Source organism: Thalassophryne amazonica, chromosome 10 (genome assembly GCF_902500255.1).
Source record: "Thalassophryne amazonica chromosome 10, fThaAma1.1, whole genome shotgun sequence".
In the NCBI taxonomy this organism is placed as follows: Eukaryota; Metazoa; Chordata; class Actinopteri; order Batrachoidiformes; family Batrachoididae; genus Thalassophryne; species Thalassophryne amazonica.
The window spans coordinates 4,246,044-4,376,314 of NC_047112.1; the positions used below are offsets into that span (position 1 = coordinate 4,246,044).

General features: G+C 41.5%; 3 protein-coding genes and 1 pseudogene across 3 annotated transcripts; all 4 read left to right on the forward strand.

The window, feature by feature from the left end:
- The first annotated feature begins 45,378 nt into the window (after nt 1-45,378).
- On the forward strand, nt 45,379-77,612 carry LOC117519422 (tetraspanin-33-like). The gene is made up of 4 exons (XM_034180771.1): nt 45,379-45,432; nt 54,610-54,738; nt 76,413-76,574; nt 76,932-77,612. The coding sequence occupies exons 1-4, from the start codon at nt 45,379-45,381 to the stop codon at nt 77,070-77,072; spliced, it is 486 nt and encodes a 161-aa protein (XP_034036662.1). The 3' UTR covers nt 77,073-77,612.
- Nucleotides 77,613-99,921: 22,309 nt separating this feature from the next.
- On the forward strand, nt 99,922-101,912 carry LOC117519423. Its single transcript, XM_034180772.1, has 8 exons — nt 99,922-100,057; nt 100,241-100,279; nt 100,364-100,642; nt 100,735-100,966; nt 100,998-101,065; nt 101,203-101,433; nt 101,502-101,570; nt 101,680-101,912. Exons 1-8 carry the CDS (start codon nt 99,953-99,955, stop codon nt 101,839-101,841), a joined length of 1,185 nt encoding a protein of 394 aa, XP_034036663.1. The 5' UTR covers nt 99,922-99,952; the 3' UTR covers nt 101,842-101,912.
- Nucleotides 101,913-102,112: 200 nt separating this feature from the next.
- Nucleotides 102,113-109,029, forward strand: LOC117519424. Its single transcript, XM_034180773.1, has 6 exons — nt 102,113-102,130; nt 102,176-102,238; nt 102,424-102,487; nt 102,606-102,719; nt 102,898-103,171; nt 107,678-109,029. Exons 1-6 carry the CDS (start codon nt 102,113-102,115, stop codon nt 108,867-108,869), a joined length of 1,725 nt encoding a protein of 574 aa, XP_034036664.1. The 3' UTR covers nt 108,870-109,029.
- A 1,433-nt stretch (nt 109,030-110,462) lies between these two features.
- Nucleotides 110,463-112,054, forward strand: LOC117519425 (annotated as a pseudogene).
- The last annotated feature ends 18,217 nt before the right edge of the window (nt 112,055-130,271 follow it).

The following is a 130,271-nucleotide window of genomic DNA, read 5'->3' on the forward strand; positions in this document are numbered from 1 at the left end:
ATGATGAAATCATTTTTCAAGATGATAATGCATCTTGCCATAGAGCAAAAACTGTGAAAACATTCCTTGCAAAAAGACACATAGGGTCAATGTCATGGCCTACAAATAGTCCGGATCTCAATCCAATTGAAAATCTTTGGTGGAAGTTGAAGAAAATGGTCCATGACAAGACTCCAACCTGCAAAGCTGATCTGGCAACAGCAATCAGAGAAAGTTGGAGCCAGATTGATGAAGAGTACTGTTTGTCACTCATTAAGTCCATGCCTCAGAGACTGCAAGCTGTTATAAAAGCCAGAGGTGGTGCAACAAAATACTAGTGATGTGTTGGAGCGTTCTTTTGTTTTTCATGATTCCATATTTTTTTTCCTCTGCTTGGTCTAAAAAAGTAACCGTTACTGACTGCCACAATTTTTTTTCCTGATTTCTTATAGTGCTTCTTAAAGCCAGAAAGTTGCCATTTGAAATTACTTTAGTTTTGTGTCATGTCTGTGACCTGCTTTTTTTCTACAAAATTAAACAAGTGAATGAACATCCTCTGAGGCCGGAGATTCCATAATTTTTGCCAGGGGTAGGTTGAAGAGGATTTGAAAATCATTGGATTCTGTTTTTATTTTCATTTTACACAACGTCTCAACTTCATTGGAACTGGGGCTGTACAAGCATAAACTGATACCAAAGATCGTGTTAGTTTTTTTTTTAAACTGACACAACCTTGTGCCTAGGGATGGGTATCAAGAACCGGTTCCTTTCGGGTATCGTTAAGAATGATTCGATCCACCGACATCAATAACCTTTTTACTTAACGATTCCCTTATTGGTCCTTCAGAGTGGCCGTTGTTTTTTGGGAGTCTTTGTCAGGAAAATTATAATTTCTCTACATTGATTAACAGACCCTGCAGTGGGTCTGTAATCAACTTTTCTGCAGCGCGGCTTTGCTTTGAACCTTTAACCAATCGAAGCAGTGCTTCGATCATTGCTTCGTTGATTTTTTTTTTTTTCTTTCACTTTCCCCCCGCTAAAACCCTAAGAGCATATGGCTGTGAGTATTATTACCTTTTATGTTAAACCGACCTGTTATGGTCTTCTGAAACAGTTGATAGATGTATTTTATAAGAAAAACTGGACCAATGCTAACATGTTAGCATGTCTATGGCATTTTCAATGTTAAAATTAGCATTAAACTGTTGCAGCTGTCAAGCGTTTGTTGTCGTAAAGAGTCAAATGTATTACAAATTGTATATTTTTTTAATTTATTTTTGTTTATATATTAATAATAATAATAATAATACCAAGCACAACAATAATAGTAATAATAACTAATCTAATGATTATATACAATTTTAGAGAAAGAGACAAAAAGAACCTGAGAAAACAAAAAATGTAAAACCAACTAACAATGAACATACATAAATAAATACATACATACATACACACAGAAATAGTGTTTCCTGTGAACGACTCTTACACCTCTATTTCATCCCTGTCTTAAGTTTAATGACAGTTTGTTTCGGTCAAACCATATTTTCTGTGTTAATTTCTTCAGTGATTTCCTCCAGAACTATCTGCCAAACTAGAAAACTGCTGCTCCTATAAGAGCAGAATACTACTGGAATGAATTTGAAAAAGGAAAGTTTTTTTTTTTTTTCTCACTAAGTGGATGCTGCACTCACTGCAGTTTATTGTCTGAAATAGTCCCAGATTACATTTCAGAGCTTCTAGAATTCAGACATTTTCGTACACGTGGTGTTGGGGGGGTAATTTTGGTTTCAGCCTTTTTTTGTTTTTCACCACTTTCATCCCTGAATATGTGAATCATGAGTCACTTTTGTGCGGATTAAAGTCACTAACTGGGACTCCTGTCTTGTTGGGATGAAAGAAACGAGAATCGTCCTCGTTCTGTTCACACAGCTCCAAACGCTGTGCGGCTCTCTGACGAGTCAAGTTAGAACGATAGAATCCAGTCGGATTATAAATTCAAAGTGAAACCCTGTTTTGTTTATTTTTATTTATGTCCAGAGATCAAGGATACAGTGACCAATTTCATATTTATTTACTTTAAGACTCAATGAAATACATAGAACACCTGTAAAGCCTACTTTAGTACAAAATCACAACAGGTATCGTTAAGGAATCGATAAGGAATCTGGATCAATAAGCAGAATTGATAATGGCATCAATATCAATTAAAATCTTATCAATACCCATCCCTACTTGTGCCTGCAAGGTGGACTAAAGACTGTCTGTGCTGGCGATTTTCTCAAACATCTCTTTATTCCTAGTATAAAACTGATACATTTTTGACGTCGGTGGCTGTTGCTCTGGAATAAACTGAGTTGCATTAATCCTGCAAGACATCATTTCGTGTCATTGTTGCCCATTAAATGGATCTTAATGTATTTTGTTTTCAATGACACAAATTCAAATGTTTCTTATTGAAAGCTTTAAAGTTGTCATATCATCAGTTTTATTGCTCCTGTTTCAAGTGTTTATTGTTCAAAATCTGATTCTATAATAACTTTCGCCAAAAACTCTTTGGTCTGTTTTCCCGTTAAAGACGCTGATCGTGTCAGCTTATTGAATTTGATGTTATTGTCAGTTAATAATAATATTAAGCTACTCTGAGTTTATTTATTTGACATAAATCCAGAGCCATAACACTATTTATTTAGATTTTAAGTAAAGAGGATTAAAGCCGGAACAGACTCCAGGTCTGTCTCCTGTCAGCTGTGATGAAGTGGCGCCCCCCTTCAGGACAAGGTATAAGTTTACCTCAGCAAAAAAACAGATTTTATAAACTGAGACAAAAATTTAGCAATATTCACTGTTTTTGTTCTATTTTCAAAAGGGGGTACATTTTGAATGGAAGTGAAATGTACTAATTAGATTATTGATGGTTTTACATGTTGATGACCTTCAGACTATATTTGTTTTTTATTCCAATCACAGTGTCAATTTTTCTTTGATTCTGAAATTCTGTTTGAAATCAAGGTGCAGGATGTCTGCGAATTAAAGAAAAATCTATGAAATCTTTCATCTTTATGTTGCAGTAAATGGGTTATAAGTGATTTTTCTAGCTTTACATGAAAATTATAAAGAAGAGCCTTTATTGTCAAACATATATACATACATACTGTGACATTTGTCCTCTGCATTTTACCGTCCTAATTACAGTTAGACACAATCCGACCACTAGGGGCAGTGTACAGCCACAGTCTGGTGCCCAGGGACCAACTCCAGATTTAGAGATACTGCCTTGCTCAGGGGCAGAGAAAGGAGCAGACCCTAAATAAGCAGGTTTTTGGTTGTTGGAGGAAACCGGAGGAAATCCACACAGACACGGAAAGAACATGCAAACTCCACACAGAGACCGGAAGCGATCCCACGCCCTTTTTGCTGTGAGACATCAATGATAACCACTAAACCACGGAGCCAATTTTGCTGTTTGACTTCTTGCTTCTGTTTGATTTCCCTGCTTGATTTTTTCTCATATTTTGCCACTTGTTCAATACAGTTTCCTTCAAGATTTTATTTTTTGAGAAATTTTATTAACTTGTACAAGGACCCCATTTTTCTCCTTGAACTTATTAAATTTCCTTAAAAAAAAAAAATCAAATGAGATGAAACTTACCTCTTTGGATTCAGGTTTTTCTTTTTTCTTAGCTTCAGGTGAGGGTTTTTTTTTTTTCTTTTCTTCCAGTTTCACATCTTTGTTCATTATAGGTGTGGTGTGTCCTGACGGGGGCGTGGCTTAATGAGTGAGACTATGATGTTTCTGCTGTGTTCAGGGTTGAGAGTCATGCTGGCAATTCTCAGCATGGACTTGTGTTGGTTCTTCTTTGACTGACCAGAAAGACAAGATTTCATCATTTGTTTTCCAACTCAACCCTCTTTGATATTTCTGTGTTTTTCCTGTTTGACCTCAGGAAAATTAACATGTATGTGTGTATGTAAGTGTGCAGAGAGAGGAAAAAAGAATTGATGCTGAAATATGATCTGAAAGTTGAAATAAAAAAAAAATCAGGTTATAGTCCTGTTTATATTGAAACTGGGCAGAAATTTCCTCCACAAAAAAAAAAATAAGACAGTATTGTTGCATTTTGAAAGTGCACAAACAAACTTTGTACATATGAACAAATTTAAAGTCTAAAAATTTCCTCCTATAAAACACAAGTGGTTAATGCGCTTGGTTTCAGTCCAGAAGGTCCGGGTTCAAATCCCACCCCTGCCACATTCTCCATGTGAAGTGGAATTGCATCAGGAAGGGCATCCGGCGTAAAATCTGTGCCGATTCACCTGCAGATCCACCTTGGATTGCTGTGGTGACCCAGAGTGCAAACAAGGGAGCAGCCGAAGGGACTTACAAACACTTTGTCTACATAATGACAATATTAAAACACTCTCACTCAGTCATCTTCAAGTGCTTAGACCAATTAAGGGTTGCGGGTAATATTACAATACGATATACTTTGTATCCCAAAAAGGGAATCATCTTTGACTCATATACTGCATACAATGCACGATTAAAAACAATAAATTTTCAATTTTCAATTTATTTTCCTTTATATAGCGCCAAATCACAACAGAGTTGCCTCAAGGTGCTCACAACAGGTAAGGCCTAAGGTAAATGACTAAAAACCTGATTATTTAAATGTGATTGTTTTATTTCCATCTGTTTATTTGCTTTATGTCGCTGCACATTTTAGGTGCAGAAAGAAATGCAGCAGGTTTGGTGTGTATTTGATCAGGTGGAACTGCAGGGAAATGACTGATACCGTTTACTCAGTCCAGCAGACCGAAGCCTCCGGCTGCTGACCGGAAACGTTCGTGAAGGTGGAAAGTACTGTCTTTCTTTGCTGCATGTAGTAAAGTGAAATGTGAAAAGCTACGGCTGGTAACCTGTTTTCCTGAATAGTGATGAAACATGTTTCATTTATACAAAGTGGGTTTGAGCTAAATATTATTTTGGCCTCAAAATGTATGATTTAAAGCCTAAAATGTCCATGGGACCCAGAGACTGGTGACAAATGAAAACAAGAGAAATGAGCTGATGGTTTCTTCAACAATCCTCTGTAAAGTCAGTTTACAGAAATGATAAGGTTTCTATTTACCATTACAGCCTCAAAGCCTCTAATTTTACTTTATGTAATAAAGGAAAAATAATTAAATACAAACCTCTGTCCATAATTTTTTTTGCATAGTGCTGTTTCACACTTAGTTGTCCATTAATTTTTCTACAACATTGTACTAAACCACGGTCATATTTTCACAGGTATTCAATAGACTTTAGCCCCAACACGAGCGTGGGTTGATGCAATGCCCTACGGGTGCAGCCAAGTTTTTTTTTTTTTTACCGTTTTGAAACCTGTGAAATACTGATCAGGTGAGTGAACAGAAGTAACTAAGCTGCGCATGTACAGAAATGTGAAAGTAAGAGGTTTTTTGTTTTTTTTCCTGTTCCCCAGATTTGTGCCTGGAGACAATCGTGTCTCTGAGGTCTACAGACTTCATGCTTGTTTGTGCTCCGACTGTCAACTGTGGGACCTTATATGTAGACAGGTGTGTGTCTTTCCAAAACATGTCAATCAACTGAATTTATCCCAGGTGGACTCCAACTAAGCTGCAGAAACATCTCAAGAGCGATCAGTGGAAACAGGAGGCACCTGAGCTCAATTTTGAGCTTCATGGCAATGACTGTGAATACTTATGTACATGTGATTTCTTAGTTGTTGTTTTTTGTTTTAATTATGATTTTTAATCAATTTGCAAAAAAAAAAAAAAAACTCATTATGGGGTATTGTGTGTAAAATTTTGAGGGGGGAAGTGAATTTCATCCATTTTGGAATACTATAACGTGGAAAAAGTGAAGTGCTGTGAATACTTTGCGGATGCACCTTCGAGAGGACTTGTGACCTCACTAGAAAGATGTGTCAGCATCAATTAATAGTCTCTGGTCCCCTCCCCTCTTGGGTTAGGGGCGATTAGCAGAGTGACATCATTGAATAGGTTACTAGCGCAGTTTTGTAGACAGCAAGGCTTTAGTTTGATAACCGGCCCACTTTCTGGCGTTGCCATGGTTTGCTGATGCTGGATGGCCTTCACCCTACTGGGGAAGGAGCCACCATCTTATCTGCGAACATGGATATAGCTCTACAGGGAGGGTAACATTTGGACTCTACAGCAGGTCACAGAACAGGTGATTAGAGAACCTGCAGAGCCTACTATTAATGTGGATGTGGAATACATTAGCCTTTCAGAGCAATTAGTGCAGGAAATCCACTATGGTGACAGTGTAGTTTACGTGCCAGGGATGGACATTTTTGAAATTGAGACTGTGGCCTGGTACTGTAGACGTACCCATAAAAAGCATAGAGGGATATGTTTTGCAAATTTTGTGCCCATTACTACTGCTATTGTAAAACTGAGGTTGTCCCACTGGCTGTTTCGCCATTGTCAAGTTTTCCATGTCTGCTGCCTTCAACCTGCATGTAACTTCAGAAACCCAAACCTAATTTTAGGCATCTTATACACTCAACAAAATATAACACAACACTTTTGGTTTTGCTCCCATTTTGTATGAGATGAACTCAAAGATCTAAAACTCTTTCCACATACACAATATCACCAGTTCCCTCAAATATTGTTCACAAACCAGTCTAATCTGTGATAGTGAGCACTTCTCCTTGCTGAGATAATCCATCCCACCCTCACAGGTGTGCCATATCAAGATGCTGATTAGACACCATGATTAGTGCACAGGTGTGCCTTAGACTGCCCACAATAAAAGGCCACTGTGAAAGGTTGCAGTTTTGTTTTATTGGGGGGGGGGGATATCAGTCAGTATCTGGTGTGACCACCATTGCCTCATGCAGTGCAACACATCTCCTTCGCATAGAGTTGATCAGGTTGTCAATTGTGGCCTGTGGAATGTTGGTCCACTCCTCTTCAATGGCTGTGCGAAGTTGCTGGATATTGGGCAGGAACTGGTACACGCTGTCGTATACGCCGGTCCAGAGCATCCCAAACATGCTCAATGGGTGACATGTCCGGTGAGTATGCCGGCCATGCAAGAACTGGGACATTTTCACCTTCCAAGAATTGCGTACAGATCCTTGCAACATGGGGCCGTGTATTATCCTGCTGCAACATGAGGTGATGTTCTTGGATGTACGGCACAACAATGGGCCTCAGGATCTCGTCACGGTATCTCTGTGCCTTCAAAATGCCATCAATAGAATGCACCTGTGTTCTTCGTCCATAACAGACGCCTGCCCACACAATAACCCCACCGCTACCATGGGCCACTCGATCCACAACATTGACATCAGAAAACCGCTCACCCACACGACGCCACACATGCTGTCTGCCATCTGCCCTGAACAGTGTGAACCGGGATTCATCCGTGAAGAGAACACCTCTCCAACGTGCTAAACGCCAGCGAATGTGAGCATTTGCCCACTCAAGTCGGTTACGATGACGAACTGAAGTCAGGTTGATACCCGATGAGGACGACGAGCATGCAGATGAGCTTCCCTGAGACAGTTTCTGACAGTTTGTGCAGAAATTCTTTGGTTATGCAAACCGATTGTTTCAGCAGCTGTCCGAGTGGCTGGTCTCAGACGATCTTGGAGGTGAACATGCTGGATGTGGAGGTCCTGGGCTGGTGTGGTTACACGTGGTCCTGCGGTTGTGAGGCTGGTGGATGTACTGCCAAATTCTCTGAAACGCCTTGGAGACGGCTTATGGTAGAGAAATGAACATTCAATACACGAGCAACAGCTCTGGTTGACATTCCTGCTGTCAGCATGCCAACTGCACGCTCCCTCAAATCTTGCGACATCTGTGGCATTGTGCTGTGTGATAAAACTGCACCTTCAGAGTGGCCTTTTATTGTGGGCAGTCTAAGGCACACCTGTGCACTAATCATGGTGTCTAATCAGCATCTTGATATGGCACACCGTGAGGTGGGATGGATTATCTCAGCAAAGGAGAAGTGCTCACTATCACAGATTTAGACTGTTTGTGAACAATATTTGAGGGAAATGGTGATATTGTGTATGTGGAAAAAGTTTTAGATCTTTGAGTTCATCTCATACAAAATGGGAGCAAAACCAAAAGTGTTGCGTTTATATTTTTGTTGAGTATATTTATATCAGTGACGTGTGGTCAGGGGAGTCTGTGCCTCACCTGTCATCATGGAAAGAAAAAAATTGAATGGTTATATTTATCCAGTGATTTGTACTATAAAGTTATTTTCCTTTTAACTTCACCAGTTTTAGATATTTTTTTAATTCAGAATTGCTGAATTGTCCCATTTGCTGTTCAAATACTGAGCAGAGACGTGTGATGACACCTTGGATTGTGCAGTCACTGGTCTAACTGCTGACATGCTGTGCAGTCAAACTGTCTGTATGTCACCATTAAAATGGTCAAACACTTTGGTTGTATGAACTTAAATTCCATAGTATAATTTTTGTCAACATATTTAGTGTGCTGAGTGATCACAAAACGGCTAGAAAAAAGGCACCAGGTGATGTATGCAGTTCTCCTGCCTCATTGTAGGGGGCGCTAGTGATCACAAGGATTCTTCTTGCAGCAACTATACAGCTGCAGAATAAGTGACAACAAGGTACAATAGACCATATTGGAGGTTGATGGGATGCCAGTGTTATAAACAAACCCGTGCCTCATGCACTTTGGCAAAACACTTCAATATCGTTCATGAGCGTGCGCCCTTCAAGGACATTTTGCACCTAAAGTAAGAAGAATAAATGTTTTCTGGTAGGAAATGAAAAAGTGGGTAAGTGAAAAACTTCAGGCAGGTAAAATGGTCACCAGCCTGCATGAAAACAGGTGCATGAAAAGCTTAATGTCACTCCCTGTAGTGGAGGAGGGATCAACAAGCACTAAAACAGGTAGAAAAATCATTAAGAAATAAGCTTTATTATCACACACCTGCTTTAGCTCATAGTCAAGTTGAAGTGTTGGGTTTGGGTGCAGTTCTGTGTGTTTCTAAAGTGTACACTGCAGACACGTGAATTCTTGTTGGGTGTCCAGTTTTTTACACTGCCCGACTCCAGCTGCTGCTTTCTGTTCACTAACTTTGTCCATTCTGCTCTCCTGGCTGGCTCAGTTCGGAATGGGAATAGCTGAAATGGCCCTTGGGCAATTCACAGTCCCCAGAGGCAAACCTGTAGTTGTGTACCACTCTCTCTGCTTCCATCGCTCAATAGATGATGCGCTATTCCCACAGTCTTTCACTGCACATATCCTGCCCATCTTGCCTCTACTACCAGTTGAACATCTGCTGCTGGTCTGGGAGCTGTGGATCCAGAAGTCCAAGTGTTGAGAGTGAGATAAGCATGAATAGCTGATGTAAACAAGCATGATGCAACAGTAAGCAGTGCCTGACGTTCGCGTATGTGGGTTTGTTTGTAACGATAGGATTCGCGTCATGCGCACGTCGGAACTTCGAATGGGTCTATCTACAGCTAGCAAGTTAAGAGCAGCGGCCCATTTATTTACTTTCAGAATGGAGGATTACATATCCAAACTGAAACAGTTCTCTAAATTGGACTTTCAATCAATCAATCAATCAATTTTATTTATATAGCGCCAAATCACAACAAACAGTTGCCCCAAGGCGCTTTATATTGTAAGGCAAGGCCATACAATAATTATGTAAAACCCCACCGGTCAAAACGACCCCCTGTGAGCAAGCACTTGGCGACAGTGGGAAGGAAAAACTCCCTTTTAACAGGAAGAAACCTCCAGCAGAACCAGGCTCAGGGAGGGGCAGTCTTCTGCTGGGACTGGTTGGGGCTGAGGGAGAGAACCAGGAAAAAGACATGCTGTGGAGGGGAGCAGAGATCGATCACTAATGATTAAATGCAGAGTGGTGCATACAGAGCAAAAAGAGAAAGAAACACTCAGTGCATCATGTGAACCCCCCAGCAGTCTAAGTCTATAGCAGCATAACTAAGGGATGGTTCAGGGTCACCTGATCCAGCCCTAATTACAAGCTTTAGCAAAAAGGAAAGTTTTAAGCCTAATCTTAAAAGTAGAGAGGGTGTCTGTCTCCCTGATCTGAATTGGGAGCTGGTTCCACAGGAGAGGAGCCTGAAAGCTGAAGGCTCTGCCTCCCATTCTACTCTTACAAACCCTAGGAACTACAAGTAAGCCTGCAGTCTGAGAGCGAAGCGCTCTATTGGGGTGATATGGTACTACGAGGTCCCTAAGATAAGATGGGACCTGATTATTCAAAACCTTATAAGTAAGAAGAAGAATTTTAAATTCTATTCTAGAATTAACAGGAAGCCAATGAAGAGAGGCCAATATGGGTGAGAGCAATATGGGGTAAAAGCAGGAAATTAGAGGTCATCCATGTCTTTGTCTGTAAGACAATCCTGCAGTTTAGCTAATTGGTGTGTGTCCTCTGGCTTCATGGATAGATAAAGCTGGGTATCATCTGCGTAACAATGAAAAGCAATGCCGTCTAATAATACTGCCTAAGGGAAGCATTTATAAAGTGAATAAAATTGGTCCTAGCACAGAACCTTGTGGAACTCCATAATTAACCTTAGTCTATGAAGAAGATTCCCCATTTACATGAACAAATTGTAATCTATTAGACAAATATGATTCAAACCACCGCAGCGCAGTGCCTTTAATACCTATGGCATGCTCTAATCTCTGTAATAAAATTTTATGGTCAACAGTATCAAAAGCAGCACTGAGGTCTAACAGAACAAGCACAGAGATGAGTCCACTGTCTGAGGCCATAAGAAGATCATTTGTAACCTTCACTAACACTGCTATTACCAGCATTTTTACACTACTCCTCTATCTACCAAGCGCTGCCAAATGGCAGCACTGGGTACTTACATCTCATTAGGGCCACATTTTGTTATGTACATGGGGGCCATTAGATCAGAATGTGCAAGTGCTGGAAAGCCAGCTCACAACACATACTCTGTTGACTGAGAGACGCAGAGATGGCTAAGCTTTATAGCATACAGCATATAAGATATTTTGGACATCCAGTGTGGGCAGCAAAGTACTGTGCATATGACAATAAAGCTTTGAATCTTGAATCTAAATTTCTTCTACTAAGTGTTGTGTTTTTTGTAACAAGTTCACAGAAAGGAGATGTGGCAGTGCCAGGTGCGTTCAGACAAACTAGGTCCAATGTCACCTGGTAACAATAGAAATAATAACAATATAGAAATAACAAAACATTAGCATAATAACTATTGAAGTAATAGTGGTACAAATATCATTCCTAAAGCTATGGGTATGTCTTTATGGTCAAAGAATCTGATAAAGTTGAAAAGTTTATTTTATTCTTTATAACTAAACATCTGTTTTTTCTTATGTACTTGGGTTCTGTCTTTAGAGTTACGTCTTACAAATGCAACTGAAACTATTTTTTATTTTGCTGACACAAAGAGGACAAATGCGCAAGCTGAATAAGGTGCTACTGTGTATTAGCTCATGAAAGGGGGGTCGTTGAGATGTAAGATGTAAATCCAGGGAGTGCAGCTGCCATTTGGCAGCGCCTTGGGATTTAAAGGTATAACTGCCATTTGGCAGGTCCTTGGGAGTAGGAGTGCTAATGCTGTTTCTGTACTATGATGGATTCTAAAACCTGACGGAAACTCTTCAAATAGACCATTCCTCTGCAGGTGATCAGTTAGCTGTTTTACAACTACCCTTTCAAGAATTTTTGAGAGAAAAGGAAGGTTGGAGATTGGCCTATAATTAGCTAAGATAGCTGGGTCAAGTGATGGCTTTTTAAGTAATGGTTTAATTACTGCCATCTTAAAAGCCTGTGGTACATAACCAACTAATAAAGATAGATTGATCATATTTAAGATCGAAGCATTAAATAATGGTAGGACTTCCTTGAGCAGCCTGGTAGGAATGGGGTCTAATAAACATGTTGATGGTTTGGATGAAGTAACTAATGAGAATAACTCAGACAGAACAATCTGAGAGAAAGAGTCTAACCAAATACCGGCATCACTGAAAGCAGCCAAAGATAACGATACGTCTTTGGGATGGTTATGAGTAATTTTTTCTCTAATAGTTAAAATTTTATTAGCAAAGAAAGTCATGAAGTCATTACTATTTAAAGTTAAAGGAATACTCGGCTCAATATAGCTCTGACTCTTTGTCAGCCTGGCTACAGTGCTGAAAAGAAACCTAGGGTTCTTATTTTCTTCAATTAGTGATGAGTAGTAAGATGTCCTAGCTTTACGGAGGGCTTTCTTAGAGAGCAACAGACTCTTTTTCCAGGCTAAGTGAAGATCTTCTAAATTAGTGAGACGCCATTTCCTCTCCAACTTACGGTTATCTGCTTTAAGCTGCGAGTTTGTGAGTTATACCACGGAGTCAGGCACTTCTGATTTAAAGCTCTCTTTACTTTCAATCAAAGCAGGAGGTAATAATTAAAGGAAGACCAACACCGGAGCTAAAAGGTTTGTTTCAGATTACGTTGTGTCAGAAGACCCGCTCTCTTTTCAAAGAATTTACAAAAAAGTCTCATCAAACACGAGCGGCTGACCGCTCACATTCAAAGCCAGAAAAGGCTCCAAACATAGTCAGGACTGATGAAGGATGACTTTCTTCCCCTGGCAGTAATCTCCACTGAGACAGAGAGACTTTAAAACTGAAGGAAGATAAGGAAAACTTCTGCAAACAAGTCGTCAGTGCTTTTGTTCAGAAGGAGCGGCACATGGACTTCATTTATAAGTAAAGGTAAGTTCATAATAATTTTTTTATTATTTAATGTGGGTTTTTTGTGTGCTACAGTTTGCATGTGTAAAGAATGCTGATATGAGATTTTAAACATAACCCATTAATTTCTGCCAGTCAAACAGTGAATAATCTACTCTGTAGGGTTCATGTTTGTAAATCTGATTTTCGAAGTCAGTGCCTCACCAGCCATAAACCTCACCGCATGTCACTGATATATATTTATATTACTTTGGAGCCACGCCCACATCCCAATAGTCCAATTCTCAACCTTACTGAGGTCCTTAGTTTGGGTCTCATTAACATAAAGTCACTGTCCTCAAAATTTTATTTTATTTAACCTTGATTTAACCAGGCTAGTCTCACTGAGATCGAGATGTCTTTTACAAGGGACACCTGGGCTATTTTTAAAGTTTCCAATTCACTCTACCGGCATGTCTCGCTGTTGATAAATCTAATTATGAAATACCGTGTAGGCATGATCAGTTTATATGAAACCTGGCTGAAACCTACCGTTGTCCTCCCCTTAAAAGAATTCTGCCATCAGCATTACAGCACACAGGATGCCACATATAGCTAAGGTCACTTACTCATTCATCTTCAACCGTTTACTCCAAGGGTCACAGGGGAGGGGCTGGAACCTATCCCAGTCATAGGATGTGAGGCAGCAGGGTCCTCCTTGGACAGGATGTCAGTCTGTCACAAATTGCCAAGGTCAGATGAATAAAACTCAACCGTGTTATTTTGTCATTGTACAAGGTTTATTAGACAATAAACCGACCCTTTTATTTATTTTTTTAACTATATGGATTTGAATGACGTGCGATTCGACCAATCATGCTTGAACCCTCGTGCGCATGCGTGAGTTTTTTCACACGTGTCGGTGACGTCATTTCCCTGTGGGCAGGCCTTGAGTGAGATGTGGTCCTGCCCTCTCGGCTGAATTCTTTTGTTTCACACGCTGCTCCAGACGGCGCGCGTTGCTTTATCAAAATTTTTTCTGGACCTGTGAGGAATATCCGAGTGGACACTATTCGAGAAATTACGCTGGTTTTTGGTGAAAAGTTTAACGGCTGATGAGAGGTTGTGGAGTTTCTTTCGCTTTAAGGACAGCTCACAAAGCGGATCGGCGCGGCGCGGTCGGAGGTGGCGTCCGTCTGGCTGTTTCGAGCTGAAAACATCCTAATTTAAGGCTTAATTCACCCAGGACGTCGTGAGATAACAGAGAAGATTCAGAAGAGGCCGGCATGAGGACTTTATGCGGACATTCCACTGTTTAAGGACATTTTGTAATGAAAGACGTGCGTGCAAATTCGCCGAGTTGTTTCCGTGACGACTCGGCAAATCTGTGTGCGCCGCGACAGGAAAAACACCTCCGTGTTGAAAACCATTTGTAAAATTCAGGTGGCTTTTGATGGCTTTCAACAAGTGAGTAACTGAGAAATTGTTTAACAGCTTGGGCATGTTCCAACTTGTCCGTTAAGGTTTCCAACGGAGGTGTTTTTCCTGTCGCGACCCCCCCGCGGTCGGGTCCGGCCCGACATGCGACTCTGCCCGCACGTTCTTTCATTACAAAATGTCCGTTAGCAATGGAATGTCCGAATAAACTCCTCATGCCTACTTCTTCTGAAAGTTCTCTGTTCTCTGACGACTTCCTGGGTCAACAGAGCCTGAAATGTGGAAGTTTTGAACTTGAAATGGCGAGACGCTGCTGCCTCGAAGCGCAGATCGCCATCAGGCGCCGTGGGCCGTCCTTAAAGCGACAGTTACAGACCAAAATCTCTCATCAGCCGTTAAAATTTTTACCGAAAACCAGCTGAATTTATCGAATGGTGTCCACTCAGTTGTGCCTTACAGTTTTGAAAAAATTTTGATCAAACAAAGCAGCAGTCTCTGAGCCATTCCTAAACAATGAAAAAATCGACGAGAGGGTGGGCGACTCCTCACTCAAAGACTGCTCACAGGCGAATGACGTAACCGACAGGCATGAAAAAACTCTCGCATGCCCACGAGGGTTCAAGCATGTCTGATGTAATCACACGTGATTCAAATCCATATGGTTTTTGAAAAAAATAATAAGGTCGGATACTTTTCTAATAGACCTCGTATATAGGCCCCCAGGCCCATATTCTGAATTCTTAGATGAATTTGGTGAGTTTCTCTAATGTGGCTACCCGTGCAGATAACATTCTGTTTGTTGGTCATGTGAGTGCAGCGAGCTGACTCATTAGCCTCGAACCTCCAAGTTCTTTTACACGGGACACGTAACAGGAAATGAAAGGTCTTGAATCCAAGCTTTTTTTCTGTTTGTATCTTTACTAAAACTTAAATCATACAAAAACAAAAGATGAATTCCTGACTTCTAAAGTAAGTTGCGTGACGGTCAAAAGACTGTGATGCTCGTAGGCTCGAGGTTTCTGCCCGTTTCTCAAGTGTCCTCAAGCTTTTACTAAACTTGGCAGCCAATCAAATTGCATCACATTAGAGCAATTATGTTTCTATGTTCTTACATAAATTTTCCCAAATTAACACAAAATTCCATTACAAATATTAATGGAATATTAAATCTAAATATACAAATATGTATTTTCAATTAAACCGCAAAAATGGCTCTAGCATATCCCGGCCCCGAATTGACTAGGCCTTGGCATATCAGTTACCAATTTAAACTTATCGCATTTCTCAAACAATTAACATTTACATGAATTTTCTTCAAAATACTCTCGTCTCTCTTTTCTTTTACAGGTAAGTAGTCAGTTTACACAATTTACAACTTTCATTCTTCTCCCTGTAATAGACACAATTTAGTAATGGGTCTTTGTATGGTACTCGTCTTCGTTCGGACTTCAGCACTTCGGATGACCCCTTTGGAGTCTGACATGACTTTGGTGATTCTGCCCAACATCCAGGAATTCCTTGCCAAGGATGGATCAGCGACAAGGACAACGTCTCCAACTTTGAAGCTTCTCTTTAGCCCAAGCCATTTTGGCCCCTCTTGCAAAAGTGGCAAATACTCCTGGGTCCACCTCCTCCAGAATAGATCCGTCATATACTGAATTTGCTTCCAGCGCCACCGCACGTAGACATCATCCTTATTAAACACACCAGGTGGCATACTGGGCTGTGTTTTCAATAGGAGCAAATGATTTGGCGTCAACGGCTCAAGATCATTGGGATCATCTGTGTTCATGGTAATAGGTCTCCCATTGATGATGCTTTCAACTTCGCACAGGAAGGTCTGTGGTCCATCTAACGATTGTTGCCTCACAACAGAACTCGGCACCTTTCTAACTGTATGAATTTGACGCTCCCAGATGCTGCCATGATGAGATGCAGCAGATGGGTTGAAAATCCGCTGCACTCCTTTCTGCATCATGGCTTCATTGGTACGGGACTGGTCCAGTTCTTTCAATGCCTGTCGTAGTTCTCTCTCTGCACCGACCAGATTTGTGCCATTGTCAGAACAGTTGACTGACACTTGTCCTCGTCTGACTTGGAAACAGCATAGAGCGTTAATACACGAGTCAGTGTCAAACTGTGACTGTCCAGCGTTGGGACCAGGAGGCAGAGCTGTGGTCTTATATACTTCTCTGCAGCTTCTCTCCCCCTGCCATCCCCTTATTACCCCATCCCCGTAGAGACGGTGCCTGCTCCCAGACCACCAATAACCAGCAAAAATCTATTTAAGCATAAAAATTCAAAAAGAAAAAATAATATAGCACCTTCAATTGCACCACAGACTAAAACAGTTAAATGTGGTCTATTAAACATTAGGTCTCTCTCTTCTAAGTCCCTGTTGGTAAATGATATAATAATTGATCAACATATTGATTTATTCTGCCTAACAGAAACCTGGTTACAGCAGGATGAATATGTTAGTTTAAATGAGTCAACACCCCAGAGTCACACTAACTGTCAGAATGCTCGTAGCACGGGCCGAGGGGGAGGATTAGCAGCAATCTTCCATTCCAGTTTATTAATTAATCAAAAACCTAGACAGAGCTTTAATTCATTTGAAAGCTTGTCTCTTAGTCTTGTCCATCCAAATTGGAAGTCCCAAAAACCAGTTTTATTTGTTATTATCTATCGTCCACCTGGTCGTTACTGTGAGTTTCTCTGTGAATTTTCAGACCTTTTGTCTGACTTAGTGCTTAGCTCAGATAAGATAATTATAGTGGGCGATTTTAACATCCACACAGATGCTGAGAATGACAGCCTCAACACTGCATTTAATCTATTATTAGACTCTATCGGCTTTGCTCAAAAAGTAAATGAGTCCACCCACCACTTTAATCATATCTTAGATCTTGTTCTGACTTATGGTATGGAAATAGAAGACTTAACAGTATTCCCTGAAAACTCCCTTCTGTCTGATCATTTTTTAATAACATTTACATTTACCCTGATGGACTACCCTGCAGTGGGGAATAATACTAGTAATACTGTGAGAAATCTTGGAGTCATTTTTGATCAGGATATGTCATTCAAAGCGCATATTAAACAAATATGTAGGACTGCCTTTTTGCATTTACGCAATATCTCTAAAATCAGAAAGGTCTTGTCTCAGAGTGATGCTGAAAAACTAATTCATGCATTTATTTCCTCTACGCTGGACATTGTAATTCATTATTATCAGGTTGTCCTAAAAGTTCCCTAAAAAGCCTTCAGTTGGTTCAGAATGCTGCAGCTAGAGTACTGACGGGGACTAGCAGGAGAGAGCATATCTCACCCGTGTTGGCCTCTCTTCATTGGCTTCCTGTTATTTCTAGAATAGAATTTAAAATTCTTCTTCTTACTTATAAGGTTTTGAATAATCAGGTCCCATCTTATCTTAGGGACCTCGTAGTACCATATTACCCCATTAGAGCGCTTCGCTCTCAGACTGCGGGCTTACTTGTAGTTCCTAGGGTTTGTAAGAGTAGAATGGGAGGCAGAGCCTTCAGCTTTCAGGCTCCTCTCCTGTGGAACCAGCTCCCAATTCAGATCAGGGAGACAGATACCCTCTCTACTTTTAAGATTAGGCTTAAAACTTTCCTTTTCGCTAAGGCTTATAGTTAGGGCTGGATTGGGTGACCCTGGACCATCCCTTGGTTATGCTGCTTTAGACGTAGATTGTGGGGGGGTTCCCATGATGCACTGTTTTTTTTTTTTTTTCTCTTTTTGCTCCGTATGCATCACTCTGCATTTAATCATTAGTGATCGATCTCTGCCCCCCTTCACGGCATGTCTTTTTCCTGTTTTTTTCCCTCAGCCCCAACCAGTCTCAGCAGAAGACTGCCCCTCCCTGAGCCTGGTTCTGCTGGAGGTTTCTTCCTGTTAAAAGGGAGTTTTTCCTTCCCACTGTAGCCAAGTGCTTGCTCATAGGGGGTCGTTTTGACCGTTGGGGTTTTTCATAGTTGTTGTATGGCCTTGCCTTGCAATATGGAGCGCCTTGGGGCAACTGTTTGTTGTGATTTGGCGCTATATAAGAAAAAGGTTGATTGATTGATTGAAGGGAATGGGCGATTTCAGTATGCACCACTCTGACCGTCAGACATGTGAAGAGCACTCCATAATGCTTGACGTTGGCATGTCCTCTTTTGATCTCGAAAGGACCAAAATAATCCATGCCTGTGTTTGTAAAAGGCGGTTTATCAGGAAGCAGACGGTCTTGTGGCAAGTCTGCCATTTTCTGTTCTCCAGCCTATGCACGCAGCCTTTTGCAGAGGTTGCACTCTGAGATCTTAGAAACATGGTGTCTAACCAGATCCTTACTCTGGATGGCATTACCCTGACCTCTAGTAATACTGTGAGAAATCTTGGAGTCATTTTTGATCAGGATATGTCATTCAATGCGCATATTAAGCAAATATGTAGGACTGCTTTTTTGCATTTGCGCAATATCTCTAAAATTAGAAAGGTCTTGTCTCAGAGTGATGCTGAAAAACTAATTCATGCATTTATTTCCTCTAGGCTGGACTATTGTAATTTATTATTATCAGGTTGTCCTAAAAGTTCCCTGAAAAGCCTTCAGTTAATTCAAAATGCTGCAGCTAGAGTACTGACGGGGACTAGAAGGAGAGAGCATATCTCACCCATATTGGCCTCTCTTCATTGGCTTCCTGTTAATTCTAGAATAGAATTTAAAATTCTTATTCTTACTTGTAAAGTTTTGAATAATCAGGTCCCATCTTAGGGACCTCATAGTACCATATCACCCCAATAGAGCACTTCGCTCTGACTGCAGGCTTACTTGTAGTTCCTAGGGTTTGTAAGAGTAGAATGGGAGGCAGAGCCTTCAGCTTTCAGGCTCCTCTGCTGTGGAACCAGCTCCCAATTCAGATCAGGGAGACAGACACCCTCTCTACTTTTAAGATTAGGCTTAAAACTTTCCTTTTTGCTAAAGCTTATAGTTAGGGCTGGATCAGGTGACCCTGAACCATCCCTTAGTTATGCTGCTATAGACGTAGACTGCTGGGGGGTTCCCATGATGCACTGTTTCTTTCTCTTTTTGCTCTGTATGCACCACTCTGCATTTAATCATTAGTGATCGATCTCTGCTCCCCTCCACAGCATGTCTTTTTCCTGGTTCTCTCCCTCAGCCCCAACCAGTCCCAGCAGAAGACTGCCCCTCCCTGAGCCTGGTTCTGCTGGAGGTTTCTTCCTGTTAAAAGGGAGTTTTTCCTTCCCACTGTAGCCAAGTGCTTGCTCACAGGGGGTCGTTTTGACCGTTGGGGTTTTACATAATTATTGTATGGCCTTGCCTTACAATATAAAGCACCTTGGGGCAACTGTTTGTTGTGATTTGGCGCTATATAAAAAAATTGATTGATTGATTGACTTATGTGGAAGAAATGAAAACCAGTTGGTACCTGTGGGACCACATCACGTCACTTATGCAAAATAATTTAAAAAACAGAAAAAAAAAAAACACACCACCCGGGACGTGAACTTGTGCCTTTCAAAACCTCTGATCTGCAGTCAGAGACTCAGAGCTGTTCTTTGAAAGCTGTGGGAAGCTGCCTCATATCATGAATGACATGGAAGTATTACATAAGAAAAATTAAAATCCTACAGCATATAAAAACACCGTACTTACCAAGCAAGAAATACAAATATGATCCGTCTGTATCTCTGGTGATAACCTATGGACACAGACGTTCAGTCATGAAATGACATGAATGAGAAGCAGTGTGCTCTGATCATGTCCACATCTACTGGTCTGGTGTGTCTAGTCGGCCGCGTGTGTTCTGCCCGACGTGTGTCTTGTGGACAGCGCGCCACAGCACAGATACCGCGTCATGTGGAACAGAGCTCATGTGGGTGACGTGACGGTCAGATCGCCCACTGTGTGTTCTGATCTGACGGTCTGTTTCAAGCTGGAGGGCTGTCAGTGTCCGCCCTGTGTGCACTTGTTTGCTGCAGCTTGTCGCCACCATGGTCATATATGTTTTTATTGATGTCCACCTAAATACAGTAATCAGACACACACACCTCACAGTGGACAGTTGTGTGTCCATGACTGTCCAAACACAGTAAGTGTTGTGTAGCTGGAATGTCCAGAATGACAGATCACCACAGCTGCTTCTGTCGGAAGCCACGCATTCCGTGAGTGGAGCGCGCACACCAACGTGTCAGTGTGTGTGTTTGCAAAGTCACACTCATGGGGAACTAAGACAAATTTCACAGCAGTACGACAGTGGTCATCTGCAGTCTCTTGTCATGCCAAGAGTGCGACTGGCCACACATTTTCTAAGTGCCATGCGACCGGTGTTAGGTGTTCATGCGTGTCACCTGGAATTTGGCTGACACCTGCCATGAGAGGGTGCAATGGGTTCGCACATTGCACACTTTGTCTTTCAGGTGCTTGTGTGCATAAATAAGTGTACGAGGCATTGGCGACAGGGACGACATTACATGGTTTGCACACAAATCCTACATCTTGTGCACTAAGTGTGCACTTCGTCTGAACTTCACATTATGTGTGAAGGGGCCCTAACCCAGGCTTAGACCAATCTGGTATGGAAATTTTATTTGTACTCTGCATGGTTGTTGGCTTGTTTTATGCTTGATGTCATTCCTGATGCAACCCTACCAATTTATCTGGGCTTGGGACTGGCACTCGTGTCTGAAATCTTACAAACTTTAGGGCCCCTTCACACATAGTTTGGTCGAAGTGTGCACGAAGTGCACATGAAGCAGGAATCGTGTGCAAAATGTGGAAAACTGTCCCTGTCTCAAATACCTTGTACACCTGTTGCTACAACTATTTACCCACACCAGCGGCTGAAAGACAGAGTGTGCACTGTGCAAGCCCATCTATCCCTCTCGCGGCAGGTATCGGCCAAATTCCAGCTGACACACACGAACATCTAACACCACTCGTTTGGCACTTAGAAAATGTGTGGCCATTCGCACTCTTGGTATGACAACAGTCTGCAGACAATCACTTTCATGCTGGCAGTGAAATTTGTCTAAGTTCCCCACGAATGTGCCTTTTGTGTGTGTGCTGAACTGACAGGAGGTGTGGCCACCAACAGAAGCAGCTGTGGAGATCTGTCAATCTGGACATCCCAGCTGGACAACATGTACTGTGTTTGGACAGACATGGACTAACAACTGCCCACTGTGACACTCGTGTGTCTGTTTGCTGTTATGAGGTGGACATAAATAAAAACATATACTGGTGTGGTGAAATATCCTGTGGGCTGCAGCGAGGGACTGTGTGCACATTTGCTGCAGCCCATTGACAGGCTACCCCCTGGCTGAAATGGACCATCAGATCAGAACATGCAGATCTGACTTTCACATCACCCACGTAAGCTCTGCTCCATATCATGCGGTCATGAAGGACACGTGCGCAGGCCGGCTGGACATGCGCCAGAGGATGTGGACATGAGAAGAGTGAACTGCTTCTCATTCATGTCATTTCATGACTGTATGTCTATGACCATGTGTCATCTACAGAGGAACAGGTGGCTCATATTTGTATTGTCCGCTTAATAAGAGGGATTCAATATAAAATGCTGTATTTTTATGGTGTATGGTTTTATTTTTTTTATATACGTCCATCTCTTTTTTGATTTCAGGCATTTTCCCCACACCATTTACAGGCCAGGGATGGTAGCTCAGTGGTAAAGTTTCAGGCTGGCAATCAGTAAAGTGTAGGTACAAATTCTGTGGGTGGTATTTATTTATTTATTTATTCCACAGCAGTGGCATGATGTGGTTCCACAGGTACCAGCTGGTTTTTATTTTTATTTATTCCACATAAGCGGCGCGATGTTGTTCCATAGATACCAGCTTTTTAAGTGATGTGGTGCACCTCGCACTGTGTTCCTGCATGACATGTTTAGCCGCATGTTCTCCTTGAATTGCTGTCTGTCTGAGTGGTGTCCAAAAAATGAGGTGGGCTTCATAGATAATTGGCAAAGCTTCTGGGGAAAACCTGGTCTTGTTAGGAGAGACGGCATCCATCCCACTTTGGATGGAGCAGCTCTCATTTCTAGAAATCTGGCCAATTTTCTTAAATCCTGCAAATCGTGACTATCCAGGGTTGGGACCAGGAAGCAGAGTTGTAGTCTTACACACCTCTCTGCAGCTTCTCTCCCCCTGCCATCCCCTCATTACCCCATCCCCGTAGAGACAGTGCCTGCTCCCAGACCACCAATAACCAGTAAAAATCTATTTAAGCATAAAAATTCAAAAAGAAAAAATAATATAGCACCTTCAACTGCACCACAGACTAAAACAGTTAAATGTGGTCTATTAAACATTAGGTCTCTCTCTTCTAAGTCCCTGTTAGTAAATGATATAATAATTGATCAACATATTGATTTATTCTGCCTAACAGAAACCTGGTTACAGCAGGATGAATATGTCAACACCCCCGAGTCACACTAACTGTCAGAATGCTCGTAGCACGGGCCGGGGCGGAGGATTAGCAGCAATCTTCCATTCCAGCTTATTAATTAATCAAAAACCCAGACAGAGCTTTAATTCATTTGAAAGCTTGACTCTTAGTCTTGTCCATCCAAATTGGAAGTCCCAAAAAACAGTTTTATTTGTTATTATCTATCGTCCACCTGGTCGTTACTGTGAGTTTCTCTGTGAATTTTCAGACCTTTTGTCTGACTTAGTGCTTAGCTCAGATAAGATAATTATAGTGGGCGATTTTAACATCCACACAGATGCTGAGAATGACAGCCTCAACACTGCATTTAATCTATTATTAGACTCAATTGGCTTTGCTCAAAATGTAAATGAGTCCACCCACCACTTTAATCATATCTTAGATCTTGTTCTGACTTATGGTATGGAAATTGAAGACTTAACAGTATTCCCTGAAAACTCCCTTCTGTCTGATCATTTCTTAATAACATTTACATTTACTCTGATGGACTACCCAGCAGTGGGGAATAAGTTTCATTACACTAGAAGTCTTTCAGAAAGCGCTGTAACTAGGTTTAAGGATATGATTCCTTCTTTATGTTCTCTAATGCCATATACCAACACAGTGCAGAGTAGCTACCTAAACTCTGTAAGGGAGATAGAGTATCAATCAATCAATCAATCAGTTTTTTTATATAGCGCCAAATCACAACAAACAGTTGCCCCAAGGCGCTTTATATTGTAAGGCAAGGCCATACAATAATTATGTAAAACCCCAACGGTCAAAACGACCCCCTGTGAGCAAGCACTTGGCTACAGTGGGAAGGAAAAACTCCCCCTTAACAGGAAGAAACCTCCAGCAGAACCAGGCTCAGGGAGGGGCAGTCTTCTGCTGGGACTGGTTGGGGCTGAGGGAGAGAACCAGGAAAAAGACATGCTGTGGAGGGGAGCAGAGATCGATCACTAATGATTAAATGCAGAGTGGTGCATACAGAGCAAAAAGAGAAAGAAACAGTGCATCATGGGAACCCCCCAGCAGTCTACGTCTATAGCAGCATAACTAAGGGATGGTTCAGGGTCACCTGATCCAGCCCTAACTATAAGCTTTAGCAAAAAGGAAAGTTTTAAGCCTAATCTTAAAAGTAGAGAGGGTGTCTGTCTCCCTGATCTGAATTGGGAGCTGGTTCCACAGGAGAGGAGCCTGAAAGCTGAAGGCTCTGCCTCCCATTCTACTCTTACAAACCCTAGGAACTACAAGTAAGCCTGCAGTCTGAGAGCGAAGCGCTCTATTGGGGTGATATGGTATCTCGTCAATAGTTTTACATCCTCATTGAAGACAACTTTGGATGCTGTAGCTCCTCTGAAAAAGAGAGCTTTAAATCAGAAGTGCCTGACTCCGTGGTATAACTCACAAACTCGCATCTTAAAGCAGATAACCCATAAGTTGGAGAGGAAATGGCGTCTCACTAATTTAGAAGATCTTCACTTAGCCTGGAAAAAGAGTCTGTTGCTCTATAAAAAAAGCCCTCCGTAAAGCTAGGACATTTTACTACTCATCACTAATTGAAGAAAATAAGAACAACCCTAGGTTTCTTTTCAGCACTGTAGCCAGGCTGACAAAGAGTCAGAGCTCTATTGAGCCGAGTATTCCTTTAACTTTAACTAGTAATGACTTCATGACTTTCTTTGCTAATAAAATTTTAACTATTAGAGAAAAAATTACTCATAACCATCCCAAAGACGTATCGTTATCTTTGGCTGCTTTCAGTGATGCCGGTATTTGGTTAGACTCTTTCTCTCCGATTGTTCTGTCTGAGTTATTTTCATTAGTTACTTCCTCCAAACCATCAACATGTCTATTAGACCCCATTCCTACCAGGCTGCTCAAGGAAGCCCCATCATTAATTAATGCTTCGATCTTAAATATGATCAATCTATCTTTATTAGTTGGCTATGTACCACAGGCTTTTAAGGTGGCAGTAATTAAACCATTACTTAAAAAGCCATCACTTGACCCAGCTATCTTAGCTAATTATAGGCCAATCTCCAACCTTCCTTTTCTCTCAAAAATTCTTGAAAGGGTAGTTGTAAAACAGCTAACTGATCATCTGCAGAGGAATGGTCTATTTGAAGAGTTTCAGTCAGGTTTTAGAATTCATCATAGTACAGAAACAGCATTAGTGAAGGTTAGAAATGATCTTCTTATGGCCTCAGACAGTGGACTCATCTCTGTGCTGCTTTTGATACTGTTGACCATAAAATTTTATTACAGAGATTAGAGCATGCCATAGGTATTAAAGGCACTGCGCTGTGGTGGTTTGAATCATATTTATCTAATAGATTACAATTTGTTCATGTAAATGGGGAATCTTCTTCACAGACTAAGGTTAATTATGGAGTTCCACAAGGTTCTGTGCTAGGACCAATTTTATTCACTTTATACATTATTCCCTTAGGCAGTATTATTAGACGGCATTGCTTAAATTTTCATTGTTACGCAGATGATACCCAGCTTTATCTATCCATGAAGCCAGAGGACACACACCAATTAGCTAAACTGCAGGATTGTCTTACAGACATAAAGACATGGATGACCTCTAATTTCCTGCTTTTAAACTCAGATAAAACTGAAGTTATTGTACTTGGCCCCACAAATCTTAGAAACACAGTGTCTAACCAGATCCTTACTCTGGATGGCATTACCCTGACCTCTAGTAATACTGTGAGAAATCTTGGAGTCATTTTTGATCAGGATATGTCATTCAATGCGCATATTAAACAAATATGTAGGACTGCTTTTTTTGCATTTGTGCAATATCTCTAAAATTAGAAAGGTCTTGTCTCAGAGTGATGCTGAAAAACTAATTCATGCATTTATTTCCTCTAGGCTGGACTATTGTAATTCATTATTATCAGGTTGTCCTAAAAGTTCCCTGAAAAGCCTTCAGTTAATTCAAAATGCTGCAGCTAGAGTACTAACAGGGACTAGAAGGAGAGAGCATATCTCACCCATATTGGCTTCTCTTCATTGGCTTCCTGTTAATTCTAGAATAGAATTTAAAATTCTTCTTCTTACTTATAAGGTTTTGAATAATCAGGTCCCTTCTTATCTTAGGGACCTCACAGTACCATATCACCCCAATAGAGCGCTTCGGTGAGTATCAGGTGACCCTGAACCATCCCTTAGTTATGCTGCTATAGACTTAGACTGCTGGGGGGTTCACATGATGCACTAAGTGTTTCTTTCTCTTTTTGCTCTGTATGCACCACTCTGCATTTAATCATTAGTGATCGATCTCTGCTCCCCTCCACAGCATGTATTTTTCCTGGTTCTCTCCCTCAGCCCCAACCAGTCCCAGCAGAAGACTGCCCCTCCCTGAGCCTGGTTCTGCTGGAGGTTTCTTCCTGTTAAAAGGGAGTTTTTCCTTCCCACTGTTGCCAAGTGCTTGCTCACAGGGGGTAGTTTTGACCGTTGGGGTTTTTCCGTAATTATTGTATGGCCTTGCCTTACAATATAAGGCGCCTTGGGGCAACTGTTTGTTGTGATTTGGTGCTATATAAATAAAATTGATTTGATTTGAAAGACACTGTCACATGCACGAACCCTCGCACTGGGATTGTGCACACGTGCCCATCGGTGTGATATTTCGTGGTGCGCTAATTCAAACTGTTCTGTGCTGTTTCACCGTATTTGACCAAACTTCGCACAATGTGTGAAGGGGCCTTTAACATTAACACCCTGCCTCCTTCTACCCTTCTCATTAATCCAAGCTTGGGACCAGCACTCAGAATGTACTAACTGCACACCCCATGTGGCTGAGTTTAGTTGCCCAGTGAGTAGATTGGTAAAACAGGGCAGCAATAGCTGAGTTGGTAGAGCAAGCCATCTTATGACCAGTGGTGGCACAGATAACCAAAAAATTAACTTTGATAACAGATAATCAGATAACTGAAAAGTTATCTTTGATAAAGATAAAACGATAAACCACCCAAAAATGTATCGGAAGTTACAGATAACCAATAACCAATAAATTCCAGTATTGTCTCCGGTACACTTACAAATACTAACAAGCTGATTTTGAGCTTTAACACCGCAATCACTTTTGGAAACATCAAAAGCAACAACAGACCCAAACAATGAGTCAGCACTTCTGTCTTTGAGTGTCCTGTCCCTTGCTCCTGTTTACTACATGGCTTCCAACACAGATGCAACTGAAAAAAGCCAGAAAACTCAACTCTACTCAGTCACAGCACTGCCGTGAGGCGGAGGTCTTGGAAAATAAAGTCCTGCTGAGTTATGGTTTGGTGTATAAATAAAATGAATACTGATAGAATAACTCAATTAATGTCAATTCTGTCATTTGTGCAAAGTTAAGATATAACATATATCTTTTAATGTTGAATAATGCACTAATTCTGAAGTTTTGTAACAAACACAGACAGACGGCATTCTGGGTAAAATGTGCCTCCGCTAACACTCATTGGTTGATTAATTCTATGTAAACCAACATGTTAATGTGAGGTGTCTCGTGTGTTGGTGTTTACAGATAAATGTGCTTTTGTAAAATATGCCATTTTTTATTTGTAAAAAAAAAGGTATTTCCAAAAAAAAAAAGCCAAGTTGTAATTAGATAACCGTCTAATATAACCGGTGTCAAAATAAATAGGACACTGCCAACTACTGGTGCCAGTGTGAGTTTTGGCCCTTTTTCAGCTCATTTTTCATTCATGTGACAATTTTTTGGATCGCACCGAGTTTCAGCTTAATCGTGCGTCCAGCATCGTTTAGTATACATGGAGTAACGAGCTGCATTTAACATCTCACGACCACCTCCTGATCCCTGATCGTATGGTCAGATGAAAATCAAAGCTGTTTGATATTCTTGTGCCTGTGCAAACACTGCAGACCTGTATTGTAATGTTTTTTGTTTGTTTTTTTGTATTGTTTTAAACTTTGATGTCTCCCATCGAGAGTTTTTGTAAATTAAGTTTGAAAAAAAAAGCTTCTGATTACATTTTGCTTCATTTTGCTTCACAGAAACCTGGTTACAGCAGGATGAATATGTTGGTTTGGATGAGTCAACACCCCCGAGTCACACTAACTGTCAGAATGCTCGTAGCACGGGCCGGGGCGGAGGATTAGCAGCAATCTTCCATTTCAGCTTATTAATTAATCAAAAACCCAGACAGAGCTTTAATTCATTTGAAAGCTTGTCTCTTAGTCTTGTCCATCCAAATTGGAAGTCCCAAAAACCAGTTTTATTTGTTATTATCTATCGTCCACCTGGTCGTTACTGTGAGTTTCTCTGTGAATTTTCAGACCTTTTGTCTGACTCAGATAAGATAATTATAGTGGGCGATTTTAACATCCACACAGATGCTGAGAATGACAGCCTCAACACTGCATTTAATCTATTATTAGTGTTGTGAAAGTGTAGGAACACGGACCCACAACAGGGGGCGCAATGAACGGACAATGGAGAAGGTAAATAACAAGATTTACTTCTGTGAAACAAGCACAATTAATATAACAAACACAATTTGGGGTCGAATCCGCTGGTGTCGTGTGGGCAGGCTCGAAGGTAGGAGACGTCCGTCTCAGTCGAACCGGAACCACCCAGATCTCCTCTGCCACCGAACCCCGGAAATACTGGAACCGCCAAGTCCCGAATTCCCAGGTGGCCACTGCCTCCGCTCGTCGGATCCGGTACTGCTGGCAGGAGAGAGCAACAACACACAGGCGTGGATGACCGCACCCAGTAACGGAGAGGGGAGAAGCCGCCTCCACCTCTTGTCAAAGAACAGCAGGAAGGTGAGTACTTATCCAAACAATGAAGCTATCTGTAGTCACCAGTCCTGAAAAGGTTTTACGGGTTTAGCTGGTTATGCGATATATAAATGCAGAGAATACTACCTTAGTCTTAGGCGATATCTCGGCACTGAGGTGGAGACGCCGTCCTCCTGATATACCTCTGTGCTGAGTGGAACAGCTGTGTCTGGTGATGGGTGACAGCTGTCACCCAGGCTACTCCCATGATGCGGCAGCGCCCTCTGGTGCCTGGAGCCCGCACTCCAGGCAGGGCGCCCTCTGGTGGTGGTGGGCCAGCAGTACCTCCTCTTCAGCGGCCCACACAACAATTAGACTCTATTGGCTTTGCTCAAAAAGTAAATGAGTCCACCCACCACTTTAATCATATCTTAGATCTTGTTCTGACTTATGGTATGGAAATAGAAGACTTAACAGTATTCCCTGAAAACTCCCTTCTGTCTGATCATTTTTTAATAACATTTACATTTACCCTGATGGACTACCCTGCAGTGGGGAATAAGTTTCATTACACTAGAAGTCTTTCAGAAAGCGCTGTAACTAGGTTTAAGGATATGATTCCTTCTTTATGTTCTCTAATGTCATATACCAACACAGAGCAGAGTAGCTACCTAAACTCTGTAAGGGAGTTAGAGTATCTCGTCAATAGTTTTACATCCTCATTGAAGACATCCTTGGATGCTGTAGCTCCTCTGAAAAAGAGAGCTTTAAATCAGAAGTGTCTGACTCCGTGGTATAACTCACAAACTCGTAGCTTAAAGCAGATAACCCGTAAGTTGGAGAGGAAATGGCGTCTCACTAATTTAGAAGATCTTCACTTAGCCTGGAAAAAGAGTTTGTTGCTCTATAAAAAAGCCCTCCGTAAAGCTAGGACATCTTTCTACTCATCACTAATTGAAGAAAATAAGAACAACCCCAGGTTTCTTTTCAGCACTGTAGCCAGGCTGACAAAGAGTCAGAGCTCTATTGAGCTGAGTATTCCATTAACTTTAACTAGTAATGACTTCATGACTTTCTTTGCTAACAAAATTTTGACTATTAGAGAAAAAATTACTCATAACCATCCCAAAGATGTATCGTTATCTTTGGCTGCTTTCAGTGATGCCGGTATTTGGTTAGACTCTTTCTCTCCGATTGTTCTGTCTGAGTTATTTTCATTAGTTACTTCATCCAAACCATCAACATGTTTATTAGACCCCATTCCTACCAGGCTGCTCAAGGAAGTCCTACCATTATTCAATGCTTCAATCTTAAATATGATCAATCTATCTTTGTTAGTTGGTTATGTACCACAGGCCTTTAAGGTGGCAGTAATTAAGCCATTACTTAAAAAGCCATCACTTGACCCAGCTATCTTAGCTAATTATAGGCCAATCTCCAACCTTCCTTTTCTCTCAAAGATTCTTGAGAGGGTAGTTGTAAAACAGCTAACTGATCACCTGCAGAGGAATGGTCTATTTGAAGAGTTTCAGTCAGGTTTTAGAATTCATCATAGTACAGAAACAGCATTAGTGAAGGTTACAAATGATCTTCTTATGGCTTCGGACAGTGGACTTATCTCTGTGCTTGTTTTGTTGGACCTCAGTGCTGCTTTTGATACTGTTGACCATAAAATTTTATTACAGAGATTAGAGCATGTCATAGGTATTAAAGGCACTGCGCTGCGGTGGTTTGAATCATATTTGTCTAATAGATTACAGTTTGTTCATGTAAATGGGGAATCTTCTTCACAGACTAAAGTTAATTATGGAGTTCCACAAGGTTCTGTGCTAGGACCAATTTTATTCACTTTATACATGCTTCCCTTAGGCAGTATTATTAGACGGTATTGCTTAAATTTTCATTGTTACGCAGATGATACCCAGCTTTATCTATCCATGAAGCCAGAGGATGCACACCAATTAGCTAAACTGCAGGATTGTCTTACAGACATAAAGACATGGATGACCTCTAATTTCCTGCTTTTAAACTCAGATAAAACTGAAGTTATTGTACTTGGCCCCACAAATCTTAGAAGCATGGTGTCTAACCAGATCGTTACTCTGGATGGCATTTCCCTGATCTCTAGTAATACTGTGAGAAATCTTGGAGTCATTTTTGATCAGGATATGTCATTCAAAGCGCATATTAAACAAATATGTAGGACTGCCTTTTTGCATTTACGCAATATCTCTAAAATCAGAAAGGTCTTGTCTCAGAGTGATGCTGAAAAATTAATTCATGCATTTATTTCCTCTAGGCTGGACTATTGTAATTCATTATTATCAGGTTGTCCTAAAAGTTCCCTAAAAAGCCTTCAGTTGGTTCAGAATGCTGCAGCTAGAGTACTGACGGGGACTAGCAGGAGAGAGCATATCTCACCCGTGTTGGCCTCTCTTCATTGGCTTCCTGTTAATTCTAGAATAGAATTTAAAATTCTTCTTCTTACTTATAAGGTTTTGAATAATCAGGTCCCATCTTATCTTAGGGACCTCGTAGTACCATATTACCCCATTAGAGCGCTTCGCTCTCAGACTGCAGGCTTACTTGTAGTTCCTAGGGTTTGTAAGAGTAGAATGGGAGGCAGAGCCTTCAGCTTTCAGGCTCCTCTCCTGTGGAACCAGCTCCCAATTCAGATCAGGGAGACAGATACCCTCTCTACTTTTATGATTAGGCTTAAAACTTTCCTTTTCGCTAAGGCTTATAGTTAGGGCTGGATTAGGTGACCCTGGACCATCCCTTAGTTATGCTGCTATAGACGTAGACTGTGGGGGGTTCCCATGATGCACTGTTTCTTTCTCTTTTTGCTCCGTATGCATCACTCTGCATTTAATCATTAGTGATCGATCTCTGCCCCCCTTCACAGCATGTCTTTTTCCTGGTTCTTTCCCTCAGCCCCAACCAGTCTCAGCAGAAGACTGCCCCTCCCTGAGCCTGGTTCTGCTGGAGGTTTCTTCCTGTTAAAAGGGAGTTTTTCCTTCCCACTGTAGCCAAGTGCTTGCTCATAGGGGGTCGTTTTGACCGTTGGGGTTTTACATAATTATTGTATGGCCTTGCCTTACAATATAAAGCGCCTTGGGGCAACTGTTTGTTGTGATTTGGCGCTATATAAGAAAAAAAGTTGATTGATTGATTGATTGATTTTGTGTCTTGAAAAGCACTCCATAAATCAAAGTCACCTTTTTTTTTTGTATCTTTGTTTTTAATTTGTCCTTTACAGTGTCCTTGGGTGTTTTGAAAGGCGCTTTTAAATAAAATTGATTATTATTATTATTATTATTATTAATCAAAGTCATTATAATAACAACAACAACAACAACAACAATAATAATAATAATATGGGAATATGCTGTTGAAGTTGGAAGCAGACCTATTTTTTTTGGATATTTGAGTCGTTCGATGGTCTGTGTGATTTTTTTATTTTATTTTTGTTAAATTTTTTTGAGACATTTGAGAGCGATTGTACAGCGCAATCAACTGTACCAGCTAAATGTAAGGACTCCATCATCATTCCTTTTCCTAAAAATAAAGGCCCCCTCCCAGACCCTGAATGATTGATGACCCAGTTGATCATATGGTGGTTGTACAGCCTGCTCGCAACCATCCTGCATTACATCAAGGCACCTGAAAAATCATTGATACCCAGCTCTGCACTTTGGAAAATGTCTGACACCAGATGCATGACAAGAACACTTAACATTAAAAAAGACTCTTCACATCCTGGCCATCATCTGTTTGCACGTCTGCATTCTGGGAGGCACTATAGAGCGTTAAAAGCAAGGACAACTAAAGGTCCCCTAACACTTGCACAACTTTTAGTCCCACACTCTTGCGCACTTCGTCATGACGATCCCACCCGCTGTCCACCCAGCTGGATGCCATGCTTTGTGGTTGTGCTTTCTGGACGCTGCTTATACAAAATAATTATTTTGTAGTGACAAAGAGTCAGAGCTCTAATGAGCCGAGCATTCCTTTAACTTTAACTAGTAATGACTTCATGACTTTCTTTGCTGATGTGTGCTGACAGCATGTGTCCGTCACCCGTCCTCCTTCACAGGCACGATGTGTCAAACCCTGGCGCGGTCCTCAGCATCTCACAAACGAACGTCACAAGGTCGAGTTCCCGGCAATTCTGCTTGAACCACTCATGGCTTAAATGCAGAACGCCATCTAATTATCTGCTTCAGCTGAAAGTCTTTAAGTTTACACGTGAACATCCTCCACAGGTGCAGCTAATAATGCTGATGAGGGTGAAGGACTCTTCTGCCAGCACCGTCTCCACAGACAAAAAACAGTTTGCATACCACCTGGAGAGCAAAGAAAAGAAAACAACACAAAAACATCCAGCCAAACCCCCCAACACACAACAAATCTATCTTTATTAGTTGGCTATGTACCACAGGCTTTTAAGGTGGCAGTAATTAAACCATTACTTAAAAAGCCATCACTTGACCCAGCTATCTTAGCTAATTATAGGCCAATCTCCAACCTTCCTTTTCTCTCAAAAATTCTTGAAAGGGTAGTTGTAAAACAGCTACCTGATCATCTGCAGAGGAATGGTCTATTTGAAGAGTTTCAGTCAGGTTTTAGAATTCATCATAGTACAGAAACAGCATTAGTGAAGGTTACAAATGATCTTCTTATGGCCTCGGACAGTGGACTCATCTCTGTGCTTGTTCTGTTAGAACTCAGTGCTGCTTTTGATACTGTTGACCATAAAATTTTATTACAGAGATCAGAGCATGCCATAGGTATTAAAGGCACTGCGCTGCGGTGGTTTGAATCATATTTATCTAATAGATTACAATTTGTTCATGTAAATGGGGAATCTTCTTCACAGACTAAGGTTAATTAAGGAGTTCCACAAGGTTCTGTGCTAGGACCAATTTTATTCACTTTATACATGCTTCCCTTAGGCAGTATTATTAGACGGCATTGCTTAAATTTTCATTGTTACGCAGATGATACCCAGCTTTATCTATCCATGAAGCCAGAGGACACACACCAATTAGCTAAACTGCAGGATTGTCTTACAGACATAAAGACATGGATGACCTCTAATTTCCTGCTTTTAAACTCAGATAAAACTGAAGTTATTGTACTTGGCCCCACAAATCTTAGAAACATGGTGTCTAACCAGATCCTTACTCTGGATGGCATTACCCTGACCTCTAGTAATACTGTGAGAAATCTTGGAGTCATTTTTGATCAGGATATGTCATTCAAAGTGCATATTAAACAAATATGTAGGACTGCTTTTTTGCATTTACGCAATATCTCTAAAATTAGAAAGGTCTTGTCTCAGAGTGATGCTGAAAAACTAATTCATGCATTTATTTCCTCTAGGCTGGACTATTGTAATTCATTATTATCAGGTTGTCCTAAAAGTTCCCTGAAAAGCCTTCAGTTAATTCAAAATGCTGCAGCTAGAGTACTGACGGGGACTAGAAGGAGAGAGCATATTTCACCCATATTGGCCTCTCTTCATTGGCTTCCTGTTAATTCTAGAATAGAATTTAAAATTCTTCTTCTTACTTATAAGGTTTTGAATAATCAGGTCCCATCTTAGAGACCTCATAGTACCATATCACCCCAATAGAGCGCTTCGCTCTCAGACTGCAGGCTTACTTGTAGTTCCTAGGGTTTGTAAGAGTAGAATGGGAGGCAGAGCCTTCAGCTTTCAGGCTCCTCTCCTGTGGAACCAGCTCCCAATTCAGATCAGGGAGATTTGGCGATTTGTGATTTGGCGCTATATAAATAAAATTGATTGATTGATTGATTGATAGTGGTTTAATCATTTTCACACAGAGTTGGCTGTTGAAAAGCGCCTCTAATCACTTCCGGAATCACAGAACAGTTTCATCTGAATCTTTTTTTCATGTCTCTTTCCTGTGCTTCATGAGGTGGAGAAAGCATTTGGAACCATCAAAAAAGGTAATTATTTGTAATGTTTATATGGCTTGGTAAAACAGTAGCATGTTCATTCCTTCTTATGAGCAGCTGCAAAAGTATGTTTATGATAGAGTTAACATCTCGTTATAATCGTTTAGATGAGCTGTGCGGTGATGCAGTGTGCTGACGCAATCACTCACACTTACTCGTAGTGTCTTGTAATTGTTTGCGTAAGGTTCATTTGAAGTTCACGTAAATAATGCGTGATGGAGATTTTGAATATTCCAAAATTTTCTTTGCGCACTTGCATGAAGCCGCAGACAGTTAATAATGGTTTACAACAAGTTCACAAATGCATGGATCAAAGTTGTGCAAGTGTCAGGGCACCTTAAGATAAAGAATACTCTGTTCCTCAGAGCAGTTGCACAATTGAATAGTTCAATGACATGCAGCCATAATTTATGGAGATGTTTGTCTAGTTTTTGAACTGCACTCCTCTTTACTGTGATTGTCTTTTTAAATTGCGCTTTTATTGTCTTTTTAATGTCTTTATTACTTCAGTTTTATTCTTATCTAATTCTATCTAATAAATGTAATCTTAAATCTAATCTTATCTAATAATTGATCAACATATTGATTTATTCTGCCTTACAGAAACCTGGTTACAGCAGGATGAATATGTTAGTTTAAATGAGTCAACACCCCCGAGTCACACTAACTGCCAGAACGCTTGTAGCACGGGCCGAGGCGGAGGATTATCAGCATTCTTCCATTCCAGCTTATTAATTAATCAAAAACCCAGACAGAGCTTTAATTCATTTGAAAGCTTGACTCTTAGTCTTGTCCATCCAAATTGGAAGTCCCAAAAACCAGTTTTATCTGTTGTTATCTATTGTACACCTGGTCGTTACTATGAGTTTCTCTGTGAATTTTCAGACCTTTTGTCTGACTTAGTGCTTAGCTCAGATAATTATAGTGGGCGATTTTAACATCCACATAGATGCTGAGAATGACAGCCTCAGCACTGCATTTAATCTATTATTAGACTCAATTGGCTTTGCTCAAAATGTAAATGAGTCCACCCACCACTTTAATCATATCTTAGATCTTGTTCTGACTTATGGTATGGAAATTGAAGACTTAACAGTATTCCCTGAAAACTCCCTTCTGTCTGATCATTTCTTAACATTTACATTTACTCTGATGGACTACCCAGCAGTGGGGAATAAGTTTCATTACACTAGAACTCTTTCAGAAAGCGCTGTAACTAGGTTTAAGGATATGATTCCTTCTTTATGTTCTCTAATGCCATATACCAACACAGTGCAGAGTAGCTACCTAAACTCTGTAAGTCAATCAATCAATCAATCAATCAATTTTTTTATATAGCGCCAAATCACAACAAACAGTTGCCCCAAGGTGCTTTATATTGTAAGGCAAGGCCATACAATAATTATGTAAAACCCCAACGGTCAAAATGACCCCCTGTGAGCAAGCACTTGGCTACAGTGGGAAGGAAAAACTCCCTTTTAACAGGAAGAAATCTCCAGCAGAACCAGGCTCAGGGAGGGGCAGTCTTCTGCTGGGACTGGTTGGGGCTGAGGGAGAGAACCAGGAAAAAGACATGCTGTGGAGGGGAGCAGAGATCGATCACTAATGATTAAATGCAGAGTGGTGCATACAGAGCAAAAAGAGAAAGAAACAGTGCATCATGGGAACCCCCCAGCAGTCTACGTCTATAGCAGCATAACTAAGGGATGGTTCAGGGTCACCTAAGTGAGATAGAGTATCTCATCAATAGTTTTACATCCTCATTGAAGACAACTTTGGATGCTGTAGCTCCTCTGAAAAAGAGAGCTGTAAATCAGAAGTGCCTGAGTCTGTGGTATAACTCACAAACTCGCAGCTTAAAGCAGATAACCCATACGTTGGAGAGGAAATGGCGTCTCACTAATTTAGAAGATCTTCACTTAGCCTGGAAAAAGAGTCTGTTGCGCTATAAAAAAAGCCCTCCGTAAAGCTAGGACATCTTTCTACTCATCACTAATTGAAGAAAATAAGAACAACCCCAGGTTTCTTTTCAGCACTGTAGCCAGGCTGACAAAGAGTCAGAGCTCTATTGAGCTGAGTATTCCTTTAACTTTAACTAGTAATGACTTCATGACTTTCTTTGCTAATAAAATTTTAACTATTAGAGAACAAATTACTCATAACCATCCCAAAGACATATCGTTATCTTTGGCTGCTTTCAGTAATGCTGGTATTTGGTTAGACTCTTTCTCTCCGATTGTTCTGTCTGAGTTATTTTCATTAGTTACTTCCTCCAATCCATCAACATGTCTATTAGACCCCATTCCTACCAGGCTGCTCAAGGAAGCCCTACCATTAATTAATGCTTTGATCTTAAATATAATCAATCTATCTTTATTAGTTGGCTATGTACCACAGGCTTTTAAGGTGGCAGTAATTAAACCATTACTTAAAAAGCCATCACTTGACCCAGCTATCTTAGCTAATTATAGGCCAATCTCCAACCTTCCTTTTCTCTCAAAAATTCTTGAAAGGGTAGTTGTAAAACAGCTAACTGATCATCTGCAGAGGAATGGTCTATTTGAAGAGTTTCAGTCAGGTTTTAGAATTCATCATAGTACAGAAACAGCATTAGTGAAGGTTACAAATGATCTTCTTATGACCTCAGACAGTGGACTCATCTCTGTGCTTGTCCTGTTAGACCTCAGTGCTGCTTTTGATACTGTTGACCATAAAATTTTATTACAGAGATTAGAGCATGCCATAGGTATTGTTAGGTTCTTTTATCACGGTGAGACCTCCAAAAAGAATTGGACAGGAAACAGACTTCAAAGTTTAGATGTTGTATTGAAAAGAGTTGTTCCACCGGTACAGAGTTATCTCAGCGCTGGGATCTTGACCTGGCTGCATGCAAACACCAGGAACAAAGAACCCAGTCTTTCTTTGTTCTCTAACTTTTATAATCAGCCTAAGCCACCCCCATATAGGTGGTCCTGAACCTGGCTTGAATCAGTGTCTATGTGAGTTGGCTGCAAAGTGGTGAAAGTGGGCGGTGTCTTCGCAGTGTGTTCATGGTTGTTATGTAAAAATCTTATAGTGTGTGTTTATGTATGTAGTGTAGTTTCATGCAATAAAAACATAGTGTTCCATCATGCTGATTCTTTTTCCAAATAGACATGAATGTTTTGGTTGTATCAATTAAACATATATAAAAAGATCAGATGGTTTTATCGGTTAGACAGCCGTAAAAGGATCTGATAGTTTTGCAAAATACAAGGACATTTTGGATGTGTGTGTTATGCATCATGGAACACTCTTACAACTCCCCCTGTTGACGTGACCTTAGTCACGTCACTAAAGAAGAAGAAAAAAAATAGTAAAAATGAGGTGCAAAAACAAAAAACAAAAACAAAACAAATAAAAAGAGAAAAGAAGAAAAACAGTAAAAATTACAATTAAAATACAAAAATAACAAAAAAAAAAAACACCCGAAGGTACATGTGGCTGTAGCTCGTACAATTTTAATTAGTTCAATTTCATTTTATTGTCATTTATGTTGCATCAAATCATAACTAAAAAAGGTAAAGTCTAACCTTACCTACCCCAAGAGCAAGCCAGGAGAGGTGGTGACAGTGGCAAGGAAAAACTTCCTCTGAATGTATGAATGACAAACTTCAAGCTTTGGTGATTTGAGGAAGAAACCTCAAGCAGACCAGACTCAAGGGGCGACCCTCTGCTTGGGCCATGCTACAGCTAACAATGTGTGGCTATACGGTGGAAATAAACATTAAATAGAGTCAGAAAGATAGGATAGAATATAATTAAACATTTCTGAAGAGTCCATGAGCACAGTGGAACCTGTTGGGAAGGTGTCGTAACACGGACCCACAACAGGGGGCGCAAATGAACGGACAATGGATAAGAGAAGGAGTAACAATTTAATGTTGCGAAAGAACACAACGGAATATAAACAAGAGTACTGCCAATCATACACAAGAGGACTGCGGGCAGGCTTGAAGATAGGAGACCTCGGATGAACGAAGAGCCGGGGCCCACACCGCTTCTACCACCAACGGCCTGAAGAACACCGAAGCCGCCAAGCCCTGAGTCCCCAGGTGGTCTCTGTCCTCTGTTGTCGGCCCTGGTACTGCTGGCAGACAGAAACAGAAGGTGGTGAGTGTGAGTCCTCACACCCAGCAACCTTGATTAGTGATTCCTCCGGGAGGGATAACCTCCACCTCCAGGAACGTCTTTACTTGTGAAGCTCCCGTTTGTCCCTCTCCTGGGTCTTCACGGGTTTGCAACTGCACACAGAACAATAATAGATTAATACGTGATTACAGCAGAGAATTACCTCTAATCGTAGAAGATTTCTCGGCGAGGAGGTGGAGTTGCCGTCCGGCCTTTATGGTGATGGTGATGAGATGAATGAGTGACAGCTGGTGTTGAGGATGAGTGACGGCTGTCACTCCCAGTGGTTCTGGCGCCCTCTTGTGCTTGAAGCCCGCACTCCAAGCAGGGCGCCATCTGGTGGTGGTGGGCCAGCAGTACCTCCTCTTCAGCGGCCCACACAACAGAACCATGTGATATCTTTAGCAACAATGTGAGATCAGCTAATGTAGACCCTAATCGTAGACCCTATTCTGTCTATATTAGGTGGAAGGGAGGCGATGTCTCCACAGCATATGGTCCAATGGCAGCAGGGTCCAATTCTTCGGGCGAATCTGTTTCAGCATCACCTGGAGACTCAAGCAGAGCTTCAACTTCGCACATTTGATATGGGGGCGATTTAAGGGAGTCTTGTTTAGCTATAGCGGTATCAATAAATTTGAGACACAGAGCTTTAGCACAGGGAATACAACAGCATCCACACGTGATCAGTATGGCTAGTATCACACCAATGGGAATCAATAAGCTACCAATTAGTCCACCCCACCTACCAAACCATTTATTCATCCAGTCCTCCCTGTAATTTTCAATGCCCGAATGAGATTTAAGTTCAGTAGAGAGAGTGCATAGGCCATTTAGGCTTCTCGTTAGGCTACCATCAGGAGCTGTGTTATTGGGAATAAATGTACAACAAGGGAACCGAACATGGAGCAGACACCGCCCCGTTCTGCCAAAATCATGTTTAGTGCCAGTCTGTTTTGGTGCACTACTAGGGATGTCGCTCCCAGTTGTGCATGCACTGCTTCAAGGCCATCCCTCGTCAGGTTGGTAAGACGTTGTACGTTATAATGAATGTAGTTAATCGTATCAACATTTTTGTTAACGGTGACCCATGGAATCAATGACTCAAATCCAGCCGCCACTTGATTTGCAAGCTTGTACTCATTTGGGACACCTCGGGGTACACCGATGGCGTCGATATAAACAGGACTGTTAGTTTCTGGGCCCCAAATCGATCTTTTTGATTATCTTTTTTGAATGTATTTGTTGGTCAGGAATGTTGTAGAGACATCCGGGGGGGTCAGGGACGCAATCACAATGGGGGTTATCAAGGATACCAGTGCACATCGTCCAGACCACATACTTGGTAAGTATCCAAAGAGGCTGTGACCTCCACAATACCACCAAACGTCCGCTCTGGCCGTGTGCAGGGTAGTGACGTTTGTCCATAGGGAGACGTCAACAATGAAGTTACAGTGTTTTGGCGGTAAGAGCCCAAGGTGGTTTGAGGTGGGCATAGCATTATGGTAAAAACATGTGACTTGGGTGACTAATTCTGGGGTGAATATCGGCGGAGTCGCGTTGGTTGGGGCCAAGGGATATGTTTTATCCCAATTTTTGCATGGGTCTTGGGGATTATCTGAGGACATTATATTAATTATGCAATGTATTTGGGGAAAACCATTAAGTGCCTCTTCAAGGGTGGTGCGAGTAAGGAGCAGATTTGGTCTACCTGCAGCACACACGATGCAATCAGATTTTTTTGCTAACTCCGCTTCAGATCACACAAGGTCAAGCCATTTGTTACCTTGTTCAAAACCTGTCTCCACTTGTGTTTTTAATGTGATGGAAACTTTCTTTGCATCATACTTTTTTACCAACACTGGCGTGTTTGAGGGTGGCGCTACCACAGTTGGGTTGGGTATGACTGGGATCTTAACACTGATTTTTAGGAGGCCCATGGCATCCTTTCCTGACATATCAATCAATCAATCAATCAATCAATTTTTTTTTTTATATAGCGCCAAATCACAACAAACAGTTGCCCCAAGGCGCTTTATATTGTAAGGCAAGGCCATACAATAATTATGTAAAACCCCAACGGTCAAAACAACCCCCTGTGAGCAAGCACTTGGCTACAGTGGGAAGGAAAAACTCCCTTTTAACAGGAAGAAACCTCCAGCAGAACCAGGCTCAGGGAGGGGCAGTCTTCTGCTGGGACTGGTTGGGGCTGAGGGAGAGAACCAGGAAAAAGACATGCTGTGGAGGGGAGCAGAGATCGATCACTAATGATTACCAACATATCCACCCCTAGTATGAGATAGAAAGTTTGTTGGTCATTTCCGCAGTGTGTTTCAACATTAGGGGGTGTGAATTTTGGGAAATTTGTAAATTGTGACAGTGTTAGTAATAACGGATTGTATCTTCCACTACCCTTATCAGTTTGTCCTCTTATTAGGGTTAGTGTGTGTTTAACATGGAAGCGTCCATCTTCGTGTGACATTTGTCGGGGCGTCCAGTTTGGTCCTGAGTAGGACACAACAAACTCCCACGATGGACACCATCGGTGGATGTTCGAGTGGACACAGGCGTATATATCATAACCCCTCCAGAGGATTTCATTTTGGCCACAGTTTATAACATCGCAGAGGTCAAATTGGTATGTTTCAACCTTGGTGGGGTCATGAGTGAGTTCTATTTTGCCCCCAGCCTCCTTTAAACACTTATCCATAACTTTCCTGGGAGTTGAACTGTTGGTTTTTGGTGTGATACTCCAGAGGAAAGAATTAATAGGCATGCAATTTCAGTCACACTTAATAGTGTGGTAATGTTGCAGAACTGAATCATCTTACCTAAACCCATACTTACTTAAAGTAGATCGTCTCCATCCAGTCCTGCTCCTAGGTCTGCCAGGTGCTCTTTGTTTTCTCTGATCGACCTTTCTGTGGGTGCAGCTGTTTATTTACACACTGAGATTTATGCCACCAGTTACTTACCCTTTCTGGGGTTAGCTGAACCTTTAGGCTGTAGTCTGAGACTTGGACCACTTGGAAGAGGCCTAGATACCTTGGTTCTCTCCAGGTCCGTTTGTGTTGTTTCCTTAACACCCAATTTCCTACCTCGGCAGGTTGTGGTTGCACCTCTTTTGGGTCCTGCAACAGTGTTTCCTGTACAAACAGGGAAAGAAACTTCACAGCCGCATTAAGTGATTTCAAGTAATTGGATATATCTTCTTGTTGTTCTTTCAAAGATAATGCATCCGAAGTGGGGCTGTGAATAAAAGCACAGGGCATTTTTCTCCCTGTCAACACCTCATGTGGGGTGAGACCATGTACTGAGTGTGGCATAGACCTCATACTAAACAGGACTATTGGCAATGCTTTCATCCAGTTCATGCCCGTGTCCATGCACACCTTTGCCAACTGTTCTTTAATCGTCCTGTTTGTTCGTTCTACTAGACCTTGGGAGGCAGGGTGGTAGACTGAACCGAATCTGTGTTCAATACCAAAGAACTCATCTACCTTTCTCAAGTCTGCTGAAATAAAATGAGTACCATTATCAGATCTGATAATTTGAGGTACTCCATAGCGAGGTATCAGCTCTGCAGTAAGCCATTTAATTACTGATTCTGCTTTTTCATTTTTTGTGGGGATGGCTTCTACCCATCGAGTGAATGTGTCTACCGCTCCCAGTAGGTAGCGGTGGCCGTTAATCTTATTATCTTCACCCATATCGGTAAAGTCAATTACCACCTCTCTCCAGGGGTGGTTTGGCACTGGGAAGCCTCCCATGCCAGTTTTTAGTGTATTTTTCGTATTGAACTTTAAACAGGTGTCACACGTATTTACAAAATATTTACAAATGTCATTCAAATGGGGGTGCCACCAGTGTTGTATCAAGATTTTGATTCTCTTTGCAGAGACGTGACCTCGATAATGTGCTTCCTGGCACATGGTGCTAAGTAGCCCGGCCGGTGCTACCACTCGTCCATCATGACTTCTCCAGATTCCATCTACTTGGGATTTTGTGGCTCCTTTGTCTAGCCATGTTTGCTTTTCCTCAGGTGCAGCTGCACCTTGCAGCTCAATGATTCTCATGCTTCCTCGAGGGAGTAATTCTCTTATTCTTTCTCTGTTCTGTACGTGTTATAGTCCCTGCATCCTCGCTGCATTGGGTACGTAGCTCGCGATAGTTTTTGCGGTTTGATCTGCAAAGTTATTTCCCTGTGCTGTGAAAGATGTTCCTGTCAGGTGACCTGCTACTTTGATGATGGCTACTTCCTCTGGGAGTCGCAGAACTTCTGCTAGTTGTATGGCCAGGGCCTGGTGTTTAACTGGTTTACTTGTTGTTGTTAAGAAACCTATTCTTTGCCAGTGTGGGAGGTCGAGGAGTGCTGCCCTGACAGCATAGGCTGAATCTGTATAAATATTCACTCTTGCCTCTTGCTGCGATACAAGCCTGTATTATTGCTTTTAATTCTGCCATTTGTGCAGACGCTGGAGGGGGAATTTTCCCAGCCTCAGTAGTTCTAAAGCTCCCGCTGCCATCAGGTTCAATTACTGCGTAGGATGCCACCACCCCTTTTTCAGGGTCGTAGTGGCTGTGTCCATCAGTAAAGTATATCACATCTGGGTCTACCAATGGTTTGGATTGTACAACTTGGTTTGCTAAATTTTCTTCTTCGGCCAATTGTTCACAATTGTGTGCTGGTTGTGAACTGAAGTAGTTTGCCATATTGATGTCTGATGGGGTGTAGTGTAGGTTTTCTTGGCTTAGGAGGTTCACCAGTTTATTTGTTGTTTGTGCGGACAATGTGAATTTTTTACTTGTCAGGAAGGCATGAACGGAATGGTTGGTGTGTATGTACACTTCTTGGCCACATGTAATATGGGACACACCCTTGATAGCTAGTGCTATAGCGCATACTCCTCGAATGCATGTGTTATGTCCTGTTTCAACTGGATCTAATTTTTTGCTATAGTAACACATGACTTTCCTGCCCATATTACCAGGTTGATATAGTACAGCATTAACAAAACCTTTGTTTTCTGCCACGTCCAAATGGAAAGGTTTGGAGAGGTCCGGTGTAGCCAGTTCAGAGGCCCTACAAAGTTGTTGTTTCAGGCTAATGAAGGCTGCATCCACGACTTGGTCCCATTCTAAATCAGCCTTATAGGCTGTGTTACCTGCGTTGTTAATAAGTTTTCTCAGGGGAGCTACCCTTTCAGTGTAGTTTGGGATGAAGTTTTTGCTGTAATTTGCCAGTCCCAAAAAGGACATCATTTCCCGAATTGTGTGAGGTTTGGGATGGTTTAAAATAGCATTTTTGTGCTGTGCAGTCATTCTCAGACCCTTGTTTGAAACCACTCTCCCCAGAAAGGTGACTCTTTGTCTTACTAGTTGCAATTTTTGCTTAGATACCTTGAAGCCCTTCGAACATAACCAAGTCAAGAAGGTTATGGTTATCTGTGTGGTCACCTCCTCTGAGGTACCTGCAATCAGAACATCATCCACATTTTGCAACACACAGGCTTGGTCTGATAGCTGGGGTTCAAATTCCAGAAGAAGTTTTCTCATTGCAACATTAAAGAGCGATGGGCTTTCGCTGAGTCCCTGTGGCAACCTGGTGTATGTGTACTGTTTTGCACCATATGTAAATGCGAAATAAGGCCGACTATCTGTAGTTATAGGTATACAGAAGAAGGCATTAGATAAGTCTAGCACTGTGAACAATTTATATCTCGCTTCCACATTGGCCAGCATTGTATAAGGATTTGGGGTGTCGTAACAGGAGGTCACCAAGGCTTTATTAATCTTTCTCAAATCATGCACCAGCCTATAGTTGGCCCTGCCGGGTTTTTCCACTGGGTTGAGAGGGGTGTTGTAAGGGGAACTACATTCCACTAGAACTCCGGCTTCTTTCAACCCACAGATAGTGCCTTTTATGCCCTCCATTTTCTCCACTGACAATGGGTATTGTCTTACATAAATTGGTGCTGTGTTTGGTTTCAGTTGCAGTCTGATTGGGTTTATGGATGTGCATTTTCGTACATCCATGGGTCCTTTGGCCCAGAGTTCCTCTGGTACCTGTCCTAGCTGCAGTAGTGCTTGTGGGGAGTCAGTATTTTCTCGACCATGGGTTTGAGCCAAATGTTTCTTCTCATACTCTTGGGGAGCCTGCATTCGGACAGCGTGTATGCGGTACATGTCTAGTTCATGATAATAGGCCAGGGTGTGTTTCCCTTGAACTGGGATCCATCGGTTGGCTTTATCCACTGCACGTTTGATCATGGGACCCAGGTTCCTCGCCTGGCCACCGGTGGCCACTAAAAGGGTCACATGAGGCTCTGCACTGTCCCCCAAACCATACAGCATCCTCATATCATCACTTAATGTAGCCATCGCTGCCACTCCCTCCTTTCCTGCATAGATGTAATCAGTGTTTATCCATTCTTCCCCACGGGTTGCTTGTTCACGCAACATCTGTTCCCATAATTTATCGTATACTTCAGCCTGGTCTTCCTCGTCAGGTAGCAGCAGGTAGTTATATGTGCAGTGGTAGGGATCTTGAGGGGGCTCACAGGCTCTCAAGGACATCAATCAAGGCTTCCACTGTTCAAAATAGGTGAGCAGAGGAGCTTCTTCTTGTTGTATCAGTTTTCCCCACCAGACTACTGCTCCCTCATCTGAATAATTTTCTTTAGGTCGAGTAGCCTGAATCAACTGTTTCTGCGCAGACTTGCTTTGACACTGTAATATGCGACCATTGGGAAAGATAACATCTGTGGAATGGGGCTTACACACTAAGGTTGCCCTTAACGCGATCAAAATATCCCTGGTGCATAAATTGATGGGGCATGACCGGTGAAGAAGAAAACAATGTACAAAGTGGTCACCGGCTAGCTTACATGGTAAGGGGCATGAAAAATAACATTTTTCAGTTTGTCCCGAAAATCCAACCACTTTGGTGTAACTGGATGAGGGTGGGAGGTCAATAGATGCAATTGTGCTGTATCTTGCCCCAGTATCCACTAAGAAATCATAACATGCACCTCCCACTTCCATGCTAATTATCGGTTCAGGGTAAATTTCTTCCTCATCTGGGATTGGATCTCGGCTTCCCTATGGCATCATATAGGAGTTGGGGGGGATATGCGTCGCCTCCTGTTGAGGTACAGGCCGTCCTACCGTTAGTGGTTGTTGTGCGGGTGGAGGCTGAGGGGTCTGGAGTGGTGTTTGAGGGATGGTCTGCTGATATGGCCAGTTACAGGGGTCCCGCCCGCCTTGTGGGTTAGCCCTATTTCTGGGAGATGGCTTGGCAGAGTGTCTCAATGTAATGGATCCCCTTCTTATTCCCCTTTTGGGTTCCATGGTTCCTTGTTGTGGGTAGAATTTGTACGGGCATCTACGTGACCAATGGTTAGGAGATCCACATATAAAACAGCTTGTGCTCAGTGCAGATGGATAATGTGGTTGAGGAGGACCTGGGAAGGGGTGTTGAGAGTACTGCACAGCCTGTATGGGAGGAACACTAACTTCAGGTCCCTCACTAGTTCCTTTTTGTGTTAACTGTGTTTGTTTTTTGTCATTGTTATTTTTCTTTTTTATTTCCTCCAGTTGTGTCCTAGCCAGTTTTAGCTGTATGTCAGTTAATTCGTCACCTTTATCTTTTTGTGATTTCTGGTAGTTATTAATGTGATGTATCACATGTGCGGTCCAGTCCCTATCTTCCTTGGTTTGTAATCCTACAGTGTTTTCTAACTGAGTTTTTACCGGGATGGGGCAACTTTGCTCGACCGCATTCCTAAATAACATCATGCAGGGGGCGTTCAAGGGACCTCCCATCTGGCCCTCCCATGTTTCTCTACACTGCCTTATATAGGTGTCACCATCCTCCCCTCCTCTGAGGGTACAGGCCATCATGCTTTCGCTGTTCAATGTGGGTGGGTACAGTTGCCTCAGAGCTCTCCATAATTCTCGGCTTACATCTTGCAACGGTGTGTCATCATCATAGTCATCAGTGCCTGCTTCAAGTTCCAACTCATGAATTTCAGTGCGCCCTAAGCTCCCTCTCAAACATATTCTGCAGTCTCCTAAGGCTGGGGTTTGTCCCACAAACAGATATACAAATTTAATAATCCAATGTCGGCCACCCTGTTTTACAGGTGGCAACTTGCTCCTCATGATCTCTGCGTCTTGCAGTTTAAGACACCTGTACTCCAGGGTGGCTCCGCCATTACCGTCCCTTCTCACGATCATTGGCAATTGTTTAGAGTTGGCTCGGGAGGAGAAGGTCTTAGGTCTAGCTCCTCTAGCAGCAGAGTTGTGTCCCATTCGCCAACTATGCCCGGAGCGTGTGGTCCCATAATCTGGGTCACTTCCTTCTTCATCATCTGTGGTGTTGGAGCTGTCTCCCTGGAATGTACCTGTCATAAGAGTGTAAGAGTAACGGGTTGACTTTTTATCGCACAGTGGTTCCCTTATTTTCACCTTTCGTGCTTTCCCTCTGCTTTTGGTCCCTTCCCACAGTGAGTCTTTCTCATACGTGCTTCCCTGTGCACCTAATTGATCATCTGTCTCTGTCGGTTCTTCCAGATCAGCTAATCTGGGGTTGGGGTTTTACATAATTATTGTATGGCTTTTGCCTTACAATATAAAGCGCCTTGGGGCAACTGTTTGTTGTGATTTGGCGCTATATAAAAAAAAAAAAATTGATTGATTGAATTGATTAATCTAGCTTCTGCCACTGCCTGTTCTTTAATTCTTTCCTCTTTTAGAAGGTCTAAAGCCTTTTTAGCTTTCTCAAATCCTGCCTTCATATCATCCCACTCTTTCCTTAGCTCCGCCAGTCCTTCATTGTCACATTCGGGGATCTCTGTATCCATCACACCAGTCATTTTCATCAAGGTCATTTGGTTCTGACTTTCCTGTATCATCTGTCTCTTTTTCTCCCTGGGATGAGCCAAATCATCAGGTGTGAGTGTAATGTTGTGTGGCTCAGGAGCATATGGTGGTGAGTGTGTGATCTCAGGACTGGGATACAGTCCCCTTGGGGCCAGATTTTGTTTTTTGTCAGAATTGTTATCAGTGTTTTTTTCTGTAGGCCTTAAAGTAGTTCGAGCCTGGGTTGTGATATGATTCCAAGCTCTTTTCACTCGCCCTGTCCATTTGTGATGCTCGTCCTTTTTCGTCACATCCTTGCGATGTTTGTATTTGCTAAATAGATTTGGCTGTAGTACAGCTGCATTCATGAATTTTTGTTGAGTTTGTTTGTGATATTCAATCAACCTTGCCTTCAGAGGAAATGGCTCATCCCAGGTTCCGAAAAGGCCGTCCGCCTGTGCTTGATTTGACCAAATTCTAATATCCTCAATGATAGGGCCCACTTCTTTTGCTAATGCTGTTTCAATCAGCGTACAGGCCACTTTCATCATCATCCACCCTGTGCTCCCTTCCTGCAATCCACACCATTGTTTCAACCTTCGGTTTAAGAGCTCCTCATACTGGTCATTTTTCTCCTTTTTTTCCAATGCCATCCTTTAATTATTGTTATTTATTTAATTTAAATATATATAATTCACATACACACACATATCTATCTATCTATCTATCTATCTATCTATCTATCTATCTATCTATCTATCTATCTATCTATCTATCTATCTATCTATCTATCTATCTATCTGTCTGTCTGTCTGTCTGTCTGTCTGTCTGTCTGTCTGTCTATATATCTATCTATCTATATATATATATATATATATATATATATATATATATATATATATATATATATATATATACTATAGATCTTATATTTTGTATTATTATTATTTTTAATTTCAACCTTCTAAATTTCAATTTTTATCACCCAGCCGGAAACCAAGAAGTGTGTCCTTACCTTTTTCCTCAAATCTAATGATAAGATCTACTTACCTTGCCGGCAGATGGCAGTAGCTCACACGAAAGTCAGAGTTAAAAAGGCAAGGAAGATATCTTACGCAGTTCCTTGTCTACATTCAGAGAGAAAACAAAAAGAATAAACATGAAAAACCTGTTTTAATCAGTTTTGGACCATATGGACTAGTGTTGCTTAATCACTTCCATTCTCCCGCACACATCCAACGGACATCTCACCGAAAACAACGGGTAATCGGCTATGCTCGTAAGTGTTAGTGAAAGCTAGGCTAAAGCAACGTTAGCTACGCATTGTCGTACCAAATTTAATTATTTAACATATGTCAAGCGGACACTTTTGTTTCCGTCCGATAGGCTATCCGCTTGATTTATGTGGAGTTATATCATTGGATGTAAAACCGCATTAGTTATTTAAGACCAGTTAGCCAATTAGCTGCTATCGGTTAGCTAATGGTGCGCACGCAACTGGTCAAAGACAAACAAAGACAGAATCACACTCACATTCCACAACAAATTAACCCGCATTCATTGTCTTAATACCTCTGTACCAATTCCTGGCCAAAAATGTCCCCCAAAAACAAATAGTCAGAAAAATGAGGATTTCAGCAGTTTATAACTGGTAATTGTAGCTCGTCAGTTACTTCTCCTCCCCTGCTGTTCTGAAACTTCCCCCATGCACACAGACAAAACAAAAGAAATACCACATGGCCACACTCACTCAGTGGACAAAGAACACACTCAACCTCCCATGCATGTGGACAAGACAAAGGAAAATACAACATGGCCACACTCAGTTAGCAAACAAAGAAACACAATATGGCTGCACTCACTTGAACAAAGAAACATACTCGCCGGCTTCACTCATTCGACAGACAAACATTTAGCATGTTATCAGGACACCGGTTGGCAGTTTAGGAGAAATGCCGTCTCCAAGGAAGCCAATTTTCCTCAACTTTAGAAAGGGAGGGGTGCGTCAACCCCCCTTTCAGGGACTCTAACCCATTATATACAAAATTTACAACAATAAAAATCAGGACACCGGTTGGCCTTTTAGCAGAAACGCCATCTGCAAGGGAGCCAATAGCCCTCACGTTTTAAGTGAGGAGGCCGATGACGCACCAACCTCCCCCTTAGGGACTTGAACCCAGTCATTACTTTAGAAAGGGAGGGGTGCGCCAGCCCCCCTTTCTGGGACTCAAACCCATTATATACAAAATTTACAACAATAAAAATCAGAACACCGGCTGACCTTTTAGCAGAAACGCCGTCTGCAAGGGGGCCAATAGCTCTCACGTTTAAAAGGGTTGGTTGATGGCGCACCGACCTCCCCCTTTGGGACTTAAACCCAGTAGAATTTAGAAAAAGCAGGAATCTCCCTTTTTTGTGAGGGAAATTCTTCTCTCTCCAGGACTCTAACCTTGCTTTCTTTAGCGAAAGCGGGAATTCCCATTTTTTGTAGATGGAATCCAGCCTTCGCCGGTCCTTTAACCCTTTTTTGTTGCGTATTTGCAGATACCGAAACAAGGACTTGAAACCCGCAGCACGCCAGCTGGTTTTCGATAACTCCTTCTCAGTGCAAAAACTCCGGCCAACAATATTAATTCAACATCCGTCCATCAATTTATCATACCAGAATCATGACCACAGATCCGTTCAACACTGAACAATGTACGAGCCTGAGCTGGGCAGAAATTTAGAAAAGGTTTCTGCTTACCCTGAAATGTGGCCACGAAGTTCAGTGTGGAAGAATCAGCCGTCCCGAATCGGTAAGTAGGCCTCAGAATTCACCAAGTCTCACTGTTAACCGGGCGGAAACACCATTTCTGTTAGGTTCTTTTATCACGGTGAGACCTCCAAAAAGAAATGGACAGGAAACAGACTTCAAAGTTTAGATGTTGTATTGAAAAGAGTTGTTGCACCGGTACAGAGTTATCTCAGCTCTGGGATCTTGACCTGGCTGCATGCAAACACCAGGAAGAAAGAACCCAGACTTTCTTTGTTCTCTAACTTTTATAATCAGCCTAAGCCACCCCCATATGGGTGGTCCTGAACCTGGCTTGAATCAGTGTCTATGTGAGTTGGCTGCAAAGTGGTGAAAGTGAGCGGTGTGTTCATGGTTGTTATGTAAAAATCTTAATATGTGTTTATGTATGTAGTGTAGTTTCACATAATAAAAACAGAGTGTTCCATCATGCTGATTATTTTTCCAAATAGACATGAATGTTTTAGTTGTATCAATTAAACATATATAATAAGATCATATGGTTTTATCGGTTAGACAGCCGTAAAAGGATCTGATAGTTTTGCAAAATACAAGGACATTTTGGATGTGTGTCAGCCATTTTGTGTTATGCATCATGGAACACTCTTACAGTATTAAAGGCACTGCGCTGCGGTGGTTTGAATCATATTTATCTAATAGATTACAATTTGTTCATGTAAATGGGGAGTCTTCTTCACAGACTAAGGTTAATTATGGAGTTCCACAAGGTTCTGTGCTAGGACCAATTTTATTCACTTTATACGAGGTCTGTCCATAAAGTATAGGTCCTTTTTATTTTTTTCAAAAACTATATGGATTTCATTCATATGTTTTTACGTCAGACATGCTTGAACCCTCGTGCGCATGCGTGAGTTTTTCCACGCCTGTTGGTGACGTCATTCGCCTGTGAGCACTCCTTGTGGGAGGAGTCGTCCAGCCCCTCGTCAGAATTCCTTTGTCTGAGAAGTTGCTGAGAGACTGGCGCTTTGTTTGATCAAAATGTTTTCTAAACCTGTGAGACACATCGAAGTGGACACGGTTCGAAAAATTAAGCTGGTTTTCAGTGAAAATTTTAATGGCTGATGAGAGATTTTGAGGTGATACTGTCGCTTTAAGGACTTCCCACGGTGCGAGATGTTGCGCAGTGCTCTCAGGCGCCATCATCAGCCTGTTTCAAGCTGAAAACCTCCACATTTCAGGCTCTATTGATCCAGGACGTCATGAGAGAACAGAGACATTTCAGAAGAAGTCGGTTTCAGCATTTTATCCGGATATTCCACTGTTAAAGGAGATTTTTTTAATGAAAGACGTGCGGACGGGTCCGCGCGTCGGGACGCGGTGCGGCGGCACAGGAAAAACACCTCTGTGTTGATAACCATTTGTAAAATCCAGGCGGCTTTTGATGGCTTTCAGTGGAGTGAGTATATGAGAAATTGTTTAACAGCAGGACATGTTCCAACTTGTCCTTAAGGCTTTCAACAGAGGTGTTTTTCCTGTGGCGGAGCGTCGCGTCGACGCGCGGACCCGTCCGCACGTCTTTCATTAAAAAAATCTCCTTTAACAGTGGAATATCCGGATAAAATGCTGAAACCGACTTCTTCTGAAACTTCTCTGTTCTCTCACGACGTCCTGGATCAATAGAGCCTGAAATGTGAAGGTTTTCAGCTTGAAACAGGCTGATGATGGCGGCTGAGAGCGCTGCGCGACATCTCGCACCGTGGGAAGTCCTTAAAGTGACAGTATCACCTCAAAATCTCTCATCAGACGTTAAAATTTTCACTGAAAACCAGCTTAATTTTTCGAACCGTGTCCACTTCGATGTGTCTCACAGGTTTAGAAAAAATTTTGATCAAACAAAGCGCCAGTCTCTCAGCAACTTCTCAGACAAAGGAATTCCGACGAGGGGCTGGACGACTCCTCCCACAAGGAGTGCTCACAGGCGAATGACGTCACCGACAGGCGTGGAAAAACTCACGCATGCACACGAGGGTTCAAGCATGTCTGACGTTAAAACATATGAATGAAATCCATATAGTTTTCGAAAAAAATTTAAAGGACCTATACTTTATGGACAGACCTCGTACATGCTTCCTTTAGGCAGTATTATTAGACGGCATTGCTTAAATTTTCATTGTTACGCAGATGATACCCAGCTTTATCTATCCATGAAGCCAGAGGACACACACCAATTAGCTAAACTGCAGGATTGTCTTACAGACATAAAGACATGGATGACCTCTAATTTCCTGCTTTTAAACTCAGATAAAACTGAAGTTATTGTACTTGGCCCCACAAATCTTAGAAACATGGTGTCTAACCAGATCCTTACTCTGGATGGCATTACCCTGACCTCTAGTAATACTGTGAGAAATCTTGGAGTCATTTTTGATCAGGATATGTCATTCAATGCGCATATTAAACAAATATGTAGGACTGCTTTTGTTGTGGCTGGCGTGCCTGGCTGGCTTTTGTTTGTCTTCTGTTTCTGTCTTTTGGTTTTCCTCCCAGGTGGTGCGCATTTGGGACTGAGTGGCTGTGTAGCTGAGTTACCAGGACCTCACCCTGATCACCTGAGGCTGATCAGGTGCGGCTCGTCAGGACTCACAGCTGTGGTGCATCTACACGGATTGGAACATGGTGGCATTTAAGTCTGGAGTATACAGTGTGTATTTGCCAGAGACTCGACCTTGTGACCAGACGGGTGAGATCGTCGTCTCGAGAGCCATCTCATCATCAGTGGATGCAGAGAACGTCCAGGTTTGATGCATGGTCTGTGAAAGAGGAGAGGGTGAGGTCTCACGCTCATCAGCACACTTCCTGAGGTACGTCAGGTTTTGTGACTAACATTTGTACAGTCAGTAAATGTGGTGTCCCTCACACCTTATTATATTGAGCTGTATGTTAGTCGTTTTAATCAGCTTCCACTGCGGTGGAGTTTTGTGAACTGGGTGTTCCATGCCTGCAGGGTGGGAAGCTGATTAGTAATTAAGCCAGGAAGTGTTTGCTGTTTGTACACCTTTGAGCGGTCTCTCTGTGTGTGGAGTGTGGACTCACATAATGATTTCTTCTTTCACAGACTCGGTTTGTCGCGGCCACCTGGGGGGTGTCGGCGAGGTCCTTGGGTCCAAACTGGTTCTGGCTCCGGACCGTTTTGTGCTGCTAGGAGTGCACCGCAAATCCACCACGCCAGACCGCGCACTTATTTGTTTGTATTTTTTCACATCACTGTTATGTCATTAAATTTAGTTATCCTTTGTACCGTGCTCTGCTTATTTCATACTGGGTCCTTCAAACGCTGGTCGGTTCTCCGGGCTGCGTCCGACACATAACAGCTTTTTTGCATTTGCGCAATATCTCTAAAATTAGAAAGGTCTTGTCTCAGAGTGATGCTGAAAAACTAATTCATGCATTTATTTCCTCTAGGCTGGACTATTGTAATTCATTATTATCAGGTTGTCCTAAAAGTTCCCTGAAAAGCCTTCAGTTAATTCAAAATGCTGCAGCTAGAGTGCTAACAGGGACTAGAAGGAGAGAGCATATCTCACCCATATTGGCCTCTCTTCATTGGCTTCCTGTTAATTCTAGAATAGAATTTAAAATTCTTCTTCTTACTTATAAGGTTTTGAATAATCAGGTCCCTTCTTATCTTAGGGACCTCATAGTACCATATCACCCCAATAGAGCGCTTCGCTCTCAGACTGCAGGCTTACTTGTAGTTCCTAGGGTTTGTAAGAGTAGAATGGGAGGCAGAGCCTTCAGCTTTCAGGCTCCTCTCCTGTGGAACCAGCTCCCAATTCGGATCAGGAAGACAGACACCCTCTCTACTTTTAAGATTAGACTTAAAACTTTCCTTTTTGCCAAAGCTTATAGTTAGTGCTGGATCAGGTGACCCTGAACCATCCCTTAGTTATGCTGCTATAGACTTAGACTGCTGGGGGGTTCCCATGATGCACTGAGTGTTTCTTTCTCTTTTTGCTCTGTATGCACCACTCTGCATTTAATCATTAGTGATTGATCTCTGCTCCCCTCCACAGCATGTCTTTTTCCTGGTTCTCTCCCTCAGCCCCAACCAGTCCCAGCAGAAGACTGCCCCTCCCTGAGCCTGGTTCTGCTGGAGGTTTCTTCCTGTTAAAAGGGAGTTTTTCCTTCCCACTGTCGCCAAGTGCTTGCTCACAGGGGGTCGTTTTGACCGTTGGGGTTTTTCTGTAATTATTGTATGGCCTTGCCTTACAATATAAAGCACCTTGGGGCAACTGTTTGTTGTGATTTGGCGCTATATAAATAAAATTGATTTGATTTGATTTATCTGTTTGATGTTTTTTCTTGAATATTCTGCATCAGTGACAGAGGAGTTATATTGTCAGTATATGTAGAACATGTAATGACAATAAAGCCTGATTCTGTTTTGCAGTTCCAATGCTGTGGTGTGCAGAGCTTCAAGGACTGGTCCCGTAATGTCTACTTTGAGTGCTCAGACTCCAATCCCAGCTTGGAGGCCTGCGGTGTTCCCTTCTCCTGCTGTGTTCACCTGCAAAACCAGGTACAGAAAGAATGTGTCAGGGCTTGATACCACTCAAGACAGGAACTTGCAAAGTAGCCAAAACACGAGTAGTAAGTCCAAAGAAGGTAATAACACAGTAAATCAGAACATCAAAATTACAAAGGAGAAAATCTCTAGAAATACTATAGGTGTCCATGAACAAAGTTAGACAAACAAAAAGACAAAAATCCAGAAAAAGGAAAAAAACTAAAGGCGAGTGTCAAAAAGGTGACAGTGAAGTAACTTACAAAATGAAGAATAACCAGCATAGGCTGACAGAACGCATGGTGAAGAACAACGGTATGACATACAAGTGACCAACAAGAAGCAGAAATCAAGACATGACTGTATATAACCGACAAATTGCATACAGGTGTGAATAATGACGGGAACTAAAGAAGCACGTGAGAAAAATCAATGCAAGCACATGAGACAATAAAAGCAGATGGCCTGAGTGGAACAAAATAAAACCAGAACAAGAATGAACTGATACAACAGAAATACAATAACTGCAATGATGGAAAAAATAAAAGACATGAAAGCAGGAAGATCATCATGAGGGGAGAACAACCCTAACCCACCTTGCTCAGAGTGCTGCTCTCATTGGACCAACATCTCTGCTGCTTTAGCATTGTGGGATAGTTGCTTGACTACAGATTGAGCTCGCCGGACTACTTTCTCCACCCTGCTCAGTTTGCCGCTGTTGTTGAAGCGACAACACACAGAATGTGTCTCTTTGTCTCAGATTGATCTCTTTCAGTGCAGCTTCTTGTTCTGACTTTAACACCAAGTTAACACCCAAATCATTCATCACCAACTGTAAATGGCCATCAAAACATTCCAATAGTATCTTTCTGAACTCTTCAGCATCAAACTCCATCGTGTCAATGTTTACAATGTGCTTGAGCAATAACAGGTGAAGTTGCTCATAAACTTTAAGTTTCTTAAATATTTTTACGGCCACTCTTAAAACTTCAGTTATCTTTACAATTTTATTAATGGTAAATTTTAGAATTAATTTAGATGAGATATACTCATCATCTCTCCGTGGTATAACTCACAAACTCGCAGCTTAAAGCAGATAACCCGTAAGTTGGAGAGGAAATGGCGTCTCACTAATTTAGAAGATCTTCACTTAGCCTGGAAAAAGAGTCTGTTGCTCTATAAAAAAAAGCCCTCCGTAAAGCTAGGACATCTTACTACTCATCAGAAGAAGAACATTTTTTGATGACGTTTTTGTGTTTGGAAGTGGGAGACGTGTTTCACCCCATGACTGATGAGACAGGCTCCAGCACTCTGTGACTCCTGATTGGAGTAAGCAGAGGTGTGAGTTTCTTCAGACCGAGGTCCGAGTTCTGTACGAGCTGCTGCATATTCTCAACAACAGCTTCAGAGGAAACAAGACCTTTAAAAGCTTAAAGCAGGCCCGAGGTGTCAGCTAGATCTGAGGCTAACAGCGGCTACGTCCGAGGCTAGCAGCGGCTACGTTCGAGGCTAGCAGCGGCTACATCCGAGGCTAGCAGCGGCTACATCCGTGGCTGGCGGCGGAGGCATCGGTGGAGGCGGTTCATCCAGGCCGAGGCATCGGTGGCGGCGATACATCCAGGCCCGAGGCGTCGGCTACATCCGAGGTTAACAGCGGCTACGTCTGAGGCTAGCAGCGGAGACATCGGTGGAGGCGGTTCATTCAGGCCCGAGGCATCGGTGGCGGCGATACATCCAGGCCCGAGGCGTCGGCTACATCCGCGGCTAGCAGCGGCTACATCCAGGGCTGGCGGCGGCTACGACCGTGGCTGGGGCGGCTGTGAACGAGGTTAGCAACGGGGAGGGTTGGGGTGCGGCTACCGGACCTGTGGTGGTGGAGGCTACTGGTGAGAATTGTTTTTGTAATCAATAGTGGCCATACTGAGCCACGACAGTCGGCATGGCACCACCCAGGAAAACAGATAAACTCGAGGAAGATATAGAGGAGATAAAGACCTCATTAAACCATATATCAAAAGACATGTCTAATCTAGACAAACTGATGGTGGAAATTAAAGAACTCCAAAATCTGGTTAAAGAGAAGGACAAGATCATTAAGAAACTTGAGCAACGTGTAGATGAACTTGAACAATTTACTAGAAAAGATGACGTTATAATATCTGGACTAGAAACAAGGCATCGGACATATGCAAGGGTGGTGGATTCTGGTGGAACCAGTGGGGAGAATGCACCACCTGAAGAAAGACAATCATTGGAACAACAAGTTACAAACTTTTTATATCAAAAAGGTGTTGTCATCCATCAAGATACAATATCAGACTGTTATACTATTCCAACTAAAGATAGAAAAAATAAACTATCTAACATTGTTATACGATTTACAAGCAGAAAATATAAATATGAGTTATTAAGACAGGCAAAGAATTTGAAAGGAACGAGTGTCTATATAAATGAGCATCTAACAAAAAAAATGCAGATATTGCTAGGGAAGCAAGACTACTAAGAAAACAGAAACATATTGTTGCTACATGGGTCTGGAATTGTAGGGTGTGGATTAGAGTGAAAGAAGGAACAAACGGTATACAAATCAAAAACATGGAGGACCTTACGAAATACAGACCTGAATAGACAATCAAATATAACATCTGTTGGTAATTGGACCAACAAAAAATCAGATCAAACATGGAAACAGAGGATAAAATATATGACATAGACACTAATATTGATGAAAGTATATTTGACTTAAAAACGATTGGTTGTGAGTATTATACAGTAGAACAGCTGAATAGTGAAAAAATTGCAGAAGATACCCTGTCACTCATACATATAAACAGTCGAAGCTTGTATTGTAAAATGTCACAAATAAAAGATTATTTAAATCAGTTTAAAAATAGATTTAGTATTGTTGCAATCACTGAATCTTGGCTTAAAGATGATCTCATGGATGAAGTTCAAATGGAGGGATATGAGCTGTATTTTGTAAACAGAAGATATAAAAAAGGCGGTGGTATTGCTCTGTATACAAAAACAGATCTGATGTGTACAATTGTTGAAGAAATGACAATTATGAATGATGTCATAGAAATTGTAACAGTGGAACTTGTACATGAAACATCTAAGAATATTTTAGTTAGTTGTGTATACAGAGCACCAGATTCTTGTGTTGTGAAATTTACAGATAAAATAATTGAATTATTCCATCAAATTAAAAACAAAACGCTTTTTATGTGTGGGGACTTTAATATTAACATAGAAAGCTCCAGCTGCCAAAGATTAAGTGATTTTGTGAATACAATGTATAGTTTGGGGTTATTCCCCTTGATAACAAAACCAACCAGAATTACATCGCAAAGTGCAACGGTAATTGATAATATATTTACAAACAGAACAGATGAAATTATCAAGAATGGGATCTTCATGACAGATATTAGCGACCATTTACCAATTTTTTCAATATTTAAATATAAAAATAGGTACAACAAAAAAACTGATATAAACTTTAAAAGAGATAAGTCAGTAAAAGCCTTAGAGGCATTAAAATATGACCTTAAAAATCAAAACTGGGAAGAAGTTTATGTCAGTGATGTTAATGTAGCATATAACTCATTTATGAAAATATTGATGAAATCATACAATAAAAATTGTAAATTAATTGAAATTAGTAAGAAAAGAGTAAATAAACCATGGCTGACAAAGGGAATAAAAAATGCTTGTGCAAAGAAAAACTATTTATACAGGTGCTTTTTAAAATTGCAAACAAAGGAATCAGAACATAAATACAAAAAATATAAAAATAAACTATTAACAATAATTAGGAAACAAAAAAAGATTATTACAGTGAAAAACTAAATAAGAGTAAAGATAATATGAGGGTAACATGGGGAATTATAAAAAGTGTGATTGATGGTGATGGAACGAAAGAAACTATTCCAAATTACTTTAAGGAAAATAAAGAGATATATGATATAAAAGAAGTTGCAAATGGGTTTAATGATTATTTTTCAAATGTAGGGTCAAGTCTGGTGGGAAATAAACCAATAATAGAAGATAAATTATGTACATTGGTAAATACGGTCAATAGTATTTTCCTGGACAATGTGGAAAAAGATGAAATAAGAAATATTGTAAAAAACTGTGTAAGCAAAAGATCAACTGACCATGAAGATTTAGACATGATGACTGTAAAAAGTATAATAGAAATTGTTATTGAACCATTTACTTATATTTGTAATCTGTCTCTGTCAACTGGGGTTTTTCCAGATTAAATGAAAATTGCTAAGGTAGTCCCATTATATAAAAATGGAGACAAACATAATTTTTCTAATTACAGGCCAGTATCATTGCTTCCACAGTTTTCTAAAATTATGGAAAAAGTTTTTGTAACAAGATTGGATAAATTTATTGAGAAACATCATATTTTAAATAATGCTCAGTATGGATTCAGAACAAAACATTCGACAGCTATGGCAATTATGGAACTAATAGAGAAAATATCAACAACAATAGATAATAAGGATTATTTTGTAAGTATTTTTATTGACCTGAAAAAGGCTTTTGATGTTATAGACCACTCAAGATTGCTCCACAAGTTACAACAATATGGAATAAGAGGTGTTGCACATCAGTGGGTAAAAAGCTACTTAGAAAATAGAAAACAGTTTGTTCAGATAAATAATACCAAATCAGAATTGTGTAACATTATTTATGGAGTACCACAAGGATCGGTACTTGGACCCAAACTGTTTATTTTGTATATCAATGATTTTGTGAATGTATCCAATGTGCTTGGCAGCATTTTATTTGCTGATGATACAACGCTGTTTTACTCTGGATCAGATATACAGGAAGTAGCACAAGTGATAAATACAGAGTTGGAAAAAGTTAAACATTGGTTTGATATAAACAGATTGTCACTAAATATTAATAAGACAAATTTCATATTGTTTAATGATAGAGCGAAAGAAAATAATGTGTCATTACAAATAGATGGAATGGATATACAAAGGGTAAAAGAAATGAAATTTTTAGGAGTCATGATTGATGAAGATCTTACATGGAAGTCACACATAAATTACATAAAAGGAAAAATAGCGAAAGCCATTGCTGTTTTTCATAAAGTAAAATATTCATTAAATAGTTATGGTTTATTAACATTGTACAATTCATTGATTGTCCCATATTTAACTTACTGTGTAGAAATCTGGGGATCAACATATACAACCTATATACAACCTTTATTTATTTTGCAGAAAAGAGCTTTAAAAGTGATTAGTAACAGTGGTTTTAGAGATTCATCTAATCCATTGTTTATTAAGTATAGGGTACTTAAATTTCATGATTTAGTTGATTTGAAAATATTACAAACGATGTACCAAGTTAATAAAAATACTTTACCAACAAACATTCAAAATATGTTTGAAAAAAGAGTAAGTAGTTATAAATTGAAAGGAATAGAAGTCTTTAAAAAACCAAGATTTAGAACCAAAGTAAAGGAAAGGAGTATTGCAGTAAATGGTGTCAAATTATGGAACAATCTTAATAAAGAAATTAAAGAATTAAGGTCGCTTAAATTATTTAAAAAACATATTAAATTAGATGTATTAAGTAAGTATGAAACTATGAAGTAAGTCAGTGGGCTGCAAGAAAGTCAAAAAAAAAAAAAAAAGTAAACTGTTAATAATGTTTGGAGTGTCTTAAGTTTAAATGTAACCTGTCAGTGATGTAATCTATTAATTAATGGTCATAATTATGAAATGGGTCAGTGGTATGTGACAAGTTAAAGAAATGCAATCTGTTAAATAATGTTGACTATGATGCTGTATATTGAAAGATTGTATTGTTAAAAGGGGCAGAAATCATAAGACTTGTTCTTCTTTCTGCTCCTTTTCATTCTGGTATTGTGGTGCTTTTGTTTTTTGCTTTTCTGTTTTTCTTTTAAATGAATGAAATAAATATTAAAGAAAGAAAGAAAGAAAGAAAGAAAATAAGAACAACCCCAGGTTTCTTTTCAGCACTGTAGCCAGGCTGACAGAGTCAGAGCTCTATTGAGCCGAGTAACTTTAACTTTAACTAGTAATGACTTCATGACTTTCTTTGCTAATAAAATTTTAACTATTAGAGAAAAAATTACTCATAACCATCCCAAAGACGTATCGTTATCTTTGGCTGCTTTCAGTGATGCCGGTATTTGGTTAGACTCTTTCTCTCCGATTGTTCTGTCTGAATTATTTTCATTAGTTACTTCCTCCAAACCATCAACATGTCTATTAGACCCCATTCCTACCAGGCTGCTCAAGGAAGCCCTACCATTATTTAATGCTTCGATCTTAAATATGATCAATCTATCTTTATTAGTTGGCTATGTACCACAGGCTTTTAAGGTGGCAGTAATTAAACCATTACTTAAAAAGCCATCACTTGACCCAGCTATCTTAGCTAATTATAGGTCAATCTCCAACCTTCCTTTTCTCTCAAAAATTCTTGAAAGGGTAGTTGTAAAACAGCTAACTGATCATCTGCAGAGGAATGGTCTATTTGAAGAGTTTCAGTCAGGTTTTAGAATTCATCATAGTACAGAAACAGCATTAGTGAAGGTTACAAATGATCTTCTTATGGCCTCGGACAGTGGACTCATCTCTGTGCTTGTTCTGTTAGACCTCAGTGCTGCTTTTGATACTGTTGACCATAAAATTTTATTACAGAGATTAGAGCATGCCATAGGTATTAAAGGCACTGCGCTGCGGTTGTTTGAATCATATTTATCTAATAGATTACAATGTGTTCATGTAAATGGGGAATCTTCTTCACAGACTAAAGTTAATTATGGAGTTCCACAAGGTTCTGTGCTAGGACCAATTTTATTCACTTTATACATGCTTCCCTTAGGCAGTATTATTAGATGGCATTGCTTAAATTTTCATTGTTACGCAGATGATACCCAGCTTTATATATCCATGAAGCCAGAGGACACACACCAATTAGCTAAACTGCAGGATTGTCTTACAGACATAAAGACATGGATGACCTCTAATTTCCTGCTTTTAAACTCAGATAAAACTGAAGTTATTGTACTTGGCCCCACAAATCTTAGAAACATGGTGTCTAACCAGATCCTTACTCTGGATGGCATTACCTAGACCTCTAGTAATACTGTGAGAAATCTTGGAGTCATTTTTGATCAGGATATGTCATTCAATGCGCATATTAAACAAATATGTAGGACTGCTTTTTTGCATTTGCGCAATATCTCTAAAATTAGAAAGGTATTGTCTCAGAGTGATGCTGAAAAACTAATTCATGCATTTATTTCCTCTAGGCTGGACTATTGTAATTCATTATTATCAGGTTGTCCTAAAAGTTCCCTGAAAAGCCTTCAGTTAATTCAAAATGCTGCAGCTAGAGTACTGACAGGGACTAGAAGGAGAGAGCATATCTCACCCATATTGGCCTCTCTTCATTGGCTTCCTGTTAATTCTAGAATAGAATTTAAAATTCTTCTTCTTACTTATAAGGTTTTGAATAATCAGGTCCCTTCTTATCTTAGGGACCTCATAGTACCATATCACCCCAATAGAGCGCTTCGCTCTCAGACTGCAGGCTTACTTGTAGTTCCTAGTCTTTTTCCTGGTTCTCTCCCTCAGCCCCAACCAGTCCCAGCAGAAGACTGCCCCGCCCTGAGCCTGGTTCTGCTGGAGGTTTCTTCCTGTTAAAAGGGAATTTTTCCTTCCCACTGTCGCCAAGTGCTTGCTCACAGGGGGTTGTTTTGACCGTTGGGGTTTTTACATAATTATTGTATGGCCTTGTCTTACAATATAAAGCGTCTTGGTGCAACTGTTTGTTGTGATTTGGCGCTATATAAATAAAATTGATTTGATTTGATTTGATCTCACAGGAATATATCACAATTATCTGGTGTTGTGTTCAGTCTTATGTAGTTTATATTTTACACTACCAGATGGTGCTGCTAGAAAGGTTGGACTTAGGAAGAACTCGAGGCGGCGGAGAGGAAAAATGGAGGAAGAGATCCAAGATGGAGGGTTAGTAAAACTGCTACTGAATTGCTTATAAAATGTTCTGTGAGGTTTACCTAACGTTGAATGAAAGTGCTTAGTTGCAATTACAGCTTACTTCCTTTTTTATTCTTTTTTTTTTTTTTTTGAGGACCACAATTTAAATAAGCTTTCTTGTGTTATCCTCTGCAGTATTTTTATTTATACTTATGTAACTATATTGCAGAATCAAATCAAATCAAATTCTTTACTTGCGCCAATACGCACATCCGCAGGCGCGTACTAACACAGAATACCCAGAAACTGGCTAGAAGTTCGGCCAAAATGAGAGCGTCCACTTTTAGCTTGTCATAAGCTAAGCTAGTGGCGCTCCTGAGAGTGTGCAACTCTCCCTGCAGATGTCACATAACCACGCCTCACTGTGAAGTGTTACCCTAACAGCGGGCGTGAATGCGAACCCCGAAACAGACAGTAAGAACCCAGACAACGAGACCACTCGATCACACACACACACACACACACACACACATGCACACAAGATTCACACAGAAGGAAGAGGAAGACAGACGCAATCACCAGTCATGCTGCTGACAGCTGGGACACGCCCACATGCACTCACACAGAGTGACTAGTTCACAACACCTAACTGAACTAACAAAGAAATAAAAACTGGCAAGAACACAAAAATAAAATAATCAGAAAAACGAAACGCATTCTGAAAATACATGACAGCTTAAACAAGAGGCATGAAATAGGGAAAGAAGCAGAGTGGACAGCATACGTGAAACAAGAGGCCAGATGGGAAAAGCTGGACAAGCCAGAAGGTAGGTGAGAAACAGACCAGATAAAATATACACTAAGAAATAACAAAAAAACTTATTGAGAAAATAATCTGAGAAGCCATGGATACTAGAAATAACCCAAGGTCTATGATAACACAGAAAGCCCTAAATGTCAAACATGGAAGTGAAACAGACAGCAGACACAGAGAACAGGCGTGACACAGAAATTAATAAAAACCCCAGAACCAGCAGACATTGTGACAGAATGTCTAAAACCTGTCTGTCTGCAGTGTCTCTGACACAGGTTTCTAATGGATATTTTGCAGATTAATTTTGGTTCAAATATTTTCTTGGTAGAATAATGCAAGTGGTACAAGTGCATTAATAGCGGTACGAAATCAGACTTTCCAACCAAGATGACAGGGCAACTCCAGAGCTCAGTGTTATGGTCTGAGGACTGCGATGACCCCAAAACAGAATCAGAAAAGCCTTTATTCACCAAGTATCTACAAGAATACAAGGAATCTGACTCTGGTTTGAACTGTACTCTCTCTGTATGAGCATATATAAATATACAGTAAACACTGACTAAATAATTCACAGTAACAATGTGCAAATAAAATAAAATGTGCACTAAAAATGTGTGCAAAGGAGAAACACAAACAGACTGAAGTTGTACATGAGGTAGGTATATGAATTAATATACAAATAAGATTTATGAGTTCAATGGTATGAATATTTCATGAGGTGAAAGCTGGAACAAACCATTCAACTGAATTAAATATTCATTCCATTGAAAGAATGTAAAAACATTCATTATTTGTTTTATATAATGGCTAAAATAGATCCTTGTCAATTGATATTGTATTAATTTATAAACAGAAAAGGGACTTAAATTTTGGTGTTCCATTGTAGTCCAGTGATGCTGTGCACTGACTTAGGACTTCCATAAAAAAAAGAGACTTTGTGTAGTTCCTTAATCCAGCCAAAAATCACAGCGTTTCATGCGTCCAAGCGGCTTACAGCAGAGTGGATTGTGTGTGTGTGTGTGTGTGTGTGTGTGTGTGTGTGTGTGTGTGTGTGTGTGTGTGTGTGTGTGTGTGTGTGTGTGTGTGTGTGTGTGTGTGTGTGTGTGTGTAGGTTACAGGCAGCACCACTTAGCTCAATCAAATCATCATGTCGTTGTCCCCCACGCGTGCACGCACACACACGCAACCGGGTCGGTCGACTGTGTACGTCCTCAGTGCAGCGAAAAAAAAAATCACTTCAGAAATGAGTCCAGCTTTTCTTCTCTCTTCCTGCTAACAGCCCCCAGACAGCACAGTGGATTTGTTTTGTGTGTGCAAGCACACATGTTGTGTGCACGCGCATGTGTGGGGCGCACATGTGCGTGCGCGATCACGTGTGTGCATGAATGAGGACGTGCACGATCACGCGTACATGTGCACATACGACCACGTGTGTGTGCGTGCACGAAGACATGCGCGTGTGTGTGTGCTGAGTGCAATGGTACCAAACGTATGGAACCAAATTTGCACTCTAAATGGAACCACACCACACTCTAAATGCAATGCAACACAAATGGGATGGATTAATCCATGTCATGTGGCATACAAAGCACCAATCAAATGACAAGGATCTATTCAGCTGTTATATAATGACTTTTATATAACAGCAGAGTGGAGCCATTTGATTGGTGGCTTGTATGTCACGTGATATGGATTATTTGTACCATTTGCCATTCTGTTTCATTCAATCAATCAATCAATCAATCAATTTTTTTTTATATAGCGCCAAATCACAACAAACAGTTGCCCCAAGGCGCCTTATATTGTAAGGCAAGGCCATACAATAATTATGTAAAACCCCAACGGTCAAAACCACCCCCTGTGAGCAAGCACTTGGCGACAGTGGGAAGGAAAAACTCCCTTTTCACAGGAAGAAACCTCCAGCAGAACCAGGCTCAGGGAGGGGCAGTCTTCTGCTGGGACTGGTTGGGGCTGAGGGAGAGAACCAGGAAAAAGACATGCTGTGGAGGGCAGCAGAGATCAATCACTAATGATTAAATGCAGAGTGGTGCATACAGAGCAAAAAGAGAAAGAAACACTCAGTGCATCATGGGAACCCCCCAGCAGTCTAATTCACTGTGCAATAGTTCTTTTTAGCGTGCAATTTCAGTACTATATGAAATGTGCTATTGCATGCCCCAACCAACACGCATGCTCACACTACTACACTACTTAGCTAAACACCAGGTGGTACCGCCCAGTACTGCAAATTTCCTCCCTGCTCTCGGGTTCAAATTTCCTCTACCACCCGGCACGGATTTTCCAAAAAATGAACTGAAATGTTGCTGATAAATGTACCAGTTTCAAGCTTATAGTGTCATACTTTTGTTTTATTTTGCAAGCAAATAATTAAAGAAATAAGAAATGTATTTCTCATTTTCTTCATCTCTGCCGCAAACAGCAGCGATCAACAGTCAGCTACTTTCAGCGCTCACTGAAAGCAGATCAGAACAGAGATGCACAGCATCTCTCTCCACTCTGACATAAAGGAAAAAAATCCATTAAATCCATTAACAGTTGCCACAAGGTGCTTTATATTGTAAGGTAAAAGTCATACAATAATTACAGAAAAACCCCAACGGTCAAAACAACCCCCTGTGAGCAAGCATTTGGCGACAGTGGGAAGGAAAAACTCCCTTTTAACAGGAAGAAACCTCCAGCAGAACGAGGCTCAGGGAGGGGCAGTCTTCTGCTGGGACTGGTTGGGGCTGAGGGGAGAGAATCAGGAAAAAGACATGCTGTGGAGGGGAGCAGAGATCAATCACTAATGATTAAATGCAGAGTGGTGCATACAGAGCAAAAAGAGAAAGAAACACTCAGTGCATCATGGGAAACCCCGCAGCAGTCTAAGTCTATAGCAGCATAACTAAGGGATGGTTCAGGGTCACCTGATCCAGCCCTAACTACAAGCTTTAGCAAAAAGGAAAGTTTTAAGCCTAATCTTGAAAGTAGAGAGGGTGTCTGTCTCCCTGATCCGAATTGGGAGCTGGTTCTACAGGAGAGGAGCCTGAAAGCTGAAGGCTCTGCCTTCAGAATGGAAATGGCTGTGGTGAATACCTACTTTAAGAAAAGGGAGGAGCACAGGGTAACATATAAAAGTGGAGGAAAGTGCACACAGGTGGACTACATTCTTTATAGAAGGTGCAAGCTAAAAGAAATCAGAGACTGTAAGGTGGTGGCAGCAGAGAGTGTCATTACACAGCATAGGATGGTTGTTTGTAGGATGACTTTAGAGGTAAAGAAGAAGAAGAGAGTGAGAGTTCAACAAAGGATCAGATGGTGGAAGCTGAAGGAGGAAGACTGTTGTGTGAAATTTAGCGAGCAGGTGAGAGAAACACTGGTTGGAGGGGAAGCAATTTTGGACATCTGGAAAAGTACTGCAGATGTCGTGAGGGAGACAGCTAGGACAGTACTGGGTATGACATCTGGACAGTGGAAGGAAGACAAGGAGACTTGGTGGTGGAATGAAGAGGTCCAGGAAAGCATAAGGCGAAAGAGGTTGGTGAAAAAGTTATGGGATAGTCGGAATGATAAAGAAAGTACACAGGAGTACAAGGAGATGTGGCGTAAGGTGAAAAGAGAATTGGCAAAGTGAAGGAAAAGGCATATTGCGAGCTTTAGAATATGTTGAATAGTAAGGAAGGAGAAAAGGACTTGTACCGATTGACCAGACAAAGGGATAGAGCTGGAAAGGATGTGCAGCAGGTTAGGGTGGTAAAAGATGCACATGGTAATGTGCTGACAAGTGAGGAGTGTGTGCTGAGAAGGTGGAGGGAATATTTTGAAGAGCTGATGAATGAAAAAAATGAGCGAGAGAAAAGGCTGGATGATGTGGTGAGAGTAAATCAGGAAGTAAAAGAGATTAGCAAGGAATAAGTGAGGGCTGCTATGAAGAGGATGAAGAGTGGAAAGGCAGTTGGTCCAGATGACATTCCAGTGGAGGCATAGAAATGTCTAGGTAGATGGCAGTGGAGTTTCTAACCAGATTGCTTAATAAAATCTTGGAAAGTGAGAGGATGCCTGAGGAGTGGAGACGAAGTGTGCTGGTTCCTATTTTCAAGAACAAGGGTGATGTGCAGAGCTGCAGTAACTACAGAGGCATTAAGTTGATCAGACACACCATCAAGTTATGGGACAGAGTAGTAGAAGCTAGGCTTAGAAAACAGGTGAAGATCTGTGAGCAGCAATGTGGTTTCATGCCGAGAAAGAGCACTACAGATGCAATGTTTGCTTGTCCACAAACGCACATTGTGTGTTTGTGGACTTAGAAAAAGCTTATGATAGGGTGCCAAGAGAAGAGCTGTGGTATTGTATGAGGAAGTCTGGAGTGGCAGAGAAGTATGTTAGGGTAGTGCAGGACATGTACAAGAATAGTGTGACAGCGGTGAGATGCGCAGTCGGAATGACAGACTCATTCAAGGTGGAGGTGGGATTACAGCAAGGATCAGCTCTGAGTCCTTTCTTGTTTGGTGATGGACAGGTTGACGGATGAGATCAGACAGGAGTCTCCATGGACTATGATGTTTGCAGATGACATTGTGATCTGTAGTGACAGTAGAGAGCAAGCTGAGTCTAGTCTGGAGAGGTGGAGATATGCTTTGGAGAGAAGGGGAATGAAAGTCAGTAGGAGCAAGACTGAGTACATGTGTGTGAATGTGAGGGAGCCCAGTGGAATAGTGCAGTTACAAGGAGCAGAAGTGGTGAAAATAGATGGGTTTAAATATTTGGGGTCAACTTTTCAAAGTAATGGAGAGTGTGGTATGAGAGTGAGAGTGTGATTTGTGACCGAAGAATATATGCAAGAGTGAAGTGGAAAGTCTACAAGACAGTAGTGAGACCAGCTATGTTGGAGAGCTTAGAGACGGTGGCACTAACAAAAAGACAGGAGGCGAAGCTGAAGATGTTGAGATTCTCTTTGGGAGTGATGAGAATGGACAAGATTAGGAATGAACATATCAGAGGGACAGCTCAGGTGGGACAGTTTGGAGACAAAGTCAGAGAGGTGAGATTGAGATGGTTTGGACATGTGCAGAGGAGGGACCCAGGGTATATAGGGAGAAGGATGCTGAGGATGGAGCCACCAGGCAGGAGGAGAAGATGGAGGCCAAAGAGGAGGTTTATGGATGTACTTAGGGAGGACATGCAGGTGGTTGGTGTGACAGAGGAAGATACAGAGGACAGGGTGAGATGGAAACGATTGATCTGCTGTGGCGACCCCTAACGGGAACAGCCGAAAGACAAAGAAGAAGATATAAAACAAATAATGAATGTTTTTCATTCTTTCTGTTGTATGGCTGGGGGGCCTGGCTGCCTTTTTGTTTCTGTCTTTTGGTTTTCCTTCCAGGTGGCTTGCATTTGGGACTGAGTGGCTGTGTTGCTGAGGTTATCAGGACCTCACCCTGATCACCTGCGGCTCGTCAGGACTCACAGCTGTGGTGCATCTATATGGATTGGAACATGGTGGCATTTAAGACTGGAGTATACAGTGTGTATTTGCCAGAGACTCGACCTTGTGACCAGACGGGTGAGATCGTCGTCTCGGGAGCCATCTCATCATCAGTGGATGCAGAGAACGTCCAGGGTTTGATGCACGGTCTGTGAAAGAGGAGGGGGTGAGGTCTCACGCTCGTCAGCACACTTCCTGAGGTACGTTAGATTTTGTGACTAACGTTTATACAGTCAGTAAATGTGGTGTCCCTCACACCTTATTATATTGAGCTGTACGTTAGTCATGTATCAGCTTCCACTGCAGTGGAGTTTTGTGAACTGGATGTTCCATGCCTGCAGGTTGGGAAGCTGATTAGTAATTAAGCCAGGAACTGTTTGCTGTTTATGTACACCTTTGAGTGGTCTCTCTGTGTGTAGAGTGTGGACTCACATAATGGTTCCTTCTTTCACAGACTCGGTTTGTTGCGGCCACCTGGGGGGTGTCGGCGGGGTCCTTGGGTCCAAACGGCTTCTGGCTCCGGACCGTTAGCGCTGCTGGGAGCGCACCGTATCACCACCACGCCAGACCGCACACTCTTTTGTTGTTTTGTATCACTGTTATGTATTAAATTCAGTTAGCCTTTGTACCGTGCTCTGCTTATTTCATACTGGGTCCTTCAAACGCTGGTCGGTTCTCCGAGCTGCGTCCGACACATAACACTTTCAATGGAACAAATATTTCATTCCGTTTCACCTTGTTGAATGGTACATTCTATCTTTCACCTCATGAAATAGTTGTACCATTGAACTCATAATCATTCATTATTTGTATATTATGGCAGGTTAAGTTGTTCATCAGTGTGACGGCCTGTATAAAGAAACTGTTCCTGTGTCTTGCTGTTTTGATGTACAGAGCTTTGTAACATCTACCAGAGGGGAGGAGTTTAAACACTGTGTGTCCAGGGTGTGAGGGGTCTGCAGAGATGTTACCAGCTTGCTCTTTGGTCATGAACTGGTATAAGTCTTGGATGGAGGGCAGGCTGGCTCTCACCCTAACCCTAACCCTAACCTCAACCCCAAGTAAACAGGCAACCAGGACACAATACTGAGAGTACAAACCAAGTGCTTTAATGGTCCAAGTGAAAACAAAACAAGCATATGCCGGTATGTGCATACAAAAAAATATCCAACACAAAACACAAGGCAGAAAAATAACTGGGAGGTGTGATGGGGGACAATTAAACTAAAGACAGATGACAACCCGGTGCACGAATATCCAAAGGTGTACTTGCACACGTAGCAAATATAAAACAGATCATGAGATGAAACAACACTACACATGAGCAGACAAATGTAACATTAATCGCTGTCAGGATTTGGCCCATTCAGGGTCCTGGTCATATCTTCCTCATTTTGCCTCACTGCTGGTTTTGATTATTCTGTCTGTGGTTTCTGTTTATCTCTGTCTTGTGTCTTCTCATCTTGTTATGCTCTGTTTATGATTAGTTTTGTTTCATTTATTTTCTTTGTATCACCTGGTTGCCATGTATTTAGTTTTGTCTTTGTTCTTGTCCAATTTGTAGTTTTTTTTTTTTTGTATTGCTCATTGTTGTGCATTTGTGTTCTTTCACTCATGGTTCCTTTAGTTACTTAGGTCTCAGTTTAGTTTTATCACATTTAGTGTATTATGCTTTAGTCCCTGGTTTTGGTTACTGATTATCTTGTGTTTTCTCCTGGTTATGTTCCTTTGGTTGTGTATTTCATTCTCTGTCAATCATTTTTTCTAGTTAGTCATTAGTCTGCTTGCCACTTTATCAGTTATTGTATCACCTTTTATTCTGTAGTCATCTGTTCCGTTCATCACTAGATTGTTAGTATTACACGTATCTGTTTGTTTGATCATAGGTTGTATTTGTTACTCTTGTATGTCCATTTGGTGAGTTCTGCCTTAGTTAAGTCTCTGCCTTTTAGTTTCTGGGTCCTGTCACATGAGCACATCAGTTTGTGGTATTCAGTTCTTTTTGTCTCTGTTGGTTGTGGGTGTGTCTCTGGCACTGAATTGTTTTGTCTGTCACGCCAACCTGTCTTGTCTGGCCACTCCCCTTCTTGAACCTAACCCTAACCCTAACTCCCCTGGTGTTGAAGCTCTCACAGTCCCTCACTTCCCTGCTAGTTTGTTGATCGTGTGTCACATCCTCGCCTACTTTGTCACAGTCTGTTGCTTCGTTTTTGACTTTGCTTGTTTGACTCGCTCTCCGCCACGCCGTGAACCTGACCCCTGCTTGTGTACTGAACTACAAATCTGCTTCTCGCTTGTCTGTACTGCCGCACCGCTGACTGCCTTTTGTGTACCAGACCATTGCCTGTTTCTTGATAAAGCTCATTTTTACCTCCACACTTCAGCCTGTGAGTCTGCATAGTGTGTCCTAAATTCAAATTCAAATTTATTAATTTATATTGCGCCAATTCACGACAAAATCGTCTCAAGGCGCTTCACAACATAAAAAACAATTAAAAATTTAAAACACAATAAAAACAACCATAAAAGAAAGACAGAAGTAAAAGAATAGAAGATTAAAAACACATCATAACACTAATGATAAAACGGAAAATAAATGAGTCTTTAAACGTGATTTAAAGGTCTCCACAGTGTCCGACTGCCGAATGTGTGCCGGCAGATCGTTCCACAGAGCTGGGGCACGATAGGAAAAAGCTCTGTGACCGGCAGACTTTTTATTCACCCTGGGAACACACAGAAGTCCTGCACCCTGAGAACGCAGGGCCCGAGCTGGTACATAGGGGCTTATCAAGTCAGCCAGATAGGGAGGTGCAAGTCCATGAACAATTTTATAAACTAAAATCAGTACTTTAAAATCCGATCTTGCAGAAACAGGAAGCCAGTGCAGGGACGCCAAGATTGGCGTAATGTGGTCAAACTTTCTGCTCCGTGTCAAAAGTCTGGCAGCAGCATTCTGAACCAATTGAAGACCCCTGATCCTGGACTGCGGTAATCCAGAGAATAGAGCATTACAAGAGTCCAATCTAGAAGAGACAAACGCATGAATCAAAGTCTCAGCATCTGCCATAGACAGAATAGGACGAATCCTCGCTATATTTCGCAAATGGAAGAAGGCAGTCCTTGTAATGTCTCTAATGTGGAGATCAAAGGACAACGCAGGATCAAAAATTACTCCAAGGTTCCTCACTTTATCCGTATGATGTATAACACACGGACCTAAGCTAAATGCTAGCTGATCAAATTGATGCCGATATCTCGCTGGACCAAAAACCATAACTTCAGTCTTATCAGAATTTAAAAGTAGGAAGTTACTAGACATCCAACTTCTTACTGATGCAAGACAATCTTCCAAGGATTTTATGTGAGTAAGATTACCAGCAGTTATTGGCATATACAATTGAGTGTCATCAGCATAGCAATGAAAGGGAATCCCAAAACGCCGCAATATATTCCCGAGGGGTGCTACATAAAGAGAAAAAAGCAAGGGGCCCAAAACGGATCCCTGAGGAACCCCAAACTTCATGTCTCTACGATCGGAGGAGGTTCCATTACACAATACACAGTAGGAACGACTGGACAGGTACGACGTCAACCATGCAAGAGCAGTTCCAGTAATCCCAAAGTGATTCTCCAGCCTATTGAGTAGAATATGGTAATCCACAGTGTCAAATGCAGCACTAAGATCCAGCAGCACCAGGACCGTAGTGATATCCGAGTCCATTGCTCGCAAAAGGTCATTCACTACTTTAGTAAGTGCTGTCTCTGTGGAGTGAAATTTTCTAAAAGCAGACTGCAGTGGCTCAAAAAGATTATTCTCAGTGAGGTAGTCCACGAGCTGTCGCGAGACCACTTTTTCCAGGATTTTAGAACAAAATGACAGATTTGATATCGGTCTATAATTCTTCAATACACTCGGGTCGAGATTAGATTTTTTAAGTAATGGTTTGATCACTGCAGACTTAAAACACTTATGAACAGATCCAGAAGTTAATGAGAGATTTATAATTTCCAGCACAGTTGGTCCAAGAATGGGCCACAGGTCCTTAAACAGTTTTGTTGGTATAGGATCAATTAAACAGGTTGTGCTTTTAGTAGACGTCACGAGCTTCATCAATGCGCCTAGCGAGATACCATCAAAATCTGTAAATCTGGATACCACCTCAGTGGGCGCATCCACCTCCACAGCAGTATGCAGTGGTTGGGCCAAAGCCTGCTGAGATATACTCAACCTAATATCCTCAATTTTCTTCTCGAAGTAATCCAAGAAGTCCTGTGCTGAGAAAGGAGAGTGAATAACAGGTGGCTGTCCATGAATAAGAAGTGCTACAGTTTCAAACAAAAACTTGGAATTATGCTTATTTTTATTAATCAAATCAGAATAATAGGCACACTTTGTAGCCAGTAGTGCCTGCTTATAATCCAAGACAGCATCTCGCCATGCAAGATGGAACACCTCTAACTTAGAACTACGCCATTTCCGTTCAAAACCTCGAGCCTTCTGCCTAAGGTCACGCAGGTAACCATTAAACCAAGGTGAGTATGCCTTGGGAAGGCGTGTCCTCAAGAGAGGTGGCGCAACCTTGTCCAGTGTGGCCTTGAGCGCTGAGTTCAAGCCATCCGCAAGACTATCTACTGATTGAATATTCTCTAACCCTGAGGCCAAAATTTCAGGCAGTCTGGCTTTGAGTTCTATCATAATTGAAGGAGTAATGCGTCGCCGCAAAGAAAGACAAGGCTTTTGATCCACTAGGTGCGGCAACATAAATGCACACCTAACAAATGAGTGGTCAGAGATCACCGAGGCAAGAGGCAAAATGTCAATGTTTGTGACAGCAAGGCCACGTGTGAGTACCAGATCAAGGGTATTTCCACTAGTATGTGTTGAATCCTGAATACATTGCTGGAATCCCAGCGCATCCACAAGTTCCATAAATGACTTGCAAAGGGGATCAAAGGGCTTATTTATGTGAATATTAAAATCACCAATAATCAAAATGTTGTCCACACTAGCTGACAAGCTAGAGATGAATGCACCAAATTAATCTAAAAATTCAGAATATGGGCCAGGAGGCCTATAAACAGTGACAACATGGCATGACTGATTTCCATACTTCTGACCCTGACAATATGTAGCATCATGGGCAGAGCGGAGAGTCAGATGCTCAAATGAATTATATTTATGCCCCCCGACAGTCAAGAAGGTAAACTTGGATTTATAGATAAAAGCAACACCCCCGCCTTGCTTCGCACAACGAGACATGTGACTGAATGTGTACCCTGGTGGGCAGGCCTCATTCAGAGGAAGAACAGCTGTGGGTTTGAGCCAGGTTTCACATAACCCAATCATGTCCAAATGATGATCCATAATTAGATTGTTAATCAACAGGGATTTTGAGGACAAAGATCTGATGTTAATAAGACCCAAACTGAAGACTTCTGTCGGTTTGACAGACTGACATCTTTGAATAGGCCTGAGTATCTTAAAATCCACTCCACATTTTCCATCCAGCGCCCGGAGAGTGTCAGGAACCGTTGTCGTCACATCAGGACTACAATTCCCAGAAGCTGCAGCGCTCTGATGACGTGGGCGCCGAGCACCGATGCGCTCAGCTGACCAGATGACCGGCACAGACGACCCAGTTCGATGGAACACAAACTTTCTCCGGGAGCCTCTGTGGACACAGCGACGTCGGCGGAACAAGCCAAGCTCTCTGATAGCGAGAATGTCCCGAGGGACATTATTGTTGTTCAAGCTTCGTAGCTCAGCTGCAGAGTAGTTTAGCATCACGCCAGCCGAGGGAGTGAAGTGCGGCGTCGTACAGCGCAAAGCAGGCAATAAACAATCAAAGATAACTAAAAACGCACACTGAAGGACCAAAAACCACGTTAAGTACATATCCAAAATAAAAATTACACTCAAGCCACTAAAAACCGAATTACACACGAGAAAACTTGAGAAAATCAGACGAGCGGCGAACACACAACGCCAGCAACTCTTCTTCCACAAAACAAGATCAATGTTTTGATCTTATCTTGTTTTGATCAATGTCCTACCACTGTCTGTGCCACGCCACATGCAGTCATGACAATCGCCTGGCAAATGTAAAGACAAACGGGGAGGCTATAAACAGGAGAACTTTTGAGTGACAGGTGCAAAATCATAACGGCCTGGAAATAACAAGGATACATGAAAAACTCAAGGAACAAAGAATACAAAAACACATGGAACAGAAAAACAACATGATAAATTATAAACCCTCAAATACTGATCAGATAACAAACCTAAAGACAAATGCAAGTAACAACATAAAACAAGAAAGGTGACCAACCACAGAGAACACAATAATAGACACTGAAGAACCAAAACCACAACACCAGGAACCCAGAGGATGGGGAACACAGAGACCCGACAGGAGTACAAAATACAGAGACATGATGGACCAGGAACCGAGGACTGACTGAGACACACAGACAGCAGACACATCCTGAAGGAGACAGACAGCGGGAGAAGCCCACATACACACATGAAAAAGACACTGAAAAAGAAAACACACAAATGACAGAAGCACAAGTGAACATATACATACGGGAACCACATGACAGAAACACACATGAGACTCCAGACACAAACCAGGAAACAGGCACCCACTCAGAGATACGCCAGACCAGCGGTACGCATGCCTGCATGCACACACACAAACACACACACACAGGACTCACACCAGACACGGACACAAAGCAGGAGGCAGACATACGATTCATAAACATGACAGACACAGCCCAGGGGTGCATAAACAACACATGAACTACAGGTGATTCACAGAAAACCGTATGGGGTCATGGCCACAGGCAAAACACAAAATTTACACCACAGATAGATATTAGGGCATGGAAGACTCCACTGAACTTTGGAGTTGATCCGACTCAAGATCCAGATCCTGGATCAAGATTTTCCTTTATGTAGTATTTGAAGGATTTCTTCAAAATTAATTCACGGATTCTCACCACATTTCCACCACAGATAGATATTAGGGCATGGAAGATTCCACTGAATTTTGGGGGTGATCCAGATCCGGATTGGCGGACATCAGAAATCTGTTTGCTCTTGTTTTTACTTTTAATTTCAAGTGCACAAAATATCACAATATTAGGACTTAGAAACCTGGACAGTGTAGCACCCAGATCGTATAGCAAGAAGTTGTCCTGGAATGTTCGGTTTAAATTCAACATTTTGTGTTATTTTCTGGAGGCAATTTTTAGAAGCATCTCCACAAAAGAACAAATAAAAATGTGTTTCTTTCCAAAACTGAAGCTAATGTTTGTATGTTTGTCATTTCTCCGAGTGCAACCACTAAGCTTTGGGTTGGCTGTGTTTTGGCTGCAGACTGTTCTGAACACCATGTGTGGTTATGGTGTGCAGGAGCTGGATGAAAGCTTGGCCAGCCAGTATGTCTTGACCATTGGCTGCCTGGAGAAGATCATGTGGTGGACCAAGCAGAACCTGCTACTGGTTGCTGGTCTGACTGCCAGCCTCTTACTACGTGAAGTAATACCTGAATACTTGACACATCCACAGTGCTTTCAATGGGACAACAAAGAATACTGACTAGTCCACACAGTCGTCTTAGTGTTAAATATGAACAGTTTTTACAGCTGAAGAACTGCATGTTGGTAGAACTGCTGAAGTTTGAGGTGACAGAAGTCAAATGTGTCCAAAGTAGAAATGGATCGCTTTCTCACTAACCATGCCACCAAATACAGGTGAAAAAAAAAATCGTTCTTTGCAGCATGATTTTTTAAAAGTGTTTGTGTTCAGTTGGCAGAAAAACAGTGGATCTTGGTTACAACACTCACAGCACAACCAAATAATAATTAAAAAAATGTGTGTGTGTTTCTCTTACAGCTCTGCATGATCTGCCTCGCAGCTGTACAGATTTCAAAGATAAAGAAAGTCCAGCAACAGAAGAAACGCAATGCAGCAAGAACCAAGTTGGAACATAAAGACAGCTACTGGCTTCCTGCTTTTGCAGAATTTGAGGACTAGCTAACCTCAAACTGTTGGTGGATAAATGTTTTTTTTTTTTTTAATTAAGGAATGCATTTGGTCTGGCCTGAGTATTGGCTAACAACAGCAGCTTGATGGTTTCTATCGCCAAACTCCGCCCCATTCTCTCCCTCTCAGATGCTGAAAAGCTGGTCTCTCCTCCAGACTGGACTACTGCAGTGCACTTCTCATCAAGATCCTAGCAAGAACCTGCAGAGGCTCCAGTACATCCAGAACTCTGCAGCTAGGATGCTGATGAGAGTGCACAAACATGAGCACATTACCCCCATGCTCCACTCACTCCACTGGCTTCCTGAATCCACCAGGATTGAATACAAGGTCTCCCTCCTTACACACCAATGTATCTATGGACATGCCCCCCCCCCCCACACACACACACCTCAAAGAACTCCTCAACCCACAAAACAACACGTTCCTCCCACTCCACTCACTTAAATCTCCTTCACACACCCAGAACCAGGCTAAGAACCATGGGAGATAGGGCCTTCTGTGCTGCTGCCCCATGCCTGTGGAATGCCCCCCCTGAGGGCACCACAATCCACTGACTGTTTTAAAAGGAGTCTAAAGACATTTCTCTTTAACAAAACCTATGGTCCATCCTTTTAGATGTTTATTTTAAATTCTTTCCATTTTAAAATATGACTGCTTGGCTTGTTTTGTTTTGTTTTTTGCTCTTATTGTATCTTTTTATCCTGTAGCCCTTTGAGATCACTGATGAAAAGGGCACTATAAATAAAATGAATTATTATTTATTATTGTGTTACACCTAAAACTCAAAGCATCAGTTTTACATAGATTCAGTGTCACATCATAAACAGATTTTTGAAAGGGTGAAAACAAATTCCCAGACTAAATCAGAAACATCAATAAGAGGGACTTAAAACAGTACTGCAAAATAAATGATTTATGGGCCTATGCAGAGGGGTTTTGAGAGCTGTCTTTATTAAGCCTCCCTCAAACCTCACTGCCCATTCCAGTAAAAAAACAAAACAAAAAAACAGCAAAACCTTTATGTGCATATGTTCAGCACCACAGAAGTTTGCAGACTGCCCATGGAGACTTTAACTGCTACACATGCAAATTCTGCAGGTTTCGTGAAAGCTCAAGAGACAGACTTCAAAAACAATAACTTCCTCCCATGATGATGACATCACAGTCTAACTCTGTCCACCACATTACAAGAAACCTGCAGAGATTGTCTCTGTCCCAGTAAGAATATCAAGAAAAGAAGAGATAGGACAGTCAACATGCTGCTTTCTCCTTTATGCCAGCAATTTCACTCAGCTGGCGGCATGGCAAAAATAAGAATAACTGCAGAAAATCAAGGCCAAGGAGGAAAATTTATCAAGTTGAGACTGTGGCCTGTTTCCATAGATGTGTCCATAAAAAACAGAGGGATATGTTTTGCAAAGTTAATACTCATTACTACATTGGATGACGCTGAAATTGAGGATGGACCGTTGGCTGTTCCAGCAGTATCAAAGATTTAGTATCTACTAACTATCAATCAATTTTTTTTAACTACAACCCGTGTGGAATGTCACAAACCTAAACCTACTTCCAGGCATCTTATATATGCTACTCTGGAACCACCCCTAAATCCAAATAGTCCAACTGTCAGCCCCACTGAGGTCCTTAGTCTGGGTCTCATTAACATAAGATCACTGTCCTCAAAACCATTGTTGATTAATGATCTAATTATGGATCATCACTTAGATATGATTGGGTTATGTGAAAGCTGGCTTAAACCTACAGCTATCCACCCCTTAAATGAGGCCTGCCTACCAGCGTACACATTTAGCGACGTCCCTCATGATGCAAAGCAAGGCGGTGGTGTTGCTCTTATTTATAAATCAAGGTTTAACTTATTAGATGTTGTAGGCCAGAAACATAACTCGTTTGAGCATCTGATTTTCTGCTTTGCCCACGATGCCAAGTATTGCCAAGGTCAGTGTTATGTGTCAACGCGGGTTGAGGAGCGGACCTGCGTCTGACGGAACCCAGCGCTAAAACAACCCGAAAGCAGTTCCAATAACAAAACAATTTATTTTCCCCCTTCTGTGCAATACAAAGTGTACAAAAATAAAAATGCGTCTGTCTGGCGGAGTGAAGGACGGCGCGCTCTCCAGCGCCCAAAAGGATCGAAGCCCGGCGCTCCTGGACCCACGTTCACCGCCAAGCACCCCCCAGGTGGACACGACAAACCGACTCTGCGAAGGATAGAAAAGGTAAGTCAGCAGCTACAACTAATATCCTTCAAAGGCACACACTATCAGCAACACATTCAGGTCTGAATTTAAGCTTTATGTAAATGAGCAGCTTCTCACAACAGGTGGAGGATCATCAGTCCGTACGCCACGGCAGTGAGAAGCAAGCTGCACAACTCTCATCAATATTCACATATACTGCGTAACAAAATACCAAATTACTGTTAACAGTTATTCAGACAATCAAATCACCTCTGATGTGTGCTGACAGCATGTGTCCCTCACCCTTCCTCCTTCACAGGCACGATGTGTCAAACCCAGGCGCGGTCCTCAGCGTCTCACAAACGAACACCACAAGGTCGAGTTCCCGGCAATTCTGCTTGAATCACACATGGCTTAAATGCAGAACGCCATCTCATTATCTGCTTCAGCTGAAAGTCTTTAAGGTTGCACGTGAGCATCATCCACAGGTGCTGCACATCATGTTGATGAGGGTGAAGGACTCTTCTGCCAGCACCTTCTCCACAGACAATAAATCAGCTTGCATACCACCTGGAGAGCAAAGAAAAGAAAAGAACACCAAAATGTCCAGCCGAACCCCCCCAACACACAACAGTCAGAAGAATAAAAATCAGCCGTATTATTTTGTCAGTGTATATAGGCCTCCTGGCCCATATTCTGAATTCTTAGATGAATTTGGTGCGTTTGATAACATTCTGATCACTGGTCGCCAAGTGCTTGCTCACAGGGGGTTGTTTTGACTGTTGGGGTTTTTACGTAATTATTGTATGGCCTTGCCTTACAATATAAAGCGCCTTGGGGCAACTGTTTGTTGTGATTTGGTGCTATATAAATAAAATTGATTGATTGATTGATTGGTGACGTTAACGTTCATATAAATATAAAAAATTTAAATATTCATGTAAAAAAATGAGGTGGGCTTCATAGATAATTGGAAAAGCTTCTGGGGAAAACCTGGTCTTGTTAGGAGAGACGGCATCCATCCCACTTTGGATGGAGCAGCTCTCATCTCTGGAAATCTGGCCAATTTTATTAAACCCTCCAAATCATGACTATCCAGGGTTAGGGTTAGGAGTAGGGTTAAGGTTAGGGCCAGAGGTTATGTTGGGGGTTAGGATTAGGTTAAGGTAAGTTGGGTTGAGGTTAGGGCAATGGGTTAAAGTTAGGGGTTAAGATTAGGTTAAGTCAGGTTGGGTTAAGGTTAGGGTTAGGACCAGAGGTTAGGGTTAGGGCCAAAGGGTTAGGACCAGGGATTAGGGTTAGGGCCAGGAGTTAGGATTAGGTTGAATTAGGTTAAGTCCAGGTTAGGGTTAGGGCTATGGGCAAGGGTTGAGGTTAGGGTTAGGTTAAGTTAGGGTGTAAGAGTAAGGTTAGTGGGCAGGTTCGGGTAAATTCGGGTAACCCACAGTGACCCCTATGTTCCCATTAAGTCCATGTGGAAATTTTGTTGAAAGCTGTCTAATCCATTTGTTTTCTGCTCTAATTCTTTCACTTTTGCTCCAGGTGGAAACTGACTCCAGGCCAGACAGGCGGATGGAATCAATGCCATGGGTCAGAAAGTGACGGACAACTGGGGTATGTATCTCTTTTTTATGTTTCAAATTGTATCTGTGTTGTGTGAATCTGATTAAAAGTGTGTTTTGTGTTTGTCCAATATATTGTTTCCCACAGGTTGCACAAAAAATTATATAAACCAAATTACAGGAAGCCGGAGAAAAGGACTGAAAAATAGGAGAAATAGTACCAGTATGGTTACTTTTAACCAATTTTAAGGGCAGGAAAAAATCATCTAATGCAGTAGGTTTTTTGAGCACAGGAGTAGGAGATGGTACACAGGCTCTAATCAAAATATCCTTCAAATTTTTTGTGTTTTCTGTAGGCCGAAATAACTGTGTGTGTTGGAATCAGTCCACTTTCAGTAATGTAATGTGTAAAATTTTGTTTCAGGAGGCGGTTAAATCTGAGTGTGGAGGAGGAGAACTTAGTGATGAGAGGGATGAGTTGATCCTTTCGCTCTGCTCCTGGTTGTTGAAAAGAGCGGAGACAGGCTCTCAGCATGGTACGCGAGTATCCCCTTTGCCTCAAGGTCCTAAACAACACTCTAGTAGCTTCATAGAAGTCACAGGGCCTAGTACAGATCCTGTGAAATCTAAGCAGCTGGGACTTGAGAATGCCTGCAAATGTAAAATGGGGATGAAAACTACTCCTGTGCAAAAGTGCATGGGTGTCTGTAGGTTTGAAAAAAACTTTTACATCTACCTTCTGGGACTGTACAAAAGATGGGCCTTTAAAGACTGTAGTGTCTAGGAAATCTACCGACTGATAACTTTGGGTGTGTTTAATTTTGATTGATGGGTCAAACGTATTCAAGGTGTTTAAAAAATCTTTAAATTCTGATTCAGAATCCACCCATATGCCAAATATATCATCCAAATACCGTAAATAATGTAAGGGTTTTTTGGGGCATATGGCCAAAACTTCAGATTCCCACTTGGCCATGAAAATGTTTGCATAAGCAGGGGCAAAGCGTTTGCCCATTGCTGTGCCTTTAATTTGTAAATAATATTTGCCATCAAACATAAAATCATTCCTGGTCAAATTAATTCGTAACAACTGTAGTAATTCTTCATCTGGTCTGGATTCATCTGGGAATTTCAAGAAAATCTCTTTAACTGCTTGGATACCTGCTTCAATTGGAATATTAGTATATAATGCGTCAATGTCAATGGTAAAAAATAAAGCATGTGCAGGCACAGCCAATTCCCTGACAGCTTGGATGAAATGGGTGGTGTCTCTGACATATGATGGGTGTTTTATTGATAATGGTGTGAGATAAAAATCAATATATTCTGCTGTGGCATATGTCTCACTACCACAATCCGAAACTATGGGTCTGCCTGGAGGGATTTCATTAGGTACAGTCCATTTATCTTTTTCTTTATGTATTTTAGGTAAGATGTAAAAGCGTCTTTCTCTGGGATCCGGTCTTCCTTTTAAATAACTTTTTTGCTTTGCTGTAATGTATTTATTTTTGTGTAGTGTATCCAATATGCTGTGTACCATAGGAATGGTGTCTTGAAAGATTGGTGTTTGTAGTGGAGTGTAATAAACACCGTCTGAAAGCTGTCTATGTACCTCATATTTATATTGGTCTAAATCCATGATGACAACCATATTACCTTTGTCTGCAGGTTTAATCACTATATTTTTATTCTCTTTTAAATTATTCAGTTCCAATAATTCATCAGGTGTTAAATTGTGTTTCTCTTTAAGTCTAATAAAATCATGTTTCAGGATTCTTGTATCATGTTTGTGTAGATAAACAGCTTCCAGAGGGAGTTCAGTGAGGGGAGGGCGCCATCCAGTGGGCAGATGGAAACGCCCAGCAAGAGAATTCTGCTCCTCCAATGTGGGTTTTTCCTTGTTTTTAAAATATAAAGCTAAATCCACTTTCCTGTGGTAGCACTGTAAATCAATATTCAAGTTGTAATTTGTCAGAATGTGTGAAAGAGTGTGTGGGAATAAATGAAAGGCCTTTATTCAGTATGTGTAATTGTGTGGGAGTGGGTTTAAAACTTTTGCTCAGAAACAACACATCACTATGGGGACATGGAAAATTCCCAGAGCCCCTCTCTCTGACATTCAGGGGCTTGGGAAATTTAACTCCTCAGCGCAATGGTTCAGAATCCGTTGTGCAGTGTCTGGGGAACAGTGTACAAGGTCATCTGTCGTGTGGAAGAGGTCATCGTCAATGAGATGAATGTAGGTGAGATTTTTAAAAATGTATGTGTTCAGGTCAATCAGATTGTTTTGTTGTTCTTGGGGAAGTTCTGGTGAATAGTTGATTAGTGGTACACAAATTTCAGCATATGGAAACTGTCTCTTAGTCTCTCTAACCACATGCAGGAGTTGTTTCACTGTTGTGGCCTTGGGGTCACAATGTCGTTAAGTGATCCCAAAGGAAAGAACAATTTTTTGGACATCAATTTGTTTGTCCACTCTCTGCATCAGGTCACCTGCATTACGAAATGTGGCACCAGGATAGGAGTCAATCTGCACACCAGGATAGTCATGTGTGCTGATGCGGCTGAGGTTGGAATCACCAATAATTAAAATGGGCTCAGTCACTCTCAATTTCCAATCACGTTTTTTACGTGAGGTGCCTGTGTGTACATTCACTCTGAAGTGACCTCACACAGGTGCAGATTCAGGTGGTAGGTCATCCTCTGACACATCAGAGTCCTCATGGTCAGAGAGGGCCTCAGTGTAGTGGTCTATGAGAGCTCCACACTCTGCAGCAGAACCATCTGAGCACTGGGACTCAGAAATAGGAGGTGAAGGGCGTGGGAAAACTTGGACCAACTCGGTCTCTAAGTTTTCCTCTCTGTCCACGGAGACTGCCGGGACCCTAAATTTCACCACTCGCTGTTCCAAAGCAACCGGAGGAGGCAAAGCAGGGCCTAAACTCAGGTCAGGTGGATCAGGTGGCTTCTCAAAATTAGAAGTGTGGGCTGTGCCGCACACAGTTGACCGTGGAGGAGACAAGGCCTGAGAGTGAGAGACAGTAGGGAAGTCATTATGCATGCGAGATGGCTGAATGCATAATGGTGGTTTGTGTGCATGTCTCTCAGAGGCAATGTATGACCCCCCAGGGCAGTAAAAAAAATTCTCTGTTTGGGACATTCAGATCTGTCCGTGGAGTGTGAACAGCAGTCTGGCGCGTGCCTGTGTTCTGTGCCGCGCGTAACGCTGGAGTGTGAGAAGTGGACACAGTGGCGCATGGAGGAGATGGTGGTGGGACAGGAGGCTGACGCACAACTGGAGGAGCAGGTGTTTTTTCTGACCTCTCAGGTGGGTGTGTTTGTGTCAGTAGGCAGTCTGTAATAAACGTGCGGGCCCGATCCAGCGTGTAGTCTGTGAGTCGTGGGTAATTACGCAGTGCCCAGCGCTCTGCTACAGCTAAGGCCTCAGGCCAGTCTGGATAGAACGTGCCTGAGAGTGTGTCCAGAAGTGTCTGTAGTGTGTCTGTGTAGTGTTCCTCCAGTGATTGCTTAGCAAACTGACCCCACTGCTTAGCATTCCCCCAGAGAAGCATCAGGATGTTATCAGATGCCAGGGCTGGTCTGATACATTTGGACAGATCGTCCACTTTTTTGTCCAGCATAATGTTTGCTGATCCATCACTCTCATCCAAAAGATTATTCAAATGATGCATGACTTTAATAGTCTTAAACATTATGCGAATCAATCTCGCGAGATCGCGGCCTGCAGGCCTCCGCATGGCGGAGGTGGTACCACGTGTGTTGGTACGCGAACCCGACCGGGACCGGGACCGGGACCGTTCATAATAACGGCCACGGTGTCCGGAACCACGGACAACATCCATGTAGGAACGTTGTACATGATTAGTGGAACGAGTATTTTTGAAGCGAGGTGGCGCTGGCAGGTTAGCATTAAAGTTAGCGCTCCGTCCCTGACGTATAGACGGAGGTGCACGGGCACTCCCTCGCTCAAAAAACCCCCCATGGTCGTAGTCCATTTGTAGCCTGGGTCGGCGTCTGTTCCTAACTAATGTCCAGCCGGACATTTCGGTGTCGGCGTGTAATGCCGTGTCGAAAGCGTTAACAAGCTAGTTAGCTTGCTAAAAAAATTAATATGGCCAAAAAATTGAAAAAAGTGCTCCGTCGCGACGTTTCTACCGTTAGAGGTCTTCTTCAGGCGTTGGAGCACGGTGAAAAAGTCTTGAAAAAGACTGTTAGTTCAGTGTCCGAAGCAGCAAGTAGCAGTCTCTGTATAAACAGTTCGATGTGGAAATGAGCTGCAGAGGGCTGAGGGTCCTCTTATAGGGGGCGTGACGACAAACTCAGCCTTTTAACAAGAACTTCAGGTCAGAAAAGAAAAGAATTTAACTTAGAATGAAACGGGGTCAAAAAGGTCAATAGGAACAGAAGGATGCCCCGTCTGTCAAAATAAAAGGTAAGTATGTATAAGAAAATGGTAAGTATTATTTTATTATTATTTTTATTTTTTTTTTATTATTTTTTTTTTTTTTTATCTTTATTTGTATTTTTTGTTTGTTCATATATTGAACATGAATTTTAAGAACTATCATTTATGTACATATTTACAATTAAATGTTAACTGTATATTTGCTCAGAACAGTCTTGAACTATTAACAAAATCAGGTAAGTATTAAGTATTGTGTGTATGTGTGTATATATTATACCTACACACACACACATATATGTGTCCCAGTAGACTGTTCTTAAGTGTGTACTCCAATGTAGGGGTTGTGTTTGGGTTTGAGGTTGGTTATCCAAGGTTAGGGTTAGGGGTTAGGGTCAGGGTTAATAAATAAAATTTGATTTGATTTTGATTTTAAAGCTACTCAGACACAAGCTGGGGGCCTGATCACCCCCGGCTGGGTTGCCTTGGCAAGGGTGTATGATATGGAGAGACCCGAAACACCCAATGACCCCAGCGTACATCACTGAAGATGTGTCTGAGTTGCACTAAAAGTGTTTGTGAAAACCAAACTAAGACAGTCTGTCATTCAAATTGAGGCAATGTGAATGTGGTGGGGCCACAGCAGTGTCCTGTGCAGATGCGAGCTCGGGGGGAGTGGCAAGGCGGAGGCAAGGAGGGTAGTAGTGGTGGTGGGGGGGGGGGGGGGGGGGGCGTGTGTCGTGTGCAGATGAGATGAGTTTGCATCAGTCAGATGAGTTTGTATGTTTCTGTCAGTGTGTGCATAATGTCTGGAGTTGCCTTGACAACACCAGACTGTTGGGGAGGGCAGAAGATAAGAGGGCAGCCGAATGGTTCACCAAGGCCGTAGAACTTCTTCTGGAAGAAAACAGCAGGACGTTTTGACCTTTGGAGGCTGATAAGCCTGCCATGTTTAGAGTTCAGCAGAGAAACAACATTTGCAGCTCCTCTGACTGACCAAATCCAATTTGAGTATTCCCTGGTCTCCGACATCTTCCTTTGCAAGGCATACATTTGCTTCAATATGTTAACCATCTTACATCTGAGTTCAAGTTTGAGAATGTATCTCCTTGCCCAACTCATTAATCATGATGGACAGGTGAGGGGTCGTGGTTCTGGTAGCAGCCATCTTGCCAGTTCTCCAGTAGGACAAGCAGCACATAAAACAATAAGTACCAGCCCTTCCACAATAAAACCAAATATAAATAAATCTTCAACGTCCTCCACAGAGAGTGGTACCAAACACGCAACATGCTACTTCTCCCAGGTGTCGAGAATGTAACCCGCAGGGTAGGTTCCATCTGGGCACAAAGGGTCACCCAGCCCTGATTTCCTTGTTGAAAAAATTGTGTCTGTAGCATTCACAGACGAGCTGATCATTTCCATGGTTAATCCAAGTATAGTTTGAAGAATTCACAGTCCGGTGAAGTAGGGACTTTGAAGTTTGGAGCAGAGATTGAGGATAGAGAAGGAGATGCAACCACCCTCGCCAGAGTCCCAAGCTGAAGTGTTACCATATGTTACGATTAATGGCACATGTTGTTGGAGAATTATCAGGAACCATTACGCAGTCAAGAATAATGTTCCGCGTTGTTGCGCACTATTGCGCGTAACAGTGCATCATTACGTTCTGCCATATTGTGAATGAGGCGAATTGTCTCCACACATACCCCCATATTCATCCCGCTGTCAGTTGCTGAACAATTCAGATACTCCAGTTTACTCCTCAAAAGCCACAGCAGAAGAACTTTGTGACTGCATGCTTAGTTAGGCTTAGTTAGAATGGAGGAGGACCTGCAGGAGCGCGCTAATGAGCATTGGAACGAGACTTTTAGCTAACTCTGGGTCACTGTCCTTTGGCATGTTGCAGCAATGAAACTGAATGCAGTGCAGCAGGGTTTAATTGTGCGCACGTCAGAGAAGAACACTGTCATGGTCTATTAAGGATCACCACTAATCAAGACGGATCAATGCGCTCATTTGCGACCTCCACGACATGAGGCAAAATGAGGGTGGTGCGTGACATTCGTGTGAAATGTTTTTGACAGCCAAAAACATGCTCCACGAAAATCACGAATATCACGCACTATTAAGAAACCTATTCAAATGCGTTAAGTCACATTAAGAATGTCAGGAATATGCCAAGAAGGACGCAAATATGACATTCATAACGCGTCTTGCCTATGTGTAAATGCACCATTACATGGAAACACCCACCATGCTTATAGGTTTCAGATGTAGCTGCATTTTATCTGGCAAAAAAAATGCAACAGTGGACACGTACCTCGTTTTAGATGTCTCCTTGCTCCAACATACCTGAATTAAATGAAATTATCAGGCTTCTGCAGAGTTTAATAATGCACTATTTCAAACCAGGTGTGTTAGGGAAGGAAGACATCTAAAACTTTGAGGAAGGCAGATCTTGAGGACTGAACTTAGGCCCATGTGTGTTAAAAATTATCCCAAGACACATTATAGTGGAAAAAAATTCAAATGATGTTGACAGTCTAAAAAGGAAAATGTTCTAATGTTGTGATTTTTGCAGAGGCCAATCGAAGGAGGAATTTGAAAAGGCCATGGAATGACAATGAAGTGAATGCGGTTATGAAACATTTCAAAACCCATATTTTAAAGGGGCATCTTGCAACAATGAAAGAATGTGAGCAGTGCAGGGTTGCTGAAGACCCAGTTCTTCATGACACAACTTTACAAAACATAAGCGATTTTGTCAGGAACCGTGGTTTGAAGGCTAAAAAAAAATTGCTGAAATGTTCATTGGTCAAGATGGTAGATTCACTGATCTACCATCTTGTTTGGGCCAAAATTGTTAATAGTGAATGTGTTGATGACCCACAAAAAATGACTGAATCAACTTAATCTTTCTGTTTTCTCTTATTAAGCTTATGTAATACATCCAGTGTTCAAGAGATGACATTAAGTTTTAGTAACATTGTGCTTTCATTTGTTCCAGTCAAGAGAACATTTTATTTACTTTTAGGAACATTGCACTTTAATTTGTTATAGTCAAGAGAACATTTTATTTACTTTTAGGAACATTGCACTTTAGTCTGTTATAGTCAAGAGAACGTTTTATTTACTTTTAGTAACATTGCACTTTAATTTGTTATAGTCAAGAGAACATTTTATTTACTTTTAGGAACATTGCACTTTAATTTGTTATAGTTGAACATTTTATTTACTTTTAGGAACATTGCACTTTAATTTGTTATAGTTGAACATTTTATTTACTTTTAGGAACATTGCACTTTAGTCTGTTATAGTCAAGAGAACGTTTTATTTACTTTTAGTAACATTGCACTTTAGTCTGTTATAGTCAAGAGAACGTTTTATTTACTTTTAGTAACATTGCACTTTAGTCTGTTATAGTCAAGAGAACGTTTTATTTACTTTTAGTAACATTGCACTTTAATTTGTTATAGTCAAGAGAACATTTTATTTACTTTTAGGAACATTGCACTTTAATTTGTTATAGTTGAACATTTTATTTACTTTTAGGAACATTGCACTTTAATTTGTTATAGTTGAACATTTTATTTACTTTTAGGAACATTGCACTTTAGTCTGTTATAGTCAAGAGAACATTTTATTTACTTTTAGGAACATTGCACTTTAATTTGTTATAGTTGAACATTTTATTTACTTTTAGGAACATTGCACTTTAATTTGTTATAGTTGAACATTTTATTTATTTTTAGCGACATTGCACTTTAATTTGTTATAGTCAAGAGAACATTTTATTTACTTTTAGGAACATTGCACTTTAGTCTGTTATAGTCAAGAGAACGTTTTATTTACTTTTAGTAACATTGCACTTTAATTTGTTATAGTCAAGAGAACATTTTATTTACTTTTAGGAACATTGCACTTTAATTTGTTATAGTTGAACATTTTATTTACTTTTAGGAACATTGCACTTTAATTTGTTATAGTTGAACATTTTATTTACTTTTAGGAACATTGCACTTTAGTCTGTTATAGTCAAGAGAACATTTTATTTACTTTTAGGAACATTGCACTTTAATTTGTTATAGTTGAACATTTTATTTACTTTTAGTAACATTGCACTTTAGTCTGTTATAGTCAAGAGAACATTTTATTTACTTTTAGTAACATTGCACTTTAGTCTGTTATAGTCAAGAGAACGTTTTATTTACTTTTAGTAACATTGCACTTTAATTTGTTATAGTCAAGAGAACATTTTATTTACTTTTAGGAACATTGCACTTTAATTTGTTATAGTTGAACATTTTATTTACTTTTAGGAACATTGCACTTTAATTTGTTATAGTTGAACATTTTATTTACTTTTAGGAACATTGCACTTTAGTCTGTTATAGTCAAGAGAACATTTTATTTACTTTTAGGAACATTGCACTTTAATTTGTTATAGTTGAACATTTTATTTACTTTTAGGAACATTGCACTTTAATTTGTTATAGTTGAACATTTTATTTATTTTTAGCGACATTGCACTTTAATTTGTTATAGTCAAGAGAACATTTTATTTACTTTTAGGAACATTGCACTTTAGTCTGTTATAGTCAAGAGAACGTTTTATTTACTTTTAGTAACATTGCACTTTAATTTGTTATAGTCAAGAGAACATTTTATTTACTTTTAGGAACATTGCACTTTAATTTGTTATAGTTGAACATTTTATTTACTTTTAGGAACATTGCACTTTAATTTGTTATAGTTGAACATTTTATTTACTTTTAGGAACATTGCACTTTAGTCTGTTATAGTCAAGAGAACATTTTATTTACTTTTAGGAACATTGCACTTTAATTTGTTATAGTTGAACATTTTATTTATTTTTAGCGACATTGCACTTTAATTTGTTATAGTCAAGAGAACATTTTATTTACTTTTAGGAACATTGCACTTTAGTCTGTTATAGTCAAGAGAACATTTTATTTACTTTTAGGAACATTGCACTTTAGTCTGTTATAGTCAAGAGAACATTTTATTTACTTTTAGTAACATTGCACTTTAGTCTGTTATAGTCAAGAGAACATTTTATTTACTTTTAGGAACATTGCACTTTAATTTGTTATAGTTGAACATTTTATTTACTTTTAGGAACATTGCACTTTAATTTGTTATAGTTGAACATTTTATTTACTTTTAGGAACATTGCACTTTAATTTGTTATAGTTGAACATTTTATTTACTTTTAGGAACATTGCACTTTAATTTGTTATAGTTGAACATTTTATTTATTTTTAGCGACATTGCACTTTAATTTGTTAGACTTTTTTTACTTTTAGCGACATTGCACTTCAATTTGTTAGTTGTGAGGATGTTTTATTTACTATTAGGAAAATTGTTCAGTACGTTATAGTTGAGAGATTATTTTTTTACTTTTGGCAACATGGCACTTTAATTATACTTGAACATTTATTTATTTAATTTTAGCAAAATGGATCTTTAGTTAGTTGAGAACTTTTTATTTACTTTCAACAACACTGCACTTTAATTTTTGTAAAGAGAACATTTTATTTACCTTAAGGCAGATTTTCTTTGAATATGTTAAGGTCAGGAGATTTTATTTTATTATTGTTGGCCATGTTTATGTTCAACAAATTACTTTGTGTCACTATGCTTGTGAACAAAATAAATGTTTTTTGTTCTAAAGTAATGATTTTGATCTTAATTCCAAGGTCTCCTTGATGCTGATGCAGCAGAACTTCATAGTTTGCAAATAATTTTGTCACAGGTATGAGGACCTAATAGCACAAAACTGATGCAATGAACTGGTCTTTCTATGTTTATTAAAACAAATAGGGATTGAGGAAGGGCAATGGTCAGGGGCAGCAAAGACTACGTGTGAAGAGATCCCCAGGCTTGAGCAGAAGAGCGAGGGTCAGAGGCAGAACAGGCAGCACTAGAAAATCCAGATCCTTTAGTCACACAAACGGAACAAAATCCTATAAAACTAGGCAGGATGTAAAGAGGGCAAGCAAGGCTTGGTAGTCAAAAGAAACTGCTCTGGAAACACGGATGAACTCGCAACAAGAAAAAGTACTGAAGCCTAAAATACATATACTAGTTACACCATGTGAATACAACGACATTTAGGCTGGGTGCATCACATTCGAGCGGGGACATGCAATCACTGAGGAAGGGAAGTTGACGAGCCTGAAATGAAAGACAGCGAGAGACTTGAAAAATAAAATGGGAAACAAACGGGACAGAAATGTGAGTCTGTGACTAATTTAGCCGGCATGGTCCACATTCTTGATAGAGTGCATACATCTGAGCCTATTTTAATGTGTGTATATAATTAAATCATAATTAAGATTTAGCTAGACGTGGGTATGGATTATGTCCTTATAAACTTAGACTGTCCTTATAATCAAGCTGCAGTTAGGTGTGTGTGTGTGTGTACGTGCGCACGTGTGTGGAGCTGCTGCAGGTGTTTGCCACGGGTGGGGGAGGGGTGGGGCTGAAGGGAGCAGCGTCTCAATGTGCAGCAATAATCATTAATCACATTAAGATGACCTCTAATAAGCTTTATTTTCTAAAAGTATTTGTTTTAGATCGTGAGTTGATGTAGTTGGTTTTATGTTCATATGTGCCATAGGTATTAAAGGCACTGCGCTGCGGTGGTTTGAATCATTTATCTAATAGATTACAATTTGTTCATGTAAATGGGGAATCTTCTTCACAGACTAAGTTTAATTATGGAGTAACATGAGGTTCTGTGCTAGGACCAATTTTATTCACTTTATATATGCTTCCCTTAGGCAGTATTATTAGACGGTATTGCTTAAATTTTCATTGTTACGCAGATGATACCCAGCTTTATCTATCCATGAAGCCAGAGGACACACACCAATTAGCTAAACTGCAGGATTGTCTTACAGACATAAAGACATGGATGACCTCTAATTTCCTGCTTTTAAACTCAGATAAAACTGAAGTTATTGTACTTGGCCCCACAAATCTTAGAAACATGGTGTCTAACCAGATCCTTACTCTGGATGGCATTACCCTGACCTCTAGTAATACTGTGAGAAAACTTGGAGTCATTTTTGATCAGGATATGTCATTCAAAGCGCATATTAAACAAATATGTAGGACTGCTTTTTTGCATTTACACAATATCTCTAAAATTAGAAAGGTCTTGTCTCAGAGTGATGCTGAAAAACTAATTCATGCATTTATTTCCTCTAGGCTGGACTATTGTAATTCATTATTATCAGGTTGTCCTAAAAGTTACCTGAAAAGCCTTCAGTTAATTCAAAATGCTGCAGCTAGAGTACTGACGGGGACTAGAAGGAGAGAGCATATCTCACCCATATTGGCCTCTCTTCATTGGCTTCCTGTTAATTCTAGAACAGAATTTAAAATTCTTCTTATTTATAAGGTTTTGAATAATCAGGTTCCATCTTATCTTAGGGACCTCATAGTACTAGGAAAAAGACATGCTGTGGAGGGGAGCAGAGATCAATCACTAATGATTAAATGCAGAGTGGTGCATACAGAGCAAAAAGAGAAAGAAACACTCAGTGCATCATGGGAACCCCCCAGCAGTCTAAGTCTATAGCAGCATAACTAAGGGATGGTTCAGGGTCACCTGATCCAGCCCTAACTATAAGCTTTAGCAAAAAGGAAAGTTTTAAGCCTAATCTTAAAAGTAGAGAGGGTGTCTGTCTCCCTGATCTGAATTGGGAGCTGGTTCCACAGGAGAGGAGCCTGAAAGCTGAAGGCTCTGCCTCCCATTCTACTCTTACAAACCCTAGGAACTACAAGTAAGCCTGCAGTCTGAGAGCGAAGCGCTCTATTGGGGTGATATGGTACTATGAGGTCCCTAATGTTATGTGTCGACGCGGGTTGAGGAGCGGACCTGCATCTGACAGAACCCAGCGCTAAAAATAACCAGAAAGCGGTTCCAAAACAAAACAATTTATTTTTTACCCTCTTTGGTGCATAACAATGTGTACAAATTAAACAGCGTCTTTCTGGTGGAGTGATCAAAGCCCGGCGCTCCTGGACTCACTACCACCGCCAAACACTCCCCAGGTGGACACGACAAACTGACTCTCTGTGAAGCAAAGAAGAGGTGAGGCAAGTCAGCAGTTACAACAATATCCTTCAAAAGACACACGCTATCAGCAACACATTCAGGTCTGTATCTTTTTTAACTTTATGCAAATGAGCAGCTTCTCACAACAGGTGGAGGATCACTTATCCGCACGCCACAGCAGTGAGAAGCAAACTGCGCAATTCTCATCACAATTCAAGTATACTGTGTAACAAAACACCAAGTTACTATCAACAATTAGTCAAACACTTAATCACCTTTGCTGTGTGCTGACAGCATGTGTCCTCACCCTTCCTTGCTTCACGGGCTCAATGTGTCAAACCCAGGCGCGGTCCTCAGCGTCTCACAAGCGAACATCACAAGGTCGAGTTCCCGGCAGTTCTGCTTGAATCACACATGCCTCAAATGCAGAACGCCATCCAATTATCCGCTTCATCTGAAAGTCTTTAAGGTTGCATGTGAGCACCAGTCACAGGTGCTACACATGATGTTGATGAGGGTGAGAATTCTTCAGCCAGCACCTTCTCCACAGACAAATCAGTTTCCATGCCACCTGAAGAGCAAAGAAAAGAAAAGAACACCAGAATATCCAGCCACACCCCCCAACACACAACAGTACTCCCCCATCAACGGGAAGCCTCCCGGCAACCGAACAGACCAGGCCCGAGAACAGCACCTCCGTCCGGGGTCCACGTCAGGAAGCAGACAGCACCACGCCCCTAAGGTCCACCACAGACAGCAAGACAGGCACCGCAGCTGGAAGGCCGGCTGGCATCAACAAAAGCCCCAAAACATTCCCCAGTACAATTCAACACAGAAAAAAAAAACAGAAAACCCACCCAAAACCTCCCCAGGGGACCGTCCCATCAAACCCCGGGAAGAAAAGAAAAACTCCCAAACGCAAAAACCCAACACAGCCCCACAAACACAATACAAACGTAAATGCATAAAAGAAAAATAACAAACAACCCCCCCAGAATGACCTGCAGAGCCCAACCCCCCCCAGAAGGCCTTCATAGCCAGTTCCAGGAGGAACAGGCAGAACCATAATCCCACAAAGGTCCCCAGGTGTACATGGAGCAAAACGGCGCCCCCCAGGGGACCGTACCATCAACCCCAGGAGGTACCCTCCCCACAACCCCGGAACCCCAGACCCGGTCACACTTGGCTAGTTGGCCCCAAGCCAATTCCCCCCCAGAGGACCATCCCATCAACCCTGGAGGTGGAACCCGGAAGGAAACAGAACAAAATCAAAAATCAACCCCCGGAGGACAACCAAAAACAACCCCGGGGGGATATAAAATGACCGTAAACCCTGTTACCCTCCCCGGCACCCCGAAAGACCCCGGGTCCCTCCCAGAGCCCCTCGGCGGCTCAACTTTGGCGAACGGCTCAAAACATTAAGCCGGAGAAGGGAACAGGAAAAAACTAACCCAGATCCAACCCCAAGGCGCAGTGGAGAACCGGAAATACGTCCGGTGCCCCAACTCGACCATACCCCAGCCTCTCGGGAGGGGTGGAACTACCGAAATGGCGAACGCCAACAGATCGGCCCACCCCTCCGACTGAGGTAAGTCTCCGCTGCACCACACCCCGGCAACACCAATGACGAACGGTACAAAGGCTCACCGAGGCTGTAGTGGAACCGGGCCCTAACCAAACCAAGAAAAACGCCTCTAACACCCCCCCCCTAGGTGCAGAGGTCTTCTGAGAATGCTCAGCGTGACCAACCTGCATCACCCCACAACCCACAAGACAAACGGTCTTGGGGCAAGTGAGGTTGGGGTTAGGGATGTAGAGAAATAAAAAACAAAATAAAACGACCCAACAACCCAAACAGAAAATACCTAAAAACACATAAAAATTAACAATGACGTGAGCCCAGGTGGACTTCTAACCGCCTAACAGTCACTTCACCAGACAATTATAACCCCTATTTAAAGAAAACAAAACATTTACCCGTGCTAGATTTTTTTTTTTTTTGTTTGTTTTATGTGTGTTATGTTGCCTGTCGCAGAACACTTGGAGACACGTCACCATTATTTCTCTTGACGCTTACGTGTCAGGGCAATACAGTAATCTCTGCTCGTCCGAGCTGCATGGGCTCATCAACAGGAGGAGCCAGAGGTCCCATCGGAGGAGCTTCAGTGGGGCGAAGAAGAGGCGGCCCAGATTTGTGTCGGGGAAAGCCCCGAGACGAAAAAACCCGCTCTGATGGCCGCCCTCTCTCGCGTCCACGCTCCTTCATCCGATCGTCTAGACGAATCACCAACGATATTAGCTCATCTAAATCGCCTGGCTCGTCACGGACTGCTGGCTCGTCTTTCAATGACTCATTTAACCCATCTACAAACATTCCTCGTAAAGCTGCGCTGCTGCAACCTGACTGAGCAGAAACCAGAGAACATTGCATCACCACACAAGGCTCCGGACGACAAACAATCGGTTCGGACGCCGAATCTCTGGGTGATGGAGTTATCTGCACTAGTATCGATGGTGTCGCAGCTGGAGCAGCAGGAAGCGGAACGGCTTGCGCTGCAAGCTCCGTAACACGGGCGTCTGTTTGTTTAATTTGGTTTGCGAGATGCTGTAATTGCTCCCATTTTTTCTCCAAGTGTTCTTGAACTTTTTCGGCAAAAGGAACCGCCTCTGCCGCTGGGTCCATTATGGAAGGGCCGGGAACTACTGTTATGTGTCGACGCGGGTTGAGGAGCGGACCTGCGTCAGACAGAACCCAGCGCTAAAAATAACCAGAAAGCGGTTCCAAAACAAAACAATTTATTTTTTACCCTCTTTGGTGCATAACAATGTGTACAAATTAAACAGCGTCTTTCTGGTGGAGTAACTGTTGGCACGCTCTCCAGCGCCCGTAAGGATCAAAGTTCGGCGTTCCTGGACTCACTACCACCGCCAAACACCCCCCAGGTGGACACGACAAACTGACTCTCTGTGAAGCAAAGAAGAGGTGAGGCAAGTCAGCAGTTACAACAATATCCTTCAAAAGACACACGCTATCAGCAACACATTCAGGTCTGTATCTTTTTTAACTTTATGCAAATGAGCAGCTTCTCACAACAGGTGGAGGATCACTTATCCGCACGCCACAGCAGTGAGAAGCAAACTGCGCAATTCTCATCACAATTCAAGTATACTGTGTAACAAAACACCAAGTTACTATCAACAATTAGTCAAACACTTAATCACCTTTGCTGTGTGCTGACAGCATGTGTCCCTCACCCTTCCTTGCTTCACAGGCTCGATGTGTCAAACCCAGGCGCGGTGCTCAGCGTCTCACAAACGAACATCACAAGGTCGAGTTCCCGGCAGTTCTGCTTGAATCACACATGCCTTAAATGCAGAACGCCATCCAATTATCTGCTTCAGCTGAAAGTCTTTAAGGTTGCATGTGAGCACCAGACACAGGTGCTACACATGATGTTGATGAGGGTGAAGGATTCTTCAGCCAGCACCTTCTCCACAGACAAATCAGTTTCCATCCCACCTGAAGAGCAAAGAAAAGAAAAGAACACCAAAATATCCAGCCACACCCCCCAACACACAACACCTAAGATAAGATGGGACCTGATTATTCAAAACCTTATATGTAAGAAGAAGAATTTTAAATTCTATTCTAGAATTTACAGGAAGCCAATGAAGAGAGGCCAATATGGGTGAGATATGCTCTCTCCTTCTAGTCCCTGTCAGTACTCTAGCTGCAGCATTTTGAATTAACTGAAGGCTTTTCAGGGAACTTTTAGGACAACCTGATAATAATGAATTACAATAGTCCAGCCTAGAGGAAATAAATGCATGAATTAGTTTTTCAGCATCACTCTGAGACAAGACCTTTCTAATTTTAGAGATATTGCGCAAATGCAAAGAAGCAGTCCTACATATTTGTTTAATATGCGCATTGAATGACATATCCTGATCAAAAATGACTCCAAGATTTCTCACAGTATTACTAGAGGTCAGGGTAATGCCATCCAGAGTAAGGATCTGGTTAGACACCATGTTTCTAAGATTTGTGGGGCCAAGTACAATAACTTCAGTTTTATCTGAGTTTAAAAGCAGGAAATTAGAGGTCATCCATGTCTTTATGTCTGTAAGACAATCCTGCAGTTTAGCTAATTGGTGTGTGTCCTCTGGCTTCATGGATAGATAAAGCTGAGTATCATCTGCGTAACAATGAAAATTTAAGCAATACCGTCTAATAATACTGCCTAAGGGAAACATGTAAAAAGTGAATAAAATTGGTCCTAGCACAGAACCTTGTGGAACTCCATAATTAACCTTAGTCTGTGAAGAAGATTCCCCATTTACATGAGCAAATTGTAATCTATTAGACAAATATGATTCAAACCACCGCAGCGCAGTGCCTTTAATACCTATGGCATGCTCTAATCTCTGTAATAAAATTTTATGGTCAACAGTATCAAAAGCAGCATTGAGGTCCAACAGAACAAGCACAGAGATGAGTCCACTGTCCGAGGCCATAAGAAGATCATTTGTAACCTTCACTAATGCTGTTTCTGTACTATGATGAATTCTAAAACCTGACTGAAACTCTTCAAATAGACCATTCCTCTGCAGATGATCAGTTAGCTGTTTTACAACTACCCTTTCAAGAATTTTTGAGAGAAAAGGAAGGTTGGAGATTGGCCTATAATTAGCTAAGATAGCTGGGTCAAGTGATGGCTTTTTAAGTAATGGTTTAATTACTGCCACCTTAAAAGCCTGTGGTACATAGCCAACTAATAAAGATAGATTGATCATATTTAAGATCGAAGCATTAAATAATGGTAGGGCTTCCTTGAGCAGCCTGGTAGGAATGGGGTCTAATAGACATGTTGATGGTTTGGATGAAGTAACTAATGAAAATAACTCAGAAGGAACAATCGGAGAGAAAGAGTCTAACCAAATACCGGCATCACTGAAAGCAGCCAAAGATAACGATACGTCTTTGGGATGGTTATGAGTAATTTTTTCTCTAATAGTTAAAATTTTATTAGCAAAGAAAGTCATGAAGTCATTACTAGTTAAAGTTAATGGAATACTCAGCTCAGTAGAGCTTATTTTGTTCTTATTTTCAAAAAACATGTGGAGTCAATTCAGCCTGCATTGTTCTGGTCAGTTTATAAGTTTTTCCTGCACATGTTCAGGTATTTTTCTTTTCCTTCTTTATAAGAGTTTGGTGTTTACATTCGTTCTACAAAGTTTTAAAAAAGAATAAAATGTACCACAAATAAAAAAGTAGGGACTGTATGTAAAATGAAGATAAAATTAAAATGTTGCACTATTCCCAGTTTCTCCACTCACACCCACAGAAGTCAAAAGTTCTTCCAGAGTTGTGTCTTGGTGGCTTCCCTCACTTGTCTCCTTCCTGCATGGACATTTAGTTTTTGAGAACTGCCTAATTCACCCAGATTTACCCTAAAGTACCACACTGTTTGTATTTCTGAATGATTGATGTGAATGAAGTATATGAAATATTCACTGACTTGGGAATGTTCATGTTTTCATTCCCTGACATTTATCAAGAAAAGTGGCTGTAAAAATTATTCATAATTTTTACATTTAGAATGAACTGCCCTGTTCCAACCTCTTTTTTTTAAATGCTGCAGGACCTACACCCCCTCCAGTCCAAAAACACTTGTGTAATTGTTTGTGAATCTATGGTTTTGTCTACTTAAATCCAGATGTATAAGTCATTGACTGTCATTCTGTAGATGCTCAGTAATCCACATTGTTGTGAAAGTGGTTTGTGTTGCTGGTCATGTGTCATGTTTTGTGTCATCCTGTAGTTTGCTGTTAGATTGTTTGCCAGCAGAGTCAGACAGATGGAGACAATGTCATTGTGTTTGAGCAAACGGTGATTTCAAAGTCATGGAGGATAAATTTGTGCAGTTTACATTTGATATCTTTGGCGTAATACTGTGTGGTGGAAAAACTGCTTTGGCTTTTTCAGTCGACTACATTTCTATCAGTTTGATCCTATCAAATATCCCTCAGAGGTTGTTGCTGTTATGAGTGTTGTGTGTAGTTATAAGAATCACACAGAGTCTTGATAGAATCAGAATTAGTTTTGAATGTGTTGATTCAGTGCATTTAAAGCTGTATTCTCAAGGTCAGTGCGAGGTCACTTTGGCAAAGTGACCAGTCTGAAGGCGAGAATTCATATTTCCGTTAACAGCTGCTTGGTGAAAACATGCTCGGGCTGTACGCTGTTTTATTGAGATCAGACGGGTGTTTTTATTGTCTGTAACTTGCCTCTAACAGTCAGCTGACAGTTATTGTTGCCTGGAACAATGAGATTTATACACCAAGCTGACCTAAAATGAACCGTTGTACATTAAATTGACTTTATTGATGAGTCTGACCTGTTTGAAAAGTGACCAAATGACATGTATTTGTATTGAGTTCAGTGACATTTTCACTGAGAAACTCCGCCCCTCGAGGTTAATCTGCCTGGATACCAACCTTGAGAATTTGTGCAGATGTGGTTGTTGCTACTTCATTGAAGACTTTATTTTGAGTCATGTAATGTAATTCATGTATTCATTGTGTGTACATAGATGCCTCGTGGCAAGTCCCACCGTCGCTCCGAGGCAGCCAGGAGGAGGATGGCGGAGTGTCGGACTGAGGTTCTCGGACCTCAGTCAGCCTCCAGTGATACTAGTGCATGTATGCTAATACACTGCTAATACATTTTGTATGTTACAGTGTAGTAGAGTGGACTTTCTGATTTGTGAAGGTTTATAAAGTTTAAAGTTGGTGTGTCTGTGTGTTCATCAACAGGTTGTGGCACCGGCTGGCGCCACAAAGTGCACTGATGGCCAACTTCTGCGCACACTGGGTGCCAGCACAAGTTGGTCATTCCTGCTGAGGTCCCAGACAAGAAGGTACGAGGAATTCATACAGAATACACTGATGTTGGCAGGTTTTAACTGTTTTCATCCTAAAAGAAATCCCGTCTTTTCTCCCAGTTTGTTCTTGTTGTTGGGGCATCCCATCTGCGCTCCCTTGCAGATGGGATTGTGCCGATGCCAGAAGATCGCTACAGCTTTGACTTCATGTCGACTCCAGGGGCGTACGCGGACCACCTTAGGACTGAAGTTGTTCACGCTGTTCTTCCTCGGACCCCTGATGCTGTTTGTCTCATTGCCCCTGGAAACAACCTGACGGCCTGCACCACGCCCGAGCACGGGGGCGCAGCTTTTCACTGCTACCTGGTGACTGTCTGCAACAGCTGGCCGACTGCACAGGTAGGATGTGCATGTATTCTTTTTACTGATACTGATGTGTACAGATGAATAGAATTTTGTAATTAATTAACCATTATTATTATTTTGTGTAGGTTTTCGTTGTGGACCGCGTCCCACGCTTGACGGTCCCGGGGGATGTTCAAGAGTTTTTCCGTCAGGAATTTCACCGCGTGTCAGCTCGCCTTGGTATGTTTGAAATTAATGATGATGCTGTTCTAAACACTTGTATGGTGGCTTATGAGAATTATATTTTAAATATAATTGATATATTATTAGACCCATTATGGTTTTCTAATAAGAAAGTTGACATTGCCTTTTTGAAAGGTTTTCAGTCATCCATGTTTTTTCTTTTAAGGTGTTAAGTACTATCACCACGCTGGCCGCTTCCCCCTGAACAACCGGAAGCTGTGGTGCCATGATGGTGTAAGTAGAATATATTATTTAAATATCACCAATATGTTCCCAAGACAAAATGATACGACGAGACAGTCAAACGTACTGTTTGGCAATAAAAGTCACTGGTTTCAAAATAATGTTCAATCTTTATTCTGTCATTGTAGGTGCACCTCAGTGATGACAAGGGGATGCTCCTCCTCGTGGACTCACTGTTGGCTGCCACCACCCACCACCTGGAGACACTGGCACCTACACGACAGCTGTCGCGCCCAGTGTCTCCCACGCCTAAACCCAGGCCTCGGCCACGGGTTGTACCACGTGTGGTTGTGGTCGGGGAGGTCCCTGTTCCACGTCCCCCCCTCCCTGAGTGGACATCTGTGGAGCCAGGCAGGAAGGTAAGGGGTTGAACAATGTACAGATGTTTTCATAAAAGAAGATAGTTGTTAATTGATCCTTTATTTTTTTGGCTGTCCACTCCAGTGACCATGAGCGTGGCTCTGGTTCACCCCAGAAGAGGGTGGTTCATCATGTGGTAAGTTATCTTCTCATTTAACAGTTATATTTCCATGACAGTGATGGTTTGTGTGCTTCGTCAGAGAAAACTGCAGCCTTTAGAAATGCTCCTCCTGTCTGTCGTAAAGGTGGATGGCGCTCCAGTGGCCGTGAGGGAGTGTTTCATTCCAGTGAATCCTGTCCAGTTTTCACCGGCTGTGTTGGCTGCCGTGGACAAGGTTGTTCCATCGGCTCTTGGCGGCGTTCCCACAGGCAATGAGGTAATTAACCTGAAAGTTACTTCTGATTGATTACATATTAGTAAATTTGCTTTCCTTTCTTTACACTTGGAATAATACAATAATGTTTCTCTATAAGGGGTTGTTGTCCAAGTGTTTGACAGTTTTCTTTTGTTTTTCTCACATTAGACCTGGCCTGTGAAACGCCAAAGGAAACCTGTTTCCTCGACATGTGGACAGGCCAGGAAGCAGGTATGTAGTGTTTTAATCCAGATCTATGTGTGTTGCAGGTTGAGCAATAAAAATAAAAATTTAGCATGTGTTGAGTTATTGTGAAAGAAAGATGAAGTCATTGGTTTTGGTTTGTTTAGGAGAGTATTTATGATTGAATTTTCTGTATGTGCAGGTGGTGGCGACACGTAAAGCTCCGGTGTCTGCCAGTGTCATGAAGGAAGCGGCGAGGAAGAAGGTGGGTGCAGTTTTGTTTGTGATGTACTGAAAGAGTATGAAGCCAGTGTGAAGCAGGACTATATCCCAGCTGTAAATGTAGACATTTGACAGAACTTAAGAAAAGTCTTTACACAGAAACTTTAAAAACAATCATGTTTTTCCAGTGTACTTAAGGGCTTTTTTTTTTTTTCTTTCTTTCTCTAGGTCATGACCTCAACATCCGTGTTGACTGTCCGTCCTGAAGCCCGCGTCCTGGAGCAGGAGGCAAGTAGAGTTATTTGAAGGTTCTTTGTTAAGCTCTCTGGTGTTGTAGCGTGACAGTCATATGATCATGTCTCTGTCTACCATTGTTAATGTTCTTGTTTTTCTTTCTCTTTCTGTTGTAGGAGGCAACACCAGACCCTGTGTTGACCTGTGCTGCGTCTGTGCCGCTCTTCCCCCGGTGTGGTGGCGACCTTCCTGCGGCGACCCTTCTTGCCCTGTGCCTGTCCAGCCTCAAGGTCAGTGTATTAACCCCTTGCCTTGCAGGTGTTTTGACAATGCTACACATCCAGTAGTGTTAGGGAACAGCCTTCGTACAACAGCGTCTCGTTTTGATGTTGACGTGTACGTAGCATGCAGTGTTGTTGCAACAGTGAGACATAGTGTGTCTCCAGTTTGTACGTGATGTCTGTGTAGAGGGGTGGAAGCTGTCAGCTCAGGTGGAACAGAGGGGTGTGTTCAGTCAGCAGGAGCTTGGTCTGTATGGTAGGAAGTGGAAGGTGGATGTGGGTCACGGTGTGTACAGGGAGTTTAGGGCCTTTGATGATGGGACTGAGTTGCGAGAGGAGCTGCAGCAGCGTCTGTTGAGGGATGGGATGTGTGTGTTGAACCTCCACAGAGCAGTCAGCTTGATCATCCAGCATGGGGAGTTCTTGGTCGTGGTTGATTGTGGGGAGCGTAATGCTTCAGGGTTGGCGTCAGACATTGGTCGGTCTGCTGTTGTGTTTAATTCAAGGATTCAAAGGATTCAAAAGAATTTTATTGTCATATGCACAAAGGAACATGTTTCCTGCACAATGAAATGTGTTTACTGCATTTAACCCATCCTAATTGCCAGTTAGGAGCAGAAGTCGCCTTTAGGCGCCCGGGGACCAGCTCCAGATGTATATCCTGCCTTAGGTCAACAGCAGGGGTGAGCAAACCATGACCGGCCTCATGACGACAGACGACACACACATAACACACATAAGCCGGCCTGGTACATGAACACATATAAAAAGCACACAGAAGGTAAAACTTGGGAAAGAAAAACCTGCATTGCTGCTGCATTGAATCATGCAGCAGCAATGCAGGAAAAAACCCATCAGCACAATGAACAATGATCACACACAACAACAGGACGAGAGACGACGACCGAGATTTGTAAGAGTCCAGTTATCAGACAGAACACCCGGAGGCCGCCTTTAGGCGCCATCAACAGCCTTGTTTGTCCATTCTGGAGGGAGGAGGGGCCCAGCAGTGAACAGTCCACTGTCCACAGTCAACGTTAGAGCTGGAGAAGCTGAGGGCGGGGGGAGACGAGGGAGAGAGGCATGAGCGTTGTTCTTCTTCCAGGAGGTTTTTATCACAGCGGCCTTGAAGTGCAGCTGTGTTTTGGGAAGCAAAATGAAAATCCAGATTAGCAGACGCCTGAAAGATTCCACAGTCTGAGACAGAGTGGCTTTCAATACATCTGAATTAGGAGAGGAGATGTGGTCATTACTGACGATCAATGCGGTTTTCCAGTGCAGCCATTCTACCGGAGATGGTATCCAACGCGCGGTTAACACCCGCCGACTGAGCTGACACTGCCCTTCCAATCAAATCAATCATGTGGGGCAGCCTGGACGGGCCAATTATTGCCGCTTCCACTTTCTTAATTTTCCGATAAACCAGCGCTATGCCCGCTCCACACAGCAGGAACCCGGTCACCACCATGCCAAATATATACACATCTTCGATGTCCTCCACAGACAGCGTGTAAAGGCACATGACCTGCCATTTCCAACTGTCCATCACATAACCCATCACATGCGTCCCGGCAGGACAGGTCGGGTCCTCCGCTCCCGAGTGTCTTGTAGAAAAAATAGTGTCAATTGTGTTCAGAGACCACTTTAACAGATCCATTTTTGCTGTTTCCAGAAGAGCAAAGCTGGCAGCCTCACAGACAACATGCCACAGAAGCAGGAAAGATAAGGAGGGAGGGAGAAGAGAAAAATGCGACCGTCTCGGCCGAGAGCAAGGAGGAAAAGTACGTGCTGGAATGACCTGATGATTCACATCCTGAATCTGAAGGAGTCGTTACAGGCAGAGTGGTTTGGTGTCAGCAGCATCTCTGTGGAGGAGTGTGTTGCTGAGGGAGAAGGCCACAGTGTTCCTGTGTTGACGGATCCACAGGCTTCCACTCAGTCCCAGGCTCACGCTTCCGTTAGAGGAAGTTTCCATCAAGGCGACCAGCGGTTTAAATATGGTGGTCTTCAGTGTATGGCCATTAGTTTAGTTGCTCTAGTGAAGCACACCACAGAGAGTGTGTTTTCATGGCAGTCTGACACACTGGACCAGGTTGTGGTCTCAGGTGATGGGTTGTACACGTCCCTGAGGGAAGACAACCGGATCAGTGCTGGGGCTGAGCACCTTTGCGTCCCGGATTTGCCTCAGCAGTGTGTCCTTGAAGGACAGACGTTTGATTTGGAGTTTGATGATTTTGTTAGTGGGGATGCTGATGTTGTTCAGGGAGATTTCATTAATGTAGCTGCGTGCACTACTCTCTCTGATGGATTGAGTAAAATGTGCACAACATACAAAACCTGCTTCTTTACACTTGCTGGCAATACTTGTGCCATCATAGGTGAAAGAGGTCGGTATGCGGTAGTGGACTCCCATGCTCGCAGTGCAGATGGGATGGTCGATGGTGCAGGGCGGAGCGTTGTACTTTATTTCAGCTCGCTCCAGCATCTGCTGGAGCACTTTTCCAAGTTTGCAGGATGTGTGAAACAAACACCCAAGCTCTTTGAGATCAGTGGTGTTTGTGTGAAGCGCCCAGGTGCAGCTGAATGTAGAGAAGGACAGGTTACTGCTCCTACTGAGGAGCGTCCTGTCACACCAGTGGTCTGTGCATCCATGAGGAGAGGAGAGAAACAAAAATGCACATTTAAGAAGAAGAAACACAGTGATGATGTTGCTGTGAATTCAGATATTGCGTTTGTTGAGGATGTAGCATGCAAAAACTTGTCTAAAGATGTAGCTCTCGCTCTGTGTACACAGTTTAACATAGAGTCCGAGAGAGTGGAGTGTGCATCTTCTGCTGTCGGTCCCTTAGGGACTCCTTGTAGGACAGAGAAGATTGTGGGTGATGGCAACTGTTTTTTTAGGGCTGTCAGTCAGGCTGTTAGTAGTACACAGAAGTACCACAGGAGCAATCCTGTGGCATATCAGGGTATTCTGAGAAGTGAGTATTCCTCTATATCAGAATACATCACGGTGTCAAGGATGTGTTATGTTGGTACTTGGGCCACTGAGTTGGAGATTCAAGCAGCAGCTGATTATTTAGGTGTTAGTGTGTTCACCTATGACAATGATCGCTGGCTTGAATATAGTTGTCAGGGTAGGAGGTTGTCATATGAAGGTGTGTATTTGCATCATGGTAAAGGTAACCATTACGAGACAGTTGTCTGTGTTCATCAGCCTCAAACACAGAACTGTTATGGTTACTGTAAGGTTAACACACCTGTGTCTGGAGGCTATAGCATTAGAGACCATAGTGCAGTTGACAGTCCTGTTTCTGCTCTGGGTAGCTTTAATCGGATTAGGTCAGATTCATGTGCTTTTTCGAGAAAGAAGAAAAAATTAGCCAGGAAACAAAATTACTTGTATCAGGAATTTAAGAAGGCATATGAAAAAAGAAAATATCAACAAAATTTGCTGTATAGGGGCATGAAGAAACATGCAAGTATTTGTAAATACAAAGAGAATCTTGAACATAAGAAAAGGATTAAGACCCTTAGTGTAGAGAAATATAGAGAGGATCCTGAACATAAGATAAGGCTTAAGACCCTTAGTGTAAAGAAATATCGAGAGAACCCTGAACATAAGAGAAGGGTTAAGACCCTTAGTGTAAAGAAATATAGAGAGAACCCTGAACATAAGAGAAGGGTTAAGACCCTTAGTGTAGAGAAATATAGAGAGGATCCTGAACATAAGATAAGGCTTAAGACCCTTAGTGTAGAGAAATATAGAGAGGATCCTGAACATAAGATAAGGCTTAAGACCCTTAGTGTAAAGAAATATAGAGAGAACCCTGAACATAAGAGAAGGGTTAAGACCCTTAGTGTAAAGAAATATAGAGAGAACCCTGAACATAAGAGAAGGGTTAAGACCCTTAGTGTAAAGAAATATAGAGAGAACCCTGAACATAAGATAAGGCTTAAGACCCTTAGTGTAAAGAAATATAGAGAGAACCCTGAACATAAGAGAAGGGTTAAGACCCTAAGTGTAGAGAAATATAGAGAGGATCCTGCACATAAGATAAGGCTTAAGACCCTTAGTGTAGAGAAATATAGAGAGGATTCTGAACATAAGATAAGGGTTAAGAACCTTAGTGCAGCGAAATATCAACTTAATGTATTGCATAAGAGAGAAATGATTGAACGAAGTAAAAGTAAATATCGCTTAAATAAATTTCATAGAGATAGTGTAAAGGCTGCTAGCATCAGGAAATATTGCTTAAATAAATTTCATAGAGATAGTGTAAAGGCTTCAAGCATCAGGAAATATTGCTTAAATAAATTTCATAGAGATACTATAAAGGCTTCAAGCATCAGGAAATATCGCTTAAATACATTTCATAGAGATAGTGTAAAGGCTGCTAACATCAGGAAATATCGCTTAAATACATTTCATAGAGATAGTGTAAAGGCTGCTAGCATCAGGAAATATCGCTTAAATACATTTCATAGAGATAGTGTAAAGGCTGCTAGCATCAGGAAATATCGCTTAAATACATTTCATAGAGATAGTGTAAAGGCTGCTAGCATCAGGAAATATCGCTTAAATACATTTCATAGAGATAGTGTAAAGGCTGCTAGCATCAGGAAATGTCGCTTAAATACATTTCATAGAGATAGTGTAAAGGCTGCTAGCATCAGGAATGTCGCTTAAATACATTCATAGAGATAGTGTAAAGGCTGCTAGCATCAGGAATGTCGCTTAAATACATTTCATAGAGATAGTGTAAAGGCTGCTAGCATCAGGAAATGTCGCTTAAATACATTCATAGAGATAGTGTAAAGGCTGCTAGCATCAGGAAATGTCGCTTAAATACATTTCATAGAGATAGTGTAAAGGCTGCTAGCATCAGGAAATGTCGCTTAAATACATTTCATAGAGATAGTGTAAAGGCTGCTAGCATCAGGAAATGTCGCTTAAATACATTTCATAGAGATAGTGTAAAGGCTGCTAGCATCAGGAAATATCGCTTAAATACATTTCATAGAGATAGTGTAAAGGCTGCTAGCATCAGGAAATATCGCTTAAATAAATTTCATAGAGATAGTGTAAAGGCTGCTAGCATCAGGAAATATCGCTTAAATACATTTCATAGAGATAGTGTAAAGGCTGCTAGCATCAGGAAATATCGCTTAAATACATTTCATAGAGATAGTGTAAAGGCTGCTAGCATCAGGAAATATCGCTTAAATAAATTTCATAGAGATAGTGTAAAGGCTGCTAGCATCAGGAAATATCGCTTAAATAAATTTCATAGAGATAGTGTAAAGGCTTCAAGCATCAGGAAACGCATTGTTAAGAAAGAACAGACAGGACAGTTTGAGTTTGTTGTGCATCAGTTTTTAGAGAAAGTGAAGGACGGCCCAGAGTTTGTCTGTTGTGTGTGCCATCGATTGTTGTTTAGGCACCAGGTTCTGAATTGTAAGTGGGAAGACTATAGGAAGACCGAGACAGTAGCCTCAATAGCATCAAAGTGCATAACAGAGGACTACTTGCATCAGTGTACTAAGGACTGCGATGTGCCTTGTCAGTGGTTAGATACAGCTCGGGGGAAGCTGTGGATTTGTTACAGTTGCCATTACAAGATCAACAGGGGTGAGATGCCACCTGAGTGTTGGCTGAACAATCTCACAGTTGACCCTGTTGCACCAGAATTGGCATGCTTGAATAGTTTAGAGCAACACTTAATTGCGTTGCACATTCCATTTATGAAGATGGTAGCTCTGCCCAAAGGGGGGCAAAATGGAGTTCATGGTCCAGTGACCTGTGTCCCTGCTAACATTGTACAGACTAGTAACTTGTTGCCTCGTTCCAATATGGAGGGGTCTTTGTTGGCAGTGAAACTGAAGCGCAAGTTGACCTATAAAGGTCATTATGAGTATCAGTTTGTTGATCCTCTGCGCATTAAGCAGGCCTTACAATATCTAAAAGCGACCAATAGCCTTTATAAGGATATTGTGTTTAATGAGGCCTGGTTAAATGAGTTTTGTAGGGAAGAGGAAGTCAAAGTTCCTGGAGCATCAGAAACTGTAGACGGTGCTGATGCTGCAGCTGAGGATGAGCTTCTGCATGACAGACAGCAAGCAGCATGGCATGTTCCAGGACACATGTCTCATGCCTGTTGATATTGCTCAGGAGGTCCTTGACCAGTGATTTGATGGTGTTTTGAATGTAGCTCCAGCAGAAGGCAATAATCCTGTGAAGCTGCTTAGTGACACCACGAATGAAGCAAAGTGTTTCCCCGTGTTGTTTCCTCGGGCCAGAAACACTTATCACGAGCGTCGGCCGTATCACTTGACTTTGTCACGATACTTCAACAACAGGATCCTTCATGCAGACGGCAGGTTTGCATGTAACGTTGAATACATATTTTTTGCAGTACATGTCCGAGGTTGAACAGGTCGTGTCGAACGTTTCAATCGCTTTGCGTAAAGGCGAAGGGGGTCAAAGGTCCTACAAAGTCTCTGACATCTTAAAAGATGAGGACTCTTTGAAACAGATGCTGGAGTTTGATGACGGTTATCGTTTTCTTAAGCCTATTAGAGCCACTCCAGCTTTTTGGCAGGGAGCACAGCACACTGGCCCTTGGGGAAGCCAGGTCGAGGCCCCACATTGTAACCTGTGGGGTCCCCCAGGGGTCGGTCCTTGGACCGACCTTATTTTCCATGTATATGCTCCCCTTGGGCCACATCATCAGCAGGCATGGAATATCCTTCCATTGCTATGCTGATGATACTCAGCTCTATGTCAGATTAGACCACACTTCCTCATTTTCCATTCACACTCTCACTGCCTGCCTGGAGGAGACAAGGGCGTGGATGAATGACACTTTTCTCCAGCTAAACAGCACAAAAACTGAAGCCATTCGCATTGGCACTCCACATCAACTGAAATCATCCCCCCTCAAAGTATTTTCATTTTCAGGCCACAACATTCCATTATCAACATCTGTTAGAAACTTGGGAGGCCGTTTTGACCCCAACCTTTCATTTGACATCCATATCCAGCATATCTGTAAGACAGGATTCTTTCATCTTAGGAACATTTCCAAACTCCGCCCCTCCTTGTCGTTGTCTGATGCTGAGAGGCTGGTCCACGCCTTTGTCTCCTCCAGGCTGGACTATTGTAATGCACTCCTCATCGGGATGTCTGGCAGAAATTTACAACGTCTCCAGTCCATTCAAAACTGTGCTGCCAGGATTCTGATGGGGGTGCCAAAAACTCAACACATTACTCCCATCCTCAACAAACTCAATTGGCTTCCTGTTAGGTTCAGGGTGGAATATAAGATCTGCCTCCTGACATATCAGTGTGTCTACGGCGGTGCACCAGTGTACCTCAAAGAACTTCTGTCCCCCATGAGCCCATGAGACGCCTCCGCTCAAACAACAGTCACCTCCTCCAGGTCCCCAAAACCAAGCTCCACACAATGGGGGACAGAGCCTTTCAGGCAGCAGCACCACGCCTGTGGAATGCCCTGCCCATCCACCTGAGGGCGCCACAGTCAGTGGACTCTTTTAAATCAAATCTTAAAACGTTTTTATTTCAGAAAGCTTATGAATTATAGTTGCTAATTTTAACTGATTTTTAATTGATCTTGTTTTATTTTTTTTGTTGTTGATTGTTGTTTTATGCTTTTTGTTTAACCTTTGTGGCACTTTGAGATTTGTTTACAAATGTAAAGTGCAATATAAATAAATTATTATTATTATTATTACCTTCTGGCCTGTGTGCGTCAGCTGGGTGTTCCCACGTGGTTTTGTTCTTTCAGTTCAGCAGATATGCGTTGGACAAATCTGCTGTATAGTATTCTGAAGCAGGAGGGCCGAGCAGCCACTGTAGAGGATTTAGAATGGGCTGATAGGTGTGATTTGTTGTGTCGCAATGCAGTCACCACAGCTCGTATGTTTGATTTTCGGTGGCATTGTTTCCTTAGGGAGGTTTTGATGTCGCCGTCTCACCCGATAGGTAAAATTAAGGATTCCTTTTACCGGGTTGAGTTTCAGCAGCGAGGTTCTCCCCATGTCCATTGTTTGTTCTGGGTAGAGAATGCCCCGCTGATTGACAAGAACACTGATGAGGAGGTAGTCCAGTTTGTTGATAAGTATGTCACTTGTGAACTACCGTCATGAGATGAGGAGTTGCTTGACATTGTTACCAGTGTTCAGCAACACTCCAAACGACACTCAAAGACTTGTAAAAAGAAAAAAAACTGTGTCGTTTCAATTTTCCCAGGCCAGCTTCTGCTCGGACCTTTATCAGTCGACCTGAACCTGATGAGGTTTTCGAAGAGTGCCGTTGTTCGGTTGATCCGACAAATGTCCGTGCACCCTGTGAGTGTCTTAAAAAGCGTTTAGAGTATTTAAAAGAAAAGAGAAGGAAGAAGGAACAGGCCAAGAGAATTTTGACTTCCATTAAGCAGGCTTTGTCGGATGAGGACAGTTGTTATGATAGTATAGAACAGCTGTTTCATCACTTAGGAATAACTCAAGAAGCTTTTGAAGAAGCGTGTGTTCGGAGCACTCAGGTTGTTTTGAAAAGGCAGGTTAATGAGGTGTGGATTAACCAGTACAGTAAGCCTTCGTTAAAGTGCTGGAATGCCAATATGGACATCCAGTTTGTTGTTGATGCATATGCCTGTGTAGTTTACATCATTTCGTACATTCCCACAGGGGACAGTACCATTAGGATGAGTTTGCCTTTAAGTGTGTTCAAACAGAAGGCATCCTCAGCGTCATCTGACGATCTTAGCGCCGAAGACATGTGGATGACGAGCATCGTTGATCGGTACAGGAACAGACCTAATGATAGTGTTTTTGATGATATGTGTCTGGCTGCGTTTGTGTCCAAGTATCGTGTTCTCTCAAAGAATGAGAAAATTAAAGGCGCTACTAAGTTAAAAGGCAAGTATGGGTTTGTAGCTAAGAGAACGCGGACACAACCAGCTATAGTTCGATATGCTCGCTTCTCTGAGACCAAAAGTCCAGAGTTGTTTTATCAGAGCATCTTGCAGTTGTTCCTGCTGCATCGCATAGACGCTCACCTGAAACCTACTGTGTGTAACCTTTGAAGAGTTTTACAGTTGCAGTTATGTCAGGTTTAGTGATGGGTCCAGGCATTCTGTGAAGTCTGTTGTTGATTCAAAGAGACGTCACTTTGAGATTGAAGCCGATGAAATAGATGAAGCTCAGCAGCAGATAGATGATAAGGGTGTGTTAGAGGATGCCTGGTGTGAGCTGTGTCCAGAGGCTGAGCTGAAACGCTTAGAGTGCGTGCAGGAACTCAGGGATCATCCACAGGTAGTGGATGATCATCAGGTTAATATTCCTGATTTGTCTGATAACAGGCAACAAGTTTCTCATTTAGAGAAAAGAAATAATGTCATGACCCGAAGTGAGGGCTTGACATTAATTAGATCGCTGAATGAGACCCAGTTGTCCATTTTTTACCGGGTCCGTCAGTGGTGTTTGGATCGGGTGGCAGGTAAGAAACCAGAGCCACACACAGTGTTCTTGGTCCATTAGATGAAAGGGAAATTATTAAGGTAGTTAATACATGTAAAAGTAAAAAGTCAATGGATCATAATGATGTACATATGTCTTTAGTAAAGCAAATAATTACTGAAATTGAAAAAACCATTAGCATATCATTTTTAATGAATCATTTCAAACTAGAATTGTTCCCAACAATATGAAAGTGGCAAAAATGATACCTTTATTTAAATCTGGCAGTAAACATCTTTTTACAAATTACAGGCCTGTGTTTCTCTTGTCACAATTTTCTAAGATATTGGAAAAGCTTTACAATAGTGGATTGGATAAATTTATAGAATAGCATAACTTGCTGGATGAAATTCAATATAGATTTGGAGCAGGTAGGTCCACTGCACTGGCATTGATCGATTCAGTAGAAGAGATCAGTAGTCATGTGGACCAAAGGGAAATAGTAATAGGTTTATTTACTGACCTGAGAAAGGCTTTTGATACAAATGATCACAACATATTTCAAAAGATGGAACTGTACGGGATCAGAGGAGTGGGTTATACAACCCCTGGCAAAAATTATGGAATCACCGGCCTCGGAGGATGTTCATTCAGTTGTTTAATTTTGTAGAAAAAAAGCAGATCACAGACATGACACAAAACTAAAGTCATTTCAAATGGCAACTTTCTGACTTTAAGAAACACTATAAGAAATCAGGAAAAAAATTGTGGCAGTCAGTAACGGTTACTTTTTTAGACCAAGCAGAGGGAAAAAATATGGAATCACTCAATTCTGAGGAATAAATTATGGAATCATGAAAAACAAAAGAACGCTCCAACACATCACTAGTATTTTGTTGCACCACCTCTGGCTTTTATAACAGCTTGCAGTCTCTGAGGCATGGACTTAATGAGTGACAAACAGTACTCTTCATCAATCTGGCTCCAACTTTCTCTGATTGCTGTTGCCAGATCAGCTTGCAGGTTGGAGCCTTGTCATGGACCATTTTCTTCAACTTCCACCAAAGATTTTCAATTGGATTAAGATCCGGACTATTTGCAGGCCATGACATTGACCCTATGTGTCTCTTTGCAAGGCATGTTTTCACAGTTTTTGCTCTATGGCAAGATGCATTATCATCTTGAAAAATGATTTCATCATCCCCAAACATCCTTTCAATTGATAAGAAAAGTGTCCAAAATATCAACGTAAACTTGTGCATTTATTGATGATGTAATGACAGCCATCTCCCCAGTGCCTTTACCTGACATGCAGCCCCATATCATCAATGACTGTGGAAATTTACATGTTCTCTTCAGGCAGTCATCTTTATAAATCTCATTGGAACGGCACCAAACAAAAGTTCCAGCATCATCACCTTGCCCAATGCAGATTCGAGATTCATCACTGAATATGACTTTCATCCAGTCATCCACAGTCCACGATTGCTTTTCCTTAGCCCATTGTAACCTTGTTTTTTTCTGTTTAGATGTTAATTATGGCTTTTGTTTGGCTTTTCTGTATGTAAATCCCATTTCCTTTAGGCGGTTTCTTACAGTTCGATCACAGACGTTGACTCCAGTTTCCTCCCATTCGTTCCTCATTTGTTTTGTTGTGCATTTTCGATTTTTGAGACATATTGCTTGAAGTTTTCTGTCTTGATGCTTTGATGTCTTTCTTGGTCTACCAGTATGTTTGCCTTTAACAACCTTCCCATGTTGTTTGTATTTGGTCCAGAGTTTAGACACAGCTGACTGTGAACAACCAACATCTTTTGCAACATTGCGTGATGATTTACCCTCTTTTAAGAGTTTGATAATCTTCTCCTTTGTTTCAATTGACATCTCTCGTGTTGGAGCCATGATTCATGTCAGTCCACTTGGTGCAACAGCTCTCCAAGGTGTGTTCACTCCTTTTTAGATGCAGACTAACGAGCAGATCTGATTTGATGCAGGTGTTAGTTTTGGGGATGAAAATGTACAGGGTGATTCCATAATTTATTCCTCAGAATTGAGTGATTCCATATTTTTTTCCCTCTGCTTGGTCTAAAAAAGTAACCGTTACTGACTGCCACAATTTTTTTTTCCTGATTTCTTCTAGTGTTTCTTAAAGCCAGAAAGTTGCCATTTGAAATGACTTTAGTTTTGTGTCATGTCTGTGATCTGCTTTTTTCTACAAAATTAAACAACTGAATGAACATCCTCCGAGGCCGGTGATTCCATAATTATTGCCAGGTGTTGTATTTATATATATGAGTATGCGATGTGTGCTGTTGTTTGTGTGGATATGATGAGAAATTGAGATGAGATGAGATATACTTTTCAATCAATCAATCAATTTTTTTTTTATATAGCGCCAAATCACAACAAACAGTTGCCCCAAGGCGCTTTATATTGTAAGGCAAGGCCATACAATAATGATGTAAAACCCCAACGGTCAAAACGACCCCCTGTGAGCAAGCACTTGGCTACAGTGGGAAGGAAAAACTCCCTTTTAACAGGAAGAAACCTCCAGCAGAACCAGGCTCAGGGAGGGGCAGTCTTCTGCTGGGACTGGTTGGGGCTGAGGGAGAGAACCAGGAAAAAGACATGCTGTGGAGGGGAGCAGAGATCGATCACTAATGATTAAATGCAGAGTGGTGCATACAGAGCAAAAGAGAAAGAAACAGTGCATCATGGGAACCCCCCAGCAGTCTACGTCTATAGCAGCATAACTAAGGGATGGTTCAGGGTCACCTGATCCAGCCCTAACTATAAGCTTTAGCAAAAGGAAAGTTTTAAGCCTAATCTTAAAAGTAGAGAGGGTGTCTGTCTCCCTGATCTGAATTGGGAGCTGGTTCCACAGGAGAGGAGCCTGAAAGCTGAAGGCTCTGCCTCCCATTCTACTCTTACAAACCCTAGGAACTACAAGTAAGCCTGCAGTCTGAGAGCGAAGCGCTCTATTGGGGTGATATGGTACTACGAGGTCCCTAAGATAAGATGGGACCTGATTATTCAAAACCTTATAAGTAAGAAGAAGAATTTAAATTCTATTCTAGAATTAACAGGAAGCCAATGAAGAGAGGCCAATATGGGTGAGATATGCTCTCTCCTTCTAGTCCCCGTCAGCACTCTAGCTGCAGCATTTTGAATTAACTGAAGGCTTTTTAGGGAACTTTTAGGACAACCTGATAATAATGAATTACAATAGTCCAGCCTAGAGGAAATAAATGCATGAATTAGTTTTTCAGCATCACTCTGAGACAAGACCTTTCTGATTTTAGAGATATTGCGTAAATGCAAAAAAGCAGTCCTACATATTTGTTTAATATGCGCTTTGAATGACATATCCTGATCAAAAATGACTCCAAGATTTCTCACAGTATTACTAGAGGTCAGGGTAATGCCATCCAGAGTAAGGATCTGGTTAGACACCATGTTTCTAAGATTTGTGGGGCCAAGTACAATAACTTCAGTTTTATCTGAGTTTAAAAGCAGGAAATTAGAGGTCATCCATGTCTTTATGTCTGTAAGACAATCCTGCAGTTTAGCTAATTGGTGTGTGTCGTCTGGCTTCATGGATAGATAAAGCTGGGTATCATCTGCGTAACAATGAAAATTTAAGCAATACCGTCTAATAATACTGCCTAAGGGAAGCATATATAAAGTGAATAAAATTGGTCCTAGCACAGAACCTTGTGGAACTCCATAATTAACTTTAGTCTGTGAAGAAGATTCCCCATTTACATGAACAAATTGTAATCTATTAGACAAATATGATTCAAACCACCGCAGTGCAGTGCCTTTAATACCTATGGCATGCTCTAATCTCTGTAATAAAATTTTATGGTCAACAGTATCAAAAGCAGCACTGAGGTCTAACAGAACAAGCACAGAGATGAGTCCACTGTCCGAGGCCATAAGAAGATCATTTGTAACCTTCACTAATGCTGTTTCTGTACTATGATGAATTCTAAAACCTGACTGAAACTCTTCAAATAGACCATTCCTCTGCAGATGATCAGTTAGCTGTTTTACAACTACCCTTTCAAGAATTTTTGAGAGAAAAGGAAGGTTGGAGATTGGCCTATAATTAGCTAAGATAGCTGGGTCAAGTGATGGCTTTTTAAGTAATGGTTTAATTACTGCCACCTTAAAAGCCTGTGGTACATAGCCAACTAACAAAGATAGATTGATCATATTTAAGATCGAAGCATTAAATAATGGTAGGGCTTCCTTGAGCAGCCTGGTAGGAATGGGGTCTAATAAACATGTTGATGGTTTGGATGAAGTAACTAATGAAAATAACTCAGACAGAACAATCGGAGAGAAAGAGTCTAACCAAATACCGGCATCACTGAAAGCAGCCAAAGATAACGATACGTCTTTGGGATGGTTATGAGTAATTTTTTCTCTAATAGTTAAAATTTTGTTAGCAAAGAAAGTCATGAACTCATTACTAGTTAAAGTTAATGGAATACTCAGCTCAATAGAGCTCTGACTCTTTGTCAGCCTGGCTACAGTGCTGAAAAGAAACCTGGGGTTGTTCTTATTTTCTTCAATTAGTGATGAGTAGAAAGATGTCCTAGCTTTACGGAGGGCTTTTTTATAGAGCAACAGACTCTTTTTCCAGGCTAAGTGAAGATCTTCTAAATTAGTGAGACGCCATTTCCTCTCCAACTTACGGGTTATCTGCTTTAAGCTACGAGTTTGAGAGTTATACCATGGAGTCAGACACTTCTGATTTAAAGCTCTCTTTTTCAGAGGAGCTACAGCATCCAAAGCTGTCTTCAGTGAGGATGTAAAACTATTGACGAGATACTCTATCTCCCTTACAGAGTTTAGGTAGCTATTCTGCACTGTGTTGTTATATGGCATTAGAGAACATAAAGAAGGAATCATATCCTTAAACCTAGTTACAGCGCTTTCTGAAAGACTTCTAGTGTAATGAAACTTATTCCCTACTGCTGGGTAGTCCATCAGAGTAAATGTAAATGTTATTAAAAAATGATCAGACAGAAGGGAGTTTTCAGGGAATACTGTTAAGTCTTCTATTTCCATACCATAAGTCAGAACAAGATCTAAGATATGATTAAAGTGGTGGGTGGACTCATTTACTTTTGAGCAAAGCCAATAGAGTCTAATAATAGATTAAATGCAGTGTTGAGGCTGTCATTCTCAGCATCTGTGTGGATGTTAAAATCGCCCACTATAATTATCTTATCTGAGCTAAGCACTAAGTCAGACAAAAGGTCTGAAAATTCACAGAGAAACTCACAGTAACGACCAGGTGGACGATAGATAATAACAAATAAAACTGGTTTTTGGGACTTCCAATTTGGATGGACAAGACTAAGAGACAAGCTTTCAAATGAATTAAAGCTCTGTCTGGGTTTTTGATTAATTAATAAGCTGGAATGGAAGATTGCTGCTAATCCACCGCCTCGGCCCGTGCTACGAGCATTCTGACAGTTAGTGTGACTCGGGGGTGTTGACTCATTTAAACTAACATATTCATCCTGCTGTAACCAGGTTTCTGTTAGGCAGAATAAATCAATATGTTGATCAATTATTATATCATTTACCAACAGGGACTTAGAAGAGAGAGACCTAATGTTTAATAGACCACATTTAACTGTTTTAGTCTGTGGTGCAGTTGAAGGTGCTATATTATTTTTTCTTTTTGAATTTTTATGCTTAAATAGATTTTTGCTGGTTATTGGTAGTCTGGGAGCAGGCACCGTCTCTACGGGGATGGGGTAATGAGGGGATGGCAGGGGGAGTGAAGCTGCAGAGAGGTGTGTAAGACTACAACTCTGCTTCCTGGTCCCAACCCTGGATAGTCACGGTTTGGAGGATTTAAGAAAATTAGCCAGATTTCTAGAAATGAGAGCTGCTCCATCCAAAGTGGGATGGATGCCGTCTCTCCTAACAAGACCAGGTTTTCCCCAGAAGCTTTGCCAATTATCTATGAAGCCCACCTCATTTTTTGGACACCACTCAGACAGCCAGCAATTCAAGGAGAACATGCGGCTAAACATGTCACTCCCGGTCTGATTGGGGAGGGGCCCAGAGAAAACTACAGAGTCCGACATTGTTTTTGCAAAGTTACACACCGATTTAATGTTAATTTTAGTGACCTCCGATTGGCGTAACCGGGTGTCATTACTGCCGACGTGAATTACAATCTTACCAAATTTACGCTTAGCCTTAACCAGCAGTTTCAAATTTCCTTCAATGTCGCCTGCTCTGGCCCCCGGAAGACAATTGACTATGGTTGCTGGTGTCGCTAACTTCACATTTCTCAAAACAGAGTCGCCAATAACCAGAGTTTGATCCTCGGCGGGTGTGTCGTCGAGTGGGGAAAAACGGTTAGAAATGTGAACGGGTTGGCGGTGTACACGGGGCTTCTGTTTAGGGCTACGCTTCCTCCTCACAGTCACCCAGTCGGCCTGCTTTCCCGGCTGCTCGGGATCTGCCAGAGGGAAACTAACGGTAGCTAAGCTACCTTGGTCCGCACCGACTACAGGGGCCTGGCTAGCTGTAGAATTTTCCACGGTGCGGAGCCGAGTCTCCAATTCGCCCAGCCTGGCCTCCAAAGCTACGAATAAGCTACACTTATTACAAGTACCATTACTGCTAAAGGAGGCCGAGGAATAACTAAACATTTCACACCCAGAGCAGAAAAGTGCGGGAGAGACAGGAGAAGCCGCCATGCTAAATCGGCTAAGAGCTAGTAGCTACGCTAAGCTAGCGGATTCCTAAAAACACGCAAAGTGAATAATGTGTAAATAATTTAGAGGTGATTCAGCAGAAGGAGTGCTTTAGTTAAGGCACGTAAAGATTACACTGGGAAACAAATCGTAATCTAGATAACTAGATCAATCTAACTGCGCAGATTAAACAGCTAACAGATACAGAAAAACACCGCTGTGCTCCGGAACAGGAAGTGATACAATACCGCAGTGAGAGCCAACCACCATATACTTTTGAGATGAGATATACTTTATTGCTCTCACAGTGGATAAATTATGTTTACACTCCAGTTGCCTCAGACAGCAATTAGTCCACAATTATTACTTGTTTGCCGTAATAATGGCACACATCAGAATTAAGAACAGCACATACACATTTGACATTGTTTATGTGCACTAAATTTGAAGAAGTCCGTTATCCGAATTGAGGCAAGTGTGTGAAGGTCACGCAGCAACCCTGAGTTGCGCCACCATCAGCTTGGGGGCAGGGGGACCAGTAGCAGCTAAAACAGCGCTGCCGTTTTTTACCAGGAAGGTGACGCGAGCTGAATCCGGATGTGACCGCCCTCGTCAGAGTCCCAAGCTGAAAATTTGAATTTATTGATTATTTTAAGATGTCTGTGTTTTGCTGTTCTGCTCACTTTGTTTTGTTTTGGTTTTTTATGATAAGTAAAAGTTGCTGAGGTAAAAGGGGTAGGTGTATAAGCTTTGCTTTGGCTTACACCCTTTCGGTTGCATGAGTTGACTGGCTGAGAAATCAGTTTTATTTATTTTTTGTTTTGTTGCAAAGTTCCTTTTCTAGAACCGAATAAACTTGAACTTGACATCAAATCATTAAAGTACAGAAGTGACACACACAGTCGGCCTTATATAAATATACTTGCTTTGTAATGGGTACACCTGCTAGTGTGTATCTATATATATATATACGCGCTAACGTTGCGTTAATTATTGAGGTCATTATCGCCGACAATTTTGTTCCTCCCCTTAACGCTGCGGTTTTTTTTTTTTTTTTGGCCTTTTATGACTGTTGCTCGTTGCCTTTTATTTTGAAAGCGTCAGTCGGGGCGAGCTTTTGCTTCCTGCTGATAGTTGAGTTCACACAGAAAACGACACGAGGATCGAGAAAAGTACAAGCTATGCAATGCACAACAAAACAAAATGCAGAAAGACGCCGAACTTTTGAATGGACATTTTCGGTACAAAGTTCTACAGGATCAGGCCCGGATCTTTTACGCATCGTTCGTCATCGGTAAAAAAAAATAAATCTTAAATAATCTCGAATAGCCGAACGTGTCCCCGCGGTGAACACAGCTTTTCGGTGGTTTTCATGTCAACCTATAGTCCGTAAATTATATGGATTTTTCCGAGTTTCAGAGTCATACGGACGTACAAATAAAGTCGGATATTCAGGGTTTGGTCTGTAATAAACTATTTCTGCAGCGCGGCTCCGCTTTGAAACCATGAACCATTGAAGCAATGCTTCGATCCAGTAGCTCGTTGGTTCTTTGATTCACTGCTCTTCAGAAACGGCACGCCGCTTCTTAACCCCTCGCAAAGCCATTAAAATATCGTCAGTCACTTTTGTGTGGATTAAAGTCACTAACTGGGACTCTTGTCTTGTTGCTGTCAAGAAACGAGAATCGTCCTTCGTTCCGTTCACACAGCTCGAAACGCTGCGCGGCTGAGACAGAGTCCGGTCGGAATTAATAACTTCAAAATGAATAAAATGACACCTCTTTCCAAATGTAATACAGACAAGAAACTACAATCGACTAAAACGTTTTTTTTTCCCTCCCAAAATGAAACGTGCTGTATTTTCTTTTCAAATTCCATCCTGAAGTGAAGCACAGCAGCTGTAAGAGCTCAGCTCAGATATATAGAAACACATTCATGCCAATAATGTCTGAAAGGAAACGCTTTTGACAAAAACTACAGATTTTGTTTATTCCTATTTATGTCCAGAGATCAAGGATTCACCATGTAGAGTTCATTATGTACAAAGTTTAAGGATCCAGTGACCAAATTCATATTTATTTAAGACTCAATAAAATGTTCAATTTCAATTCAGTTTAATCTGCTTATAAAGTGCCAAATCACAACAAAATCTAAATATACTAAAACAAATACATCACAATTGTACACATATCAAATTGTGATATGTGTACAATTGTGACGTATTTGTTTTAGTACATTTAGTCATGGACATGAATATTGTTATTTTGATATGAAACAGGATAACAAATGACCTGCCAGTGGTTTTATATTTGATTTCATTAGTGTGTTTCAGTTGAAATTTACATTTTCAAATAAAACTGTGCTTTTAAGCGGCTTTTGAATTCATTTTTGGGTTTCACATATACCATGCAATTAATCATGATTAATCACAGAAAGTCATTGAGTTAATGCGATTAAGATTTTTTATGTTTGCCCACCCCTAATATATATATATATATATATATATATATATGGCACACAAAAGCAAAACATGTCGTATTGCCAAAACGTATTGATTACATAAGTATTGAGCTTATTTCAAAAAGCTGTCGTGTAGAAAGGTGAAAAGTACAGAGATGGGAAGACAGCAAGATTAAAGTACATGAAAGCAAAAAATAAGAATTTGCCATTTATCTACACAATTTATTATTCTTAGATTAAAGTATATATGTATACACACATTAAGGAGAATTCTATTGATCACACATTCATGTATACTTTAATCTTATGATTAAAGATACACTTAATTGACACCTCAACATCACTCACATCATCACTGTGCAGTAGCAGCAAAAACATTTGTTACTGTGCAAATCAAAATCATTTGAAAATACAAGAAGGAACTCCACGTTTTGAGAAAAGTTTTGATCAGTACACATTTGCCAACAGCATCTCTGAGTACAAGATGGTGCATAAGACTGGATACAAAATCCATAGCAACTTACATACATACCTGGTTAAGGCTATAATAGGAAAGGGCGCTTATGGGGAAGTTTTCCAGTGTACTGACATGAGGACTGGAACTCCAGTTGCCATCAAAGTTCAAACTATTGAATTTGCTGAACTAGAGCTCAACAGCATGATCAAACTGCAGGCACTCGACCCAGATGAACATCATCTGATTCGACTTCTTGAATGCTTCCCATTTAAAGGAGAGTTCTGCATGGTCTACGAGTTGCTGGGCCAGAGTCTTTTTGACTTTGTGCTTGGCAAAAACAAACTCAGCCTTGAGGAAATAAGGTTAATCTTGGAACAGCTGCTGGTGGCCTTACAGGGCCTGGAGACCATCAGCATAATTCACAGTGACATTAAACTGGATAATATTATGTTGGTAAATCACAAAGAACAACCATACAGAATTAAGTTGATTGATTTTGGTTGTGCCTTTCCTTCTTCAGTGGTAAATGCCGGCTTTATATGTCAGCCACGCACTATGAGGGCCCCAGAGGTTATCCTGGGTCTCAAACCTACAGAGGCCATTGATATGTGGTCTACAGGTTTGCTCACTGCAGTCATGTTCCTGGGGCATGACCTTTTCCCTGCCGAGTGTGAGTATGATCTGTTACGAAGTGTCATACACACACTAAATGAGCTACCAGCAGACCTCCTAAACATCGGAAAATACACAAAGAAGTTTTTCACCAAACACGAGGGAGTCTGGAGGATTAAGTCTCCAGAAACATACAAAAATGAATCAGACAGCAAATATACTGATAAATGTATCAGTTATTTCAATAGTCTAAATGACCTGAAAGATTACTACATACACAATAATGGGTCAGAACATCCAGATTTGGAAGAGTTTTTGGACCTGTTGGGGAAAATGCTCAGGGTGGATTATCGAGAGAGGATTACACCCACAGAGGCTCTGAAGCACAACTTCATCACCAGGAAGCACCTGGCAAACACAAACCACGAGAAAGAAAACCCGTCCTGTACTATGGATTTTGGCACAAACAAGTATGTGGAATCTGTCGTAGGCAGATTCCACATAATTACATATACTGACAACTTTACCTCCATTGATACAGCTGACTTCCATAAAGAAGAAAACTCATCCGTTGCTCAGGTATTGTGCACAAATGTTGATCAAGAGATGACTGACAACAGCATCTCTGAGTACAAGATGGAGAATGAGACTGGATATTCCAGCAAGAGCTGCACAAGTATCAAAAGTGAGGATGAATCTTCTGGTACGGCTCAGACCTCTAGATATTATGATCAGTTCATAATCCATAGCAAGTTATACAAGTACCTGGTTGGACATATGAAAGGAGAGGGCGCTTATGGGGAAGTTTTCCAGTGTACTGACATGAGTACTGGAACTCCAGTTGCCATTAAAGTTCAATCTATTGAAAAAGCTGAACTAGAGTTCAGCTGCATGATCAAACTGCAGGCACTTGACCCAGACGAACATCTGATTCGACTTCTTAAATGCTTCCCATTTGAAGGAAAGTTCTGCATGGTCTCCGAGTTGCTGGGCCAGAGTCTTTTTGACTTTGTGCATGACAAAACCAAACTCAGCCTTGAGGAAATAATGTTAATATTGGAACAGCTGCTGGTGGCCTTACAGGCCCTGGAGACCATCGGCTCTTCAATCAGTGACATTAAACTGGATAATATTATGCTGGTAAATCACAAAGAACAACCACACAGAATTAAGTTGATTGATTTTGGTTGTGATCTGTTACGAAGTGTCATACACACAATAAATGAGCTACCAGCAGACCTCCTAAACATCGGAAAACACACAAAGAAGTATTTCACCAAACACGAGGGAGTCTGGAGGATTAAGTCTCCAGAAACATACAGAAATGAATCAGACAGCAAATATACTGTGGAATGTATCCGTTATTTCAACAGTCTAAATGACCTGAAACATTACTACATACACAATATTAGGTTAGAACATCCAGATTTGGAAGAGTTTTTGGACCTGTTGGAGAAAATGCTGGAGAAAAAGAAAAAAGAAAACCCGTCCTGTGCTATGGATTTTGGCACAGCTAACTTCCATAAAGCTCGGAGTGTTCATCCCTCCAGCAACAAGTTTGTAGTTCCAGAATCATATGATTCTGGAAATTCCATCACTGAAGATGCCAATATTGGAAGAGAAATCATACTTTGGAACAGGATCTATCACTTATTGTTCAGGGTCTTCAGGGGGCTCTTCAAGTTTTTAAAGCACATCCAAGTTTTTTCATCGAATATATTCTGCAGAACCAGCCATATGGGTAGTGACAATGGCAGCGATGTGAAGAGTGGTGAGTAACATGATGATGGATCTTCAGGTCATGATCAGTCCAGTAACCAATGCTGTGGTCTCACCTTCCTGGGATTCCAAGTAATGGACCTTTTTAGTTTTGAATAAAATCCAAGCATTATAATTTTTTTTTTTCTCGTAACGATGCAAAATTACAGCTCATTTTAATTAAGAGAACATATTTATCGTGTGGATGGACTGCAGGAGGAAGCACGTGTGCACGTCATGTTTTGAGATGACCTTCAACCTGACCCACTTGTTGATGCATGTTCTCAGGGTGTGCACGCCAACATCCGTATGGTGTCTCTAAATCACTTAAAAAGTGTGATCTTGTTTCAAAAACTGTTTTAAGATTAATGTTTATTTATTGCTAACTTTTACTAAATATGTAAATATATGAGAAACATAGATTGATAAAGAAATCATTGTTTTGTGTTGAAGTCTCTCAGCTTTATTCAACAAACACCAGTTGGTCAGAAAAGTGGGGTACACTGGGAGCTGCGTCTACTAATACAAGCAACAGGTTGGTCAGTCTGCACTCAAGGTTTCTTGAAATAGAGCAATATCACCACCTGGTGGACATTTACCATTAATGCAGGTACAATAGGATTTCACCAAGGGTTCTAGTATTGAAGAACCTTTAAGTAGTCATTGCTGTGAAGTTTAAGTTTGTATTTTAGAGATATTTTAGCTAAAACAATTGTGAGAGAAGTCTTCAAGTAGTGCCACAGCTTTGAACATTTTGAAACACCTTCCCGAACCTTGTTTGTCCATTTAGAGGATATTTTATCTTAGAATGTTGTGTTTTGTTGAGATTGAAGCTCCAACGATCCTCTTGTAAGTCCTTGTACTTAACATGATCAACATAAATATGCACAAATTAAAAGTGCAACAGCTGTTTGTCAAGACTGTTTAAATAAGCCCTAATAGCTGACAAAGTGGCTTTTCCCCACGGTCTGAAGGATTAAAGAGCCTCTGGGTTTGTGTCTTGGCTAATATGATGAATTATGCCGTCATGGATCAGGAGCCATCTCTTTTTTTTTTCTCTCTTTAAAAAGCTTAATTTAACAATTTTTTTACATTGATGCCCTATAAAAGCACTCCTGACATGGAGATGCATCTGAAGTGCCACTCTCACTGTACATTAAGCAGAATAAATTAAACCACAAGTCCTCGCATCTCGATGACAAAGTACCATTTAAACTTCTGTAATCCTTGAAATGATTTGTTTTGCCGATCAGCAGGACACAAATGGGAAGTGTTTCATGGCGTTCAGGCCATTAAACATGTTTTTAAATAAGTAGGTCGTTCACATGAATATAGGCTGGATAGTCACTGAGTTTATTTGAGCACTGGGAGTGTCAGTGGGTGTGGGATGAACTCGAGCAACATCATGTCTGACTGTGATCATGCTGCATTCAGTTGTGTGCGCTCTGACCTTCTATCTCCCAAAACTTGCAGAGGCATCTTCTAGGTGGGTTGGAGACATATCAATGGTGGCAGAGAGAGGAGCCGGTGTCGCAGACTGAATGGTCCCCCTAAAAATAGGTCCCGCCCGATGACGCCGTTCATGGATTATCACCTCGTTTCTGCTTCAAACTGCCTCCAGTCATCATCTATCTCAGCAACAGATATCTGAAGCTTTAGTACAACAATCATTTCCACATAAATTCAGCATTATTTCATCATAAAAGGCTGCAGAAGCGATCAGAGCACCATGGCTAAACGAGATGCTAGCTGATGTGTTCACTGCAAGTCGGATATTTCATAGGCTCACGGAATTTCGTCTTGTTTCTGCTTCAAACTGACTTTAGAATTATTTAAGAGGTTTTACCTTTATCATCTGATGGTTAATAATCACATTAATCCATTTGATTGTTTTGGGTGAAGAGAGTCCGTCTCAGACGTGCTGCTGTGGTCCAAAATGATGCATGTGCTGATGCAAAAGGTGGACCGATTTTTAGGGGCGGGCATTCAGTCTGTGACACCAGCATTCACTGTGCAGAAGCGCCTGCTGCAGTGGCAGCAGCAGCGGCACTTTCGTGGACTGTGGTTGTGGCGCTGACAGATGAGGTGGCAGTTGCTGCATGGACTGTGCCTAACCCTAACCACCCTCACCCTTGCCTAACCCTAACCCACCCATGCACTCACCACCGCGCGCCCCCACCAGAACCACACAGGCCCACAGAACAGGCATTCTCAGAATTAACAAGAACCATGTTCAAAACCATCAAGGTCATGCATCACTTACACAATTTCCTAGATGATGAGCATGGCTCTGCCAACATAATGTTGGAGAAAAAAGTCCAAGAACTATCCCAGTTTATTAGACCTGCTTTAGCCTCAGATATTCCTTATTTACTGTCGGGTAATGCAAAGCAGTGGGGCCAATTTGCAACACAATCCGTGGAAGAACACTACACCAACACACTGCAGACTCTTCTGGACATCTTGAGGGCAACTGTTGGGTTTGCACCCTGTTTTTAAAGAAATGAGAGGCACAAACACTGAAAAGAAACCAGTCAGAGAGAGACAAATATATATTTTTTGCTCTGCGCAGAGGAGGAGAACAATGAAGCAGCTTGTAAGTGCTCAGCTACAAAGCTCTCCTAAAATCTCCTCCTCTGGCCCAGCCTTTTATTTAGTTCATCAACATGAGAAAAAACAAACAAGGACAGTCGGGAGAGGTTACACATGAGTCATGTCTGCAAGAGGGTGATAGCAAAGCAAGGTAACGGCTGAAACCTTCCATTCCTGCAACATGAGCCTTGGCGCTCGTCAAAGCAGGATAAGGCAAAATGAAAAATAGTTTGCTCAATCATGAAGAATGCAGACAACAAGTCTTTCTTTCTAAAACCTCCTCACAAAGAGGAAAAATAATAAGCATAAACTATAAGAAAATAAATAATAATATAAGCATAAACTAAAGAAAATAAATGATAATATGAGCATGAACTGTATAAAATCCTTGACATAATCCTCCCTGTTTATCGTTTATTTACATAAGTTTGTCATGTCCAAAACACACTTCAATAGAAAATTTGTCCACTTTAACCACTTGTCTTATTACATTTTCAGCTAAAGCTTCATAGGCTAAGAGTGTGTTAACTCATCACGTCAACAGTTCAAGCTTGAACTGGAGTTGTGAGCTTTTCAATATCATCATAATTCTCAACACTGTCATTATAGTTTTCTCCACTAAGGTCTGACTGTTTCAATGCTTGATATTTTGGCATAGTTTGTTGGAAAGCCAGATTACACTGTACAAATGTATTTGACACCATTTTGCCAACCATTGTTTTGATATAAGGGATCACACAACACATGCAAAGTCCAATCAGAATTAGGACTATAATAACTGGTGTCACCATTTTCAATAGTAACTGCCACCATGGTCCTGAAGTCAACCAGGACCAGGGATTCCACCGGTTCACGGCTAGGGTGTCTTTATGCATTGCATCACGAAGTTTATTCAGCTCTTCCAATGTGTCCTGCATATCCACTGAATGAATGGAGTCTGGGATGAAAGTACAGCATGTTGTGTTCAGCAGAACACAAACTCCTCCCTGTGAACCAGTAAGCAAGTCTAAAACCATGCGATTTTGCATCACCATGGTACGTAAAGCATCTATTTCAGTGTTTTGAGCTACTACTATTTTCTCAGTTACATTCATGAACAGACCCAATTGATAATTCAGAGTTTCAGTCATTAATGAATTTTTTCCCACTCCTATCCAGGGGAACAGTGAATGTGCTATTTTAGTAAAAACTTACTAACATAAGCACATGATTCATCCGTTCCCCATGGACAGGAGCCTGTATAATTACATCCCCATCCAATGTGATGAAGATAAGTACCATCCACATATTATGTTTTGGTTAGGCTTAAATTATTTGATAAAACATACGTTTGGGTACACAGACGTTTCTTAATTTTACCTACAGTTTTATTCCCTGTCCCGTAAAAGCAAATCAGGAATGGCTGTTGTGATGACAATTTAACATATGATATTTTTGCGTTTCCCTTCAGTCTAGTCAATGGAGCAGCACTTGGGCACGCTTGCACGCCTTCTGTTGAAATCCCTATCATATAAGTGGTTGCACTGAGGCAAGTGGTATTACGTCTTGTCAGATTTGCTGAGAACTGTTGCCCCCGAAATACAGTTTGATTATGCATCCGTATGATAAGACATTCTGTCACCCTAGCAGGGTACGGTTTAGCCGTCAGAGCTGGGTGTGTTGAGGATATAGGCATTTGCGAACAAACATAACAATTAGTAACATGTAATTCCATAGCCAATAAATGAACATATCTGTACCACATATTAGTATGGTATATATGAGGGTGTCCATCTGTCTCATTCACATTATGAATAAACCTCTTCTGACGTTGCTTGCGTTGTTCTCTGGCTTGGTCCACAGTGAGCTGCAATTCTTGGGTCAACCACCAGGCCAGGAATCCGAGGACCACGAAACACACTAAGATCACAACGCAACCGGCTGCCCTACCAACAGTCCGGCAGCGGCGGCGCTGAGCACGCCGCTCCGGGGTCTGCTGTAGTTCAGTCATGATTGCTAGGATACAGTGTTGTTAACCAACCTCACCTAATAGTGCAAGGATCTCCCTGCTTCACTGGCGTTGAGACAATCTATTGCTAATTAAATAGACTCCCTTTGTAGCCAGACTTCCCCTTACACTGTGGAGGCAGCCAACACACGCTGTATCTTACAGTGACTTAGATGTATCCACGTTGATCTCTCCGCTATCTTTACTGCTGTTGGTGTTGTTAACAGCACTTGGTATGGACCTTCCCAACGAGGACTGGACCAGTTCTTCCTCTTAATCACTCTGATGAACACCCAGTCTCCTGGCTGGACTACTGGAAGACCGTCCTGTGGAAGATCAAAATTATTCGGCAGTAAATGTGTTTAAATTAGCTCTTTCTGTGTTAATGTCTTTTTCATAAAATCTGCTAATGTTTGAACAGTATTTGGTAACTGAACAACAGCATAGCCTGTTAATGTCTGTCCTTTCTGATCTTTGAAACATGAGCCATCCACAAAGTAATGTAGTCCATCTGTAAATGGTTCGTCTGTTAAGTCTGGTCGAGGTAATTGTTGTTTCTGTGTGTCTGCCAAACAATCGTGCGGTTCACCGTCTGTCTCAGTAGGTAGGAGCGTGGCGGGATTCAAGGTGTTGCATCTTTCAATGGTAATATGTGGCTGAGACAATAGCATTGCTGTATAAGCTATCTGTCTAGCAGGCTCCAAACGTTTGGAATAATAGCCAACTGGTTTATTTTTATTACCATATTGTTGTAGCTGCACACATGAATCCCTGTTTTGTGTCCACCATGAGAGTGAATGGCTTGGCATAATTGGGCAGAAATAATACTGTGGAACTCACAAGTTCTTGTTTAAGAGCTGTAAACTGTTCTTCAGCTTCTTTATTCCACTGTATTTTGTCAGTCATATCCATTGGTATAGAGTGTATTAAATCCTGCAATTTCTGCACCATCTCTGCATAACATGGAATCCAGGCTCTGCAATAATTACAGATACCTAAGAAAGTCATCATTTCCTTTTTCTGCTTCAGGTTTTAACGGATATTGTTTGATCTGTGGTCTCCAATCAGATCGTGGCTTAATTTTGACTGGCGGAATATTTTTCAACAGTCCTACATCTGTGGGTGCATTCACCCAGAGATGAGGAGGCAGTTTGGCCAATAAAGTCTCATCTTCCTGTGTCAACAACACAGATGTTGTTAAATTTCAATCGTCCAGATCTACTTCATGTATCACCGGTGTCGTCCAAGCACTTACAAACATGTATTTCCGATACCAGCCTGTGGATGGACTGAAATCCCACACCGACACTTCATCTGCTTCGTGCCAATCAGTTGCTTCCTCAGCGATTTTAGCAATTCCTCCAAGGTCCTTCCAGGACTGAGTGTCTGCCCTTATCAGTGAAATATGCGGCACAGCCTCAGGTTTTCCTCTGTACCATTTGTCTGCACTTTGGGTCAGCACTACACTACACACAGAGGTGGTTTTT

Coding starts and splice junctions, on each gene's coding strand:
- LOC117519423 (XM_034180772.1), top strand. CDS start 99,953: ATGCCTCGTGGCAAGTCCCACCGTCGCTCCGAGGCAGCCAGGAGGAGG. Junction 100,058..100,240: donor CAGCCTCCAGTGATACTAGT/GCATGTATGCTA, acceptor ACTGGGTGCCAG/CACAAGTTGGTCATTCCTGC. Junction 101,571..101,679: donor AGAGGGTGGTTCATCATGTG/GTAAGTTATCTT, acceptor TCTGTCGTAAAG/GTGGATGGCGCTCCAGTGGC.
- LOC117519422 (XM_034180771.1), top strand. CDS start 45,379: ATGACCGGTGAAGAAGAAAACAATGTACAAAGTGGTCACCGGCTAGCT. Junction 54,739..76,412: donor GTGTTCACCTGCAAAACCAG/GTACAGAAAGAA, acceptor TTTTGGCTGCAG/ACTGTTCTGAACACCATGTG. Junction 76,575..76,931: donor CCAGCCTCTTACTACGTGAA/GTAATACCTGAA, acceptor TTTCTCTTACAG/CTCTGCATGATCTGCCTCGC.
- LOC117519424 (XM_034180773.1), top strand. Junction 102,720..102,897: donor TGTGCCTGTCCAGCCTCAAG/GTCAGTGTATTA, acceptor ATGTCTGTGTAG/AGGGGTGGAAGCTGTCAGCT. Junction 103,172..107,677: donor GGGGAGCGTAATGCTTCAGG/GTTGGCGTCAGA, acceptor TACATTTCATAG/AGATAGTGTAAAGGCTGCTA.